The 103,945-nt window shown below is 37.7% G+C and overlaps 5 protein-coding genes, 2 long non-coding RNA genes and 1 pseudogene across 8 annotated transcripts; 4 read left to right on the top strand and 4 right to left on the bottom strand.

The window, feature by feature from the left end:
- Nucleotides 1-15,275: 15,275 nt before the first annotated feature.
- Nucleotides 15,276-16,332, bottom strand: LOC103510168. Its single transcript, XM_008474812.2, has 2 exons — nt 15,987-16,332; nt 15,276-15,429 (listed from the first exon to the last, which is right to left on the bottom strand). The coding sequence occupies exons 1-2, from the start codon at nt 16,198-16,200 to the stop codon at nt 15,281-15,283; spliced, it is 363 nt and encodes a 120-aa protein (XP_008473034.1). The 5' UTR covers nt 16,201-16,332; the 3' UTR covers nt 15,276-15,280.
- A 17,450-nt stretch (nt 16,333-33,782) lies between these two features.
- On the top strand, nt 33,783-34,644 carry LOC113467848 (annotated as a pseudogene).
- A 167-nt stretch (nt 34,645-34,811) lies between these two features.
- LOC103510180 (DNA-directed RNA polymerase III subunit RPC1) lies at nt 34,812-69,525 on the top strand. Its single transcript, XM_026824297.1, has 19 exons — nt 34,812-34,856; nt 37,393-37,474; nt 40,225-40,393; nt 40,608-41,182; nt 41,483-41,540; nt 43,393-43,504; nt 44,589-44,711; nt 45,869-46,046; nt 46,849-47,034; nt 47,468-47,647; nt 48,168-48,413; nt 56,708-56,907; nt 57,728-57,947; nt 58,317-58,351; nt 58,745-58,904; nt 59,410-59,544; nt 68,085-68,195; nt 68,527-68,703; nt 69,237-69,525. The coding sequence occupies exons 2-19, from the start codon at nt 37,393-37,395 to the stop codon at nt 69,509-69,511; spliced, it is 3,222 nt and encodes a 1,073-aa protein (XP_026680098.1). The 5' UTR covers nt 34,812-34,856; the 3' UTR covers nt 69,512-69,525.
- On the top strand, nt 48,722-49,404 carry LOC113467853. The gene is made up of 2 exons (XR_003391794.1): nt 48,722-48,961; nt 49,110-49,404. It is a non-coding gene; the product is annotated as an uncharacterized LOC113467853 (long non-coding RNA).
- LOC113467852 lies at nt 49,148-50,702 on the bottom strand. Its single transcript, XR_003391793.1, has 2 exons — nt 49,424-50,702; nt 49,148-49,363 (listed from the first exon to the last, which is right to left on the bottom strand). It is a non-coding gene; the product is annotated as an uncharacterized LOC113467852 (long non-coding RNA).
- Nucleotides 69,526-73,776: 4,251 nt separating the features above from the next.
- On the bottom strand, nt 73,777-76,892 carry LOC103510179. The gene is made up of 4 exons (XM_026824296.1): nt 76,887-76,892; nt 75,425-75,952; nt 74,276-74,632; nt 73,777-74,120 (listed from the first exon to the last, which is right to left on the bottom strand). Exons 1-4 carry the CDS (start codon nt 76,890-76,892, stop codon nt 74,073-74,075), a joined length of 939 nt encoding a protein of 312 aa, XP_026680097.1. The 3' UTR covers nt 73,777-74,072.
- LOC103510178 (mothers against decapentaplegic homolog 3-like) lies at nt 76,286-91,682 on the top strand. The gene is made up of 6 exons (XM_026824295.1): nt 76,286-76,422; nt 87,381-87,621; nt 87,951-88,153; nt 89,539-89,730; nt 90,894-91,036; nt 91,356-91,682. Exons 2-6 carry the CDS (start codon nt 87,425-87,427, stop codon nt 91,680-91,682), a joined length of 1,062 nt encoding a protein of 353 aa, XP_026680096.1. The 5' UTR covers nt 76,286-76,422; nt 87,381-87,424.
- Nucleotides 91,683-93,591: 1,909 nt separating this feature from the next.
- Nucleotides 93,592-98,892, bottom strand: LOC103510176 (N-acylneuraminate-9-phosphatase). 2 transcript variants are annotated; one of them, XM_026824299.1, is made up of 4 exons: nt 98,714-98,892; nt 96,180-96,329; nt 95,455-95,690; nt 93,592-95,012 (listed from the first exon to the last, which is right to left on the bottom strand). In XM_026824299.1, exons 3-4 carry the CDS (start codon nt 95,647-95,649, stop codon nt 94,737-94,739), a joined length of 471 nt encoding a protein of 156 aa, XP_026680100.1. In that variant the 5' UTR covers nt 95,650-95,690; nt 96,180-96,329; nt 98,714-98,892; the 3' UTR covers nt 93,592-94,736. The 2 variants fall into 2 exon arrangements, with proteins under 2 accessions (XP_026680100.1, XP_026680099.1); XM_026824298.1 differs by lacking the exon at nt 96,180-96,329.
- Nucleotides 98,893-103,945: the final 5,053 nt, after the last annotated feature.

Below are 103,945 nucleotides of genomic sequence, written 5' to 3'. Positions count from 1 at the left end.
TCAGGGCCTCTTACACTAGATAAAATTGGATTTCAGAATAATAATCCAAAACAACATTTTTTACTTTCCTTATCCTATCCTATAGGAAGGAAAGTGATGTAATCGGGTCACTTAAGTCAAATTTCATGCCATCTTCTGCATATTCTTCTGAAAAGTGTTATGAGTTTGGGAAGGAGGCTTGGGGGAGGTGTTTTTTTTTCAGTTGGGAGTGCCAGTGTAACAAAAATGTTCCCTTGAGCTTTCTAATGTCTATGGTCTAAGGCTACGAACTACGAACATAGTAATGCCACCTACTCGAAAGCAGGAAAAGCGTGGAAAGCAGGAAAACCAGTATCAGGCAGTTTACTTTAACCTAAGGTCAACCTGCTTACAACATTGCCACTCCAGCTCCTATGATCGACCACTTCATCCCTAAGCGCCTAAAGTCTACACGTCAAGCTGCAGAGTTGAAGGGGCTCCTCTGTCTTTTTCAGAGGCTTGCACTGGTAAAACTATGTCTCTGGACGGGTAGACAACAATACTCTCAACCTGAATGTGCTGCGTTCGATTCCTAGATGGGTACAAAAAAGTTCTGGTCGAATCATACCATTTTCACTGGTAAGTAAGTGAATTTCATTCCATCACCCAATCAAGTACAGAATATTGCAATAGCAGTGTGTTTCACTATTTTCCCACAGAGCCGCGTACTTAGGTTACAGAGAGTTGCAACATTAGAAACCTCACCTTTTTGCTTTCTCGCATAATGAGAGAAGACTGCACAAAAGTGCATCCTAAAAATAATCATAATGCATGCGACAAAGCCTGAGTGCAACAATTATGCAATTGTGCGAAAAGTAGAACAGACTCAGGCTCGAGGCTTATGTTTCTAATGAATAGTGAAGTAATGAATGAGAGCGAGGTTAGTGAGAAACGAGCGGTTTTGTCAGCTCACAATTTCAGTTACTCTGATGGCACCTTTGTGAAATTGTGGCAAGAGAAGGTTCTTGGTTCAAATCTTTGATGTGATAAAGTTCCATTCACATCTTATAATATACCCACATAATTATTACCAACACCAATACCAAAGGAATTTTCAGGAGTTTCAGGACATTATTTTGCACCTAATAAGGTGTTGGTACTCTGTTTAAAGTCAGAGTGAGAGAATGAGGGAAAAGGGCAAGAGAGTGAGAGGAAGATTCTCAGAAAGAGAAAACAGAACACATTTTGGACACAAAAGGAAAAGAGGAAGGGACGGAGAAAAGAAGAAGAAAAGGAAAATAAGCAGCAAAGGACGAGAAGAAGGACAAGATAAAGAAAAAGAAGGGAAAGGACACTTCCCCACATTAATCAAAAAGAAAAAGAGAGAGGTAGAAAAAGACATTGGGACTCATAAATGAAAAACCACACAGCGTACGTGTGAGAGAAAGAGAGGGAGAGAGGTAGTGTAGGAAGAGGGAAAGTAGGAGGGAGAGTCATATAAGAAGGAAGAAGAGGAGGAGAAGGAGGAGGAAGAGGAGGTATCAAGGGCAAGGATATATTATTTGGGATTGTGTGTGTGGGACTGGGGTTGGCAATTCTGATATTAGGTATGTATATTCTTGAATGCTAATGTATCCCTAGGGAGTACTATCCAGATAGGAGTCCATTTCAGGGAATGGGAAAAGTCAGGGCTTTTTTCTACCGCCAAAGCTTTTTGTCTCCCTCAAACACACATTTATGAGAACCACACAGAATTACAATAAATTTCCCAAGTTTGAACGAATTTCGACTCTCCTGCTATTCCTCAATGGAATAAGAGTGGATACGAACTTTTTAACCTCCTAAAAGTTAACACCGACCCCAAATAAAATTGATGATAAAAAGTATAGTAAAGGAAAGAGATTACTCTTTAAGTACCTTCTATGTAGATATCTAACCATATGACCCACGAACGGTGATAGGTACAGCTAAAAAAATTGATAATTCCGAGTTCATTTCAGAGCTTTTATCATTTCCTTCATGTTCTACACTTGTCTTTTAACAAAAGCACAAATTGCCTAAAGTCAAGAGCAGAGAAGACCTACCTGTGCTGAATTTTTCAAAGTTCAGTCTGTTGTGAAATTCATGCCGCGTAAGTCAACTTCAAGAAACTCTGCTTGAGCAAACACATTGCCCCCACCCAACCCAAATGAGTTGAATTAAATTTAATACTCGGGTTTCCAGTACTACTACTGAACAGATAAAAGTAATATTATAATATTACCTAGTATACAATAAAATTTTATACCTACCTACAGGTATGGACATTTTATCCTCAATATAATTTGAGAATTTGACCACAATAATAGTAGTAGCCTACAGCTGGAGTAAAGGGACTTTTCAGTTCTATGCGAGCAGTATAAATAAGCACTATTATTATTATCTTTAGTGGGGGAGGTTTCACCCTCCATTTGGTGACAAGTCTTCACATTAATATCAATCTCAATAGGGTCGGGAAAAGCCAGCAGGAAGTGAATACCCACAAGGTCACCTGTCCGGACACCAAAGCAACTTTGCTTATCTTCAGTAAGATAAGCAACTTTGCTTATCTCCAGTGAGATAAGCAACTTTGCTTATCTTCAGTGATCCATTGGGATTTGGTGCGTTGAACTTGCCATCGCCGCGCCGCTGGCTGTGCCCTATTTACCTCTGACCACTTATCCACCGTCCATGGCGTCCATGCGGCATCTGGTCCATCGTCTTAGAGGACCTTAAGCAAATCCCAGTGCTACCGTCCCGCACTGAGCCGATTCAACGCCATTGTTTATTTGTGTTTAATTTATTCCAATCTGGGAACATCACGATCACACAGAATCTACCATCTTTCCAGTCAAGGGTGCCGTAGCTGTTGATAGGAATTTGAATACTTTTCAAGTTCCCAAGTCGAATTGAGTCATTCCCAATCCCAAGTGAGTGTATACTGGAGTTGTGAACCCAGTGAGTGAGTTATAAAAAAGAACTACTCTTTTCAGTGAACTACTCAGTCAGTGTGCTGGATTGTTACGTAACACCTCTAGTGGTGAAATATGGTTTTACATAATATTCCTATTAAATTATGAAATCGCACCATTAGTTATTCGGTGCCAATTTTATCTGCCATAAAAATCTTCAAAAACTTTGTGATTCCAAGGTTGGTGCGATTATAAGTGAATCTGGATCTAAGGTCCTAAAATTCAGAGGACTAGTGCATGCTAGATGGAGTACTTTTATTAGTGCTTTACGTATCGTCGCGTCGTAATAACTCCTATGATTCTTTGATCTCAAAAGTTTGTTCGAGACACACATCTTATTCTTTGATATGAAAAATTTGTTTTAGTCACACATCATCTACATCCAAGGTAGTAGGTAATACGTAAACAGTGTGTAGGTGAATCAAGTATTTTCCTAGTATGAGGATCGAACCTAGCTTCTAGGTAAGATATTTTGAACTCAAAGGGGAATTTCACCACCAGACTGCGGAAGATTTACCGTCCAATAATCTCCACTGAAGTCAGCACGAGAGTACTGAATAGTTCAACAGTCAAACTGAATGAAATGGAGAACTGGAGTTCAGCATACATAAGACCATGATTAGAAACAACAGAGCGAGTCGGAATACATAAACCAACATTTTGATTAAAATATTTCCAGAGCAATGATATATATTACTGAATTTCCTGAGATAGATACGAGAGAATGGAGATTCTCTGGGGAGATGTAGCATCTAGTAATAAATAACACTACACACAATAAATAATATTTTGAATACAAAAAATATAATATATCGCACTCAAGTTTACTAAATAGTTCTCTAGATGCAAACGAGATGAAATCTAGCAGGGCTGAAACTAAAACAACATTGAGGAGCATAATTAGGTAGGTAATTGATAAGCAGCCCAACCTCACAACAAACAGTTTGGGCAATAGATTTGCTAATCGCATCAAGCTTTCAAATTTCAAAGATATCTTATCTACCACAGGTATGTAGATTCTACCTATCTATATCTAGTATCTACTTCTAATAAATAACACTACACACAATAAATAATATTTTGAATACAAAAAATATAATATATCGCACTCAAGTTTACTAAATAGTTCTCTAGAATCTCTAGATGCAAACGAGATGAAATCTAGCAGGGCTGAAACTAAAACAACATCGAGGAGCATAATTAGGTAATTGATAACCATCCCAACCTCACAACAAACAGTTTGGACAATAGATTTGCTAATCGCATCAAGCTTTCAAATTTCAAAGATATCTATCTACCACAGGTATGTAGATTCTACCTATCTATATCTAGTATCTACTTATTAGAGAACTCTCCATTTCGTTTCCTGATTTTCAAAGGATCTTTGTTAGCCCCTGAATTCAGCGAGCAACAGCAATTTCCATACACGATACCTATGCTTACATTGCTTACCTACTAACTTTCACTGGCGAATTCAATTCTTCTTTTATTCTGATGCTTTTCTTCATTTTTTAATATTCCTATTTTCCTCCGTTGAAATGTTGTTTTGCCTATCAATGCGTCGTAGGTAGTTGGTTTTAAAACAGCTTGAATTTTAAATAGGTAGGTATTTGGCCCTGAATTCAGCGAGCAACAGCAATTTCCATACACGATACCTATGCTTACCTACTAACTTTCACTGGCGAATTCAATTCTTCTTTTATCCTGATGCTTTTCCTCATTTTTTATTATTCCTATTTTTCTCCCTTGAAATGTTGTTTCGCCTATCAATGCGTCGTAGGTAGTTGGTTTTAAAACAGCTTGAGTTTTAAATAGGTAGGTATTTGGGTTTTTTTTTGCCATTGTTGGGGTTAGAAGCTTTAAAAGCACTCCTATACTCATAGTTATTGCTTTGAAGTTTGAAGTCATATCACTCTTTACTATTTCCAAAACCATTTCTGTTTTGTGGTCTACCAGTTCGTTCATGGTGTATTACTACGTTACGTACGTACGTTACGTACGTACGTTACGTACGTACGTTACGTACGTACGTTACGTACGTACGTTACGTACGTACGTTACGTACGTACGTTACGTACGTACGTTACGTACGTACGTTACGTACGTACGTTACGTACGTACGTTACGTACGTACGTTACGTACGTACGTTACGTACGTACGTTACGTACGTACGTTACGTACGTACGTTACGTACGTACGTTACGTACGTACGTTACGTACGTACGTTACGTACGTACGTTACGTACGTACGTTACGTACGTACGTTACGTACGTACGTTACGTACGTACGTTACGTACGTACGTTACGTACGTACGTTACGTACGTACGTTACGTACGTACGTTACGTACGTACGTTACGTACGTACGTTACGTACGTACGTTACGTACGTACGTTACGTACGTACGTTACGTACGTACGTTACGTACGTACGTTACGTACGTACGTTACGTACGTACGTTACGTACGTACGTTACGTACGTACGTTACGTACGTACGTTACGTACGTACGTTACGTACGTACGTTACGTACGTACGTTACGTACGTACGTTACGTACGTACGTTACGTACGTACGTTACGTACGTACGTTACGTACGTACGTTACGTACGTACGTTACGTACGTACGTTACGTACGTACGTTACGTACGTACGTTACGTACGTACGTTACGTACGTACGTTACGTACGTACGTTACGTACGTACGTTACGTACGTACGTTACGTACGTACGTTACGTACGTACGTTACGTACGTACGTTACGTACGTACGTAACGTACAGACCATGGGCTAAAAACCAGTTTTTTGGAATCAGGGGACCCCAAAACGGATATTTCCACCCATTTCCCGATTTTGAAAATTTGGACCGATTGCAATACTTTCTCATTACCTTGTATAGGTTCCCTATACGTAAGGGTAATAGAAAGTAAAAAAATGAGTTAGATACGTTATATAGTACTTCCCCCACAAAACTATCGATTTTTGAAGTCAGAAATGCGAAAAACAATATCATACACACGGAAAGAAAGATGAATGTCGCAGAGTCACAGCAAGAAAGATGAGAGTCCGAGATCCCAGTTTCCACGTGATTTCAGCTTTCTCTGTTGTTTTAACTTGTTCTTTGTTTATCCTGCTGGGATAGGACTGAAAAGTCCCTTTATCCCCGCAGTCTAACCAAGGTCTTATAGGTCTTAATGTATTTTGACAAATTATAGGGGACATACCCTTTGTTTATCCTGCTGGGATAGGACTGAAAAGTCCCTTTATCCCCGCAGTCTAACCAAGGTCTTATAGGTCTTAATGTATTTTGACATATTATAGGGAACTATTTTACAGTTGTTATAGCCATATAAACACCTGGATTCAAGGATGCACAAGAGATACAGCCAAGGACCATCAACCTCAGCAATCATGGCATCTCGTGTCAAAATTTTTGCTGTTGGAGTAGTGCGATGCTGGTTCATCTCCTGTTACCAAGAGCTGGGCCCAAACCTACAACCCTCACTGTCATAATTTAGACCTATGGGTCCTATGCTCCTATGGGAAATAGGTACATAGTCAAATAGACAAATCCTTTGACAGTGGCAGAATTCTTGGAGCTGAACACAACGGAGGACAACCGAGATGGGTACTGATATAATAACTACTACTAACTACATATTAAACTATCACACGTCACACCATAGACCACCCTGATCAAAACAAAAGAGATTTATCTGACTCATTAAAAAATTATCTTCCAGATTGTAGAAGAATATTGTTCAAAGATGAGCAAGTAGGAATTTAAGAATCTTTAAGGATAGGTAACCATTACGTATGAGACCACCTTTAACCTGCACTTGACCAATAGAAGAGTATGCATCCAATAAACTTGTATGTAAAGAAACAAATTGGATATCAACGTCTAAGTACTCAAGTATCTAACTACTTATTTTAATACAGTATAGGTATTATGAATCTTACATGGAATACATGGTTAAGCTGGAATTATAGGTGTAGCTGGAATTACAGGTGACGTGCAGTGCAGTAGGTTGATTGTAGCCCTTATGCACCTTGTAACATTATTATGCGACCTTTGTCACGAGAGAAAAAGAATATAGATATTAGATAAAGCATAATAGGGTTAATAGATATCATAGTCTCATATTTCCTGATTAATTTTTTCAACAGGGTGTGGGGCATATAAAGTGATTTTCAAAAGAATTGGGTTGGGTTAAGTTAGGTTGGGTTGGGTTAAGTTAGGTTAGATTAGGTTGGGTTGGGTTAGGAAGAAGAAGAAGAAGAAGAAGAAGAAGAAGAAGAAGAAGAAGAAGAAGAAGAAGAAGAAGAAGAAGAAGAAGCATTGAAGATTGAGATTTAAGTGATGAGAAAGAGATTTTGACAGCCACAATTTTTCATACAAGTTCTCATTTTCCCAAAATTCCCATCATGGAAATTCAAATAGGTACAAGCTTTTGAATTTTGAAACATGTTAGGTACCTATGTGACTTTCCAGCGACCATATGATTTAAGGCAATGTACGAGTAGGTATGTAAGGCAATGAGGAATTATTGAAATCGGTCCAAAATTTTCAAAATCGGGAAACATGTGTGGAACCAAATTTCCAAGACCTCCTGTAGATAATAAAGCTGAAGCAGCACGTCGCCCCATTATCTTTTTCGATACATTTAGTCTTTCTCTTCTTTTGCTCCTTTCATCTCTTTCCAATTGATTAATAATATTATTAATTACCATGTGAGAAAGATAAGGGATAGATAAACAGAAACGGCAAAGAAGAGAGGAAGACAGAGAAAAGTGCCAGAAACAAGGAGAGGACATTTTTATATTTCAATGGGAATCGTCTGTACGTGAGATATGGCTTTTGTCAGCAATTAGATCCACGTCGTGAGTCACGTCACAATACATGCTGTCCAACGCTATTAGGCTTCTACTAACTTTATCTAAAATCTGTTTTCATTTCATCCGGGGGTGTAGGTGATTTCAAGATACCTAATTTAGAGAAGTTTAATTTTTACAGCTCATATGTATACCTATGTTTAGTTACAATGGTTACTTTGTAACTTAAAAAGCGGTGTAGGTGATTTCAAGATACCTAATTTAGAGAAGTTTAATTTTTACAGCTCATATGTATACCTATGTTTAGTTACAATGGTTACTTTATTACTTAAAAAGCGGCTCCTGTATTGGTATTTATTGGTAGCTATAGAATTTATCAACACATTTTTTTGCTGACCAATAAAAACATTTTTTTCAGATGTCCATTAGCCGATAAATATTGTTATTGGTATTACATACCTACATTAATTACTTACATTCCTATCTTCATGACTCCAATATTATTAAAAAGCGGTTCCTGTATTGATATTTATTGGTAGCTATAGAATTTATCAATACATTTTTTTGCTGACCAATAAAAACATTTTTTTTAGATGTCCATTAGCCGATAAATATTGTTATTGGTATTACATACCTACATTAATTACTTACATTCCTATCTTCATGACTCCAATATTACCTACCTAGATATTACCTAGCTACCTCGTAAAACTGTCAGTGAAGATGGCTGTATTTTTATGGTACAAGTAGGTACGTAAGTAATCTACCTAGTGCCTATCTATTTATAATAGGGTAGGCACATATCAGTGTTTAGTTCATCATTGCCTAACACTTCGTTAATAACACGAACTAATGGTCAGTAACACATTGCTTAACCGCAGATTCTGCAGATTCCGCAACTATTCAAATAAGAGTAAATCTTGATGGAATTCTCTTGAAGATTGCTAATATTGCTGTGATTGCTACCATCCCATCCTATCAATGTGGTTTTAAAGTCATCAAAGCCCTTTATATCTTCATAATCAGTCATCACACTTGGCGATCACATTAAAGGAATTAGATTATAAATGATCCAATATTACCTACCTAGATATTACCTAGCTACCTCGTAAAAGTGTCAGTGAAGATGGCTGTATTTTTATGGTACAAGTAGGTACGTTGCCTATCTATTTATAATAGGGTAGGCACATATCAGTGTTTAGTTCATCATTGCCTAACACTTCGTTAATAACACGAACTAATGGTCAGTAACACATTGCTTAACCGCAGATTCTGCAGATTCCGCACCTATTCAAATAAGAGTAAATCTTGATGGAATTCTCTGGAAGATTGCTAATATTGCTGTGATTGCTACCATCTCATCCTATCAATGTGGTTTTAAAGTCATCAAAGCCCTTTATATCTTCATAATCAGTAATCACACTTGACGATCCCATTAAAGGAATTAGATTATAAATGGCACATGCACTATCTTTATATTAATCATGAAGTGGATGTTGGCTATTTTAATGAGCTAATAATAAGCGTAAAAGTTTTTCAGGTGGGCGGAAAATTCATTTCATTTCGTCCATTTTTCAACCAGAATCTTTTTTCTGTCATCGCCATTTGGCTACAGCTGAAGCCGCATCCTTAATCTCAGTCCCGTCCACTTTTCCTACTCGTACGTACACTTCGAACTATTTTCCTGAACGCTTTGACAGTTAGAATGAACTGCAAATTCTATGACACACTCTCAATATGTTGTCATCTTCTGGTTACATAACACAGCTCAGACTGTCATACGAGTAAATAATGTTATTGGTTTAGAAAGTATATGGATAAGTAGATAAAGAGGAGTAAGAATAAAAGGCATAGAAACATTCAGCCATGTATTATCAGGGCTGTTCATAGGGGGCTTATCTGGTCCCGAGGCCAGGCTCCTCAAGGGGGGACCAGAGGTTTAGATAAAACTTCCCCTGGTGAAACATTGCGGGGCATCCCGTAAAATAATTTACGTCACTAGCCCCCTCCTCGAAGGGGTCCGGCATGTGTAAATTCTTTTTCGGGGTGCCCCGCAATGTTTCACCAGGAGCTCCTCCCCTAGGTCAATTGATTGACGGGGGTGGATGCTCCAAATTATAGGCATTTGGGCCCCTGAATGTGTTCCTGCGAGGGGTGGGAAGGGGCCCATTATTGGAGTTATCCCCGGGTCCGGTTATGCTATAGACGGCCTTGTGTACTACCTAGATATAATATATGGGTTACCTCCATAATTATCTAAAAAAACCTATTACAATTAGGTGTACCTACTACATAGCATTCTAGTATTTTTTTCCATTGATGTAGATAATGTAGATTCACCTATATCTCAGAAGTTATACCTACTACCTATGTACTTAAGTACATATATATTTTCAAAGTAGGTACCTAGTGGCACTCCTTTCAGTGACCACAATACAATACATGATAAACAGTGTTAAACAATCTGAGAAGACCTACTGGGAGTACTATCCAGATAGGAGTCCATTTCAGGGAATGGGAAAAGTCAGGGCTTTTTTCTACCGCCAAAGCTTTTTGTCTCCCTCAAAAACACACATTTATGAGAACCACACAGAATTACAATAAATTTCCCAAGTTTGAACGAATTTCGACTCTCCTGCTATTCCTCAATGGAATAAGAGTGGATACGAACTTTTTAACCTCCTAAAAGTTAACACCGACCCCAAATAAAATTGATGATAAAAAGTATAGTAAAAGAAAGAGATTACTCTTTAAGTACCTACTATGTAGATATCTAACCATATGACCCACGAACGGTGATAGGTACAGCGTACAGCTAAAAAAATTGATAATTCCGAGTTCATTTCAGAGCTTTTATCATTTCCTTCGTGTTCTACACTTGTCTTTTAACAAAAGCACAAATTGCCTAAAGTCAAGAGCAGAGAAGACCTACCTGTGCTGAATTTTTCAAAGTTCAGTCTGTTGTGAAATTCATGCCGCGTAAGTCAACTTCAAGAAACTCTGCTTGAGCAAACACATTGCCCCCACCCAACCCAAATGAGTTGAATTAAATTTAATACTCGGGTTTCCAGTACTACTACTGAACAGATAAAAGTAATATTATAATATTAGTATACAATAAAATTTTATACCTACCTACATAGGTACAAAGAGATGTAGCATCATTTGATCGATTATTATTTATTTTTTGAGCAAATCGGGTTTTCGGTAAATGTGACGTCTCCACTAATTCAAGCCCTAGTCCAGTCTGAATTAGTGGAGATGTCGAATTTTCCGAAATCTCGAAGTGAACTTATACGAATAGAATTGAAAAAAGATCATTTGGAAATATGATTTTAATAATTTAATTTATTTCCTTTCTTACTTTTCAACACTATTCAGTGTCATAATTATGATCTGTCTATTGTGTGTTGCGTACATACATTTATTTTTTGAGCAAATCGGGTTTTCGGTAAATGTGACGTCTCCACTAATTCAAGCCCTAGTCCAGTCTGAATTAGTGGAGATGTCAAATTTTCCGAAATCTCGAAGTGAACTGAAAAAAGATCATTTGGAATATATGATTTTATTAATTTATTTTATTTACTTTCTTACTTTTCAACACTATTCAGTGTCATATGATCTACCTATTGTGTGTTGCGTACATATAAAGATTACAAAGTACTCTTACCAAAACTAAATTTAATTAATTCCTAGGCTATCAGGGCTGAAAAATCCAGATCAAAAAGGAAAGCCAAGAGACAAAGAAAGCGAGAAAGAGCCGTTCTTTCTGTTCAGGGGGGTAATAAAGGATTAGAGTAAACTGAGAAGAGTGGTAGGTAAAGACTACAGATCTGTTCATAATATATGGAGGGAGGGCTGTACCAGGCTCCTTTATTTACCCCGTAATGTTCCAGCCCTGAAAAATCCAGATCAAAAAGGAAAGCCAAGAGACAAAGAAAGCGAGAAAGAGCCGTTCTTTCTGTTCAGGGGGGTAATAAAGGATTTGAGTAGACTGAGAAGAGTGGTAGGTAAAGACTACAGATCTGTTCATAATATATGGAGGGGGGGCTGTACCAGGCTCCTTTATTTACCCCGTAATGTTCCAGCATATGCAGCAGAGAGAGCATAATATGTATTGTATATGGGGGATGAACATCAAGCGTAAGTAAAGTGTACCTGATATACAACCTGGGGCGCCGTCAATGGAAAGAGTTTGGAAAGAGGGAACTGTAAAAACGAAGGTTTTATAAAAGATTTGATAGAGGGATCTGTAACTACTTTGAAAGAGGCATCTGTAACTTGTCGTAGCGAAATCGTTGAAAGGACAGGATAGGAGAGAGCCAGTCGTTCTGAGAACGAACCTTATCTGTTTAGGATATAAAGTTAGTCCCGGGCGGCAATAGAACACGCGACCTAGCATTTACAGGGCAGACGAACTACTTTCCAGAATTGACTGCAGACAGTGATGACATTTGAGGTCCAGCTCAAACTTACTCTGCGACCTAGCATTTACAGGGCAGACGAACTACTTTCCAGAATTGACTGCAGACAGTGATGACATTTGAGGTCCAGCTCAAACTTACTCAAAAGCTCTTTCCTTTTGACGTAATCCATTTGAGGGAAAAGCCAGGAGAAAGGAAAAGTAAATGTTTTCCAGAGCGAAAAGAAAAATGTTGATTACTTCTCGACTTTTTTTCCTTTTCTCTTTCTTCTTTTCTTTTTTTATTTATTACATAAATTATTTGTCTACACTTTCCCGTTTTCTATGTACAAGTGCTTTGGCTGTTCGTTTGCCTGGTGTTTTCTTTGTTTGAGCAGAAAGTTCTCAATGTAGAACGGAAGCGGGCGGAAGACCCGATGTTCTGATGTCTGTATGTTCTTTATCATAACATTTCCTTTGAATCCTTGGATTTAAGATTTATTTAAGGCTTCCTTGTTACTGTGCACCCACCAGGAATTGTCTCTGCTCCGGAGAAGAAAAAAAGAAGTTACACAGGTAAATTGACTACATACCTTTCAAAATTTTCCTTGATGAAATTTCAATTAATGAGAGTGCACTATGGCTATGGTGTACTGCGACTATAACTCAGCTTGTGGTAAAGGTGCTATATTTTTCCACCTATCTGAGCTCACGACAGGGCTCCAGACCAAGTTCCTAGGATTTTCTGACAATACCTTAGAAGTTACACAGGTAAATTGACTACATACCTTTCAAAATTTTCCTTGATGAAATTTCAATTAATGAGAGTGCACTATGGCTATGGTGGATTGCGACTATAACTACTTCAGCTTGTGATAAAGGTGCTATATTTTTCCACCTATCTGAGCTCACGACAGGGCTCTAGACCAAGTTCCTAGGATTTTCTGACAATACCTGGTAAGAGTTCGAAGAAGGTAAAATTTCTACTTCCTTTACCAGCCCTTTTAGAATTAGAAAGCAGGAGAAATCTAATACGATAGAGGCTGAGGGTTCAGGCAGCTAACAGAAAGTCTCAGGGGAGACTCTTTCAATTTTCCCATTTTCTTCGATAATTTCTACGGTTAACGTAAAGAAATATGTTCTTTGCCTCTTCCTTTTACCCTCTCTTGTACCTTTCCCTTTTTCTCCTTTTTTTTTCTCCCTTTCCAATTCCTGCTTCTCTTTCTTATTCTTTTTCGTGTTACAATTTCTACGGTTAACGTAAAGAAATATGTTCTTTGCCTCTTCCTTTTACCCTCTCTTGTACCTTTCCCTTTTTCTCCTTTTTTTTCTCCCTTTCCAATTCCTGCTTCTCTTTCTTATTCTTTTTCGTGTTCATGTTCTGCGTTCTCTCCTCCTATAAAAGAATAAAAATGGTACACTTACCCTAGGCATTACACTGTTATTTCCTATGTTACCTCTTTCATTTTGCATTCAATGAAAACTGGACCTGTCAGATTAACGTCTTCCTCGTTTGTCAGACACAGTGTATTTATCAGAACATCCTTGTAAGTTTTGATTCCGATCCTTCATTCAATCCCTTTTTCTTGTCCTGGGCATCCTTGACCTATTTATAGCCTTGAACTTCGCGTTCTCTCTCTTATTTTTGTGTGCTAAAACCTCCTATAAATCTTTTTCATAAGTTTATTACAAGTAGGCATTACACTGTTATTTCCTATGTTACCTCTTTCATTTTGCGTTGAATGAAAACTGGACCTGTCGGATTAACATCTTCCTCGTTTGTCAGACACAGTGTATTTATCAGAATATCCTTGTAAGTTTTGATTCCGATCCTTCAATCTCTTTTTCTTGTCCTGGGCATCCTTGACCTATTGATAGCCTTGACCTTTTTTATTACAAGTAGGCATTACACTGTTATTTCCTATGTTACCTCTTTCATTTTGCGTTGAATGAAAACTGGACCTGTCGGATTAACATTTTCCTCGTTTGTCAGACACAGTGTATTTATCAGAACATCCTTGTAAGTTTTGATTCCGATCCTTCAATCCCTTTTTCTTGTCCTGGGTATCCTTGACCTATTGATAGCCTTGACCTTCCTTGGAGAAATGAATAACTTGGATCCTTGGAAGTGTCTACAGAACTTTGACACCTTCTCCTTTCCATTTCTTTCCACCTGCGCTTTAACCTGTGTAAGTGTACAAGTGTCACAATCGACTGAAGAGCCTTTCCATTTCTTTCCACCTTCGCTTTAACCTGTGTAAGTGTACAAGTGTCACAATCGACTGAAGAGGGGGGAAAGGCGGACGAAAAAAAGGAATAAATTTAATTCCATTTTTCCCCCTTTTTCCTGTCAAGAAATGGTAGGAAGGTGCGATATGAAAATCAATTAAGAACTCGAAATTGAACACTGCGAGTGGTTTCGACGAAAAAAGGAGGGAAGGAGTAAAAAAACTCTGAAACACGTAAGGACCACTTGGGAATTGGAAAAAAAGTAAGTGAGGAAGTTGAGGAACGTTCTGAATAAGAAATGGGGCCCCTTGCCCCTCTCCCGATCGCCCCCTCTGCCACTTTTGCCCCTCGTCGACTGAAGAGGGGGGAAAGGCGGACGAAAAGAAGGAATAAATTTAATTCCAATTTTCCCCCTTTTTTCTGTCAAAAAATGGTAGGAAGGTGCGATATGAAAATCAATTAAGAACTCGAAATTGAACACTCCGAGTGGTTTCGGCGAAAAAAGGAGGGAAGGAGTAAAAAACTCTGAAACACGTAAGGACCACTTGGGAATTGGAAAAAAAGTAAGTGAGGAAGTTGAGGAACCGTTCTGAATAAGAAATGGGGCCCTTGCCCCTCTCCCGATCGCCCCCTCTGCCACTTTTGCCCCTCGTCCTCCTTTTGTCCCTCCTTCTTTGCCCCCCGAACCAAACCTCCTGTATCATACGATTGCCACCCGAAATATTAATATGTAAAAGAACAATCTAGTACATTTCCTAAAGGGCCTATATCATCTCAGTTTACGAAAAGAAAGGACGTATATATTTTACTTTTACAAAATTTCTCTTGTTACATTTTTACAAAAAAATCCCATGAATGTCTCAGCTCAAAACAGGTCCGCCTCATTGTCCCTGGGAACTATGGTTGGCTTTCCATCGAACATGTATCTGATCTTTCTAAGACCAGCTGTTTTTAGAACGTCAGTGATCTCACGTCGGCTCATTTCTGTCACGTCCAAATCAAATATGGTCTTGCCTGTAAAGGGGAACAATGGCTTACTTCAGGGGGGGATGCTCCAAATTTTCGAAGTCTGGCCTACAGGAGCCCCAAAACCAAGAAACTTTTTGTTACGAAGAACAAAGTATAAGGTATACAATACATATAATTTTGAAATACGGGTCCCCCACAAATTTTCACCTGGAGGGGTGGATGATCCAACTTATAGACAGACATTTTAAGTAAATTACTAAATCGGGGGTCTCTAAATGCCTGAGCCCCGGTCAGGGCCGTATCCAGGATTTTGTCAAAGGCAGGGGGGCTGAGAGTACATACACTGATGTACCGGGGTGGATGCTCCAAATTTTCTTAGTCTGGCCTACAATAAAGGAGTCTCTAAATGCCTGAGCCCGGTCAGGGCCGTATCCATGCAGGATTTTGTCAAAGGGGGGGCGAGAGTCTAAACGCTGATGTAGCGGGGTGGATGCTCCAAATTTTCTGAGTCTGGCCTACAATAAAGGAGTCAAATAAAATCCCCCCCCCAATACGGCCCTGGCCTCGATGCATTTCAAATAACAGCTAGCCACCAATCTCACCTTCTTTGTCTTCAAAGACCAGGGTCGGATTTAGGCCGCAGTCTTTTTCATACGTTAAGTTGTTCCACAAGGGCAGATCGAACTTAACAAAGCTTTCGATCTCATTGCTGTGACTGATGAAGGGGCAATATTTGAAGACGATCTTGGTAACTTTGTTAGCACCGGGAGAGTCGAAGTAGCCGAAAAACCGGTCAAATAAAGGCATCTTGAGCATTTTCGTAGTTTTTGAGACGGGGAGTGTGTAGGTGATTTCAAGATACCTAATTTAGAGAAGTTTAATTCTTACAGCTCATATGTATACCTATGTTTAGTTACAATGGTTACTTTATTACTTAAAAAGCGGTTCCTGTATATTGGTATTTATTGGTAGCTATAGAATTTATCAATACATTTTTTTGCTGACCAATAAAAACATTTTAAAAAGCGGTTCCTGTATTGATATTTATTGGTAGCTATAGAATTTATCAATACATTTTTTTGCTGACCAATAAAAACATTTTTTTTTAGATGTCCATTAGCCGATAAATATTGTTATTGGTATTACATACCTACATTAATTTATTACTTACATTCCTATCTTCATGACTCCAATATTACCTACCTAGATATTACCTAGCTACCTCGTAAAAGTGTCAGTGAAGATGGCTGTATTTTTATGGTACAAGTAGGTACGTAAGTAATCTACCTAGTGCCTATCTATTTATAATAGGGTAGGCACATATCAGTGTTTAGTTCATCATTGCCTAACACTTCGTTAATAACACGAACTAATGGTCAGTAACACATTGCTTAACCGCAGATTCTGCAGATTCCGCACCTATTCAAATAAGAGTAAATCTTGATGGAATTCTCTGGAAGATTGCTAATATTGCTGTGATTGCTACCATCTCATCCTATCAATGTGGTTTTAAAGTCATCAAAGCCCTTTATATCTTCATAATCAGTCATCACACTTGACGATCGCATTAAAGGAATTAGATTATAAATGGCACATACACTATCTTTATATTAATCATGAAGTGGATGTTGGCTATTTTAATGAGCTAATAATAAGCGTAAAAGTTTTTCAGGTGGGCGGAAAATTCATTTCATTTCGTCCATTTTTCAACCAGAATCTTTTTTCTGTCATCGCCATTTGGCTACAGCTGAAGCCGCATCCTTAATCTCAGTCCCGTCCACTTTTCCTACTCGTACGTACACTTCGAACTATTTTCCTGAACGCTTTGACAGTTAGAATGAACTGCAAATTCTATGACACACTCTCAATATGTTGTCATCTTCTGGTTACATAACACAGCTCAGACTGTCATACGAGTAAATAATGTTATTGGTTTAGAAAGTATATGGATAAGTAGATAAAGAGGAGTAAGAATAAAAGGCATAGAAACATTCAGCCATGTATTATCAGGGCTGTTCATAGGGGGCTTATCTGGTCCCGAGGCCAGGCTCCTCAAGGGGGGACCAGAGGTTTAGATAAAACTTCCCCTGGTGAAACATTGCGGGGCATCCCGTAAAATAATTTACGTCACTAGCCCCCTCCTCGAAGGGGTCCGGCATGTGTAAATTCTTTTTCGGGGTGCCCCGCAATGTTTCACCAGGAGCTCCTCCCCTAGGTCAATTGATTGACGGGGGTGGATGCTCCAAATTATAGGCATTTGGGCCCCTGAATGTGTTCCTGCGAGGGGTGGGAAGGGGCCCATTATTGGAGTTATCCCCGGGTCCGGTTATGTTATAGACGGCCTTGTGTACTACCTAGATATATGGGTTACCTACATAATTATCTAAAAGAACCTATTACAATTAGGTGTACCTACTACATAGCATTCTAGTATTTTTTTCCATTGATGTACATAATGTAGATTCACCTATATCTCAGAAGTTATACCTACTACCTATGTACTGAAGTACATATTTTCAAAGTAGGTACCTAGTGGCACTCCTTTCAGTGACCACAATACAATACATGATAAACAGTTATACAATCTGAGAAGACCTACACTTATTGACGTGTGACGGAGATCACCTAATGGAGAGTTATATAACAAGTGTCATCTCATGAGACGTCAGGGACCTACATATTGTATTTCCTGGGTCATGTCTGTGGAAAATAGGCACATGACCTACATCTTCTTCCTCCTCGCCTTTTCCCGTGTTCAAATGAGGTCATCCTCTCAATCAGCCCTAGCTAGGGTGATTGCTTTGGGCTGACATTTGGTTTTGGCCACAAAAATTTTACAAGTGGATGCCCTTCGCACCCAACCTTTGTTTTAAAGAGTACTATTATTATTATTATTATTATTATTATTATTATTATTATTATTATTATTATTATTATTATTATTATTATTATTATTATTATTATTACTACCTATATGTATACCCGCCTTATAAGTTGGTGGTCAAGTCAGAGTCATATTATAGGGAACTAGGTACTCGAGGTTCTTTATCCAAAAGTTAGCAAGAAAAAACTTTGTTGAGCTTTCTCCACTCTTCTTCTCCTTCCTCTTCCTCCTCTTCTTCTTCTCCTTCTTCTTCTCCTTCTCCTTCTTCTTGTTCTCCTTCTTCTTCTCCTTCTCCTCCTCCTCCTCCTCCTCCTCCTCCGATCTCTTTTCCAAAGTTCAATCCGCTGATGAGCTCCAAACTTCATCAACAAAAAAGCTCACAATGTGTCTTAATTAGAAGCGGGAGTACCTAAAAAGAAGCTCAGGTAAAGGGGGGTAAAGTCTATCAAAAACCGGGGTAGGTAGGTAGGGTAAGTACCTAAAGGATAATTTTCTTTACCGAACCTTAAGGTTACTTTACCAAACCTTAAGGTTTGGTAAAGACTGTTTTTCAGTCGTGTTGTGGAAAGGACTGTTTTTCAGTCGTGTTGTGGAAAGGTTTAAACTTAAACCTTTCCACAACACGACTGAAAAACGTCGGATTTTTCTTTTTTTTTACCTAAACTTATTATTTTATTATTATTATTATTACAATATTTATTTTGATTGACAGGTTTTAGGTTCTTTTTGTTTCAACATACTTTCTCTCTTTATTGAGTAATTGATGCCTAATTAAGTTCAATCAGTTAATGTCTGAGGCTTAAGATAAGTCTTTCCTTCATGTGGCTCCCTAAAATGAAACCGCCCAAAAAATATACAAACGGGAAATTGGGATTAACTAGGTTGTTTGTTACATCCCTATAATTATTATTAGTAGATATGTCTAATTTATATCTCTATTTAAAATTACAGGTTTTAATGGGCCTATTAGATACCTATCTAGCTATAAATAATAGAACTAGGTAATAGAAATAGATTCATCTTCTACTGATCTAGTCTCAAGTCTAGCACATGTCTATCCCACCTGTCTTAACTACCTTTACCTAATTACATGATAATCTTACCACTATTGAACTTTACACTACTTTCCATGGTCAATGGCCATGGCTATACTTTCGAGAGAACCAGGTTCGAATATGGATAGTTGAATCTTAGGTACCTACATCTCAATTTGTTTTGATAAAGCGTCTCGCCCTAAATTATAGTAATTACCAACAAGTTTCCAATTAACTAACTTACTAACAGAAGTAACTAATTCCCAAACGAAATATTGACCTAAAAATTACCCATCGAAAACGTTAATCTATACAATTTTACTCTCACCTCGGGCTTTTTATGTTGTACCTACCTACTTGTTCTTCTTTTCCTTTTTCTCCTCCTCCTCCTTCTTCTTCTTCTTCTCATTACTAACAGAAGTAACTAATTCCCAAACGAAATATTGACCTAAAAATTACCTATCGAAAACGTTAATCTATACAATTTTACTCTCACATCGGGCTTTTTATGTTGTACCTACTTGTTCTTCTTTTCCCTTTTCTCCTCCTCCTTCTTCTTCTTCTTCTCCTTCTTCTTTTTCTCCATCTTGTTCTTGTTTCGTGATTTGCTAAAAATTACCTATCGAAAACGTTAATCTATACAATTTTACTCTCACCTCGGGCTTTTTATGTTGTACCTACTTGTTCTTCTTTTCCTTTTTCTCCTCCCTTTCTTCTTCTTCTTCTTCTCCCTATCGAAAACGTTAATCTATACAATTTTACTCTCACCTCGGGCTTTTTATGTTGTACCTACTTGTTCTTCTTTTCCCTTTTCTCCTCCTTCTTCTTCAACTTTACACTACTTTCCATGGTCAATGGCCATGGCTATACTTTCGAGAGAACCAGGTTCGAATATGGATAGTTGAATCTTAGGTACCAACATCTCAATTTGTTTTGATAAAGCGTCTCGCCCTAAATCATGGTAATTACCAACAAGTTTCCAATTAACTAACTTACTAACAGAAGTAACTAATTCCCAAACGAAATATTGACCTAAAAATTACCTATCGAAAACGTTAATCTATACAATTTTACTCTCACCTCGGGCTTTTTATGTTGTACCTACTTGTTCTTCTTTTCCCTTTTCTCCTTCTTCTTCTTCTCCATCTTGTTCTTGTTTCGTGATTTGTTTTTTATAATGGGTACCTACTACCTACTGCGTTTTATATTATAAGTATACTTGTTTCTTCTTCGTTTTATTGACGTATTTCGGGAACTTCCCACACTAGTATTTTCGAAACCCTACACCTCTATGAGGTTGGACCGTTGGAGTATAGGTCATTGTTGAGAGTGATTTGAATATCGTCTATTACCATGGAGATGTCTATTACCACACAGATGGACACACTTTCTCACCTCCAAGGTCGTATGGATAGTTCTAGTTACAGGATGATCTGAAAGATCTGTAACACCCATAGGTATTTACATTTGAAGACCCCACGGGAAAAAAGATGGGAGTCCACCTTTTCTCATTTTGAGAAAATCGCGTTTTAAACTTTGAAACGCTATTACTAAATGCTAACACTTGGGATTTTAAGAGAGTGATTTGAATATCGTCTATTACCATGGAGATGTCTATTACCACACAGATGGACACACTTTCTCACCTCCAAGGTCGTATGGATGGTTTATGAGGTTGGAGTGTAGGTCATTGTTGAGAGTGATTTGAATATCGTCTATTACCATGGAGATGTCTATTACCACACAGATGGACACTTTCTCACCTCCAAGGTCGTTTCGATAGATCTAGTTACAGGATGATCTGAAAGATCTGTAACACCCATAGGTATTTACATTTCCTAAGATAAAACCATTTGGAGTTTTGGCGTCTCCACTAACGAATTTCCAACTCTTCCCCATCTGTAACACCCATAGGTATTTACATTTCCTAAGATAAAACCATTTGGAGTTTTGGCGTCTCCACTAACGAATTTCCAACTCTTCCCTCTACAAGCAATTTATTAACTCCCTATGGTCCTAAAATTTTAAAATAATCAAAAGTAACACCATTAGAACAAGTAGGTAGATTCTCATGATCAGGAACTTTGTTACACTACTAAGAATGTATGAGTACCTAATTGAGTATACCTAGCAATTTATTAACTCCCTATGGTCCTAAAATTTTAAAATAATCAAAAGTAACACCATTAGAACAAGTAGGTAGATTCTCATGATCAGTACTTTGTTACACTACTAAGAATGTATGAGTACCTAATTGAGTATACCCATTACCTACCTCCATAAATGGATGGGTATACATACCTATACACATAGATATGAATATACACAATAATATCAATAAAATATTGATCCTCTTGAATGAACAGCATGGTGTAAGTTATTGGACTTGAGAGTCGGTGTTTTCTTCAAGAACATCACATCATGGTCAATCCACAAGCTTGAACTTTCTTTTTAATCTCTCGCTAAGTATGGTAGACTGGGGTAAATGGACACCCATGGATCCTCGTTTCTTATTCAAATTTTCGCTGTATTTTCCTTGTTTTCTGTGATTGTTCCCGATTTGCTTTTGAAGTTCCCTCATGGTTCAAGTATAGGGATTTAACGTCACTTTTAACAACTTAGGTCTTCTCTCTTCTCGTGACAAGGGCGTGACATTCGGCAAAAAGCTATACCCACCTCCTCATGGTTCAAATGTCAACAGTAAATTTTCTTTTTTTCATGGGGTCAGAAGTCATGGGGAGCCTGTAAGATGTGGTTCAAAGTTTTCCCATAATATTGCAGGACATTGTATAATTTCGTTCAGGACAGCCACACTACTATCACGTGACATGTGTGTTTCTACATTAACTCATTTATGCCCAAATTAAATTTTGGTGGATTTGTTTGAGGAAAGGTAAATCAGAAATAAGTCATAACAAACTGACCACTGACCCCAAATATATTTTTGTTCCCATTTGGGATCAGCGTGCGCAAATGAGTTAAGTCGTCGCGTCACGTTGTCCCCAGTTTACCCTATTCTCAGATTTGTGTTTAATGACAGACCACTAGTCTCTCTCTCTCTCTCTCTCTCTCTCTCTCTCTCTCTCTCTCTCTCTCTCTCTCTCTCTCTCTCTCTCTCTCTGTCACACACACTTTTCCTCTATTTTGAAAGGGAATCTCATGCGAAATTTTTAAAAAATCTATTTGACAGGAGTGTAGGTAAACTTTTTTTTCAGTAATAATTTCCAGATGGTTCCAAATTAACTCCAGTGACTTACCATTTACGGCTTCATAATTTGCCCACCAGGTAAGTTTTTGACTTAAGGGGGGGGCTGTCAATTCCCAATGAAGGTCCATACCAAATTTGGTGCTTTCCTGAATAAATGCAGCTTTTGGCCAAAATTGTGACGTTAGGCCACCCACTAAATTTCTGTGTTTACAAAAATGATTTTTACTCTCAGAAAAAAGTGAAAGTGTCCACACACTCCACACAAACCAGCCGAGAATCTTGAAGAGTTTCGTATGTTTGTCGTTCAAATTGACTGAATTTGAACAAACCTAATGGTAAAAATACTTTAACCCTTTCACCCCGACTTATTTTAGGAAGAATCTTTCAAATTTTCTGATCAGGCATTATTGTGTTTCCCGTTCAATTGAGGACCCTACAAAGTTTTATGTCCTCCTAGGACTATTGAACAAAAATCGATATGGAGACTAAACCAGACAAGTTAGCCAAGTGAATTTTACTGACGTCTTACATCACAAAAGAAACATTATTTGAAAAACACTGAGAACGGAATTTTTTCGATAGATCTGGGATGATATATCCCATTTTAAATATCATGATTCTGTGGAACGTTTTATCCCTTTAGGGGTGAAAGGGTTAAGGTATAATTCTGTACATATCTATCAATGACGAATGTCTATGTGTGTTCAGTAGACATTCCTATAGATTTGTGCTGATGACCAGATGGACAATAGAGTAGACATTAGACTCACCTATACTTGGTTACATGAACTACACGGTAAATGGACACCCATGGATCCTCGTTTCTTATTCAAATTTTCGCTGTATTTTCCTTATTTTCTGTGATTGTTCCCGATTTGCTTTTGAAGTTCCCCCATGGTTCAAGTATAGGGATTTAACGCCACTTCGGTAAATGGACACCCATGGATCCTCGTTTCTTATTCAAATTTTCGCTGTATTTTCCTTATTTTCTGTGATTGTTCCCGATTTGCTTTTTATGTTCCCTCATGGTTCAGGTATAGGGATTTAACGTCACTTTTACCAACTTAGGTCTTCTCGTGACAAGGGTTTTACCCACCATTCGGCAAAAAGCTACCCACCTCCTCATGGTTCAAATGTCAACAGTAAATTTTCTTTTTTTCATGGGGTCAGAAGTCATGGGGAGCCAGTAAGATGTGGTTCAAAGTTTTCCCATAACATTGTAGGTATAATTTCGTTCAGGACAGCCCACACTACTATCACGTGACATGTGTGTTTCTACCTTAACTCATTTATGCCCAAATTAAATTTTGGTGCATTTGTAATTGAGGAAAGGTAAATCATAAATAAGTCAAACTTACCACTGACCCCAAATATATTTGTTCCCATTTGGGATCAGCGTGCGCAAATGAGTCGTCGGTCCTCATGGTTCAAATGTCAACAGTAAATTTTCTTTTTTTCATGGGGTCAGAAGTCATGGGGAGCCAGTAAGATGTGGTTCAAAGTTTCCCCATAATATATTGTAGGTATAATTTCGTTCACGACAGCTACACTACTATCACGTGACATGTGTGTTTCTACCTTAACTCATTTATGCCCAAATGAGTGGTCCGGTGCCAGACTTGCCTAACCCTCAGTTTCTTCAAATTGAGATAATGAGACCTAAAGTTGGGCTAGATTTAAAAACCCTGAAAATGAAGTAGGTATTCCCTGAAATGAAGAATTTTATTTGGAAACATACCTAGTTGTCGAATCTTTTTTAGTACTTCCTCCTAATGGAGGTAGCTCGAAATTTTCAAATTTGTGGGTGAGGCAAGTCTGGCACCGGACCACTCAAATTAAATTTTGGTGGATTTGTTTGAGGAAAGGTAAATCAGAAATAAGTCATAACAAACTTACCACTGACCCCAAATATATTTGTTCCCATTTGGGATCAGCGTGCGCAAATGAGTTAAGTCGTCGCGTCACGTTGTCCCCAGTTTACCCTATTCTCAGATTTGTGTTTAATGATAGACCACTAGCACCTACCATGAAATTCTTGTAAGTACCGGATTGTGATCTTCATTCTATGTAGATTCTATAGCCTCTATTATTAGACGCGTTCAGAACATTCAATTTGTCATAAGTCATAAAATTTATACAGGGTTACTCCGCGCAGAGCTGGTAGCATGGTACATAACTACACTCAGGTGATAGCCTTTGGATCGACTTGGGATTAATGTTTGGGTGTTTTACTTACTTCTTGTCTTGATAATAATGAGCTTAACCCATATTTTAGGGCAGTTGCCCCTACACCTAAGCCTCAAAGTGGTCTTTTTGTGTAGGTATAGGTAATATTATAATGAGACCAAAATTACACTTGTTAAAACTTTAAATAACTACATATTAAGAATTAACAACACTTAAACTTAAAGTCAAGTGTTGTTAATTCTTAATAGGTATGTTTATGTTATCCTGATAATAATATGGTCTTTTCTTCCAGACATTCTATTTACATGTCCCCTATTTCCAAGAATACCATTTCTCGCAAATGTCATTCATCAAGAGGTCTAATAAAAAGAGAGGCTTTTTTCAAAAACAATCCAGAGAGGAATAGAAAATTAGGACCGTGACAGACCACTAGCACCTACCATGAAATTCTTGTAAGTACCGGATTGTGATCTTCATTCTATGTAGATTCTATTGGGATTAATGATATACCTCTATTATTAGACGCGTTCAGAACATTCAATTTGTCATAAGTCATAAAATTTATACAGGGTTACTCCGCGCAGTGCTGGTAGCATGGTACATAACTACACTCAGGTGATTGCCTTTGGATCGACTTGGGATTAATGTTTGCTTAATCCATATTTTAGGGCAGTTGCCCCTACACCTAAGCCTCAGAGTGGTCTTTTTGTGTATGTATAATATTATAATGAGACCAAAATTACACCTGTTAAAACTTTAAATAACTATTAAGAATTAACAACACTTACCTACCTTAAAGTCAAGTGTTGTTAATTCTTAATAGGTATCTTTATGTTATCCTGATAATAATATGATCTTTTTTTCCAGACATTCTATTTACATGTCCCCTATTTCCAAGAATACCATTTCTTAAATCTGAAAACTGGGAAGATGGTGCAAAAATGAGAGAAAGTTTGTCAAAAGTTGTTCCTTTAACTTCCTTTTGTAATTAATTAGGACCTTTTTTTTTTTTTTTTTTTTTTTTTTTTTTCTTCTTCTTAAAAGAAAAACAAGTTCTTTGGTAGGTAGGTAGTTACTCATTAAAAAGCAAAGTTTATTTTTCCAAACAGTTTCCATCAGGCGGAATGCTAAGTTACTTCCTCGACCGTTGCGTCGGTCGTGTTGATGAGTCAGATTTGAATCCTGGCTCTCTGGAAATAAAGGCCTATCAAAACTCTTTTTTTTTCTTCTTCTTTTTTTAAGAGGTTGAAAAAAAGAGGTTTGATAGAGGGTACTCCCGAAATCGAAGAGAGAAGGAAGACAGGATAGGAAAAAGCCAGCCGTTCACAGAACGAACATTACATGCTCAGGATGAAATCCGCCCCGGACGGGAATCGAAGACGCGGCCTAACGCTTACAAGGCAGACACGCTAATTCTTCTTCTTTTTTTAAGAGGTTGAAAAAAAGAGGTTTGATAGAGGGTACTCCCGAAATCGAAGAGAGAAGGAAGACAGGATAGGAAGAAGCCAGCCGTTCACAGAACGAACGTTACATGCTCAGGATGAAATCCGTCCCGGACGGGAATCGAAGACCTATTACAAGGCAGACGCGCTACCAACCAAGCTAACTAGGCTGGCTCAATTCACTTTAAACATTCTGATCAGGTAAAACTTTTGAAGGCCAAACTTTTCAGCTCCCCGGAAATTAAAAAGCAAAGGAAAAAAATCCGAGACTTTTTGTTTATACATTTCAAATTAGAAAAAAAAGGGAGAAGAACAAGAAGCAAAAGAAGGAGAGAAAATTATTACTGTTGACAAATTTCATAAGAGAGAAATAATTAGTAGCTTCGATGGAGGAGGAAGAAGAGAAACGGATAAGGAACGAGAGAAAAGGGAGGAGATGTTTGAACAAAACTGATGAATATTCAAAGAAGAACAGGGAAAGAACACCCAACACAAACAGAAATTCGTCTTTTGCTTCTTCGTCTCTTCTTTGTTCTCTCCTTTTTGTATCGTTCCAAGTTTTGGAAAATTTATTTCCTACGGGGTGATTCGCCAAACTTTTCAGCTCCCCGGAAATTAAAAAGCAAAGGAAAAAAATCCGAGACTTTTTGTTTATACATTTCAAATTAGAAAAAAAAGCAAAAGAAGGAGAGAAAATTATTACTGTTGACAAATTTCATAAGAGAGAAATAATTAGTAGCTTCGATGGAGGAGGAAGAAGAGAAACGGATAAAGGACGAGAGAAAAGGGAGGAGATGTTTGAACAAAACTGATGAATATTCAAAGAAGAACAGCGAAAGAACACCCAACACAAACAGAAATTCGTCTTTTGCTCCTTCGTCTCTTCTTTGTTCTCTCCTTTTTGTATCGTTCCAAGTTTTGGAAAATTTATTTCCTACGGGGTGATTAAAAAAAAGTCTAGGAAACCCCCTAGGTATTTTCAAGTAATGACTGTTATCTTGAGATTGTTATGTCCTTTCTGCCTCACCCACAATAAATACGAGGGCTTTCATGATATTGCGTCCTTGGAAAGGCCTTTAATCCTGCAAGACAACCTCAAAGTTTAAAGGAAATCTGAGGCTAAATATAGATAAAGGTACCTATAGGGCTATAGATAAGTACCATCTTGTAAACCAATATAACGAGCGAAAGCCATGTCTTACCTTCTAAACACAGAGGGTCTTCGAGACTCATATTAATAAAATATTTCGCCAACACCTAGGACCTACGGACTCTTTCCCCTGCTCCTCCATCTCTTAGCCTCCAGAGTACTCCAGACGCGACGTAATACGAAACTTTGTTGGCCCAACAAAACTTTAATTTCGGAGAAGTGGGGGCAAACTTTTTAGGGCAAACTACCCTCCTCAAAGTTTAAAGGAAATCTGAGGCTAAATATAGATAAAGGTACCTATAGGGCTATAGATAAGTACCATCTTGTAAACCAATATAACTAGCGAAAGCCATGTCTTACCTCCTTAAACTCAAAGGGTCTTCGAGACTTTCATTTTAATAAAATATTTCGCCAACACCTAGGACCTTCGGACTCTTTCCCCTACTCCTCCATCTCTTAGCCCCCAGACGCGACGTAATACGAAACTTTGTTGGCCCAACAAAACTTTAATTTCAGAGAATGGGGGGCAAACTTTTTAGGGCAAACTACCCTTCTCTTTGAGAGAAAGATTTTAGTCCGAAATCCCCCTGAGGATCCCTAGTGTAGGGAGGAGAGGTCAGTGGTGGTTGTGGAAGGTTTTTGTAATATTGATGTCCCGAAAGAATTCTGAAAAACCAATGTTTTAAACTACCCTTCTCTTTGAGAGAAAGATTTTAGTCCGAAATCCCCCTGAGGATCCCTAGTGTAGTGAGGAGAGGTCAGTGGTGGTTGTGGAAGGTTTTTGTAATATTGATGTCCCGAAAGAATTCTGAAAAACCAATATTTTATTTCAGTATTTCCCCTGGTCATCGTTCTTGTTTTTCTATACCCCAAGTTAAAGATACCTTTCAACCGTTCCTACCTTCTATCTCTTACTCCCTCCTACTGTTCTACCGTTCCGTTTATTACCATGCCCATGAATATTATTACGCAATATTTTATTTCAGTATTTCCCCTGGTCATCGTTCTTGTTTTTCTATACCCCAAGTTAAAGATACCTTTCAACCGTTCCTACCTTCCATCCCTTACCCCCTCCTACTGTTCTACCGTTCCGTTTATTACCATGCCCATGAATATTATTACATCCCTACCCTACTTGTCTTCCCTCTTTACTTTGTTACCTAACCAATCAGTTTTCCCCCGAAATTTCCCTTTTATATCTTTTATCAACATTAAACGCAGGTTTTGGAAACTAATTAATAAAGTTTGATTGTGTAAACACGGATTTTCTTTGTTCTTCTTCGTCGACAGGGTGCGCCGAAAGTTTCGGTGTTTTGGGGGAATTTCGTTGATAACTGTCGCATGTCGCTGTGCTACTGTTACGGTTAATTATGTATGCATTTAATATGTATATGTATAATGGTTGTAACGCAGGTTTTGGAAACTAATTAATAAAGTTTGATTGTGTAAACACGGATTTTCTTTGTTCTTTTTCGTCGACAGGGTGCGCCGAAAGTTTCGGTGGTTTTGGGGGAATTTCGTCGATAACTGTCGCTTGTCGCTGTGCTACTGTTACGATTAATTATGTATGCATTTAATATGTATGTAAACAAAAAAAAAAAAAAAAATGGTTTTTTACCGCCGTTTTTATTTTGTAGCAATGAAACAACTGGTACATAAGACTCGTGTGGTCTGTGTCGTACTTCGGTCAGATTTTTTTGAACACGTCGGAATTCAAACCCTCAACTTTCGAGTCGGGAGCCAGTGAGTGCTCTTGACCACTCAGACCACTCATTCGGAAACGTAAACGATAAAAAAAAAAGGTTTTTTACCGCCGTTTTTATTTTGTAGCAATGAAACAACTGGTACACAAGACTCGTGTGGTCTGTGTCGTACTTTGGTCAGATTTTTTTGAACACGTCGGAATTCAAACCCTGAACTTTCGAGTCGGGAGTCAGTGCTCTTGACCACTTGGGTATTTCTTGGCTTCACTTTGAACAAAAACTCGAATCCACTGCGCTCTAACCTCCATGAGAAACAAATGTAACATGTAGTGCGCTCTATCGGATTTTTATGCAACTGTCTTATCTTTTCAATTTTTAGGTTAGAAAGGAAAATTTAAAATTTACAAAATCTGAAAACTGGGAAGATGGTGCAAAAATGAGAGAAAGTTTGTCAAAAGTTGTTCCTTTAACTTCCTTTTGTAATTAATTGACTCCACATTCTCAATTTGACACCATCAATTGCAAATCCTTACAACCATAGGATATTTTCAAATTTGACAAAGACAACAATGGTGTAATACCCATTTTCTGTAAGAAAATTATACCTCCCTCCCTACCAGCTGAAATAAATCAAGACAAGGTAAGCTTTCTGTGTTCTTACTTAAGTCCTCAACAAATCACCACCCCCTTTGTCACCCATCTGATGAGATACCTACATACGAAGATGATAGACCACTAGCACCTACCATGAAATTCTTGTAAGTACCGGATTGTGATCTTCATTCTATGTAGATTCTATTGGGATTAATCATACCTCTCTGACAAAGACAACAATGGTGTAATACCCATTTTCTGTAAGAAAATTATACCTCCCTCCCTACCAGCTGAAATAAATCAAGACAAGGTAGGTAAGCTCCCTGTGTTCTTACTTAAGTCCTCAACAAATCACCACCCCCTTTGTCACCCATCTGATGAGATACCTACATACGAAGAGGCCTGTATGGCACAACACAGTATCATGAAGTCCAATGTCACGTCACTCACATGTTACAAAAATCAATGAGTTAGAAGTTAGGTTTTTGCCAGCTTAGTTAGATTGGAAGATATCAGCCTTGTGCCTGCTTTGTAAGTACTAGGTCATAGGTTCAATTCTCACTATGGGCAACCTTTATCATAATCAGATAAGCATACGAAGAGGCCTGTATGGCACAACACAGTATCATGAAGTCCAATGTCACGTCACTCACATGTTACAAAAATCAATGAGTTAGAAGGTTTTTGCCAGCTTAGTTAGATTGGAAGATATCAGTGTTGTGCCTGCTTTGTAAGTACTAGGTCATAGGTTCAATTCTCACTATGGGCAACCTTTATCATAATCAGATAAAGTTTTTCTTGAAACACCTTTCCTTCTTCTCTCTTTGGTTTTAGAACAAAACTTCTGTTTTTACCTTCTATCAACCCTCTTGAAGCCAGCCTAGTTAGCTTAATTGGTAGTGTGTTTGCCTTGTAAGTGCTAGGCCATGGGTTTGATTCCCACCCGGGTGGATTTTATCCTGATTGTATACACCTTTCCTTCTTCTCTCTTTGGTTTTAGAACAAAACTTCTGTTTTTACCTTCTATCAACCCTCTTGAAGCCAGCCTAGTTAGCTTAGTTGGTAGTGTGTCTGCCTTGTAAGTGCTAGGCCATGGGTTTGATTCCCACCCGGGCGGATTTTATCCTGATGGTATGTTTGTTCTCGGAACGGCTGGCTTTCTCCTATCCTGTCTTTCTTCTCTCTTCGATTTTGGGATGATAAGACCATAGCAGTTACAGTTCCCTCTGTCAAACCTCTTAAAAAAAACTCTTGAAAATAAAAATAAGAATAAACTGGTAACTCACAACTTCAAATTTTCTATTGTGCTTTATTTCTCCTCATAGATGGTGAAGGATCAGTTTCGTGAACGCAATACAGCATGCAAAATATCACATGTAACATTTTGTGTGGACTCGCCAACTGAAATCCAACAGCAAGGTTGTATTGTTGAGAAACTGACATCCGCATAAAGCATTTTGTACCCAATCAAATCACCTCTTTGTTGGAAATCTAATTCCACACCTGACTTTTTGAGAAGTGGACTTTCTAACAAGCGTTATATCTCTGACATGTGTATACCTACCTACCTACCTACTATGAAGGTACTAAACTAAAGTTGTGAAAAATTCAAAAATAAAAAAAAAAAGATCCACAGTGAAATACCTACGGTCAAATCGCACCCTGTAGGTACGGTAAGGTCCCACCTATCCTTTTGTGTAAATATCACCATAGTTGTTACACCAGATAACAAAGTGTAGGGGGAGAAAATACCAGGAACAAGGAAACAAAGGTGGTGAAATCTTGGGGATGTTACAAGATGCACGTAAATAGGTACATAATATGTACATACAAGTAGCTAATACTACCATTATTACCTAATAGGTACCTACAGTAGAAGGATTGAGGCAAACTTCGGCAGGTGTCTCTCCTTTCAACGAAAGTATTGGAGATAATATAAAGGTGATGTGTCCACACATAGTCGACTGGCCGTCGATCGATGTCGACTGAACTGTCCAGTGTCCACACGGCCTCGACAAAATAGATTCACCTCGTTGATCGACGGCCGGTCGATTTTGTTTGGACACACCTTTTTAAGGCAGTTTTCGAACGCCAGGAAATGTTGAACTGGTGGAGCACACAAGGAGTATGAAAAAAAAGTCTGATACCTACCTACCTACCTGACTTCTACAAAGAGGACTGTACAAATGACATTATTACTGAAGTACAAATGGTCAATGTCTTGGTGCTTAGGTTCTATGTACATACCTACTTAACTACTTATACATATTTAAAATCCATTTTATAGTATGTAAGTCTACCAACGCAGGTTTTGGAAACTAATTAATAAAGTTTGATTGTGTAAACACGGATTTTCTTTGTTCTTTTTCGTCGACAGGGTGCGCCGAAAATTTCGGTGTTTTGGAGGAATTTTGTTGATAACTGTCGCTTGTCGCTGTGCTACTGTTACGGTTAATTATGTATGCATTTAATATGTATAAGTACAATGGTGGGATTGTTGAGAAACTGACATCCGCATAAAGCATTTTGTACCCAATCAAATCACCTCTTTGTTGGAAATCTAATTCCACACCTGCCTTTTTGAGAAGTGGACTTTCTAACAAGCGTTATATCTCTGACATGTGTATACCTACCTACCTACTAATAATATATGTAGGTACTAAACTAAAGTTGTGAAAAATTCAAAAATAAAAAAAAAAAGATCCACGGTGAAATACCTACGGTCAGATTGCACCCTGTAGGTCCGGTAAGGTCCCAATTTATCCACCCATCCTTTTGTGTAAATATCACCATAGACACCATAGTTGTTACACAAGATAACAAAGTGTAGGGGGAGAAAATACCAGGAACAAGGAAACAAAGGTGGTGAAATCTTGGGGATGTTACAAGATGCACATAGGTACATACAAGTAGCTAATACTACCATCATTACCTAATAGGTACCTACAGTAGAAGGATTGAGGCAAAATTCGGCAGGGTGTCCCCTTTCAAAACGAAAATATTGGAGATATTATAAAGGTGTGTCCACACATAGTCGACTGGCCGTCGATCGATGTCGACTGAACTGTCCACACTGCCTTGACAAAATAGATTCACCTCATTCACCTCGTCGATCGACGGCCGGTCGACAATGTTTGGACACACCTTTTTAAGGCAGTTTTCGAACGCCAGGAAATGTTGAACTGGTGGAGCACACAAGGACTATGAAAAAAAAAGTCTGATACCTACCTACCTGACTTCTACAAAGAGGACTGTACAAATGAAATTATTACTGAAGTACAAATGGTCAATGTCTTGGTGCTTAGGTTCTATAAATGTACTTATACATATTTAAAATCTATTTTATAGTATGTAAGTCTACCTATCTAAGGACTGATTGCGATTATACCTGTATTATACCTGTAGGTAGGGAGTACCAAAAAAGTGAGTAAAATGGGAGTACCTTCATCCAAAAATGCACGATGTTTGTAGTTTTTGAGCGAGTTATGTAGGTAGGTACCTCTGTACAGTCTTTACCTACCCTTACCGTCAGTCTAACTTATGAGTGACCTAAATACCATTCTAACATATTACTGACCTTACGCGTTTTTCCCTGCAGCTCGACAGCTCAGCAAAACTCTGGTATTTCTGCTCATTAATCTGATGTCTCATTCTTGAAATATTTGGGAAGACAGGAGAAGAACGAGAGAGAAAAAAATTCAGCAAAAACAAACTCGACAATTTATGAAGAAAAATTAACTTCCTTCGTTGAAAAATGCTAGGGGTGAACTTTTTTTCCTTCTTTTTACTTAATTAAACTTTTTTTTTCGTTACAAATGAAGGTATTTTCTGAACTATAATCGGGGGCGGGGGGCAGGGAAGAAAAAGGGTTTGACCTCTGACCCTTTCCCCCTCCCCTTGAGCTCAGACCGCGTTAAATTAGTTTCGATCTTTTAGTAGGAGGGTACCTATTCTATTCGGAAACGTAAACGATAAAAAAAGGTTTTTTAACGCCGTTTTTATCTTGTAGCAATGAAACAACTGGTACATAAGACTCGTGTGGTCTGTGTCGTACTTTGGTCATATTTTTTTGAACACGTCGGAATTCAAACCCTGAACTTTCGAGTCGGGAGTCAGTGCTCTTGACCACTTAGGTATTTCTTGGCTTCACTTTGAACAAAAACTCGAATCCACTGCGCTCTAACCTCCATGAGAAACAAATAAGCTCAAATGATCCAGGAGGACTGGGAATGGCTTCAGCTGCACTGTGCCTTGTTCATCAACAGTGAAACCTCAGGTATCTATATTTTTTTCTCTAGAGAAACAGTAGTGGATAGATATGTATCAATTGTATCATACAATGACTTGAAAATGTTTTTTTCCTAATGGTAATACATAATAAACATGTGAGTAGAAGTTGAACAATGGGCAAGTATCTGTACACAAAAAGCCCACTATGAAGCTTAGGTGTAGGCTCAAAAAGCCCTAAAAGACGGGTTAAGCTTCTACAAACCTTCTGGGCAAGTTTAATGCCATAGATAGCTAGTGAAGCAGTCAGTGCAATGGCACAAAATTCATTGAGGTGTATTAAAGGGACGATAATTTGTTAGGAGCATTCAAGTTCAACCCTTTTCTTTCTATCTATTTAATTGACTTTGCATGCCAATTGTAAGCTTTATGCACAATAAATAAAATGAAGTTATTTTCGTTATTATTTAATTTCCAGGAATTCCGCTCAACATGCAGCCGAAAAGCAAAAGTCGCGGCCTCATTCAGCGGCTCAAAGGCAAGCAGGGTCGATTCCGCGGTAATCTCTCAGGGAAGCGAGTGGACTTTACGTCTCGAACTGTGATATCTCCCGACCCTAATCTGCAAATCTACCAGGTGGGGATTCCAGAGCATGTGGCCAAAATATTGACGTACCCGGAGCGAGTACATCATGCTAACAAGGAACATTTGAAACAGCTCGTGCTGAATGGTCCTGATAAACATCCAGGTAAGGAATGGCGGATAGAAAAAATATTTGTTTCTCCTTGCATTATTGTTACACACGTATCCGTAAAAATAATGAGAGTATAACTCAAAAAAAAAACCTAGTTTTACAATGAGGTAATTGCAAAACTACAAATGGGTCCCCCATCTTCTCGTGGAATAGTTTTGATTTTCTTCCTTTCGATCTCAATGAAATCTCAAATCGAGTGATTTTTCTGATGGCTTGGGTATCTCATATGTGTAAATCTTATAAGAAAATTATACCTCCCTCCCTACCAGCTGAAATAAATCAAGACAAGGTAAGCTCCCTGTGTTCTTACTTAAGTCCTCAACAAATCACCAACCCCTTTGTCACCCATCTGATGAGATACCTACATACGAAAAGGCCTGTATGGCACAACACAGTATCATGAAGTCCAATGTCCCGTCACTCATATGTTGCAAAAATCAATGAGTTACAAGTTAGTTTTTTGCCAGCTTAGTTAGATTGGAAGATATCAGTGTTGTGCCTGCTTTGTAAGTGCTAGGTCACAGGTTCAATTCTTACTATGAGCAACCTTTATCATAATAAGATAAGGTTTTTCTTGAAACACCTTTCCTTCTTCTCTCTTTGGTTTTAGTACAAAACTTCTGTTTTTACCTTCTATCAATCCTCTTGAAAATAAGAATAGATGACAATCGAAGTCGTGCCCCTTTTAAAATAAATTTATTGAAAAAAAAAATAATAATAATATTTTTATTTTCCTCAGGTCTACTACGAGCGAAGGAGAGACTACTGAGTGAAGGTTACAGCAAGTGTGAAGGTTACATTAGAGCTATGGAATCCGGGAGATTGCAAACTCAGCCAGGATGTTCGGCAGAAGAAACCCTGGAAGCTGTTATCCTCAAGGAACTCTCTGTCATTCGAGACCATGCAGGTAATGAAACAATCAAGAAAAACAGCAACTTTTTTGTTTGGTAGGTACTTGACAGAGGAAACTGTAGTAATGAAGGCCTGAAATCGAAAATAATAATAATAGTGCTTATTTATACTGCTCGCATAGGACTGAAAAGTCCCTTTACTCTGATAAAATGCGCCCCGCGCGGGAACCCGCAACTAGCGCTTAAAAGGCAGGCGTGCTACCCTCGAAGTTTATTTTGACAAGCAAAAGGGACTTTTCAGTCTCATCCTGGCAGCGTAATCAGCATATATTCTATTCTCATCATCAAACCCTAAGTGGTTCCAGAAATGGGTCGACCGTGAACAGTCTCTCCACCTTTGAATATGCTGTTCTAAACTTGGTTAGAACCCTCCAAACCTTCCAACACCGTCAAATTATATTGAGGATAAAATTCCATACCTCGGCTGGGATTGAACCCACGCCCTCCTGTTTACCAGGCGAGCGGCTTGACCACTACGCCACCGAAAAGAGAAGGAGGACAGGATAGGAGAAACCCAACCGTTCCGAGAACGAACCTTATCTGCTTAGGTTAAAGTTTAGATACTAAGCTGATAACAGCTGATACTATACGTTGATCGGATTCGATTCCCGGCGGGGTCGAAATTTTTCCGGCCCTGTGCTTGGAGTTCGGGGTGCACTCAGCCTCGTGAGGACAATGGACTAGCTACATTAATCGACACCACTACGCCACCGAAAAGAGAAGGAGGACAGGATAGGAGAAACCCAACCGTTCCGAGAACGAACCTTATCTGCTTAGGTTAAAGTTCAGATATTAAGCTGATAAGAACAGATACTACACTTTGATCGGATTCGATTCCCGACGGGGTCGAAATTTTTCCGGCCCTGTGCTTGGAGTTCAGGGTGCACTCAGCCTCGTGAGGACAATGGCTACATTAATCGAGTAGCGACTAGTGACGGCATTAGGAGTGTAAAAAGATTATTGAAATATAGGAATTGATTGCGAGGGAGGCACTTAGTAATGATGTGATACCTACAAAAGTTCTGAAAAAGCTCTGCTTTAACACAACTAACTTGAGAGAATATTAATCACATTTACACATTTCTCCAGGTAAAGCGTGTCTACAAGAGTTACATCCAAGCAATGGGCCTCTGGTGATGGCCCTCAGTGGATCCAAAGGCTCCTTCATCAACATCTCCCAAATGATTGCCTGTGTGGGTCAGCAAGCTATCAATGGAAAGCGAGTACCGAATGGGTTCGATAACCGGTCCCTGCCACATTTCGACAAATTCTCCAAAGACCCTGCCTCAAAAGGTAATGTGAAATTTCTCCGATACGGCAATCGACTCAAGATTGCGTCCGAACTGAAGGTGAGATTTATTTTCATTGTTATTTCTTTTCTCTCCATTTATTTACTTATTAATTGAAGAATAGACTTGATTTTCACACTGCAAAACCGTAAGATGTGCCGAAGAAAGATAGATGATAGAGGGATATATCATTCAAGAATTTTGGCGATTCCCCACTTGCTCGGCAAGCCCCCAATATCTTAAGTGAAGAGGAAGGGAAAGATCATTTTATAAAATTCATGTTGATTTCAAAAATATAACCTAGTCAGCCTACTTAGTTTGGAGGGTCGCTGGTTCGATTTCCGCCCGGGGCGAACTTCATCCTAAACAGAAAACAGATAAGGTTCGTTCTCGGAACGGCTGGCTTTCTTCTGTCCTATCCTCCTCTCTTCGATTCCGGGAACATGAGACCTCCGTTATTATACCTCCGCCCGCCATCATGAAACCCAAAGCCCTCTGGACCGGGAAACAAATATTCTCCCTCATACTCAAACCGAACCGGGACTGTCCTGTCAATGCTAATCTGAAAACTAAAGGCCGCGCGTATACTTTCAAATTTTCTATTGTGCTTTATTTCTCCTCATAGATGGTGAAGGATCAGTTTCGTGAACGCAATACAGCATGCAAAATATCACATGTGACATTTTGTGTGGACTCGCCAACTGAAATCCAACAACAGTCTGGACCGGGAAACAAATATTCTCCCTCATACTCAAACCGAACCGGGACTGTCCCGTCAATGCTAATCTGAAAACTAAAGGCCGCGCTTACACTTCGAATGAAGAATTCTGTCATCGGGACTCTTACGTTATATTACGCAACTCGGAACTGTTGGCAGGTAAGAAGTGATTTCCGTGAAGGTTAAACAATCTGGTATTGTTCATAGATAGCTATTTCAATTTATTAATTTACCTCTTTGATAAATAAATTGTATAAGCAGTGATTCAATTAGACCGTCAGCTCAGAACATAATAGCTATACTAAAAAGTGTTTTTCCCAAGTCAACATCTAACTCCTAAGAAAAGTATGTAGCTACTAAGTATGTAACCCTTTTTTTTTTTTTTTTTTTTTTTTTTTCAAAATAGGACGTGCATTTGTTTATTGATGTTTGTGATGATATCTACTTTTTTTTATATACATCCTTATTTTTTAATGCAAACTGGCAAACCTTGTTTTTCAGGTCCTAATGGCAAATAAATCCAACCTAGTGACACCTCGTAATGGAGAACTGTTGATAGCAGCAACCCAGGACTTTATCACAGGGGGATATTTGCTCACCCAGAAGAATGCCTTCTTTAATAGGGCTCAAACTATGCGCATTGCTTCCACACTTATTGCAGGTAAGGAATTGATTAATTTTTATTAATTTCCCTATTTTATAGGAAGGAAAGTATTTTTCAGGGGTTTGATAGAGGGAACTGTGACTAAGGAGGTATTATCGTTCCGAAATCGAAGAGAGAGGGAAGACAGGATAGGAGAAAGCCAGCCATTCCGAGAGCGAACATTATCCGTTCAGGATAAAATGCGCCCCGCGCGGGAACCCGAAACTAGCGCTTAAAAGGCAGGCGTGCTACCCTCGAAGTTTATTTTGACAAGCAAAAGGGTTCAGTCTCATCCTGGCAGCGTAATCAGCATATGGGGTTTGATAGAGGGAACTGTGACTAAGGAGGTATTATCGTTCCGAAATCGAAGAGAGAGGGAAGACAGGATAGGAGAAAGCCAGCCGTTCCGAGAGCGAACATTATCCGTTCAGGATAAAATGCGCCCCGCGCGGGAACCCACAACTAGCGCTTGAAAGGCAGGCGTGCTACCTTCGAAGTTTATTTTGACAAGCAAAAGGGACTTTTCAGTCTCATCCTGACAGCGTAATCAGCATATATTCTATTCTCATCTTCAAACCCCAAGTGGTTCCAGAAATGGGTCGACCGTGAACAGTCTCTCCACCTTTGAATATGCTGTTCTAAACTTGGTTAGAAGCCCCCAAACCTTCCAACACCGTGAGATAGGTGTCATCTCACGGACACGGAAAGTAAGTAACTTGTTTGTTTCCAGGCACTGATTGGAATCTAAGGATTGACCTACCTCCGCCAAATCTGAAAACTGGGAAGATGGTGCAAAAATGAGAGAAAGTTTGTCAAAAGTTGTTCCTTTAACTTCCTTTTGTAATTAATTGACTCTACAATGAGGTAATTGCAAAACTACAAATGGGTCCCCCATCTTCTCGTGGAATAGTTTTGATTTTCTTCCTTTCGATCTCAATGAAATATCAAATCGAGTGATTTTTCTGATGGCTTGGGTATCTCATATATGTAAATCTTGAATTTCATGATTTCTCTTACGGCTTATTCTAGGCTTCCAGAGTAACTTGTGCTTCCTTGATTTTTTCATGGACTTTTGTCATTATTGTCTCTTTTTTTAGGTGCAAACTTCATTGTCCAGGAAGGCAACAATTTCAAACGATTTCTCCGATACGGCAATCGACTCAAGATTGCGTCCGAACTGAAGGTGAGATTTATTTTCATTGTTATTTCTTTTCTCTCCATTTATGTACCTATTAATTGAAGAATAGACTTGATTTTCACACTGCAAAATCGTAAGATGTGCCGAAGAAAGATGGATGATAGAGGGATGTATATCATTCAGGAATATTGGCGATTTCCCACTTGCTCGGCAAGCCCCTAATATCTTATGTGAAGAGGAAGGGAAAGATCATTTTATAAAATTCATGTTGATTTCAAAAATATAACCTAGTCAGCCTACTTACTTTGGAGAGTAGCTGGTTCGATTTCCGCCCGGGGCGAACTTCATCCTAAACAGAAAACGGATAAGGTTCGTTCTCGGAACGGCTGGCTTTCTTCTGTCCTATTCTCCTCTCTTCGATTCCGGGAAGATGAGACCTCCGTTATTGGATTTTTGCCGCGCGACCCTGTCGCGCGGCAAAAGTCGCGTTGGTGGAAATCCACCTTAAGGACTTATTGCTGATTGCGAATATACTTACCTAGGTACCTAATACAGTCAATACTAGTGGGTACAAGTACAAGTACTTAGATTTTATAAGAGTAAAAGCATCAGGTACTCAGGAATACTTTCTACTCTATAGTAACTCTAGTTCTGTCACAAAATATATTTGCACTTTTCAAAATCCTGAACAAGATATCAGAAACAACTAACAATTCACTTTTAAACTAACAGGTGCTTACCGACACAAGTTCTTGTATTCTCGTAAGTATCTTGTAAACAACATTTCTCAGTTAAAGGTACCTAAGATATCTCTGTAAAATACCTACGTAGTGTAGTTATCTACGTACTTTACCAATACTTAAATACGAACTTACAATACCTAGGTATTTAGTTTTTGATTGGAATCGCGCTGATTTCTTGAACAATAGCACAAGCTAAAGGTTATCACAGGACAGAGTCCAACAACAGTCTCACATACAAATTGTGTCAAAGAATCTCTATTGTCAGGACCCTCAGCGCACTCCAATCCCCCATGGATTGCTTGATAGACGTATGGGCACCAATCAGAAGGAAGCAAATTGTACCACTTGTGGACAGAACTTGAGTGACTGTGTGGGACATTTTGGGTAGGTATTTATTTTATTTTATCTAGGTGTTGGCTTTTCTAAATTTATGGATAGGAGCTAAGGCTAGATAGATACTGTAGGTACAGATACCAGATTTTATTATTCTTTGGGGAATTAATAATGGAACTTCAAAAAGATTTAACCAAGTACCTACCTAGGTATTTATTATTTAAATTATGGATTATGAATGATATGTTGTCTATTTTTCTTACAGATACATTGACCTTCCTCTGCCCGTGTTTCACATTGGTTACTTTCGTTGTGTGATCAACATTCTCCAAAGTATATGCAAGAATCCAACTTGTGCCCGTGTCCTCTTAGGCGAAGAGAAAGCTGCTGGTTTTCGAGCTAAACTTCGCAATCCAGCCCTGAGCTATCTCGTACGCAAGTCACTGAAAAAGAAAATTCTGGAAACCACAAAGAAAGTATCAGTATGTCCACACTGTGGTGAAATCAATGGGGTTGTAAAGAAATGTGGACTGCTCAAGATAAGCCATGAGAAATACAAGAACCGCACAAAGAAGAAAGATGCTATTGTAGAAGACTTGTTGGCAGAATATAACGAAGCTGTCAAGTTCAATCCTGAGATTGAAGCCCACAAGAAGTTTGGTCTGATTCAGACATTGAACCCACTGGAAGTTTTGCAACTATTTGAAGCTATCCCATTGGAGGATATTCCATTGCTTCTGATGAATGCTGAACTTAGTAAACCGAGTGATTTGATACTCACACGTCTCCTGGTACCTCCAAATTGTATCCGACCCTCGGTTATATCTGATTTGAAATCAGGTGAGTCTGCTTACAGGACTTTTTATTTCATGTTGTGTAGTTACCTATTTAGAAATTCCAGGGCTCCTAGAGAATGTCAGCCTAGCACTTAGGAAATCCAGTGTCAAGCAAAGGCTCTCTCACTAAACTTAGTAGAAATTATACTCAAGTTGTTCCATGGGGTCAATTTGGCTGTGCTTGTGAGAAAAATCCAATTTAAGTTGCCTGTGCTTGTGAGAAAAATACAAGTTCCTAGCAATGCCTTTATTTCATTGTTCTCTAATCTCTACATCTTAACGAAATACATTTCCCCTCCTTCAGGTACAAACGAAGATGATCTCACAATGAAACTATCCGAATGTTCTTTTTCGTCGACAGGGTGCGCCGAAAATTTCGGTGTTTTGGAGGAATTTTGTTGATAACTGTCGCTTGTCGCTGTGCTACTGTTACGGTTAATTATGTATGCATTTAATATGTATATGTATAATGGTTGTATTGTTGAGAAACTGACATCCGCATAAAGCATTTTGTACCCAATCAAATCACCTCTTTGTTGGAAATCTTATTCCACACCTGCCTTTTTGAGAAGTGGACTTTCTAACAAGCGTTCTATCTCTGACATGTGTATACCTACCTTACCTACCTACTATGAAGGTACTAAACTAAAGTTGTGAAAAATTCAAAAATAAAAAAAAAAAGATCCACAGTGAAATACCTACGGTCAAATCGCACCCTGTAGGTACGGTAAGGTCCCACCTATCCTTTTGTGTAAATATCACCATAGTTGTTACACCAGATAACAAAGTGTAGGGGGAGAAAATACCAGGAACAAGGAAACAAAGGTGGTGAAATCTTGGGGATGTTACAAGATGCACGTAAATAGGTACATAATATGTACATACAAGTAGCTAATACTACCATTATTACCTAATAGGTACCTACAGTAGAAGGATTGAGGCAAACTTCGGCAGGTGTCTCTCCTTTCAACGAAAGTATTGGAGATAATATAAAGGTGATGTGTCCACACATAGTTGACCGGCCGTCGATCGATGTCGACTGAACCGTCCACACTGCCTCGATAAAATAGATTCACCTCGTCGATCGACGGCCGGTCAACAATGTTTGGACACACCTTTTTAAGGCAGTTTTCGAACGCCAGGAAATGTTGAACTGGTGGAGCACACAAGGAGTATAAAAAAAAAGTCTGATACCTACCTACCTGACGTCTACAAAGAGGACTGTACAAATGAAATTATTACTAAAGTACAAAAAATGGTCAATGTCTTGGTGCTTAGGTTCTATGTATGTACATACGTACTTAATACTTATACATATTTAAAATCTATTTTATAGTATGTAAGTTTACCTATCTAAGGACTGATTGCTGATTGCGATTATACCTACATAGGTACCTAATACAGTCAGTACTAGTGAGTACAAGTAGATTTTATAAGAGTAAAAGCAGGTACCCAGGAATACTTTCTACTCTAGTAACTCTAGTTCTGTCACAAAATACATTTGCACTTTTCAAAATCCTGAACAAGATATCAGAAACAACTAACAATTCACTTTGAAACTAACAGGTAGGTTCTATAAATGTACTTATACATATTTAAAATCTATTTTATAGTATGTAAGTCTACCTATCTAAGGACTGATTGCGATTATACCTAATAGGTAGGTACCTAATACAGTCAATACTAGTGAGTACAAGTACTTAGATTTTATAAGAGTAAAAGCATCAGGTAGGTACTCAGGAATACTTTCTACTCTAGTAGCTCTAGTTCTGTCACAAAATACATTTGCACTTTTCAAAATCCTGAACAAGATATCAGAAACAACTAGCAATTCACTTTGAAACTAACAGGTGCTGCTTACCGACGCAAGTTCTTGTATTCTCGTAAGTATCTTGTAAACAACATTTCTCAGTTAAAGGTACCTAGATCTCTGTAAAATACCTACGTAGTGTAGTTATCTACGTACTTTACCAATACTTAAATACGAACTTACAATACCTATTTAATTTTTGATTGGAATCGCGCTGATTTCTTGAACAATAGCACAAGCTAAAGGTTATCAGGACAGAGGGAACTTTCTTTCAAACTATAACAATAGGACGGTATTTACCTTTGCCTGAAAGTACTGTAGCTAAAGTGAAGTCTACCATTATAGACATGGTTGTTACATAGGAATATATAGGGATAATATAGCATTCCAACAGCCTAAATCAGGGGAAGTAAACCAATAAGAGAGTTCTTAAGACATTTGGTAGACAACGATGTGGTTCTATTCAACAGACAGCCTAGTCTACACAAGCTCAGTATTATGGCACACCGAGCTAAGGTAAGTACAACTTGGGAACTTGTCAGAAACAGGCGCGATATTTGCGCTTTCCTTCGCCTTAAGAGCGCTAGTCCAAGTCAAGTCGGAAAATTTAGGGCAGTGTATTATTCGAAGAACGCCCTTTGTGACAAACACTGTACATACAATGGTAAACTGTGCCTCCTCGTATCTTTCTTTTAAATCATTACCTATTTTATTTTAGATTGTCTCCTTTTTATATATACAGGGTAGCCTAGAATTTATGCTGAAATCGTTTTTCTCGGAGCCTGTGTCAAATTGGGAAAACAAAAAAAAAAAAAACGTAATTCTTCGATATTTGATGCGGTTGGATATGCGAATATTTTTGGCAATATTTTTTCTCGTAATTTCAAACAGGCTCCGAGAAAAGCGATTTAAGCATAAATTCTGGGACACCCTGTATTTTATCAACTTAAGTTCCTACCTAGTAGACAAATCATGTCATTTTCACCCCAGACTCTTTTCAAGCTACCACTCTCTTACAGCAGTTGTTTCATAGCTACGAAGTGAAAACGGTGATGAAACTGAAACAGGCGCGATATTTGCGCTTTCCTTCGGCTAAAGAGCGCTAGTCCAAGTCAAGTCGGAAAATTTAGGGCAGTGTATTATTCGAAAAACGCCCTTTGTGACAAACACTGTACATACAACGGTAAACTGTGCCTCCTCGTATCTTTATTTTAAATCATTACCTATTTTATTTTAGATTGTCTCCTTTTTATATATACAGGGTATCCTAGAATTTATGCTGAAATCGTTTTTCTCGGAGCCTGTTTCAAATTGGGAAAACAAAAAAACACGTAATTCTTCGATATTCGATGCGGTTGGATATGCGAATATTTTGGCAATATTTTTTCTCGCAATTTTAAACAGGCTCCGAGAAAAGCGATTTAAGCATAAATTTTGGGACACCCTGTATTTTATGAACTTAAGTTCCTACCTAGTAGACAAATCATGGCATTTTCACCTCAGACTCTTTTCAAGCTACCACTCTTTTACAGCAGTTGTTTCATAGCTACGAAGTGAAAACGGTGATGAAACTTTTTTTTATGCTATATTCTGTGTCCAGGTTCTGCCACATCGTACGTTTAGATTCAACGAGTGTGTGTGTACACCGTACAACGCTGACTTTGACGGTGATGAAATGAACGTGCATCTACCTCAGACCGAGGAAGCGCGCGCTGAAGCTCTGGTAAGTCGAGGTCCGCGGGTTCGATCCCAAGGTATTGGCATAAAATGTGCTTGATTTATTTTTCAGTACATTCAGGTAGGGACCATAAGGGTCTCTCTCAATCCATGAATTGTCGAAACATTTTGGTTAGAATATGAATATACCTAAAGGTTTATTTCAACCTAGTAACATGAATGGAGTTTAGTCCCTTCGGTTCTCTAACAAATACCGGAAGTTCAACGTAATGTGAATAGACATAATAATACCTAGTATCTAATAATTCTATTAAATTAATTATATTAATTTAAACATTGAGCATACCAGCCTAAAATTTCCCTTGCTAAAGAATTAGCAAAGGTTGAGTGCAAAGGGCATCCACTAGTAAAATTTTGTAAAACCAAATGAATTATAATAATAAAGGGGGCACGTTTAGCCACGGCAAGCACAAGCGTTACCAGCTTGTGCTTGCCATTTTATTTTATTTGACATTTCGGTCTGACATTCTAAGATGAATTTGACCTGTCACTATAAAAAGAATGCAAAAGTTCCCAGGTTTGATTCCGAGAGTTGACAAAAAATAAAAGAAAAATAAAGAACTCCCATTTCGATTGTGAATAAGACATTTGGTAGACAACGATGTGGTTCTATTCAACAGACAGCCTAGTCTACACAAGCTCAGTATTATGGCACACCGGGCTAAGGTAAGTACAACTTGGGAACTTGTCAGAAACAGGCGCGATATTTGCGCTTTCCTTCGGCTAAAGAGCGCTAGTCCAAGTCAAGTCGGAAAATTTAGGGCAGTGTATTATTCGAAGAACGCCTTTTGTGACAAACACTGTACATACAATGGTAAACTGTGCCTCCCCGTATCTTTCTTTTCAATTATTACCTATTTGATTTTAGATTGTCTCCTTTTTATATATACAGGGTAGCCTAGAATTTATGCTGAAATCGTTTTTCTCGGAGCCTGTTTCAAATTGGGAAAACAAAAAAACACGTAATTTTCGATATTCGATGCGGTTGGATATGCGAATATTTTTGGCAATACCCTTTTTTTTTTTTTTTTTTTTTTTTTTTCAAAATAGGACGTGCATTTGTTTATTGATGTTTGTGATGATATCTACTTTTTTTTATACATCCTTATTTTTTAATGCAAACTGGCAAACCTTGTTCTTCAGGTCCTAATGGCAAACAAATCCAACCTAGTGACACCTCGTAATGGAGAACTGTTGATAGCAGCAACCCAGGATTTTATCACAGGGGGATATTTGCTCACCCAGAAGAATGCCTTCTTTAATAGGGCTCAAACTATGCGCATTGCTTCCACACTTATTGCAGGTAAGGAATTAATTCTTTTTTATTTAATTTATTTTCAAGAGGTTTGATAGAGGGAACTGTGACTACAAAAGTCTTATCGTCCCCAAATCGAAGAAAAGAAGGGCAGGATTCGAGAAAGCCAGCTTTTAGAAAAACAAACCTTATCTGTTGAGAATGAAGTTCGCCTCGGGCGGGAATCCGCGTCTAGCGCTTTCAAGTCAGGCGCGCTACCCTCCAAGCTAACTAGGTCATGCCAAAGGTTCAAGTAGAGGGACTTTTCAGTCTGATTTTGGCAGTATAACCAGGAAATCTCGAGTTATAGCGGAACAAACAAACATTCAGACAAACAAAATGCAAAGCGGTCAAGTTCAAACGCAGACCTCACTTTCGTTCGGTCAAACATTACACACAGCGTATATTCTATTTCTATTCTTTATTTGTAGCCGGGTCTACAGTCCAATTTATTTGTAGCCGGAGCTAGGCATACAATCCAATTTTACAGTGATTGTTATCCTTGAAGCATGCCCGAACACTGTTCGGACATGGTCTCCGAGCATTATGAAAAATAAGGCTGAGTTTCAGTGCTCTCAAAGCTGAGCTGATTAAAATACTAAATCTTTCCCTCAAAGAAAGAAACGAAATTTTGAGTACACTCAAAGAACAAAACCAAATTTTGAGTGCAAATGTAATTTATTTTTCTCCAGATTGTTTTTGTGTATTGTTTTGTTTGTTTTCCATGATATTCCTACTTTTCTTCCGAAATTCGACTGTCAAAGACACGTCCGACATATGTGGAATAATAAAACGATTCTCGTGTTTTCCAGGTGGAGAAGCTGGAATCCTGTGGTCTTCGTTCGAACGGCGGTGATCTGGACCGGGAAACAAATATTCTCCCTCATACTCAAACCGAACCGGGACTGTCCCGTCAATGCTAATCTGAAAACTAAAGGCCGCGCGTATACTGCCAATGAAGAATTCTGTCATCGGGACTCTTATGTTATATTGCGCAACTCGGAACTGTTGGCAGGTAAGAAGTGATTTCCGTGAAGTTAAACAATCTGGTATTGTTCATAGATAGCTATTTCAATTTATTAATTTACCTCTTTGATAAATAAGTATGTATAAGCAGTGATTCATTTAGACTGTCAGCTCAGAACATAATAGCTATACTAAAAAGTGTTTTTCCCAAGTCAACATCTAACTCCTAAAAAAGTATGTAGCCACTAAGTCTGTAAAAGAAATAATGGAATTAATTTGTTTAAAGTTAATCCTACAAATTGTCTTCCTCTGTCTCGCTTTTTTGTCTCACTTCTGGGATGCGAACCACAGTCTCCTCGAACATCCGTTCAGGATAAAATCTGCCTCTGGCAGGAATTGAACTCGCGGCTTACGCTTACAAGGCTACCAACCAAGCTAACTAGACTGGCAAGAATAATTGGATTTTTCTTTTCTTTGCTAAGGTTCCATGGATAAGTCCACTCTGGGTAGCGGGGGGAAGGCCAACGTGTTCTACATCTTACTACGTGACTTTGGAGAAGATGTAGCTGTGACCGCCATGTGGAGGTTGTCACGTATGACGTCATTCTATCTGATGAACCGCGGCTTCTCCATAGGAATCGGTGACGTCACACCAGGACAAGGTAAGTCAGCCGTTCCGAGAACAAATATTATCCCATCAGGATAAAATCGGCCACGGGCGGGAATCGAACCCGTTTCCTGTCACGTATGACGTCATTCTATCTGATGAACCGCGGCTTCTCCATAGGAATCGGTGACGTCACACCAGGACAAGGTAAGTCAGCCGTTCCGAGAACAAATATTATCCCATCAGGATAAAATCGGCCACGGGCGGGAATCGAACCCGTTTCCTAGCGCTTGTAAGGCAGTGCAAAGGGCATCCACTAGTAAAATTTTGTAAAACCAAATGAATTATAATAATAAAGGAGGCACGTTTAGCCACGGCAAGCACAAGCGTTACCAGCTTGTGCTTGCCGTTTTATTTTATTTGACATTGCGGTCTGACATCCTAAGATGAATTTGACCTGTCACTATAAACTATAAAGAGAATGCAAAAGTTCCCAGGTTTGATTCCGAGAGTTGACAAAAAATAAAATAAAAATAAAGAACTCCCATTTTGATTGTGAATATTTTTCCCAACAGGCTTCGTCCAGAACAGTTTCTTCTCGGGTCTGACGCCGACGGAGTTCTTCTTTCACACGATGGGCGGTCGGGAAGGTCTTGTGGACACGGCGGTCAAAACGGCCGAGACCGGGTATATGCAGAGACGTCTGGTTAAATCTCTGGAGGACCTGTGTGTTCAATATGACATGAGCGTGAGGAATTCCATGGGGGATATTGTACAGTTCAGCTTCGGAGGGGATGGGCTGGACCCTAGCTATATGGAAGGTAAGAATAGAATAGAACGGCGGTTCTCAAACTGGGGGCCGTGAAAGACTTCAAGACCCTCTTTAAGATCACATGAAAAAATACAGTAAAGGGGCCGCGTATAAAAAAGTTTGAGAACCGCTGGAATAGAATATACCTTGTTTATCCTGCTGCGTTAGGACTGAAAAGTACCTTTACCTCATATTAGAACAATTAGATTAAAAGAACACCCGCCAGCCTAGTTAGCTTGGTTGGTAGCGCGTCTGCGTTGTAAGCGCTAGGCCGCGGGTTCGATTCCCGCCCGGGTCGGATTTTATCCTAAAGTTCGACGCTGCTTTCTACGGCCAAACCGACTGCATCAGTGGCGTATCTGAGTGCATTATCATGGGACTGCCCATGAACGTTGGTACGGGACTGATCAAACTACTGCAGGCAGTTCCCCGCTCAGAACCAGTGCCCAGGACTCTGCTGTTTGATAATCCAGAGTTCCATACGAACACATTGGCGGCTGTTCCATAGGATTTTAGAATGTAGTCAAGTACTCAAGTACCTATTCATATTATGGGGTGGTCTAAAAATTTTGTTAAAGAGAAGCTCCATAGAAAAGTCGTGGAAGAAAACGCTGTTCTCTCACATGGATAATTCTTCAGTGACTTTTTCTTCTGTGAAGGTTTTCTTCTGCAAAATTATATTGCATGAATCCTACCCTATGGTGAGGGCTAAAAATTTTGTAAAAGAAAAGCTCCATAGAAAAGTCGTGGAAGAAAACGCTGTACTCTCACATGGATAATTCTTCAGTGACTTCTTCTTCTTCTATGAAGGTTTTCTTCTACAAAATTATATTGCATGAATCCTACCCTATGGTGGCAACCCTTTCGACTACTTAGGGCTTTGGTCATTTCAATCAGTTCCTCAATCGTCCTCAAAAAGCTCAGCAGAGCACACACGATAACAAGCAGCCAGATACCAACCTCATTTATTTCGTTTGAGTGTTTGTTTCATAGACGGCGAACAAGCAGCCAGATACCCACCTCATTTATTTTGTTTGAGTGTTTGTTTCATAGACGGCGAAAAAAAAAAAAAAAAGAGACGCAGATAAACCTATAATAAATTAAAAACTCTCCAACCAACATTGAAGGAAAATGAAACTTTAGACAAATGAATACAACTGGATTGTTTTGTTTTTTACAAAAAGTAAAATGTATTCATAAATTTTGTAATAATAAATCAAGAAGTATACATGTGGATAACTAGATAATCAATTTGTTTGTCATAAACTGTATTTTAGAAAAGTACGTTAATCTGAATTAGAACTTTAGAAACAAAGCGGGTGCTTTTATTTATGATGTTTTGAATTATGAATTTGTAAATCCCAAATACGAAAGGATTATTTTTATGACGAGCATTCTCATTGTAAAAAATAACATCGGACATTTTTATTTATAGGTTAAACTTTGTTACAATGAAAATAACGTAAGAAATGCAGCGGACAACACCCATTTTATCAGTATTTCTACATCTTAGTCTAAATATTATAATTGAAATGATACTTCTAGAAATTGATAAGGTAGTTTTGTTAATACATAAATAAACAATAAATACATCATATAACTAATCGATTTGCTTGTAAGAAAATAAAATAATCAATGATTTAATACATAATAATTATACATCACACATTTCAAAAATAATATATTTCAGTAAATGGGTGTTAAACTGTTAAATTTGTATGTAAAATATAGAAGGAAAATTTATTTTTTTTTTCCAATGGAGATCTACACAACTATTATTATGGGGTACTCAACAAAATTTAGAAAATAACGCTACGAAATTATGTTTGGGTTAATAAAAATAATGATAGTCAATGTTAAGATAGGTTAAAGATTTGAGAAGGCTGAAGACTAGGTGATTCTTGTGTTTTCCCATCTTTGAAGAAACAAAGAGGGTTAATATTTAAATCCGATGATGTTTGTTGGTTTGTCCGATTTTCAAACAATTTGTCGTTCATGTTGAGCACAAACATTTTAATGGCACAGACCGTAGGGACAAAAAAACATCATCGAAATCAGAAAACCCGTTCTCGAGGATCTTGGAGGATTAACATTGTATGCAAACTTCAAATCCTCACTTTCCCCAAGAGGCTGAGCACATCCCGAAATCAAAGCCGAAAAATCTTTAACCTTACCTGGAATTGAACCCAGGATTTCCAGCATGACACCCACTCGGCTCTGGGTTGCTTGGACGTCATTATTATTCCATCAAAATCTGACGTTATCTTACCCTAATTGACATACCTACTATATGAAAGTACATTTTTTTTTTTTTGCCGGTAAGGTTTTTTTTTTTTTTTTTTTTTAGGGCTTTGATTGGGGGAACAGTAACAACGGAAGTCTTAACGTCCCAAAATCGACGAAAGAAGGAAGACAGGATAGGAGAAAGCCAACCGTTCCTAGAACGAACCTTATCTGTTTAGGGCAAAGTTTTAAGTCTAGTCCCATACAGCGGGTAACCGTTTGACTGCCCACCTCTGTGGCAGAGTGGTCAAAAGCACTGACTCTCAACCCGGAAGTGCTGGGTTCGAATTTCGGCCAGGGCGGAAATTTTCTAACCAGATATTTCCGTTCTTGGATAGGTGTGGATGTAAAAGGATGTGCCTTGAAGTAATGCGAAAGCGGTACCGAGATACAATCTTGAAAAAAAAAACGACTATAATCCGTTGTGGGTTCGATTCCAGGTGTTGCTTCAATGAATATTACTCCCTTGATCAAACTTTATTTTGTATTTATATTGTTACCATCTGTATCTGTAAATAAAGTTTGATCCAATTGTATAATAATAATAATAACCAAGCTAACTCAGCTGGCATGGACAGATTAAGTGTTCGAATAAAATTTTACACAAATATTGCGTGACTGGCCAATTCTAATTAATTCGTTAAAATTTCATTTGAAGTTTTTTATTCTTCCCAGACGCTTCTTTTAATATTTTTTTTTTCCTCAGGTCTACTACGAGCGAAGGAGAGACTACTGAGTGAAGGTTATAGAAAGTGTGAAGGTTACATTAGAGCTATGGAATCCGTAGGATGTTCTGTTTATCCTAATGAAGGTTTCACTTTCCTCAGGTCTACTACGAGCGAAGGAGAGACTACTCAGTGAAGGTTACAGCAAGTGTGAAGGTTACATTAGAGCTATGGAATCCGGGAGATTACAAACTCAGCCAGGATGTTCGGCAGAAGAAACTCTGGAAGCTGTTATAGAATATTACTCAGGGAGTACCTCGTATTAAGGAAATCATCAATGCTAGTCGAAACATTAGTACTCCGATCATAACTGCTTATCTGGATAAGGATACGGATTTAGATTACGCTCGAATTGTGAAGGGCAGATTAGAGAGAACTACATTGGGTAAGTATCTGAGGGAACAGGGCGAGTCAGTCGATTGCACGTCATTCAGAAGGTCCGGGGTTTGATAGCCATCATGAAAAAAAAAAAATTCTTTTATTTTGATCGTAAATATTTGGACAGATTGTTTTCTGGTGTTCTCTTGTGTTAACCCAGCTCTGTGCTTGGAGTTCGGGTGCACTCAGCCTCGTGAGGACAATTGAGTAGCTACTTTATTCGAGTGGCGACCAGTGGCGGCATTACCAATGTAAAAAAGATTGATGCTGAATGAGAATCAATAGTAAATGAGAGGCACTTAGTAATGCTGTGATATGTGATACCTACCCACAAAGGTTGTGAAAAAGCTCTCTGCTTTACCACAAATAATTCATGATTTGATTTGATTTTTATTCTCCAGGGGAAGTGTGTGAATATATTGAAGAGGTGTTTGTGCCGGATGATAGTTTCATTCTCATCAAGTTAGACATGGACAGGATAAGACTTCTCCATTTGGAAGTTGACATCGACTCCATACGATACTGTATTGAGAGGACCAGAGGTATGTGAAAGCTAGAAGATTGATAGTTATGATGATGAGAGGTAAGTTTGGTTCACTGAAGTTAAGCAACGTTGCGTGTGGTCGGTATCCGAATGGGTGACCATTTGGGCTATCGCGTGTTGTTGGCTTTTCCCGGCCCCACTCAGGTTGGGTGAAGTTAATTTGAGTAGACAAGTGGCTTGGCGTCGAATGAAGGGTAAAACCTCAGCACTATTAGCAGTTATACAATGAACTTAAAAGGTTAAACCCATTAAAAGAAGAAGAAATCTTCGAATTGTAAGAAAAATTGGTATTTTTCCCCTATTTAATAATTGATTGATTGAAATGGAATAGTTTAATTTATTTTCAACAATAACATAAGTACGAGTATACAATAAAACTGTAGAACCAACACTACAGAATTTTCTGGGAGGAGAGGGAGGAGGGATTATTCTAATATTTAACTGGTAGCTTACCACTAATCAAGCCATTTATTCCTATACCCTCTCTCATTTCTATTATCCAGGTATCAGCGGACATCTTACTGTCAGTGGTCATTCGTTCCTCATTCTTAAACCCAAGGATAGTTCCAAGTCTTTCAATTCCAAGATGTATCAGATGAAACAACTGTTGCCTTCTGTTGTTATCAAAGGAGTACAAGGTAAGTAGAGACAAAATTAAAATCTAATGATGACCATCGGAGTATTCTCGAAAGCTCACCAAATTTTCTTTTGTTAAAGGTCGAATCTTAATTACTTACTCCAGGGTCTTCACAGACCGCGAGGGTCCTTGACCTCCCCCACCAGCCCTCTCCATTCTTGTCTGTCCTGGGCGATGGTCTGCCCATCTTGTCGGATTCCAATGGATTCGAGAGATTCCCTGACACCACCTTCTCATGTGTTTCTTGGTCGTCCAACGGGTCGAGGGTTGGAGTATTGTAGGTCGAATCTTAATTGTCTTTGTAATTTTATTTCTTGAAGATTCTTAATTAAATATGTAATTATTTCAATTTTCTTGTAAGTACCTATAAACCCTTGGTACATAGTTCGTTGACTACACTGGGCTGTAGTCAACTACCAAGGAGGGAGCTGTAACTTCTAAGGTCTTATCGTCACGAAAGCGAAGAGAGAAGAGAGACAGGATAGGAGAAATCCAGCCGTTCCGAGAACGATCCTTATCTGTCTTGGATAAAGTTCGTCCCGAGTGGAATCGAACCCGCGACCTAGCGCTAGCTAACTAACCTGGCTGAAGCTATAGTTTAACTTTTTTAGTCCTTCCTTCCTTTATTATTACGATAGTAATATAAAAAAAAGGTATAGTGGACGGGCTATTGTATTCACTTCGGTGTCTGTCTGTCCCCATAGATCCATAGAAGGACTTGTTTTGTTGTACCTCGAGGTCTTATCGTCACGAAAGCGAAGAGAGAAGAGAGACAGGATAGGAGAAATCCAGCCGTTCCGAGAACGATCCTTATTTGTCTTGGATAAAGTTCGCCCCGAGTGGAATCGAACCCGCGACCTAGCGCTAGCTAACTAACCTGACTGAAGCTATAGTTTAACTTTTTTTAGTCCTTCCTTCCTTTATTATTACGATAGTAATATAAAAAAAAAGGTATAGTGGACGGGCTATTGTATTCGCTTCGGTGTCTGTCTGTCCCCATAGAAGGACTTGTTTTATTGTACCTCGGTACCACTTTCGTATTACTTCAAGGCACATTCTTTTGACATTGCCGAGTGTTCTAGGAGAAATCCAGCCGTTCCGAGAACGATCCTTATCTGTCTTGGATAAAGTTCGCCCCGAGTGGAATCGAACCCTAACCTGGCTGAAGCTATAGTTTAACTTTTTTAGTCCTTCCTTCCTTTATTATTACGATAGTAATAAAAAATGGTACAGTGGACGGGCTATTGTATTCGCTTCGGTGTCTGTCTGTCCTCATAGAAGGACTGGTTTTATTGTACCTCGGTACCACTTTCGCATTACTTCAAGGCACATTCTTTTGACATTGCCGAGTGTTTTGTGCTTCAGGTATAAACCGAGCTGTGATTCATGAGGAAGATGTAGAAGGAGTAACCAAGTACAAGTTACTGGTGGAGGGGGATAACTTGCGAGACGTCATGGCTACTTATGGAGTTAAAGGTGAGTTAACAGAGTTTTTCCTGGAAGATTTTTTTTTTTTCTTCTCAAAAAAATAAAATAATAATAAAAATAAGTTTAGCCAGTACAGCACAGTGGCTGTTGATAGAAGGAACTGTAACTCCTAAGGTCTTGTGGTCCCGAAATTGAAGAGAGTAGAGAGACAGGAAAAGGATCGGAGAGAGCCAACCGTTCCGAGAACAAACATCCGTTCAGGATATATCGAGAATCGAACCCGCGGCCTAGGGATTACAAAGCAGACGCGCTATCCACCAAGGTAACTAGGAAACAAGGCTGGCAGACGGGATATTAATCTTATATTTCACATTATCAGGTGTCAAATGTTCGAGTAACAATACATACGAGGTGTACAAAACTCTAGGCATAGAGGCTGCACGAAGTACTATTATGACGGAGATCAAATTGGTCATGGAGAACCATGGTATGAGCATTGACTTCAGACATCCTATGCTGGTGGCAGATCTGATGACCAGCAAGGGAGAAGTGTTAGGTGAGTCATGATTAGACTTCATCTGTAGATTTTTTTCAAAGATATCTTGCTTGGACCAGCCAGTCACTATCAGGTACACCTAATCAGGTCTACGCCCGTCATGTCTACCTGATAGTGTGTTTGCTCATCAGGTATCAGGTAGACCTGACATGCGGAACTGATCAGGTCTACCTGATAGTGAATGGCTAGCCTTTTCTGGTGTTCTCTTGTGTTAACCCAGCTCTGTGCTTGGAGTTCGGGTGCACTCAGCCTCGTGAGGACAATTGAGTAGCTACTTTATTCGAGTGGCGACCAGTGGCGGCATTACCAATGTAAAAAAGATGCTGAATGAGAATCAATAGTAAATGAGGCACTTAGTAATGCTGTGATATGTGATACCTACCCACAAAGGTTGTGAAAAAGCTCTTGAAAGTACAATTTTTACTTTCTATTGATTTTTATTTTCCTTATCCTTAGAAATATCACATCAACCTGGCATTGTTTGTGACGTCATGTGCAAGACAAAAGTGGAATAAGTTTAGACAAGAATGTGAAGAAATGATAAAGGGAGAGAAAGAAAGGATACGACCAAGATTTGATACAGAAAAATTCGAAGTACTAGACATTTCTTGTCAGTATTAGTTGACGGAATAACCAGCAATACAAACCAGATGGTCACCCATCCTGATGCACGCGCAATATTGCTTAACATACATATGTGCTCGCTCAGAACATGTTAGCTATGCTAAAAAGTGTTTTTCCCAAGTCAACATCTAACTCCTAAGAAAAGTATGTAGCTACCAAGTATGTAAAAGAAATAATGGAATTAATTTGTTTAAAATTAATCCTACAAATTGTCTTCCTTTGTCTCGCTTTTTTATCTCACTTCTGGGATGCGAACCACAGTCTCCTCGAACATCCGTTCAAGCTAAAATCCGCCCCTGGCGGGAATCGAACTCGCGGCCTAGCGCTTACAAGGAGATAATAATAAATTACACCGAAAACCGCCAAAAAGCGGTCAAAATACCGCCAACCGCAGCACCTATCTTAACCAAACGTTTTGTGTCGCATCCTTGTCACATTTGACATCTACACACCAGCTGAAAACCGCCAAAAAGCGGTCAAAATACCGCCAACCGCAGCACCTATCTTAACCAAACGTTTTGAGTTGCATCCTTGTCACATTTGACATCTACACACCAAATTTCAAGTCTCTAGCTCTTACCGTTCTCGTGATATTTTGTTTACGGACAGACAGACACACACACGGACCAATGGCTGAAACTTTGGATTTACGCTCTAGGGACCTCAAAACGTGTTTTGGCACTAAAAACTGACCATCGAAAGTTTGACCCGATTACATTACTTTCCTTCCTATAAGATAAGGAAAGTAAAAATTACATCTCTTTGGCTGTCTATTTTTGTTGGGATGTACCCCCATTCATAGAATACATACAAAAATATGTATTCTGTGCTAAATGGGGGCAAATGTGCTAAATCTCTTTGGTTGCTAGGTAACGGAACCCCTGTGGAATTGAAACGTCTCCTGGAGAAATTTCAAGTCTCTAGCTCTTACCCTTCTCGAGATATTTTGTTTACAGACAGACAGACAGACACACACACGGACCAATGGCTGAAACGTTGGATTATAGGCTCTAGGGACCTCAAAATGTGTTTTGGCACTAAAAACTGACCATCGAAAGTTTGACCCGATTACATTACTTTCCTTCCTATAAGATAAGAAAAGTAAAAATTACATCTCTTTGGTTGCTAGGTAACGGAACCCCTGTGGAATTGAAACGTCTCCTGGATGATATCATTGCCAAGAATTCCAGTCGCTCCGATCCGAGCTTGTCTGCTCAGGAAATACTAGCTCTGTCTAATGAGACGCTGGACAGTAAGGAATTCCTGCAGGATACCAGCGAGAACTTTGTGCGGGACATCAAGAAGTTTCTGGAGGAGTTCTCGAAAAAAGTAAGCGTCACGTATGACGTCATTCTATCTGATGAACCGCGGCTTCTCCATAGGAATCGGTGACGTCACACCAGGACAAGGTAAGTCAGCCGTTGCGAGAACAAATATTATCCCATCAGGATAAAATTGGCCACGGGCGGGAATCGAACCCGTTTCCTAGCGCTTGTAAGGCAGAAGCGTTACCAACCAAGCTAACTCAGCTGGCAGGGTCTACAGTCCAGTTTATTTGTAGCCGGGTCTACAGTCCAATTTATTTGTAGCCGGGTCTACAGTCCAATTTATTTGTAGCCGGGTTTACAGTCCAATTCATTTGTAGCCGGAGCTAGGCCTACAATCCAATTTTACAGTGATTGTTATCCTTGAAGCATGCCCGGACACTGTTTGGACATGGTCTCCGAGCATTATGAAAAATAAGGCTGAGTTTCAGTGCTCTCAAAGCTGAGCTGATTAAAATACTAAATCTTTCCCTCAAAGAAGGAAACGAAATTTTGAGTAAGTACACTCAAAGAACAAAACCAAATTTTGAGTGCAAATGTAATTTATGTTGTTTTCTCCAGATTGGTTTTGTGTATTGTTTTGTTTGTTTTCCATGATATTCCTACTTTTCTTCCGAAATTCGATCGAGATTCTGTTCCCATCTTTGAAGAAAAACCAAATTTTGAGTGCAAATATAATTTATGTTGTTTTCTCCAGATTGGTTTTGTGTATTGTTTTGTTTGTTTTCCATGATATTCGTACTTTTCTTCCGAAATTCGACTGTCAAAGACACGTCCGACGTCCGACATATGTGAAATAATAAAACGATTCTCGTGTTTTCCAGGTGGAGAAGCTGGAATCCTGTGATCTTCGTTCGAACGGCGGTGCAATCTTCAAGCAAGTGTCTCGTCTTACTCCTACTCAACTTGCTGAATTCCTCACCAGATGTCGCGAGAAATACGTACGGGCCCAGATTGAGCCTGCTACGGCCGTGGGGGCCCTGGCTGCTCAGAGTATAGGAGAACCTGGCACTCAAATGACACTCAAGACTTTCCATTTTGCCGGTAAGTTTTTTAAAATAATAATAATATCCCTAATAAGCTAGACATTTTCAAGTAAAGCACCCCAGACATCAGTATTTGCCATTCACAGTGTTTCTAAATCTAAAAGAACACTTTGATTGGTGTAGATGTCTTAAATGAAAGAGAAATAAGGGTAATATAAAGTAAAAAAAGAGTTGATAGAGGAACTGTAACAACAGAGGTCTCTTATCGTCCCAAATCCAAGAGAGGTGGACATCCGTTCCTAGAACGGAGAAAGCCAACCGTTCGTTCTAGAACCTTATCTGTTCAGCATAAAATTCACTCTATCATTTTAACCTCAACTAAGTCGAAACAACTGAATATAACCGTAGGTGTTGGGTTCGATTCCAGGTGTCGCTTCAATGAACATTTTTATTTGTAGCCGGGTCTACAGTCCAATTTATTTGTAGCCGGAGCTAGGCATACAATCCAATTTTACAGTGATTGTTATCCTTGAAGAGTTGAAGCATGCCCGGACACTGTTTGGACATGGTCTCCGAGCATTATGAAAAATAAGGCTGAGTTTCAAAAATAAGGCACTAAATCTTTCCCTCAAAGAAAGAAACGAAATTTTGAGTACACTCAAAGAACAAAACCAAATTTTTAGTGCAAATGTAATTTATGTTGACCAGTGGCGGCATTACCAATGTAAAAAAGATTGATGCTGAATGAGAATCAATAGTAAATGAGAGGCACTTAGTAATGCTGTGATATGTGATACCTACCCACAAAGGTTGTGAAAAAGCTCTCTGCTTTACCACAAATAATTCATGATTTGATTTGATTTTTATTCTCCAGGGGAAGTGTGTGAATATATTGAAGAGGTGTTTGTGCCGGATGATAGTTTCATTCTCATCAAGTTAGACATGGACAGGATAAGACTTCTCCATTTGGAAGTTGACATCGACTCCATACGATACTGTATTGAGAGGACCAGAGGTATGTGAAAGCTAGAAGATTGATAGTTATGATGATGAGAGGTAAGTTTGGTTCACTGAAGTTAAGCAACGTTGCGTGTGGTCGGTATCCGAATGGGTGACCATTTGGGCTATCGCGTGTTGTTGGCTTTTCCCGGCCCCACTCAGGTTGGGTGAAGTTAATTTGAGTAGACAAGTGGCTTGTCGTCGAATGAAGGGTAAAACCTCAGCACTATTAGCAGTTATACAATGAACTTAAACGGTTAAACCCATTAAAAGAAGAAGAAATCTTCGAATTGTAAGAAAAATTGGTATTTTTCCCCTATTTAATAATTGATTGATTGAAATGGAATAGTTTAATTTATTTTCAACAATAACATAAGTACGAGTATACAATAAAACTGTAGAACCAACACTACAGAATTTTCTGGGAGGAGAGGGAGGAGGGATTATTCTAATATTTAACTGGTAGCTTACCACTAATCAAGCCATTTATTCCTATACCCTCTCTCATTTCTATTATCCAGGTATCAGCGGACATCTTACTGTCAGTGGTCATTCGTTCCTCATTCTTAAACCCAAGGATAGTTCCAAGTCTTTCAATTCCAAGATGTATCAGATGAAACAACTGTTGCCTTCTGTTGTTATCAAAGGAGTACAAGGTAAGTAGAGACAAAATTAAAATCTAATGATGACCATCGGAGTATTCTCGAAAGCTCACCAAATTTTCTTTTGTTAAAGGTCGAATCTTAATTACTTACTCCAGGGTCTTCACAGACCGCGAGGGTCCTTGACCTCCCCCACCAGCCCTCTCCATTCTTGTCTGTCCTGGGCGATGGTCTGCCCATCTTGTCGGATTCCAATGGATTCGAGAGATTCCCTGACACCACCTTCTAATAATGATAGTCAATGTTAAGATAGGTTAAAGATTTGAGAAGGCTGAAGACTAGGTGATTCTTGTGTTTTCCCATCTTTGAAGAAACGAAGAGGGTTAATATTTAAATCCGATGATGTTTGTTTGTTTGTCCGATTTTCAAACAATTTGTCGTTCATGTTGAGCACAAACATTTTAATGGCACAGACCGTAGGGACAAAAAAAACATCATCGAAATCAGAAAACCCGTTCTCGAGGATCTTGGAGGACTAACATTGTATGCAAACTTCAAATCCTCACTTTCCCCAAGAGGCTGAGCACATCCCGAAATCAAAGCCGAAAAATCTTTAACCTTACCTGGAATTGAACCCAGGATTTCCAGCATGACACCCACTCGGCTCTGGGTTGCTTGGACGTCATTATTATTCCATCAAAATCTGACGTTATCTTACCCTAATTGACATAAGTACCTACTATATGAAAGTACCCATTTTTACTTTCTATTGATTTTTACTTTCCTTATCCTTAGAAATATCACATCAACCTGGCATTGTTTGACGTCATGTGCAAGACAAAGTGGAATAAGTTTAGACAAGAATGTGAAGAAATGATAAAGGGAGAGAAAGAAAGGATACGACCAAGATTTAATACAGAAAGATTCGAAGTACTAGACATTTCTTGTCAGTATTAGTTGACGGAATAACCAGCAATACAAACCAGATGGTCACCTATCCTGATACACGCGCAATGTTGCTTAGCATATGTGCTCCAGTACTTAGACATTTCTTGTCAGTATTAGTTGACGGAATAACCAGCAATACAAACCAGATGGTCACCTATCCTGATACACGCGCAATGTTGCTTAACATAATTATGTGCTCCAGTACTTACATACATCGTAATTACTCGTACATAGTACATAGAAAGAGCCATAAAAGGCCCCACTCATAATTCTAAAACTTCTGATAATTGAACTCTAATCCGTTGCACATGACACCAAGCAATACCAAGTAGGTAGGTACCTAACACACCAAATATTCACAGTTTGATTCCAACATTTCTTTCAATTCTCTCATACTAACTACTAGCTACAAAAAATTGCTTGTGGGGAGGCTTCTGATAATTGAACTCTAATCCGTTGCACATGACACCAAGCAATACCAAGTAGGTAGGTACCTAACACACCAAATATTCACAGTTTTATTCCAACATTTCTTTCAATTCTCTCATACTAACTACTAGCTACAAAAAATTGCTTGTGGGGAGAGGGTTACTAAGTCTTTTTGTTCTACGTACGGTACAAGAAAGCTTTTGGGCATACAATTTTACGCACCCTATTGGACATTTGGCAAAATGTATAAGTGGCCAATCACAATTCATTCACTTTGAAAATTGGTTTTTTCCAAGAAAAGAAAAATCCATGGAAAAAAGGGAGAAATAACAAAATTTTATGCCCAAAATTATTTATTTTACAAAAATATACTTTCAATATAATAATAGGTAATAATAATAAATCGCAATATTTTACAGTTTCATAAATTTTACAATTCAAAAAAATAAAGTTCTATTTACAAAGAGATAACTTTTTAAAGTATGTATCATACACACCAGTGAGACCTAATGCCAAAAATTTCGACATTCAAAGCAGGTGGAATACAAAATGTATCAAAGTTTTTGAAAAATCTCCGCAGTTCTTGAGCACTACCTGGAGTAAGGATCAGATTTGATAATTTTAACACGATACCAGGAAAGTGTACACAGTAGTACTGGACTGGGAGAAGCATTTTGATCAGAAACTTACACACCCACGTTGAAATTTTCGGCGGTCTCTTTACAAAGTTGAGCATTGAATGAAAGAAAAATACAGGAATTTTATTTGATAGTAATAAATAATAAGCGTATGGAGGAAATTACAATTTGATAATGTTATGTATAACGGGGGCATGCACCAATATTCACAAAATGTATACACGATTTTATTAGAGAAAATTAGGTCAAAGAACAATTTGATAATGTTATGTATAACGGGGGCATGCACCAATATTCACAAAATGTATACACGATTTTATTAGAGAAAATTAGGTCAAAGTTTGTGTCTCGAAAAATTATCACTCTTGGACTTCGAATCTTATTTCGTACATTAAATTTCAATATGGATTTGTTTAGGATTTATTGGGCCAATAACACATGGAAATACTCGTACGTCGAATAAAGTATGTGTGCTTTTGAAATTTATGCTACCATGCCCTGCGCTATATCGTCTAGGCACATGATAGCAAGCCTTTCAAATTGATTTTACATTTTTCGCTTCATATCTTATTAACCAACAGATATGGATCTTTATTTGTTAGACCTTATCTTTTTCCGAAATTACAAAGAAGATAGGTAGGTAAGTTGTGACTAGAATCCAAAACAAGGGCTTGACGAGGATTGTCTGAATTGAAAGAAGAAAAAAACCTTGTCCTTATTCTTAAAGCAAAATTTGGGAATTCGAAAAAAAAAACGGGGTAAAAGAGAACCAATAGACCAGAAAAAATCCAACTTTTAGGTAAACTAATAAGACTTTACATTGTTACTGAGGGGAGGAATACTCTTTGCCTTGTGGCTGGCAAGGTGAACCTCTAGCTCTGTATTGGACAGAAACGTTTGGCAACACTGGCCACATGTCCACAAGGAGGAAATTCCATTCTTGTCAAGTGGAAGAGAGTCGGAGGGAGTGTTTGACAGGAAATCTACAAGGGAGAGATATTTGGAAGTATCATGTCTCATGGGACTAGACAGCTGATTTCCATTGACAAAGCCTTTCACGAGATATTTGGAAGTATCATGTCTCATAGGACTAGACAGCTGATTTCCATTGACAAAGCCTTTCACATCAGCAAATGTTTTCTCACCCGCAAAGACATTACTTGATCTATCACATTGCTTAACTCCTACATCACCTAGTGAAGGTTTCTTACGGTTCCTGAGTGATGTTCGGATAACATTGGCCATACAGGACTGTTCCATCTCACTATGATTCTCTGGTGCATTGTCTGACAGAAGCAAGACTGGTGATATTTGTTCTTTACCAGACAGAGCAACCACAGAGTTGGTGCGTGAACCATTGGCCTGAGTGGAATTGCCAGAGAGCACCATGGTGAGAGATTTCCTGGAAACAGAGTGTTGAATAAAATAAGAGCAACCACAGAGTTGGTGCGTGAACCATTGGCCTGAGTGGAATTGCCAGAGAGCACCATGGTGAGAGATTTCCTGGAAACAGAGTATTGATTAAAATAAATTTTGCCTGCTTCTGTATAGGTGTAGGTACCTAAATTAAAGGCTAGTATTATCTCTTCTTTCATTTTGTTTTGTTAAAGGAGAGAGGGCAGGAGAAATAAATAAGTAATTTGGTAGGTAATGAACACCTAAAAATAGTGAAGATGCTATGTTACCTGTACATAAAAGCAATCTGTACAGGCTAAAAGCCTATACAGATTGATTTTATTATTTACCAGCTACCACAGAGTTGGTGCGTGAACCATTGGCCTGAGTGGAATTGCCAGAGAGCACCATGGTGAGAGATTTCCTGGAAACAGAGTGTTGAATGAAATAAATACTGCCTACTTCAGTATAGGTGTAGGTACCTAAATCAAAGGCTAGTATTATCTCTTCTTTCATTTTGTTTTGTTAAAGGAGAGAGGGCAGGAGAAATAAATAAGTAATTTGGTACGTTATGAACACCTAAAAATAGTGAAGATGCTATGTTACCTGTACATAAAAGCAATCTGTACAGGCTAAAAGCCTATACAGATTGATTTTATTATTTACCAGCTTATATGGGTAGACTTGACAATTTGTATTGAAGAACTTACCAATAGTTGTAAGTTTTATCAATCACACTAGCAAAACAAGCCAATGTGTTCTGGTTAGATACAAATGGTAATGATCAGTTCCAATGAGAAAACAGTTTGGATTTCAATCTGGATGCATTGACATGAGCCATCTGAAATAATAGGATGGGTACAAAGGTTGAAAAGATATTTCTGGTTGTTCCCAGAAAAGTAGGTAGAAGGGTTGTACATAGATGGACATGTAAAAATGTTTAAATTGTACCTTTGGGTTACATAATGACAATAAAGGAAAGCGACATGAGCCATCTGAAATAATAGGATGGGTACAAAGGTTGAAAAGATATTTCTGGTTGTTCCTAGAAAAGTAGGTAGAAGGGTTGTACATAGATGCACATGTAAAAATGTTTAAATTGTACCTTTGGGTTACATAATGACAATAAAGGAAAGCAATCATAGACTTGACAGGTACACCTGATGAGCACACACACACACACACTATCAGGTAGACAACAGGTATGGCTGAACAGTTCTGAATGTCAGGTCTGCCTGGTACCTGATGAGAACACACACTATCAGGTAGACCTGACACCTGATCAGGTCTAGCTGATAATGAGTGGCTGACCTTACCTGACAAGCACACATAGGTACTATCAGCTAGACCTGACAGGTACAGCTGATGAGGACATGAGCCATCTGAAATAATAGGATGGGTACAAAGGTTGAAAAGATATTTCTGGTTGTTCCTAGAAAAGTAGGTAGAAGGGTTGTAGGTACATAGATGGACATGTAAAAATGTTTAAATTGTACCTTTGGGTTACATAATCACAATAAAGGAAAGCAATCATAGACCTGACAGGTACACCTGATGAGCACACACACACACACACACACACACACACACACTATCAGGTAGACATGACAGGTATGGCTGAACAGTTCTGAATGTCAGGTCTGCCTGGTACCTGATGAGAACACACAATCAAGTAGATCTGACACCTGATCAGGTCTAGCTGATAATGAGTGGCTGACCTTACCTGACAAGCACACATAGGTACTATCAGCTAGACCTGACAGGTACAGCTGATGAGCACACACACACACTATCAGGTAGACATGACAGGTATGGCTGAACAGTTCTGAATGTCAGGTCTGCCTGGTACCTGATGAGAACACACAATCAGGTAGATCTGACACCTGATCAGGTCTAGCTGATAATGCGTGGCTGACCTTACCTGACAATCACACATAGGTACTATCAGCTAGACCTGACAGGTACAGCTGACAGTTCTGAATGTCAGGTCTGCCTGGTACCTGATGAGAACACACAATCAAGTAGATCTGACACCTGATCAGGTCTAGCTGATAATGAGAGGCTGACCTTACCTGACAAGCACACATAGGTACTATCAGCTAGACCTGACAGGTACAGCTGAAAAAGTCTGCCTGTCAGGTCCACCTAATGGTGAGTGGCTGGCCTGACAGTACCTATTGTTTTCAGTCTGATTTTTTTGACAGCCTACCTAATCAAGAATCAAGGTTTGCTTTACTTGCAACTAATGTTTCATAACTTAAATTTATGATGAGAAAAGTTGCGATATGTTCCAACACAACTAAACAAACACAGAACTTCGAGAAAACAGTTTGGATTTCAATCTGGATGCATTGACATGAGCCATCTGAAATAATAGGATGGGTACAAAGGTTGAAAAGATATTTCTAGTTGTTCCTAGAAAAGTAGGTAGAAGGGTTGTAGGTACATACATAGATGGACATGTAAAAATGTTTAAATTATACCTTTGGGTTACAAAATCACAATAAAGGAAAGGAATCATAGACCTGACAGGTACACCTGATGAGCACACACACACACTATCAGGTAGACATGACAGGTATGGCTGAACAGTTCTGAATGTCAGGTCTGCCTGGTACCTGATGAGAACACACAATCAAGTAGATCTGACACCTGATCAGGTCTAGCTGATAATGAGTGGCTGACCTTACCTGACAAGCACACATAGGTACTATCAGCTAGACCTGACAGGTACAGCTGAAAAAGTCTGCCTGTCAGGTCCACCTAATGGTGAGTGGCTGGCCTGACAGTACCTATTGTTTTCAGTCTGATTTTTTTGACAGCCTACCTAATCAAGAATCAAGGTTTGCTTTACTTGCAACTAATGTTTCATAATTTAAATTTATGATGAGAAAAGTTGGGATATGTTCCAACACAACTAAACAAACACAGAACTTTGAAGTTTATAAAAATAGGTAGGTACAGGTGTTTTGGTTTTGAGGTATGGACCATGTAAATGTGACATTCTTTGGCAAATGTTGCCTTCAGTGCAACTAATGTTTCATAATTTAAATTTATGATGAGAAAAGTTGGGATATGTTCCAACACAACTAAACAAACACGGAACTTTGAAGTTGAAGTTTATAAAAATAGGTAGGTACAGGTGTTTTGGTTTTGAGGTATGGACCATGTAAATGTGACATTCTTTTGCAAATGTTGCCTTCAAGGCAAATGAAATAAAAGTTTAACCAAATGAAATTGACTTTTAATTACTCAACTACCTAATTAGCTAATCAACCAGTATTTGTGCCCCATCAAGTTCATTCTTGCCAAGTTAGGTATCATTTTTTCTTGGGTTACAAATTTTATTACATAGGTACTTGGCCAAGAGGCAAGGGATATAGTACAACAAAGGGCAAATACATTCACTTTTCCCTACAATTGACTTTTAATTACTCAACTACCTAATTAGCTAATCAACCAGTATTTGTGCCCCATCAAGTTCATTCTTGCCAAGTATCATTTTCATTATGGGGTACTCAACAAAATTTAGAAAATAACGCTACGAAATTATGTTTGGGTTAATAAAAATAATGATAGTCAATGTTAAGATAGTTTAAAGATTTGAGAAGGCTGAAGACTAGGTGATTCTTGTGTTTTCCCATCTTTGAAGAAACAAAGAGATTTTTATATTTACATTCGACGATGTTCGTTTGTCCCATTTTTAAACAATTTGTTATTCATGTTGAGCACAAACATTTTAAACTGCATTTGTGGTAAAAGCTTATCTATCACAGACTTTTCTCACTCATATTTTTAACTTTTGCTATTGAAATTACTCTCATTTTTCCAAAGGACAACAAAAAACATCGTTGAAATCTGAAACCCTGTTCTCAAGATCTTCAAGGACATGCAAACTTCAGATGTAGCTACTCACTTTCCTCAAGAGGCTGAGTAGTCTTAAATCAAAGCCGAAAATCTTCAACCCTATCTGGAATTGAACCCACAACCTCCAGCATGACACCCACTCGGCTCTGGGTCGCTTGGACGTCTACATTATTATTCAATCAAAATCTGACGTTATCTTACCCTAACTGACCAACCTACTATAGCTGAAAATACCCATTTTTTACTTTCTATTTTTTTTTTTTTTTTTTTTTTTTTCTTTAAAACTGAAAAAACCCCTTTTTTTTTTTTTTTTTTTTTTTTTTTTTTTTTTTTTTTTTTTTTTCTTTCCTTATCCTTAGAAATATCACATCAACTTGGCATTGTTTGTGACGTCATGTGCAAGACAAGAGTGGAATAAGTTTGGACAAAAATGTGAAACGATAAACGGAGAGAAAAAAGGATACGACCAAGATTTGATACAGAAAAATTCGAAGGACTAAAGACATTTCTTGTCATTACTAGTTGAATCTATTTCTGATAATTGAATTCTAATTCGTTGCACATGACACCAAGCAATACCAAGTATGTACCAAACACACCAAATATTCACAGTTTGATTCCATCAATTCTCTCATACTAACTTAAGCTACAAAAAATTGCTTAAGGGGAGGGGGTTACTAAGTCTTTTTGTTCTACGTACGGTACAAGAAAGCTTTTGGGCATACAATTTTTCGCCCCTATTGGACACCACCTTCTCATGTGTTTCTTGGTCGTCCAACGGGTCGAGGGTTGGAGTATTGTAGGTCGAATCTTAATTGTCTTTGTAATTTTATTTCTTGAAGATTCTTAATTAAATATGTAATTATTTCAATTTTCTTGTAAGTACCTATAAACCCTTGGTACATAGTTGACTACACTGGGCTGTAGTCAACTTCCAAGGAGGGAGCTGTAACTGCTAAGGTCTTATCGTCACGAAAGCGAAGAGAGAAGAGAGACAGGATAGGAGAAATCCAGCCGTTCCGAGAACGATCCTTATCTGTCTTGGATAAAGTTCGTCCCGAGTGGAATCGAACCCGCGACCTAGCGCTAGCTAACTAACCTGGCTGAAGCTATAGTTTAACTTTTTTAGTCCTTCCTTCCTTTATTATTACGATAGTAATATAAAAAAAAGGTATAGTGGACGGGCTATTGTATTCACTTCGGTGTCTGTCTGTCCCCATAGATCCATAGAAGGACTTGTTTTGTTGTACCTCGGTACCACTTTCGCATTACTTCAAGGCACATTCTTTTGACATTGCCGAGTGTTTTGTGCTTCAGGTATAAACCGAGCTGTGATTCATGAGGAAGATGTAGAAGGAGTAACCAAGTACAAGTTACTGGTGGAGGGGGATAACTTGCGAGACGTCATGGCTACTTATGGAGTTAAAGGTGAGTTAACAGAGTTTTTCCTGGAAGATTTTTTTTTTTTCTTCTCAAAAAAATAAAATAATAATAAAAATAAGTTTAGCCAGTACAGCACAGTGGCTGTTGATAGAAGGAACTGTAACTCCTAAGGTCTTGTGGTCCCGAAATTGAAGAGAGTAGAGAGACAGGAAAAGGATCGGAGAGAGCCAACCGTTCCGAGAACAAACATCCGTTCAGGATATATCGAGAATCGAACCCGCGGCCTAGGGATTACAAAGCAGACGCGCTATCCACCAAGGTAACTAGGAAACAAGGCTGGCAGACGGGATATTAATCTTATATTTCACATTATCAGGTGTCAAATGTTCGAGTAACAATACATACGAGGTGTACAAAACTCTAGGCATAGAGGCTGCACGAAGTACTATTATGACGGAGATCAAATTGGTCATGGAGAACCATGGTATGAGCATTGACTTCAGACATCCTATGCTGGTGGCAGATCTGATGACCAGCAAGGGAGAAGTGTTAGGTGAGTCATGATTAGACTTCATCTGTAGATTTTTTTCAAAGATATCTTGCTTGGACCAGCCAGTCACTATCAGGTACACCTAATCAGGTCTACGCCCGTCATGTCTACCTAGTGTGTTTGCTCATCACGTATCAGGTAGACCTGATATGCGGAACTGATCAGGTGTACCTGTCAGGTCTACCTAATAGTGAATGGCTAGCCTTACTACCCGAAAATTCCGAGATTAAAATTGGTTTGACAAAATATTTTTGGACTTTTTCGGTTGGTGTTGATCTCTTTGATAAATGTCCGAGAATTTATAATTTATAGCATCAGTAAAAAGATATTTATTTTATTATTATTATTAATTTATTTTTTATTTTATTTTATTTTATTTTTTTACTGTTCTAGGATCTAACAGAATTCACCTCTATCTAAGTGTCACAAAAAACCTCAACAATTGAGGGCTACTGTAAGCTTCTACGGCACATAAAGCATAGCCTGTATGTCGCACGAATTTACATTGAACGCCTACGTTTTGTCTTTTCCCTTAGGAATCACTCGTCACGGCCTGGCTAAAATGAAGGAATCCGTTCTCAACCTGGCGTCCTTCGAGAACACTTCCGACCATCTGTTCGACGCTGCTTTCTACGGCCAAACCGACTGCATCAGTGGCGTATCTGAGTGCATTATCATGGGACTGCCCATGAACGTTGGTACGGGACTGATCAAACTACTGCAGGCAGTTCCCCGCTCAGAACCAGTGCCCAGGACTCTGCTGTTTGATAATCCAGAGTTCCATACGAACACATTGGCGGCTGTTCCATAGGATTTTTTTAGAATGTAGTCAAGTACAAGGCAGTTCCCCGCTCAGAACCAGTGCCCAGGACTCTGCTGTTTGATAATCCAGAGTTCCATACGAACACATTGGCGGCTGTTCCATAAGATTTTTTTAGAATGTAGTCAAGTACTCAAGTACCTATTCATATTATGGGGTGGGCTAAAAATTTTGTAAAAGAAAAGCTCCATAGAAAAGTCGTGGAAGAAAACGCTGTACTCTCACATGGATAATTCTTCAGTGACTTTTTCTTCTATAAGGTTTTCTTCCGCAAAATTATATTCCATGAATCCTATCCTATGGTGGCAACCCTTTCGACTGCTTAGGGCTTTGGTCATTTCAATCAGTTCCTCAATCGTCCTCAAAAAGCTCAGCAGAGCACACACGATGACAAGCAGCCAGATACCCACCTCATTTATTTTGTTTGAGTGTTTGTTTCTTGAGGTCTGTTTTTCATTCCGACGTGGGTGCGATGCGAACCCGACGCGTTTTTTTCATTCCACTTCCCCTACTTTAGCGTCAACGCTGCGTCTTAAATCCCTGATTCGAGTCTCGAGTAGCTTCAGGTTCCGCCATATTGTAATTGTATTGAGGGAAATGAAAAAAATGTTTCGTAATTTCTCCACTAGATGTCATGTTTGTTGAATTTCCACATTTTACCCCTACTCCTGACGCAGAGTGAACGTCAAGTTGACGCCGCATCGGAATGAAAAACAGACCTATAGACGGCGAAAAAAAAGAGACGCAGATAAACCTATAATAAATTAAATACTCTCCAACCAACATTGAAGGAAAATGAAACTTTAGACAAATGAATATAACTGGATTGCTTTGTTTTTTACAAAAAGTAAAATGTATTATTCATAAATTTTGTAATAATAAATCAAGAAGTATACATGTGGATAACTAGATAATCAATTTGTTTATCATAAACTGTATTTTAGAAAAGTACGTTAATCTGAATTAGAACTTTAGAAACAAAACCGGTGCTTTTATTTATGATGTTTTTAATTATGAATTTGTAAATCCCAAATACGAAAGGATTATTTTTATGACGAGCATTCATTGTGTGTTTAGGATTTATTGGGGCAATAACACATGGAAATACTCGTACGTCGAATAAAGTATGTGTGCTTTTGAAATTTATGCTACCATGCCTTGCGCGATATCGTCTAGGCACATGATAGCAAGCCTTTCAAATTGATTCTACATTTTTCGCTTCGTATCTTATTAACCAACAGCTATGGATCTTTATTTGTTAGAACTTATCTTTTTCCGAAATTACAAAGAAGATAGGTAGGCAAGTTGTGACTAGAATCCAAAACAAGGACTTGACGAGGATTGTCTGAATTGAAAGAAGAAAAAAACCTTGTCCTTATTCTTACAGCAAAATTTGGGAATTCGGAAAAAAAAAACGGGGTAAAAGAGAACCAATAGACCAGAAAAAATCCAACTTTTAGGTAAACTAATACCTAACGCAAGCGAAAGATCAAGGCGATACCTTGTATAAAATATCATGTGATCAAGACAAGTGAAAGATACGAGGTATAATTATAATGATTATATTTGAACGTTATGTGTCTCGAAAAATTATCACTCTTGGACTTCGAATCTTATTTCGTACATTAAATTTCAATATGGATTTGTTTAGGATTTATTGGGGCAATAACACATGGAAATACTCGTACGTCGAATAAAGTATGTGTGCTTTTGAAATTTATGCTACCATGCCCTGCGCTATATCGTCTAGGCACATGATAGCAAGCCTTTCAAATTGATTCTACATTTTTCGCTTCATATCTTATTAACCAACAGATATGGATCTTTATTTGTTAGACCTTATCTTTTTCCGAAATTACAAAGAAGATAGGTAGGTAAGTTGTGACTAGAATCCAAAACAAGGGCTTGACGAGGATTGTCTGAATTGAAAGAAGAAAAAAACCTTGTCCTTATTCTTAAAGCAAAATTTGGGAATTCGAAAAAAAAAACGGGGTAAAAGAGAACCAATAGACCAGAAAAAATCCAACTTTTAGGTAAACTAATACCTAACGCAAGCGAAAGATCAAGGCGATACCTTGTATAAAATATCATGTGATCAAGACAAGTGAAAGATACGAGGTATAGGTAATTATAACACAAACACCTTTTTTTTTTTTTTTTTTTTTTTTTTTTTTTTTTTTTTTTTTTTCTTTCCTTATCCTTAGAAATATCACATCAACTTGGCATTGTTTGTGACGTCATGTGCAAGACAAGAGTGGAATAAGTTTGGACAAAAATGTGAAACGATAAACGGAGAGAAAAAAGGATACGACCAAGATTTGATACAGAAAAATTCGAAGGACTAAAGACATTTCTTGTCATTACTAGTTGAATCTATTTCTGATAATTGAATTCTAATTCGTTGCACATGACACCAAGCAATACCAAGTATGTACCAAACACACCAAATATTCACAGTTTGATTCCATCAATTCTCTCATACTAACTTAAGCTACAAAAAATTGCTTAAGGGGAGGGGGTTACTAAGTCTTTTTGTTCTACGTACGGTACAAGAAAGCTTTTGGGCATACAATTTTTCGCCCCTATTGGACATTTGGCAAAATGTATACCTGGCCAATCACACTTCACAGTTTTTCAAAAAAAAATCCATGGAAAAAGGGAGAAATAACAAAATTTTATGCCCAAAATGATTTATTTTACAAAAATATACTTTCAATATAATAATAGGTAAATCGCAATATTTTACAGTTTCATAAATGTTACAGTTCAAAAAAATAAATAAAGTTCTATTTACAAAGAGATAACTTTTTAAAGTATGTATCATACACACCAGTGAGACCTATGGCCAAAAATTTCGACATACCAAAACAGGTAGAATACAAAATGTATCAAACTAAAGATTTTGGAAATCTCCGCAGTTCTCGAGTAGACTACCGTAAGGATCAGATATTTTAACAGGAAAATAAACACAGTGGTACAGAGAGAAGCATTTTGATCAGAAACTTACACACCGCGTCGAAATTTTCGGTGAATAAAATAAATACTGCCTGCTTCTGTATAGGTGTAGGTACCTAAATTAAAGGCTAGTATTATCTCTTCTTTCATTTTGTTTTGTTAAAGGAGAGAGGGCAGGAGAAATAAATAAGTAATTTGGTAGGTAATGAACACCTAAAAATAGTGAAGATGCTATGTTACCTGTACATAAAAGCAATCTGTACAGGCTAAAAGCCTATAAGTACAGAAAAGAAAAATACAGGAATTTTATTTGATAGTAATAAATAATAAGCGTATGGAGGAAATTACAATTTGATAATGTTATGTATAACGGGGCATGCACCAATATTCACAAAATGTATACACGATTTTATTAGAGAAAATTAGGTCAAAGTTTGTGTCTCAAAAAATTATCACTCTTGGACTTCAAATCTTACTTCGTACATTAAATTTCAATATGGATTTGTTTAGGATTTATCGGGCCAATAACACATGGAAATACTCGTACGTCGAATAAAGTATGTGTGCTTTTGAAATTTATGCTACCATGCTCTGCGCTATATCGTCTAGGCACATGATAGCAAGCCTTTCAAATTGATTCTACATTTTTCGCTTCGTATCTTATTAACCAACAGATATGGATCTTTATTTGTTAGAACTTATCTTTTTCCGAAATTACAATAGAAGATAGGTAGGCAAGTTGTGACCCAAAACAAGGGCTTGACGAGGATTGTCCGAATTGAAAGAAGAAAAAAACCTTGTCCTTATTCTTAAAGCAAAATTTGGGAATTCGAGAAAAAAAAAAACGGGGTGAAAGAGAACCAATAGACCAGAAAAAATCCAACTTTTAGGTAAACTAATACCTAACGCAAGCGAAAGATCAAGGCGATACCTTGTATAAAAAAATATGTGATCAAGACAAGTGAAAGATACGAGGTATAATCATAATGATTATATTTGAACGTTATGTATGTCTTGGACATCAAACTTGATAGTGTCAAACTGAGATTTTAACGAAATGATGGAAATGGAAAGAAATTGGTTAAATGAAATATAGGTAAATAATCAGGTAGTCAAAAATCAAAAGAGAAAAATGTATCTGTACAAAATGAAATTCCAAGTCAAGAAATAAATAAAAAATAACAAATTATAAGAAAAAAATGGAAAAGAAACGCGATGTCTACCAATTAGAGAGCAAGTTCTGATTGCTTTTGGTTGGCTGTCAAAAATCAAAAGAGAAAAATGTATCTGTACAAAATGAAATTCCAAGTCAAGAAATAAATAAAAAATAACAAATTATAAGAAAAAATGGAAAAGAAACGCGATGTCTACCAATTAGAGAGCAAGTTCTGATTGCTTTTGATTGGCGGTAGTTTCTTAGAATTTCTCAACACGGCCCTCAAGGCAAGGGAGAGTCCTATTTAGCTTCACTAAGGATATCTATGTACAAAAAGATTTTCCTTCTTTCTAAATTAGACTTCCCATGATAATGATAAGGCCAGGAATTCTGTTGGATTTCTCACATGTGTTTTACTGTGTTCTAGAGACAGAGGTAGTTTTATTTCTTCTTATCTTTCTTCATTGTTGGCAAGGGTAGCAAGGGTTGGTCAGACACAATCACTATCCTTGTTGTTTTCTTCTTCCTGGGTAATTTATCACGTTGTATAACTTCTGTATTGGTTTTATCACAGTTTGCTTTGGTTGTCTTATTTTTTATTTCTTCTTATCTTTCTTCATTGTTGGCAAGGGTAGCAAGGGTTGGTCAGACACAATCACTATCCTTGTTGTTTTCTTCTTCCTCGGTAATTTATCACGTTGTATAACTTCTGTATTGGTTTTATCACAGTTTGCTTTGGTTGTCTTATTCGGAATCTTTACAAGATGGTTCAGATTTTTACTTTTGTTGTTTTTATTTACAATGATTTTCTTCTTTACGTCTTGGTGTATCGGTTTCCCTTTCTTCTTAACTGCCGCGTTCAGATTCTTTAATTTCTTTTCAACAAGGATATTCTTGTTTGACTTGGTTGAATGTTTGTCACTTGTTTTCAAGGTTTTAGATTTGACATGGGCTGAAGATGGTGATTTACTGATCAGGGTGGGATAATGGATCTGCACTACCTTGACGTTTTGTAAACTCTTGCAGGCCATATCATCAGGTAGTTGTTTCATTATCTCACTCTCCTCTACACCAGTGTTCCCTATCTCCATTACTTTTCTCTTTCTCTCTCCATCTCCTTTGTTAGAGTACATTCACTAAGTCAGCAGTTGATGAAAATAAGCATACTTTCTAGCATTCAAATAATAAAACCAAGGTGCTATTCAATTGTGAACAGAAGAATCCGGGATGATCAGTACACAGTAATTTAATAATTACATTATCCCCCCTGTGTTTTTAATATTAACCATAGCAGCATGGGGAAAGAATCCGGGATGATCAGTACACAGTAATTTAATAATTACATTATCCCCCCTGTGTTTTTAATATTAACCAGAGCAGCATGGGGAAAAAATGGAATCCGGGATGATCAGTACACAGTAATTTAATAATTACATTATCCCCCCTGTGTTTTTAATATTAACCAGAGCAGCATGGGGAAAAATAATGTAGATAGAAAAGCACGAAGAAAGATAAAAGCTCAAGGATCAAGGAAAAAGGAAAATTGTTGTGAAATGCAATAATAATAGGTAGGTAGGTATTTTGTGTACAAAAAGTGTCTCCTCCTTACCCTCAGACAATGCCAGGCGTCCAATTATCAGATCTCTGGCAGGTGAGGATATCCCAGAAGAAATGAAAACACATTCACAATTCAACAGTAGTTCCGGTTTAACACTTTTGTTGAAAAATTATGCAATAATCTGAAGAAAGAAATTTGATTTTCAGTCCGAAGAAAAACAATTTTCCAGCACTACCTTGACGTTTTGTAAACTCTTGCAGGCCATATCATCAGGTAGTTGTTTCATTATCTCACTCTCCTCTACACCAGTGTTCCCGATCTCCATTACTTTTCTCTTTCTCTCTCCATCTCCTTTGTTAGAAAACTCTTTGATCAATGATTTGTTATTCAAACCATTCAACTTCTTCACAACATCGGATAAGGCACCATTAGGTTTCATTTTCTTCTCATCCAGATGATTAGACTTAGAAACTTTACATTTCTTGCTATCACCGATCTGTCTATTGGTAGTCTCCTCTATTCCATTCAACTTGGGAGATTTGACTTTCTTGTCCCCCACAATCTTGCTAGTATCTTTCACTACTTTACATTTCTTCTCGCCAGGTACTTTATTAAGCTCCTCGTTGCTATTGGTTTTTACTACTTTAACTTTTTTATCAACGACTTGTTTGTTCAATTCGTTGCTTGATTTATCACAGCTGACGGAATTTGTATCTTTAGTTTCAATTGATTTGTCTTCTTGAGGCTCATGCTTGATGAAATACTTGAGGTAGCAAAGAAGTTAATCAACTTTGCGAGTGGTTGGTATTTGGACAAGTGACCGTCTGGGCAGGTCATGGGTAGGTACGAGCTACGACTCTATATACGAGGGTACCTACCTATTGAGTTTTTGGAAAAATAGGAAGATAAAGCAACACTACACGAGCCGCCTGCCGCTCACGAAAATTTGGGCACCACTGAAATTCCGTCATGAATGGCTATGTTCACACAGGTGCTATGTTTTTGTTTTTCTTTTCCTCTTCTATTCTTCTCCATTTCCTTTTCCTTTCTTCCTTCTTCCGTCTGCGAAGTGATGCGAATTTTTTGCAATGTTCTGCTTGTCTGCTTCAGAGTTCAGAATCAGAATTTCGTCTTTGTCTTCTCATTGATTAGGATTTCAATATTTTAGCTAAAACTAGTTCATTGCGGCTTAAATTACAGTTTTTTTTTTCAGACCACAATTACTGTTCTCAGGTAAGTCAGTCTTTTCTGTGCAAACTGCAAAATTCCTTTCCAAATTTCGCAGGCGGAAAGAATTTATCAAGTATAAGCTGTGAATTCTCGAACCAGACAGCTCTTTGAAATCGGCATTTTGTTTTTGCCGATATTGAGGAATCCAAATTAACATGTAGACATTCAAGCCATTTCGGTCTACACCAATAAATTAATATGAGCAAATAGTTTTGGTTTATATTAGGGAAATTTGGTTTACCATGAAAATGACATTGGCCTATAAGTACCTACCAACCTACCTACAGTACCTTCCTCTTATTGAGAAGGTGTAGGAGTTTCTGAGACCCATTCTTTTTCTTTGCCTTTTCCCCATGTACAGACGGTATCAGTGTTTGTCAGCCTCTCAATCAGCCCTAACTATTGAGATTGCTTTGGGCTGACATTTGGTTTTGGCTACAAATCTCAAAGCTACTCTTGAGACTTACACACATATGTAGTTACCAATCAAGCTGAAAAGTTACCAATAAGTAGTTACCAATCAAGAACTTGCACACATATGTAGTTACCAATCAAGCTCAACAATCATTTCAACTTGAAAGTATAGGCTTAAATATTTATGTCTTGCTTTAATGTATGTATTTCTCTGCCTTTATTTTGTCAGTGTAGAGGAAGACCATCTCATGTCTGTTGAGTGGTGACTTGATTATGACCTCCCTGTTCCCATTTACTCCCCCCATTGTCAAGAAACTACTTGGATGGAAGAAAGGTGATGGAGAAGACAAATACAGTGAGAAGGCTGTCAAGAGTTTAGTGAAGAAACTAAAGAAAAGCAATGGCTTGGATGAACTAGAGAAAGCTATTACAACTCAGGATCCCAATACCAAGTGTGTTACAATTCCTAGGTGAGATTTGTAATCCATGGTTCGTTAAATTGTGTTTTGATATTAATTGCATCCTCAGTTAGAGAGCTTTAGAACAGTGTTACATTATTTGACATCTTATTTTACCTCCTGGTAGAGATATGAGCAGCAGGTCATTCCATGAATTTACCTAGGGTTTAGTTACTTGCTTAGAAAATAATAATAAAAATGAACATGGCACATGGTTCGTTAAATTGTGTTTTGATATTAATTGCATCCTCAGTTAGAGAGCTTTAGAACAGTGTTACATTATTTGACATCTTATTTTCCCTCCTGGTAGAGATGAGCAACAGGTCATTCGATGAATTTACCTAGGGTTTAGTTACTTGCTTAGAAAATAATAATAAAAATGAACATGGCTTTTTTGTTAGGTTATCTAGATATCATTGAATATTATTTTAATCTTGAACATAAAATATCCTTTTGGAAGTTTCAACGGTAGAAACACACTACTATCTCACGTGACGTGAGGGCAGTGTGGCTATTATGATTTAAGAACAAAATTACCTACAATATTATGGGAAAACTTTGAACTCCATCTTTCGAACTCCCCATGAGCTCACGTGACGTAATAGTAATGTATACCTTTATGAGTTTTTTTTTCCAAGTCAGGGGTAGAAACACACTACTATCTCACGTGACGTGAGGGCAGTGTGGCTATTATGATTTAAGAACAAAATTACCTACAATATTATGGGAAACCTTTGAACTCCATCTTTCGAACTCCCCATGAGCTCACGTGACGTGATAGTAATGTATACCTTTATGAGTTTTTTTTTCCAAGTCAGATCTATACCTAATCTATCTTGAATTCCCCAGGTTGCAATTTGAAGATCTTCAACAATCAGGAGTTTGCAGCTCACCTGTCGCACTCAGTGAGTCAAGGATTTGAAGCTGTGTATCAACTCACTCGGATGTGTACGATACGCATGTCATTTGTCAAAGGCTGGGGTGCAGAGTACAGGTAAGAATACCCCACGGTTAGCCCAGAGGTAACACACTTGCTTGCCATGTAGAAAGTTCCGAGTTCGAATCCCACCATCGACGAAAATTTGCACTCGTTCTCAATCATTAAACAGGTTGAATTTTCAGTAAACTGGATACAAGTGTCAAGAATTGCCGAAAATGCAACCCTTTTCTTTAATTTAGTCTTATTAAACAGGTTGAATTTTCAGTAAACTGGATACAAGTGTCAAGAATTGCCGAAAATGCAACCCTTTTCTTTAATTTAGTCTTTTTTTCAGGGCACTTGATTCACGATTATAATTATTCCTCGGGTCTTCTTCTTCTACCAACCTTGTTGAAAACATTTCTTATTTATCCTATAATATTGTATTGTGTAGCTTGTACCTATGGTGCATTGTCACCCCATTGATTGAAATAAATAATAATCTGTCTTTACTAAATAAATATAGATTTGTTTGTCATTTATCTATCCGCAGTTCCTTCATTTCATGCCCAGGTTTGTAGGCTTATCTGGCTTATCCTGACGGAACTGTAGACCGCATGTTTTTGAGTCTCGATATTAAGGTCCGTTTACACGCTACATCCTATCGTACGTTTTGACTGATAGACAAATCCTGTTGGCTAAAACGTAGCGTATAAACAGCAAAATGTATGTACATATACGTCATGTCGAAGGAATTTTAATCCAAGTAAATATTATGTACACGAGCTTTTTGTTCGTTTTGGCGTACTACAAAACGTACGGTAAGACGAAGCTTATAAACGGACTTTTAGACCACATGTCAGCCTATGAAGAAGAGATAAAACACAAAAATTTCCATAGAAAACAAAAGAGGTCTCCTTTATTTGATTATGGTTTAATAAATAATTTGTGTTTGTTACAGAGTTTCTTCATAGAGGGTATTGTCTACCTTGAAAATCCTTACACCACTGGAAAAAAAATGGAGGGGACTTGTACCACTGATTAAAGCATGACAAAAGATATTTTACCGAAACTAAAGGTAACCAAGCTAGCTCGTTTTAATGGGTTTGGAAATATTAGAGAAATAAACATGAATGTGAATCTAGATTATACATAATATTGAATGCGATACGTTGGTATTGCACTAACATTGCTACAGAATTCGATTTCAGAACTTGTACAAGAACAAATTGCCATGGTATGGTTTAATAAATAATTTGTGTTTGTTACAGAGTTTCTTCATAGAGCGTATTGTCTACCTTGAAAATCCTTACACCACTGAAAAAAGAAAGTAAAAATGGAGGGGACTTGTACCACTGATTAAAGCATGACAAAAGATATTTTACCGAAACTAAAGGTAACCAAGCTAGTTCGTTTTAATGGGTTTGGAAATATTAGAGAAATAAACATGAATGTGAATCTAGATTATACATAATATTGAATGTGATACGTTGGTATTGCACTAACATTGCTACAGAATTCGATTTCAGAACTTGTACAAGAACAAATTGCCATGGGCTTACACAATAAAATTGGGGCAATGCGTACACAGAAAAAGAATACTCTAAAAATAAAGGATATATTGGGGGTCGCTTTTCTTTGGGTAATGACTAATGAACTAACCTAATTCCTGTTGGACAACTAACGCAACGTAGTGCTGAAAGTTTTTTGGAATGTACAATTACATATCCAAGGCATATCTTACGTTGAATTCTACCTGTGTGGATAGTAGAAAGTGAATCCTTTCTATTTTACCATCTAACTGGTAGTAAATTATAAGAAGTGTATTTTGAATTCTACCTTTGTAGATATTAGAAAGTGACAATTCTTTTCATACTACCCCTTCGGATATTGGAAAGTGGGAATTAATACTTTCTATTTCTAGTTTACCTCAGTTGTACTGGTAGTAGAAAGTAAAGATAAAGAATCGCTGCCATTTTTTTCTTATTTTAGGATGGTTTTTACTTGTATTTTAGGTACTTCTTTTACCTCTCCCTCTTCTCGGTTGATTTTGTATTAAATTAGAATAAAGTGGGAATTAATACTTTCTATTTCTAGTTTACCTCAGTTGTACTGGTAGTAGAAAGTAAAGATAAAGAATCGCTGCCATTTTTTTATTTTAGGATGGTTTTTACTTGTATTTTAGGTACTACTTTTACCTCTCCCTCTTCTCAAATTCCCTAAAAGTACTCTAGTACTTAAAGGGATTTATTCCAAAAGAACATTTTATTGTTAATGTGACATAAAATAAACTTCAATATTATTATTATATTATTATCACTGTGGAATTGTCTGATGAAGTACATAACTACATACTACGATATAGACATGCTATGACACATGCCCTTTGAATCTAAATTCCACAACATGGCCTGGCGCAATGTCGTCCGCCTATAGACAGGAGAAACAAACTTTGTAAGATTGATGCACTTTAAAAAGAAGCTGAAAAAAGCTCTGAGCAAGACCATGTCCCTTTACTTTTACTTTTGTATCCTGTTTTATATTAAGTTAAGTGGGAATCAATACTTTCTATTTTCCCAATGTAAGTTAACAAATGTTTTTTTTTTACTTTCTTTATCCTATGGGGAAGGAAAGTATTTTCTTGTGGAATCTGAACTGAGTTATCCGTAATGTCTAGCACACACCGGAAACATTTGTTTCGTCCCTTTACTTTTACTTTTGTATCCTGTTTTATATTAAGTTAAGTGGGAATCAATACTTTCTATTTTCCCAATGTAAGTTAACACATGTTTTTTTTTACTTTCCTTATCCTATGGGAAGGAAAGTATTTTCTTGTGGAATCTGAACTGAGTTATCCGTAATGTCTTGCACACACTGGAAACATTTGTTTCGCCACAGTTGCAAATAGTTGCACAAATGTTGCGCAACAAATATTTTCATGTTGAGCAACATTCAAGATAAAAGCAAGTGCTCACTAAAAAACAAAACAGAAAAATGTTCCAGAAATGAGACTTGAGACCTTGAGAGTTAAAAAAGAAAAATTTGTCAAGATAAAAGCAAGTGCTCACTAAAAAACAAAACAGAAAAATGTTCCAGAAATGAGACTTGAGACCTTGAGAGTTAAAAAAGAAAAAGTTGCTTGATTGTTGCACAAACATTTCTGAATTGTTAACAATGTTTCTGATGAAAATGTTGCTAGTGTGTACTTCTCGGCACAAGAAACTTGGACTAAAATTGGACAAATGTTCATTTACCTAAAGTTCAGGTTTCACAAGGAAAATCGTGTTAACTGGTAGTAGAACGTAAGAAATATACGTTGAATTCTACCTTTGTGGATAGTAGAAAGTGAATCCTTTCTATTTTACCATCTAACTGGTAGTAAATTATAAGAAGTGTATTTAAGTGTATTTTGAATTCTACCTTTGTAGATATTAGAAAGTGACAATTCTTTTCATACTACCTGACAAATGTTCATTTACCTAAAGTTCAGGTTTCACAAGGAAAATCGTGTTAACTGGTAGTAGAACGTAAGAAGTATACGTTGAATTCTACCTTTGTGGATAGCAGAAAGTGACAATTCTTTTCATACTACCCCTTCGGATATTGGAAAGTGGGAATTTATACTTTCTATTTCTAGTTTACCTCTGTTGTACTGGTAGTAGAAAGTGAAGATAAAGAATCGCTGCCATTTTTTTCTTATTTTAGGATGGTTTTTACTTGTATCTTAGGTACTTCTTTTACCTCTCCCTCTTCTCGAGTGGGAATTAATACTTTCTATTTCTAGTTTATCTCAGTTGTACTGGTAGTAGAAAGTGAAGATAAAGAATCGCTGCCATTTTTTTATTTTAGGATGGTTTTTACTTACTTGTATCTTAGGTACTTATTTTACCTCTCCCTCTTTTCGGTTGATTTTTTACTAAATTAGAATATCTCACTGTGGAATTGTCTGATGAAGTACATAACTACATACTACGATATAGACATGCTATGCACATGCCCTTTGAATCTAAATTCCATAACATGGCCTGGCGCAATGTCGTCCGCCTATAGACAGGAGAAACAAACTTTGTAAGATTGGTGCACTTTGAAAAGAAGCTGAAAAAAGCTCTGAGCAAGACTTTCTTTGAATCTAAATTCCACAACATGGCCTGGCGCAATGTCGTCCGCCTATAGACAGGAGAAACAAACTTTGTAAGATTGATGCACTTTGAAAAGAAGCTGAAAAAAGCTCTGAGCAAGACTTTTTTTTTAAGGGAGAGGTAAAAAATAACTACTATTGTCCCTTGTGTTATATTCTTTCTTAGTTTTTTCCTCTAACACTTCCTGTATCTAATAGTCGTAGGATTTCTTTGGGTCTACAATGGACATGTTTGGAGTAAGTACGGTTTATGTTGACTTGGACTATAATTTTTGCTTGGATTCCTGAAAAGATGAGAAACTGCCAATGTTTAAAGACAATTTAATATCGTTCCTTCATGGGAAAATTCACCTTTCAAGCCCATGTTGAAAAGCTTGACTTGGACTATAATTTTTGCTTGGATTCCTGAAAAGATGAGAAACTGCCAATGTTTAAAGACAATTTAATATCGTTCCTTCATGGCAAAATTCACCTTTCAAGCCCATGTTGAAAAGTATTTTACCTAGTTGACCAACCTCAGTGGTGCAGTTATTAACGCGTTGGACTTTGGATCTGGAGGTTGGTGGTTTGAGTCCAAGTTGAAGAAAACAAATATTCGGTTATTCTTCACAATTTGTTATGAAGGGAAACTTGAAAGGTGTTTTAACAACTCTGCAAGTCTGCACCTGGTGTCAACGATGGGTTAGGGGTTAGGGTGTCGAGATGGGTATACCATTCCTGTATGGACCGCATTTTCAACACTCTTATTGTCCACCATTCTAAACTAATATACTCGAAGAAAACAAATATTCGGTTATTCTTCACAATTTGTTATGAAGGGAAACTTGAAAGGTGTTTTAACAACTCTGCAAGTCTGCACCTGATGTCAATGATGGGTTAGGGGTTAGGGTGTCGAGATGGGTATACCATTCCTGTATGGACCGCATTTTCAACACTTATTGTCCACCATTCTAAACTAATATACTGTTCACTGAAACACTTTGGCATGCCTGTGGGAAGAAAACAAATATTCGGTTATTCTTCACAATTTGTTATGAAGGGAAACTTGAAAGGTATTTTAACAACTCTACACCTGATGTCAATGATGGGTTAGGGTGTCGAGATGGGTATACCATTCCTGTATGGACCGAATTTTCAACACTCTTATTGTCCACCATTCTAAACTAATATACTGGTACTCCGCTATTTCTACTCGTACTGAGAGGACCTGTACCTCTGCAAGGACCAAGGACATGTTTGGAGTAAGTACGGTTTATGTTGACTTGGACTATAATTTTTGCTTGGATTCCTGAAAAGATGAGAAACTGCCAATGTTTGAAGACAATTTAATATCGTTCCTTCATGGCAAAATTCACCATTCAAGCCCATGTTGAAAAGTATTTTACCTAGGTGACCAACCTCAGTGGTGCAGTTATTAACGCGTTGGACTTTGGATCTGGAGGTTGGTGGTTCGAGTCCAAGTCAAGTCATAAAATTTATCTAGGTGTAATAATCGGGGATCGATATTTGTGAGAAGCATTTAAATATGCTTAACACAATTAAAAATTCCTTTATTTTAATTAGGTGAAATGACCATTTTCAATCTCCATTCATAGCCAAATACTCTGCGCTACTGATCTTATTTTTTTAGAGTTCTATATTTTGTCTTGAAATGTTTATTGTAAGTTTTTTTTTTTCAACTGTTTTTTGATTTTATTTAGTTTTTAGGATTGCAGAAAGTTGTAGTCATGTTATTTTTTTGTATTACCTGTTTTGGTTGGGTTTTTTTTTTTACTTTTTTACAGGATAAAACCAATATTTGAACGGCGAGGAAAAACGTTGTATGTTGCACATTTTTGGAAGGCCATTTAATATTTGTTTTCAAAGCTTTAAAAGTCGGCATTACTCGGCATTGAGTTTTGATTACGGGGGGTGCAATAGACATTGGACTTGGGGTAAAGTAGACAAATAAACAAGGAATATTACAAGAAATGAAAGGGGAAATGTACGACGTTTTTCCCGCTGTCTTTTGATTTTTGGTTGCAGATGGTTTGGTTCTAATGCGGAAATATTTTTATACGAAAAATCGAGAGTGTGATATATTTGATTCGAATGTTTCACTTGGAATACGTGTCAAGTTCAGAGGTATTGGTTCAGATTTTTATTCTTGTATAAATTTAATTTAATGAGATTTTATATAAACTACGGATTCGCATTATCCCCACTAGTTTTATTGCCGGAACTCGTTGTTCTGAAGACAGATTGAACTTTTGAATCAGTGGACCTACCCTATGTTATGTTTAAGCAGAATTTTCTTCCAATACCATATTTATGTTTAAGTCTGTTTTATTTCAAAATCAGATTTACCAGAGAGTGTACTTTTTTTTGTATTTTTATTCACTTTTTTTCTTTTTAAATTGAATTTAACGTTTTTGGCAATATTTTTATGTTTAAGCAGAATTTTCTTCCAATACCATATTTATGTTTAAGTCTGTTTTATTTCAAAATCAGATTTACCAGAGAGTGTACTTTTTTGTATTTTTATTCACTTTTTTTCTTTTTAAATTGAATTTAACGTTTTTGGCAATATTTTTGAAGTCTTGAAATGGTGACTTTTATTTTAATCATACAGGCGCAGTTTTTTGTTTGCATACAGAGATTGGTTTAAGGTTTTGGTTTGTGATGCGTACTCGTAATGTAATGATGCTTTTGATTGGCTATCTATCTAATTGTCTTGAATATACCCATGTATAAGGAGGTAGGTATATTAAATATTACCAATATGGTAGGCATGCCTTAATTAAATCAAAAGCTACCGTAGGCCGTTTTGTAACTAAACTGTGATTAAATGGTAAGAAAAACATGACACTGTACTACATTGGAGGCGAAGTGTTTGCGGAGTGTCTCTCCGATTCGAGCATCTTCGTGCAGTCGCCCAACTGTAACCAGAGATACGGCTGGCACCCGGCCACGGTGTGTAAGATACCACCAGGTAAGTTATCCCCTGCAAGGTAGGCTTTCTAGGATTTACCTTTTGGACACTGACTATGCCATGAATTGAACCCAGAATCTCCAGTGCCAAAGTCATAAGATGATGCCAATTAATTTTATTATGAAATTCAATTCATAATATTAATATTATGTCATATCACAGATGAGACTTGAGGTAGAAACACACTACTATCTCACGTGACGTGAGGGCAGTGTGGCTATTATGATTTAAGAACAAAATTACCTACCATAATCACAATTTTTTGCTAAAATGGCTACGGAACTTTTTTTGTTGTTTTCTTCTTTATTTACGCCTTAATTTTTAAGGTTATGCAATTATTAAACATCTCCACTGCCTGAAAACTTTTCAAGGGGCTTTTGATTTTTCGCAAACACAAAAATTTGAGACACCCTTGAAAATGAAAATCGTGCACAGTGAACGGAAAAGAATGGAGTACGGTCTGTACGGTGCGTGTGGTGAAAGGAAGCTAGCTTCACAGTGATCAAAACCTGTCCAAGGAGGTTAGCATTTAGTGGACACCTGAAAAATGAGGCCCAATACGGCTCTCGTTCAACGAACGAAGTGAGTTCCAATATTTAGCTTGAATAATTTAATTTACTTGAAGTAAAAACCCTTTGTCTGTTTTACATTTTCACCTTGGCATAGCTTTAAACTTCCAAACAATACTTTTTTTTAAGATGTTTGACAGGGGGAAATGTAACTGCTAAGGTCTTATCGTCTCGAAATCGAAGAGAGAAGGAAGACAGGATAAGAGAAAGCCAGCCGTTCCGAGAACGAACATTATTCCTTCAGGATAAAAATCACCTCGGGTGGGCATCGAACCGCGGCCTAGTGCTTACAATGCAAACGCGCTAAACCAACTAAGCTAGTTGGCTTAGTTGGCTGGAGTGGAAAATCGAAAATAGCCCGTTGAATATGGCAGTCCCCAAAGGGTCAAAGAAGTTAATCAACTTTGCGAGTGGTTGGTATTTGGACAAGTGACCGCCTGGGCAGGTCATGGGTAGGTACGAGCTACGACTCTACGAGGGTACCTACCTATTGAGTTTTTGGAAAACGGGAAGATAAAGCAACACATCATGAGCCGCCTGCCGCTCACAAACATTTGGGCACCACTGGAATTCCGTCATAGCTCATAGATGGCTATGTTCACACAGGTGCTCTGTTTTTGTTTTTCTTTTCCTCTTCTATTCTTCTCCATCAGACTGGAATTCCGTCATAGCTCATAGATGGCTATGTTCACACAGGTGCTCTGTTTTTGTTTTTCTTTTCCTCTTCTATTCTTCTCCATCTCCATTTCCTTTCTTCCTTCTTCCGTCTGCGATCTGCGAAGTGATGCGAATTTTTTGCAATATTCTGCTTGTCTGCTTCAGAATTTCGTCTTTGTCTTCTCATTGATTAGGATTTCAATATTTTAGCATTTATAACTAGTTCATTGCGGCTTAAATTACAGTTTTTTTTTTCCAGACCACAATTACTGTTCTCAGGTAAGTCAGTCTTTTCTGTGCAAAATTCCTTTCCCAATTTCGCAGGTGGAAAGAATTTATCAAGTTTATGCTGTGAATTCTCGGACCAGACAGCTCTTTGAAATCGGCATTTTGTTTTTGCCGATATTGAGGAATCCAAATTTACATGTAGACATTCAAGCCATTTCGGTCTACACCAATAAATTAATATGAGCAAATAGTTTTGGTGTATATTAGGGAAATTTGGTTTACCATGAAAATGACACTGGCCCATAAGTACCTACCTACAGTACCTTCCTCGTATTGAGAAGGTGTAGGAGTTTCTAAGACCCATTCTTTTTCTTTGCCTTTTCCCCATGTACAGATGGTATCAGTGTTTGTCAGCCTCTCAATCAGATTGCTTTGGGCTGACATTTGGTTTTGGCTACAAATCTCAAAGCTACTCTTAAGTCTTACACACATATGTACTTAGTTACCAATCAAGCTGAAGAGTCAACGATCATTTCAACTTGAAAGTATAGGCTTAAATATTTATGTCTTGCTTTAATGTATGTATTTCTCTGCCTTAATTTGTCAGTGAAGAGGAAGACCATCTCATGTCTGTTGAGTGGTGACTTGATTATGACCTCCCTGTTCCCGTTTACTCCCCCCATTGTCAAGAAACTACTTGGATGGAAGAAAGGTGATGGAGAAGACAAATACAGTGAGAAGGCTGTCAAGAGTTTAGTGAAGAAACTAAAGAAAAGCAATGGCTTGGATGAACTAGAGAAAGCTATTACAACTCAGGATCCCAATACCAAGTGTGTTACAATTCCTAGGTGAGATTTGTAATCCATGGTTTGTTGAATTGTGTTTTGATATTAATTGCATCCTCAGTTAGAGAACTTTCGAACATCTCATTTCACCTACTGGTAGAAGTGAGCAGCAGGTCATTCCATGAATTTACCCAGGGTTTAGTTACTTGCTTAGAAAATAATAATAAAAGTGAACATGGCATTTTTGTTAGGTTATCTAGATATCATTGAATATTATTTTAATCTTGAACTTATAAAATATCCTTTTGGAAGTTTCAACCAACCTTTAAACATTTACCTGTTTGTTAAAACTTATAACTGTACAAAATTAAAATAATAATATTGTTTTCCAGTGCACGCACAGACAAAGGCAGCACAGATCTCAGCAACCGAAGCAAGGGCCTTCCACACGTGATCTACTGTCGCCTGTGGCGCTGGCCATCCCTTCAATCACACAACGAACTCCGGTCCATTGATTTGTGTGCATTTGGATTCAGTCTGAAACGAGACCAAGTGTGTGTGAATCCGTATCACTACCAACGCATTCACACTCAAGGTATTTGTACTTGTAATGTTGAAAGAGAAGAATTAGGTAAAATGGTTGAAAATTTGACCAAGAAGTTTCAACCAACCTTTAAACATTTACCTGTTTGTTAAAACTTATAACTGTACAAAATTAAAATAATAATATTGTTTTCCAGTGCACGCACAGACAAAGGCAGCACAGATCTCAGCAACCGAAGCAAGGGCCTTCCACACGTGATCTACTGTCGCCTGTGGCGCTGGCCATCCCTTCAATCACACAACGAACTCCGGTCCATTGATTTGTGTGCATTTGGATTCAGTCTGAAACGAGACCAAGTGTGTGTGAATCCGTATCACTACCAACGCATTCATGGTGGTAGTATTTGGTGAGCTTTCGAGAATACTCAGATTCTCATCATCAGACCAAATCGCGAGAGAGATGTTTACTCTACGAGCGCTAACTCCAGCGCTGTATTCTCGAATCAAGGTATTTGTACTTGTAATGTTGAAAGAGAAGAATTAGGTAAAATGGTTGAAAATTTGACCAAGTATGGCATGTCTTTATGGCATACCTATCTAACACCCAGTCTCAGACAATGTCTGGTCATTGGGGTGCATTCGTCTCACATAAAGACTCCACACACAGGAATTTCATAAGAAAAGACCCTCATCTCTATTAATTGTATTGGGAATTGGTAAGAGATAGGTCCATAAATTACATGTTCAAGTCAAGTAGATTGAATACATCACCATCAAAATTTCACATATTCATACTAAATTGTCTTTTAAATTTTTAATTTTAATTAATGAAGATTCTTAATTAAATAATTATTCCTCGATAATTATTTTAGTTTTCAAGGTATTTGTACTTGTAATGTTGAAAGAGAAGAATTAGGTAAAATGGTTGAAAATTTGACCAAGTATGGCATGTCTTTATGGCATCCCTATCTAACACCCAGTCTCAGACTGGTCATTGGTCTATCTAACACTGGTCATTGGGGTGCATTCGTCTCACATAAAGACTCCACACACAGGAATTTCGTAAGAAAAGACCCTCATCTCTATTAATTGTATTAGGAATCTTAAATTACATCCATAAATCCATAAATTACATCTTCAAGTCAAGTAGATTGAATACATCACCATCAAAATTTCACACTTTGACCAAGTATGGCATACCTATCTAACACCCAGTCTCAGACAATGTCTGGTCATTGGGGTGCATTCGTCTCACATAAAGACTCCACACACAGGAATTTCATAAGAAAAGACCCTCATCTCTATTAATTGTATTGGGAATTGGTAAGAGATAGGTCCATAAATCCATAAATTACATCTTCAAGTCAAGTAGATTGAATACATCACCATCAAAATTTCACACATTCATACCAAACCATTGGTTATTTTGATTCCCAGGTTCTCTTCCGGCTATTATGGTACCACGCCTGTCTGGCGATACTATCAGCTCATCAGACACTCCTCTATTGGTTGACATTAACATTCACTGTGAATTGACTGCCCCCGAGAATACATCTCTCCCTTCATCTGCCCAGCAAGCTGTCACTTCTACCACACCTTCCTCCATGGACTCTCCTACCTCACCTCCAGGTATATAACATAATACTCTTCTTCTTTTTCTTCGCCTTTTCCCATGTACAGGTGGGGTTGGTGTTTTTATCATTTCTAACTCCCGCTTTAGCTGGTCCGAACCTAATATTATCATTGAGAGCAATGAGCTCGGGAAAAAAATCCATTTTACGATTCCAGCATGTATAAGTAAGTGTCTTTGTGTTTTTTATGTTTATACCTACCTAGTTAAGTGGGTATATATACATATTTTCAGCCCTAACTAAGGTGATTGCTATTTCTTTAGCAAGGGAAATTCAGGCTGGTACTTATACGCAAGCTGTCACTTCTACCACACCTTCCTCCATGGACTCTCCTACCTCACCTCCAGGTATATAACATAATACTCTTCTTCTTTTTCTTCGCCTTTTCCCATGTACAGGTGGGGTTGGTGTTTTTATCATTTCTAACAATAACTAAGGTGATTGCTATTTCTTTAGCAAGGGAAATTCAGGCTGACATACTCCCTGTTTAACATCCCCCAGCCAGACAGGTATACCCAGTGTAGTAACATATTACTAGCAACATCTAAAACCAACCTCAGTAGTGGTTAGCATGGTAGACTCTGGATCTGCAGGTTGGTGGTTCAAGCCCAAGTCAAGCCATGAAATTTGGCATAGTGTATTGAGTGGAGAACAAGGAATGATATTTGCAGTTATGCTTAACACAATTAAAATTCCTAGTATCAACATCAGTGGCTTAGATTGTACATCAAAGACCCTGGGTTCAATGCCCAGCATGATCAAAGTTTTTCAGCTTCATACTGGGGAAATAATGCAATAATGTTGATATGATACCAGCCCTATACCGTATAAATGCTTTTTTTTTTTTTTTTTTTTTTTTTTTTTTTTTTTTTTTTTTTTTTTTTTTTTTTTTTTTTTTACTAATCCCACAAATCTTGTTACTTACAGTGTTAAATTAAAAATCCATATTGATTTGAAACTTGAAACCCCATCAATTATTAGTCATACAAACACTTGACTTCTGATTTCTAATCTGTCAAGGTAGGGTGTAGAATGTAGATTGAGAATTGTTTGACTTGTGTTCTAATGTCATTGTTTGATTTATGTACTAATGACATTGTTTGACTTGTGTACTAATGACATTGTTTGACTTATGTACTGATGGCATTGTTTTGCTTGCAGGTTACATGAGTGAAGACGGGGATGCCACGGATGCCCTGAGTCTAAGTCCTAGCCCCGCTATACCTGCGGGTGATACCCAACCTGTCATGTACTGTGAACCAGTGTTCTGGTGCTCCATATCCTACTATGAACTCAACACACGGGTAAGATCAATAAGAGCCTCTCTGTGGCCAAGGAGGTGCTGAAAAACACTGTTACTGTTACTTTTGGGACGATAAGACCTTGGCAGTTACAGTTCCCTCTGTCAAACCTCTTAAAAAATCATATTATATGTTAATTGGCCAACGAAAAATGCATAAATTTAGCAAATTTACTTTAAAAGGGGCACGACTTCGAATGTAACTTAAAAATTAAGGAGCGCGGTAGCGCTCCGCCCCGCCAAGTCAAGAAAGTTTGACTGCGCTACTAGAGATAATATACGCGACAGGGATAAACATTATGGTATCCATTCACGTGTTACAGGTAGGTGAAACGTTTCACGCTTCCCAGCCCTCGATCTCGGTGGACGGTTTCACGGACCCCAGCAACTCGGAGCGGTTCTGCCTGGGTCTCCTGTCGAATGTAAACCGGAACCACGTGGTTGAACAGATCCGCAGACACATTGGCAAGGGTGTACGCTTCACGCTTCCCAGCCCTCGATCTCGGTGGACGGTTTCACGGACCCCAGCAACTCGGAGCGGTTCTGCCTGGGTCTCCTGTCGAATGTCAACCGGAACCACGTGGTTGAACAGATCCGCAGACACATTGGCAAGGGTGTACGTAGCCTCTCTGTGGCCAAGGAGGTGCTGAAAAACACTGTTACTGAGCTTTTTTTAGAGAGAGAGAGAGAGAGAGAGAGAGATGTTTCATGAGGAGATTTTGTAACCATGGAGTTCTTATCATCTTGAAATCAAAAAGAGAAGTATGGAGTAGAGGATGGGGGAAAGCCAGCCATTCCAAGATCAACCTTAGGTATCTGATAAAGTTCACCCTGAGCAGGAATCGAACCTGCAACCTAGCACTTACAAGGGAGTTGTGCTACCTTCTAAGCTAACCAGGCTGACTATCTGAGATCTTTCCATGTCCAAATCCTGTCTTCCTTCTCTCTTTGATTTTGGGACGATAAGACCTTGGCAGTTACAGTTCCCCCTGTCAAACCTCTTAAAAAATCATATTATATGTTAATTGGCCAACGAAAAATGCATAAATTTAGTAAATTAAATTTAAAAAGGGGCACGACTTCGAATGTAACTTAAAAATGATGGTAAGAGAAACATGACACTACAGGACATTTATTCAGTGTTTTCTTGAAATAAAATTTTCGTCACATCATCGTTTTGGATTTTACCACAATATGTAATATTATTTGCAAGTTTGTATTCTTTAAATGATGAAACTCACTAAATTACCTATATATTTTTTTCAAATTAAATAAAACTATATTTATAAAATATTTTTCAATTAATTTCTTATTTTTAAAGAAGTTATTTTAAATAAGAAATTAAAATTAAATTATTTATATCTTTATACCTATATTTTTGAGTTTTTTTTACGTTTTTGAAATTAGATTTTTTTACTAAAATTGTCAAACAATTCTTTTTATTTTTGATTTTTCGTTTCGATTATTTAAATTTTAAAATTGGTTGATTTTCTATTGACCCATTTATTGATTTTCGTTTCATGTTTTAGCAGTAGTAGTACATACTCGTACATGGATACAATTTTTATCTAATTGTATTATTTTAACTTGTTACGTTACTCTTGTTTTGATTTGACCAAGATTTTCATATTGAAGGAAAAACCCGATGTCCCAAAAAAAAAACCTTGCATTGAAAATCTTATTCTATAAACATGCCTCTTTATAGTTTTCTGCACAACCATGAGGTTGGTAGTCAAACAAAGGTCCTTAAATAAGTAAAGAGAAGCCTTGAAACTGGCACGAGAATTTGGTTTTAAATTTCCACCAACACAAGGGTCTGTTTTTACTATTATCTAGTCCCCCTCCTCTTTCATTGCACTGTTAATCTGTTCACCAATAATTGATTTAATAATAACTACTAATTTAAGAAACACGGAGACAAATTACATATTAAACAGGTTGAATTTTCAGTAAACTGGATACAAGTGTCAAGAATTGCCGAAAATGCAACCCTTTTCTTTAATTTAGTCTTTTTTTCAGGGCACTTGATTCACGATTATAATTATTCCTCGGGTCTTCTTCTTCTACCAACCTTGTTGAAAACATTTCTTATTTATCCTATAATATTGTATTGTGTAGCTTGTACCTATGGTGCATTGTCACCCCATTGATTGAAATAAATAATAATCTGTCTTTACTAAATAAATATAGATTTGTTTGTCATTTATCTATCCGCAGTTCCTTCATTTCATGCCCAGGTTTGTAGGCTTATCTGGCTTATCCTGACGGAACTGTAGACCGCATGTTTTTGAGTCTCGATATTAAGGTCCGTTTACACGCTACATCCTATCGTACGTTTTGACTGATAGACAAATCCTGTTGGCTAAAACGTAGCGTATAAACAGCAAAATGTATGTACATATACGTCATGTCGAAGGAATTTTAATCCAAGTAAATATTATGTACACGAGCTTTTTGTTCGTTTTGGCGTACTACAAAACGTACGGTAAGACGAAGCTTATAAACGGACTTTTAGACCACATGTCAGCCTATGAAGAAGAGATAAAACACAAAAATTTCCATAGAAAACAAAAGAGGTCTCCTTTATTTGATTATGGTTTAATAAATAATTTGTGTTTGTTACAGAGTTTCTTCATAGAGCGTATTGTCTACCTTGAAAATCCTTACACCACTGAAAAAAGAAAGTAAAAATGGAGGGGACTTGTACCACTGATTAAAGCATGACAAAAGATATTTTACCGAAACTAAAGGTAACCAAGCTAGCTCGTTTTAATGGGTTTGGAAATATTAGAGAAATAAACATGAATGTGAATCTAGATTATACATAATATTGAATGTGATACGTTGGTATTGCACTAACATTGCTACAGAATTCGATTTCAGAACTTGTACAAGAACAAATTGCCATGGGCTTACACAATAAAGTTGGGGCAATGCGTACACAGAAAAAGAATACTCTAAAAATAAAGGATACATTGGGGGTCGCTTTTCTTTGGGTAATGACTGATGAACTAACCTAATTCCTGTTGGACAACTAACGCAACGTAGTGCTGAAAGTTTTTTGGAATGTACATATCCAAGGCATATCCAGCTGAAAACAGCTGAACACAAAACCATATTCCATTTTCCTCGAGAAAAATAAAGAGTGTACAGAAAAGTTAAGTAAAAGGAAATAAAATACTATACTAAGTACAGGTACATGATACATGTATCTATCTCTGAATAAATATAGGTAACTACAAACTACTTTGTACGTCAGAAGAAAATAATATACTAGAACCTAAACCTAAGATAAACCTCCATGTAATTACTAAACTAATACTGTGAAGTCGAAATAAGTTCTTCGGTTCACGGTCATATAAATAAAAACTCCTGCTGGGAAAATTACCATGGAAATCATTATGCTCTCGGCAATACTTCGTCGTACTAATCATTCTCAAATTGAACTTCACTACCACAAACATGCTCAGAACATGAGTTAACACATCACAGATGTTCAAAGCATATTGTGGCTTACTTTTGCTCAAACAACTTGACGTCTGAGGAAATCTCAAAGCAAAAATAGGGGTATGATTTAAGCTTTCACGAACTGTCTCAGTTGCGATTAGAGCATAATTTACAGTCTCACTGAAGTTCCGAGCATTCCAAATCTCAGTTATGCTCGCGTAGCAAATCATCGGATGTATTGAATTGTCACAAGCATGTCACCTGGAAGCATTACTACTGCAGCTTGACTCATCCAAATCCATAAGACTAGCGTTCACCTTGGAATGGGCCTGTGAGGGGGAAGGTATGAGTGCACCCAGATCTAGAATATCCTGTATCACGTGATGAGGTCGGGATGTGGCCATTTTCTTACCACTAGAGGATAACAGAATGGTACCGCCTAGATTGGCTTGGATGCCACCCAGAATGTCTGTTTCGATTTTGTCCCCGATCATAATGCACTCACAAGGTTTCACTGAAACACTTTGGCATGCCTGTGGGAAGAAAACAAATATTCGGTTATTCCTCACAATTTGTTATGAAGGGAAACTTGAAGGGTGTTTTAACAACTCTGCAAGTCTGCACCTGATGTCAATGATGGGTTAGGGTGTCGAGATGGGTATACCATTCCTGTATGGACCGCATTTTCAACACACTTATTGTCCACCATTCTAAACTAATATACTTGTACTCCGCTATTTCTACTCGTACTGGGAGGACTTGTACCTCTGCAAGGACCATCAACCCCAGTCGCTACAAGCTACACCTTACCTTATAGAAGATACAAGGATTGGGCTTCTCCCAGGGCAAGTCTCCCGACACTAGGACACAATCAAAGTACTTCCTCATCTTGAGCATCCGGATTTTCTCCCACTGATGTTCGGACGTCCCGTTGGTTATCACCATCAACCCCAGTCGCTACAAGCTACACCTTACCTTATAGAAGATACAAGGATTGGGCTTCTCCCAGGGCAAGTCTCCCGACACTAAGACACAATCAAAGTACTTCCTCATCTTGAGCATCCGGATTTTCTCCCATTGATGTTCGGACGTCCCGTTGGTTATAAGCACGAGGGTGTAGTGTTCTCTTAGTCTCTTCAGTAGGGATAGCACCGATTTGGACGGCTTCATACATTCATAACGATATTGCAACCAGGTTTCATAGATGTCACCTATATGATTCGTGTGTATGTGTGTGTGTTTGTGTAGAGTTTAGGTGAAAGGGACAGGTTCAAAACACAATAATACGACAGACATGAAAATTAGGGAATATTACTACGGACTTGTTAGGGGAGGGGGGAGTTATTGCTGAAATTGGCAAGGTTAGAAAAGGGTGAAAGTGCTAAACTTTTGAGTAACCATCACGTCAGAAATTACTAAAATTTATGAAAAAATTACTACGGACTTGTTAGGGGAGGGGGGAGTTATTGCTGAAATTGGCAAGGTTAGAAAAGGGTGAAAGTGCTAAACTTTTGAGTAACAATTATTACTAAAATTTCTGAAAAGACTTGTTAGGGGAGGGGGGAGTTATTGCTGAAATTGGCAAGGTTAGAAAAGGGTGAAAGTGCTAAACTTTTGAGTAACCATCACGTCACAAATTTATGAAAAATTGATTCATTTGTCAAAGTGAAAACATTTCTAATTTCAGGAGGTATAAATACCTTGCTCAACAAAGTCATTGATGAACACTTGAGATCAAAGTTGAGCACTCTTGTAAGATCCACAATACACATAAAAAAAGTTATTCCCAGATCTGACACTGCTTTTCGTACAGGGAAATTCTTCTCAGCATACTGATGAGAGCTGAAATGCTGAAAATTAAATAACTGTATTATTTGTGTAGTAGTACCAAATCTGCCAAGACACTGTTTATGCCAAAATATCACGGTCTGCATTCTGTATAACATAAATAACTTGTATTAGTATGGTACTCTTACATAAATTAAATAAAAGGATACTGATAATGGTCTCATCACACACTGCTTTTCGTACAGGGAAATTCTTCTCAGCATACTGATGAGAGCTGAAATGCTGAAAATTAAACAACTGTATTATTTGTGTAGTTGTACCAAATCTGCCAAGACACTGTTCATGCCAAAATATCACGGTCTGCATTCTGTATAACATATGAAATTCTTCTCAGCATACTGATGAGAGCTGAAATGCTGAAAATTAAACAACTGTATTATTTGTGTAGTAGTACCAAATCTGCCAAGAAACTGTTTATGCCAAAATATCACGGTCTGCATTCTGTATAACATAATTTGTGTAGTAGTACCAAATCTGCCAAGACACTGTTTATGCCAAAATATCACGGTCTGCATTCTGTATAACATAAATAACTTGTATTAATATGGCACTCTTACATAAATTAAATAAAAGGATACTGATATTGGTCTCATGACAACGGTTCTGAGGGACTATACAAAAGCCGTCAGAAAAGTTGGATCATGTTAAAATATCCCGATATAATTTTCGTTCTTGATCATGTTAAAATATCCCGATATAATTTTCGTTCTTTTTTTAAGAGAAATTGGTGATTTTTAAAGACATGAAGAAAACACCAAAACCTGTCTTTAAAGACATGAAGAAACCATAAGAATTGTCACAATAAAAAGATAAATAAAATCCAAGAGGAAATCATTGATTGGTTCCTTAATCACTTGGATAACCCAATAGACAATGCCATTGCCCTTGGAAGATCCACGGCTGGTCTCATGACAACGGTTCTGAGGGACTATACAAAAGCCGTCAGAAAAGTTGGATCATGTTAAAATATCCCGATATAATTTTCGTTCATTTTTTAAGAGAAATTGGTGATTTTTAAAGACATGAAGAAAACACCAAACCCATAAGAATTGTCACAATAAAAAGATAAATAAAATCCAAGAGGAGATCATTGATTGGTTCCATAATCACTTGGATAACCCAATAGACAATGCCATTGCCCTTGGAAGATCCACGGAAGTTGGCATTAGACCACCCGGATCGATTTATAATGGAATAAAACAGAATAGAATATAACTTCCCATAAGAATTGTCACAATAAAAAGATAAATAAAATCCAAGAGGAGATCATTGATTGGTTCCATAATCACTTGGATAACCCAATAGATGAATAGACAATGCCATTGCCCTTGGAAGATCCACCGAAGTTGGCATTAGACCACCCGGATCGATTTATAATGGAATAGAACAGAATAGAATATAACTGATTTATATGATAGTATACTCGTACTATCAGCATAGAATTGAAGTCCCTTTAACTTTCAGAGATTCGCAGTCTGTTTATAAAGAGAGTCTTCTTTTGATCAATTGATTTTATTGACTCAATCCTCAATGATCTCCCCTTGCGACTAAATACTTATTTATATGATAGTATACTCGTACTATCAGCATAGAATTGAAGTCCCTTTAACTTTCAGAGATTCGCAGTCTGTTTATAAAGAGGGTGTCTTCTTTTGATCAATTGATTTTATTGACTCAATCCTCAATGATCTCCCCTTGCGACTAAAACACACACTGTAAAATGCTGGTCTCGAATTACAAGAAAAATAGCATGCACAAGGCCCATTCCCAATTACCATTCAAATTAGCAAGATACTTCAACATTCCATTGATCTCTATGGTCAAGTTTTACCCCTTCAAAACACCAAGTCCTTGCAGTTTTGGAAGACTTACTTGTGGTGGCTTTTACTTACATTCTGATGTGACAAATACTCAATTCTTTAAGGCCCCATACGGGCGAACTGCGCAAAATGTTCGCCTGTGTATGGGGCTTTAGGTAACGAAGAATGGGCCCAATTGGAACCTCAAAACCGACACGGAATAAAGGGGCCTCCCTTTCTTTCCCTCTCTTAAGAGTTAAGGAGGAAACAAGAGAATTAATGGAGACGTAATTTGCAAATTCAGATTTCCTCAAACAAATTAACGAGTGCCATCATCCCAACAATTATTATTCGTGAAATAAATTTGGCAACCCGTGAATTACTAGGCACTTGGGGTAAGCGAGCACATGTTAGTGTTAACTCTGCTCTGTTTGAGGATAAATGGATTTTATTTTTAACATAATATTAAGGTACCTACAAGAGGAAAGATTTTGAAGATAAGACATCACAGATACTTTTCAAAAGTCGATAAAAAGGGGGGGTAAGTGGGTAACATAGTTTATTATGTAAGTGAGAGTTTTACTTACTCCATTTCGGATATATTTGGAGAGTCAGGTGTTATTGCCTGGAACAAGGTCATAGAAATACACAAAAACAACGTCACCAAGTAAAAAGCACATCGCATTCTCGGAATTTGTCGAGATCGACGTTTCATTTCTCGCGGTTAAACGAGAAATTAAAACGGACCTCGTCGGGAAAAAGAGCATGCATTTTAGATAGGAAATGAAGAGCTTATAATTATGCAGTGAAAAGGGAATTACGTTTCATTTCTCGCGGTTAAACGAGAAATTAAAACGGACCTCGTCGGGAAAAAGAGCATGCATTTTAGATATTTCCATCAAAAAATAATAGGAAATGAAGAGCTTATAATTATGCAGTGAAAAGGGAATTTAAAAAAAAAAATCTTTCTTGGTTTTGCTACGTTTCATTTCTCGCGGTTAAACGAGAAATTAAAACGGACCTCGTCGGGAAAAAGAGCATGCATTTTAGATATTTCCATCAAAAAATGAAGAGCTTATAATTATGCAGTGAAAAGGGAATTGAAAAAAATCTTTCTTGGTTTTGCAACTCATGCCAAGTTCAGGCTTCGAACCAGAGACAGGAAAAAAAACAACGTCACCAAGTAAAAAGCACATCGCATTCTCGGAATTTGTCGAGATCGACGTTTCATTTCTCGCGGTTATACGAGAAATTAAAACGGACCTCGTCGGGAAAAAGAGCATGCATTTTAGATATTTCCATCAAAAAAATAATAGGAAATGAAGAGCTTATAATTATGCAGTGAAAAGGGAATTAAAAAAAAAATCTTTCTTGGTTTTGCAACTCATGCCAAGTTCAGGCTTCGAACCAGAGACAGGAAGGAAAACGGTTTTGATATTGGCACACTAGGCGTCGGCGCACAACACACTTGTAAGGATAATAAATAAGCCTTTCAAGAAGAATAGGAAGCACTAAACTGTTCTTGTCGAAAAGAACTTGAAATTTTCACGTTTTTGGACTTGGGTTAAAGGAGGTACTACATCCTGCTAAAGCCTAAGGTGCCTAGCTTTCAAAATGTTCAATCCTCCATTTTCATAAGGATAATAAATAAGCCTTTCAAGAAGAATAGGAAGCACTAAACTGTTCTTGTCGAAAAGAACTTGAAATTTTCACGTTTTTGGACTCAGGTTAAAGCGCAAAAAAGAGGAGGTACTACATCCTGCTAAAGCCTAAGGTGCCTAGCTTTCAAAATGTTCAATTCTCCATTTTCAAAGGATAATAAATAAGCCTTTCAAGAAGAATAGGAAGCACTAAACTGTTCTTGTCGAAAAGAACTTGAAATTTTCACGTTTTTGGACTTAGGTTAAAGCACAAAAAAGAGGAGGTACTACATCCTGCTAAAGCCTAAGGTGCCTAGCTTTCAAAATGTTCAATTCTCCATATTCATAAAACCAAATGAGAGTCTATAATCTATATTGTTTATCCTGGAGGATAGTACTGAAAAGTTTACTGTACAATAAACATAAAATCACCCCTGAGGGTGGCACATAAACTCATAAACAACAAGGAAACAAGAAATAATAGTACTGAAAAGTTTACTGTACAATAAACATAAAATCACCCCTGAGGGTGGCACATAAACTCATAAACAACAAGGAAACAAGAAATCAGAAGTGGCACTCTAATATCAAACATAACACTATACTACATGACGTCACACAAATTCAACTTGGGAAGAAAGAAACAAACAAAATAACATGAATTGAATCGAACTAACATATCATGAAAAAAATAAACTCTTCATAACATTATGAGACGTCACACAAATTCAACTTGGGAAGAAAGAAACAAACAAAATAACATGAATTGAATCGAACTAACATATCATGAAAAAAATAAACTACCACCTCTTCATAACATTATGAATAAACAAGATGCTTTTACCCTTGACATACTGGCGAAGCGCTAATCTTCACGTTAGTTTGTTCTGCCAGTTTCATCATCTCGGTTTTCGGGATAATAATTTTATTCTTTGCTTCACCTACAAATGCGTCCATTAAATGTTTTGCAAAATTGCTACTATCATCAGTAGGTGCATGCCATGTCATTGTAGGAACATATTGTAACAGTAGGTTATACCTAAGATGTAACTACATAGTAGCTAACGTATGTAAATTGAGATACACAGTTCACATTCACAAACGTGTATGTCAGTTTGTATACTAACTTTGTATGTCAATTGTAGGAACATATTGTAACAGTAGGTTATACCTAAGATGTAACTACATAGTAGCTAACGTATGTAAATTGAGATACACAGTTCACAAACGTGTATGTCAGTTTGTATACTAACTTTGTATGTCAATCTCTTGACATCAAACACATTCTCGGAAGAACACTAGGTTCAATTTGTAGTTTTATACCAACGTTCTAAGGGTTTATTTAGAGTGTCAGCTTAGATGGCTTAGAACAAGTTGTACCATTTTGCTAACAGCTATAGAATCTGTATTCACTATAAAGAATACTCTGGCTAAGTGGTCTAAATCCTCTTCTGGACTTTATCTAACGGTCCAATGAATCCATTTGGACTTCCTATCAATTGAGTCACATCTGTTGAATCAACTAGCCATCAGCGAACTCAGGTCACATATGTTGCTTGTATTTCCATAAAGTCTTTGGACTTTATCTAACGGTCCAATGAATCCATTTGGACTTCCTATCAATTGAGTCACATCTGTTGAATCAACTAGCCATCAGCGAACTCGGGTCACATATGTTGCTTGTATTTCCATAAAGTCTCTTATCACCAAAACGGTGACAGAACCGTACATGTAGAGGAGCCAGGACTGGTATAAGCTGATTCTGAGGAGTACAGTACGTAGTCTTCTCTCTTCTTCTGTTATAAATGTATGATATTTCGTGCCGTACTTACCTATTTGTTAAACATAACACTGTTATTTTTACATACATTTTGTTTGGATAGATACAATTCGGTTTTCTCATGTACTTATACTATTTTTGTGTTTTATAAGATTTTTTTTTCCATATCTACTCAGGTACATGCCTAATCTTGGTTTGTAATCTCGTAAGATTTTTTTTTTAATTTAATGCACCAACCTCAGTGGTGTAGTGGTTAGCTCAATAGAATTTGGATCTGGAGGTTGGTGGTTCAAGTTCAAGTCCAAGTCAAGTCATAAAATTTATCGTAGTGCATTTAGCAGGGAACGACATGTATGACAAGCATTTATGCTTAACACAATTAAAATTCCTTAACTGCTGGTGCTCATGAAGGTCGGGACACACATAATCGCACCGCGTCCTCCCCGAGCAGAATCCGATGTCTGTGCGGTGGTAGGAGAACACACCGGTTCGAGCTACGGCCGTGCAGAACCATTTGTGACAAGCATTTATGCTTAACACAATTAAAATTCCTTAACTGCTGGTGCTCATGAAGGTCGGGACACACATAACCGCACCGCGTCCTCCCCGAGCAGAGTCCGATGTCTGTGCGGTGATAGAACACACCGGTTCGAGCTACGGCCGTGCAGAACGGGGAATTTCCTCATTTCTTCAAGAAAGTTCTGGATACACATAACCACACTGAGCCTGCGCCGACATACGGCCGAGTGTTGGATGTGAAAATTTAAAACAAACTAGTCTGCAACTCGGCTCGGGCGCGGTGTGTCGTTCATGATCAAGGGATGACCGTTCATGAAAAAACAACCGAGGGTTCAGTCATATAACGATAACGTCAAGCCTATTCCCAACTGAATATCATTATAATAACGACCTAATTCAGGAACTCACTGATAAGATTATATGTCACGTGTTTCATGGTGACGTCACGAAATACCAAGGGACCCATGACAATGCTGAATAAAGAAATACAGTCAACAGAAGTACAATACATACAACCGAATATCTAATGAAACAATTCATTTGTTTAGACTCTTTAGTGCTTATAATTCAATGTAGTGTTTCATGGTGACGTCACGAAATACCAAGGGACCCATGACAATGCTGAATAAAGAAATACAGTCAACAGAAGTACAATACATACAAGCGAATATCTAATGAAACAATTCATTTGTGAGATTATATGTCACGTGTTTCATGGTGACGTCACGAAATACCAAGGGACCCATGACAATGCTGAATAAAGAAATACAGTCAACAGAAGCACAATACATACAACCGAATATCTAATGAAACAATTCATTTGTTTAGACTCTTTATTGCTTATAATTCAATGTAAGTACACAAGAACAAACAAAAAATACAAAGGGCGAAATTATTTGCCTCTACCATTCAACAATAATGACGTTGAAAACAAAGTATTGGTCTTACACCAAGGATCATCAAATCATCAACAAAACATCAAATAACATCAACAACAAAATCATTAGACCAATATAGACCATCAAAATGTAAGTACACAAGAACAAACAAAAAATACAAAGGGCGAAATTATTTGCCTCTACCATTCAACAATAATGACGTAGAAAACAAAGTATTGGTCTTACACCAAGGATCATCAAATCATCAACAAGACATCAAATAATATCAACAACAAAATCATTAGACCAATATAGACCATCAACAATAACAAAATGATTAAAATAATTGATAAAATACTTCCGTGAGATCCGAAACGAGTCCGATTGAAGAAAACAAACCAATGCTCTCGCTCTAGATTATTTCAATGACTTGTCTCAATGAAAATCAAACCATTATTCAAACATAAGAAGAAAATAAAATAGGTAGGTACGTCGTATAGGTACGAATACGTACCGAATAAAGGGGTATTTCCTATAGGTACCTACTGTGGACTATGCAACTAAGGAAAAAACCATTGCGTCACTGATAAGGAAATAATCGCACAATTCATAGGACAAAAAGCAACAAAGTTATTCCTTGTAACATTACGTCATACTGAAAACCCCGCAATCGTCATGCTAATGAAATCAATTAATCCTTGCACCTAGGGGACCTAGATACATCATACAATAAAACACGTGAAAATCATTAGTAATTCCTTGTAACATTACGTCATACTGAAAACCCCGCAATCGTCATGCTAATGAAATCAATTAATCCTTGCACCTAGGGGACCTAGATATATCATACAATAACACGTGAAAATCATTAGTTTGCAACTCTAGAAAAATCTCGTGATGCAAATTAATTTTGAAACATGAACGTCTATTTTTAATACCTTGATACAGATGTCCAGAAACAATATCTGGCCTCCTTCCATGATCATGTTGAAATACAGGCAC

The sequence above is a fragment of the Diaphorina citri genome, unplaced genomic scaffold (genome assembly GCF_000475195.1).
Source record: "Diaphorina citri unplaced genomic scaffold, Diaci psyllid genome assembly version 1.1 scaffold568, whole genome shotgun sequence".
In the NCBI taxonomy this organism is placed as follows: domain Eukaryota; kingdom Metazoa; phylum Arthropoda; class Insecta; order Hemiptera; family Psyllidae; genus Diaphorina; species Diaphorina citri.
This window is presented reverse-complemented; position numbering and strand designations above follow the sequence as displayed.

What these genes read in the sequence shown, in the direction of transcription:
- LOC103510168 (XM_008474812.2), bottom strand. Translation starts at nt 16,200, where the DNA reads ATGCTCAAGATGCCTTTATTTGACCGGTTTTTCGGCTACTTCGACTCT. An exon ending in GGTCTTTGAAGACAAAGAAG is followed by an intron (nt 15,430 to 15,986) that starts GTGAGATTGGTG and finishes TCCCCTTTACAG; the next exon opens with GCAAGACCATATTTGATTTG.
- LOC103510180 (XM_026824297.1), top strand. Translation starts at nt 37,393, where the DNA reads ATGGTGAAGGATCAGTTTCGTGAACGCAATACAGCATGCAAAATATCA. An exon ending in TGTGGACTCGCCAACTGAAA is followed by an intron (nt 37,475 to 40,224) that starts TCCAACAACAGT and finishes CACAGGACAGAG; the next exon opens with TCCAACAACAGTCTCACATA. An exon ending in TGACGTCACACCAGGACAAG is followed by an intron (nt 47,648 to 48,167) that starts GTAAGTCAGCCG and finishes TTTTCCCAACAG; the next exon opens with GCTTCGTCCAGAACAGTTTC.
- LOC103510179 (XM_026824296.1), bottom strand. An exon ending in AGAGTTTACAAAACGTCAAG is followed by an intron (nt 74,633 to 75,424) that starts GTAGTGCTGGAA and finishes CAAAACGTCAAG; the next exon opens with GTAGTGCAGATCCATTATCC. An exon ending in GGATAGTGATTGTGTCTGAC is followed by an intron (nt 74,121 to 74,275) that starts CAACCCTTGCTA and finishes ATTGTGTCTGAC; the next exon opens with CAACCCTTGCTACCCTTGCC.
- LOC103510178 (XM_026824295.1), top strand. Translation starts at nt 87,425, where the DNA reads ATGACCTCCCTGTTCCCGTTTACTCCCCCCATTGTCAAGAAACTACTT. An exon ending in AAGTGTGTTACAATTCCTAG is followed by an intron (nt 87,622 to 87,950) that starts GTGAGATTTGTA and finishes ATTGTTTTCCAG; the next exon opens with TGCACGCACAGACAAAGGCA. An exon ending in CTCTCCTACCTCACCTCCAG is followed by an intron (nt 89,731 to 90,893) that starts GTATATAACATA and finishes TTTTGCTTGCAG; the next exon opens with GTTACATGAGTGAAGACGGG.
- LOC103510176 (XM_026824299.1), bottom strand. Translation starts at nt 95,649, where the DNA reads ATGAAGCCGTCCAAATCGGTGCTATCCCTACTGAAGAGACTAAGAGAA. An exon ending in ATCCTTGTATCTTCTATAAG is followed by an intron (nt 95,013 to 95,454) that starts GTAAGGTGTAGC and finishes TTCTTCCCACAG; the next exon opens with GCATGCCAAAGTGTTTCAGT.